General features: G+C 46.5%; 1 protein-coding gene across 4 annotated transcripts; it reads right to left on the bottom strand.

Moving 5' to 3' along the window:
* Window positions 1-69,408: 69,408 nt before the first annotated feature.
* On the bottom strand, window positions 69,409-143,977 carry LOC147103353 (glutathione hydrolase 1 proenzyme-like). Of its 4 annotated transcripts, XM_085962850.1 has the most exons (14): window positions 143,880-143,977; window positions 143,414-143,731; window positions 127,921-128,076; window positions 127,140-127,270; window positions 123,060-123,128; window positions 114,791-114,983; window positions 96,748-96,911; window positions 93,445-93,591; window positions 89,190-89,326; window positions 85,553-85,734; window positions 77,000-77,124; window positions 75,863-75,975; window positions 72,708-72,836; window positions 69,409-71,594 (listed from the first exon to the last, which is right to left on the bottom strand). In XM_085962850.1, exons 2-14 carry the CDS (start codon window positions 143,545-143,547, stop codon window positions 71,430-71,432), a joined length of 1,845 nt encoding a protein of 614 aa, XP_085818976.1. In that variant the 5' UTR covers window positions 143,548-143,731; window positions 143,880-143,977; the 3' UTR covers window positions 69,409-71,429. The 4 variants fall into 4 exon arrangements, with proteins under 4 accessions (XP_085818976.1, XP_085818975.1, XP_085818978.1 ...); XM_085962849.1 differs by lacking the exon at window positions 143,880-143,977 and having other exon boundaries at window positions 143,414-143,826; XM_085962852.1 differs by lacking the exon at window positions 143,880-143,977 and having other exon boundaries at window positions 93,520-93,591; window positions 143,414-143,826.
* Window positions 143,978-144,179: the final 202 nt, after the last annotated feature.

Raw genomic sequence — 144,179 nt, 5'->3', positions numbered from 1 at the left:
ACAAACCAAAAGTGTGGATAAAAAATATAATAGGGGCCGAGGTTATGATCTGAAGTTGTTGAACTCGATATTGAGTCCGGAAGGCTGTAAAGTGCCTAATCGGAAGATGAGGTGCTGTTCCTCGAGTTTACAGTGAGCTTCCGTGGAACAATACAAGAGGCCACAGACAGTGAGGTCTGAGTGGGAATGGAATGGTGAATTGAAATGACAGGCGACCGGAAGCTGGGGGTCACCCTTACGGACTGAACGGAGGTGTTCCACAAAGCGGTCACCCAATCTGCATTTGGTCTCCCCAATGTAGAGGAGACCACATCGTGAGCAGCGAATACAGTATACTAAATTGCAAGAAGTACAAGTAAATCGCTGTTTCACCTGGAAGGGGTGTTTGGGGCCCTGGAGAGTGGGAAGTGGGGAGGTATAGGGACAGGTGTTACATCTCCTGTGCTTGTACGGGAAGGTGTCGGGTGAAGGGGAAGGGGTGCTGGGGGTGATAGAGTGGACTAGGGTGTCTCGGAGGAAGCAGTCCCTACGGAATGCTGAAAGGGGAGGGGAGGGGAAGATGCATTTGGTGGTGGGATCACGTTGGAGGTGGCGGAAATGGTGGAGGATGATCCATTGAATGTGGAGGTTGGTGGAGTGAAAGGTGAGGACAAGGGGAATCATATCGTGGTTCCGGGAAGGAGGGGCAGGGGTGAGGGCTGAAGTGCGGGAGATAGAACGGACCCGGTCGAGGGCCGTGTCAACCACGGTAGAGGGGAATCCTCGGTTGAGGAAAAAGGAAGACATGTTGGAAGCACAGGTGTGGGAGGTGGCATCGTCGGAGCAGATGCAGCGGAGACGGAGAAACTGGGAGAATGGAATAGAGTCCTTACAGGAGGCAGGGTGGAAGTGTAGTCCAGGTAGCTGTGGGAGTCAGTGGGCTTGTAGTGAATGTTGGTCAATAACCTATCCCCAGAGATGGAGACAGAGAAGTCGTGGAAGGGAAGGGAAGAGTCGGAGATGGACCATGTGAAGGTAAGGGAAGGGTGGAAATTGGAGGCAAAGTGAATGAAATTGTCTAGTTCAGGGCGAGAGCAGGAAACAGCACCGATACAGTCATCAATGTACCGGAAAAAGAGGTGAGGGAGGGGACCTGAGTAGGACTGGAACAAAGAGTGTTCCACATATCCCACGAAAAGGCAGGCATAGCTAGGACCCATGCGGGTACCCATAGCAACATTTGGGGGAAGTGAGTAGAGTCAAAGGAGAAGTTATTCAATGTGAGAACAAGTTCAGCAAGGCGGAGGAGGGTGGTGGTGGATGGGGACTGGTTGGGCCTCTGTTCAAGGAAGAAGCAGAGCGCCCGAAGGCCGTCCTGGTGGGGGATGGAGGTGTAGAGGGATTGGACGTCCATGGTGAAAAGGAGGCGGTTGGGGCCAGGAAACTGGAAACTGTTAAAGTGGCGGAGGGCGTCAGAAGAGCCGCGGATGTAGGTGGGAAGAGACTGGACAAGGGGAGAAAAAATAGAGTCAAGATAGGAAGAGATAAGTTCCGTGGGGCAAGAACAGGCTGAAACGATGGGTCTACCAGGGCAGTCCTGTTTGTGGATCTGGGGAAGGAGGTAGAAGCGAGCTGTGTGGGGTTGGGGGACGATGAGGTTGGTGACAGTCTTGGAAACGGAGGTTTGATGTTCGGTAGTGGCGTCATGGTCCAGGTGGAGGTAGGAGGAGGTGTCGGAGAGTTGGCGTTCAGCTTCCGCTAGGTAGAGGTCGGTTCGCCAAACAACAACAGCACCACCCTTGTCAGCAGGTTTAATGTTCTCTACCTCGGCCATAGATCACAGCTTTTAATATCTTGGCACTGCTTTTTGCTCTCAGTGGGTTTTAATGGGTTGCCACTGAAAGGTAAATCTCCGTACCAGCTGCTTAACATATTTTTCATGACTGCAGGTAAATATGATATCATTTTCCAATCCTCTCTGGCTACAGGTGTGGTGCCAGAGGACTGTAGGACTGCTAACGTGGTACCATTGTTTAAAAAGGGAGAAAGGGATAGACCGAGTAATTACAGGCCAGTCAGCCTAACCTCGGTGGTGGGAACATTATTGGAAAAAATTCTGAGAGACAGGATAAATCTTCATTTAGAAAGACACGGATTAATCAAGGACAGTCAGCATGGATTTGTTAAGGGAAGGTCGTGTCTGACTAACTTGATTGAATTTTTTGAGGAGGTAACAAGGAGGGTCGATGAGGGTAGTGCGTTTGATGTAGCCTATATGGATTTTAGCAAGGCTTTTGATAAGGACACGCATGGCAGACTGGTCATGAAAGTAAAAGCCCATGGGATCCAAGGCAAAGTGACAAGTTGGATCCAAAATTGGCTCAGTGACAGGAAGCAAAGGGTAATGGTCGAAGGGTGTTTTTGTGACAGGAAGGTTGTTTCCAGTGGGGTTCTGCAGGGCTCAGTACTGGGTTCTTTGCTTTTTTGTGGTATATATCAATGATTTGTACTTGAATGTAGGAAGTATGATTAAGGAGTTTGCAGATGATACAAAAATTAGCATTGTGGTTGATAATGAAGAAGAAAGCTGTAGACTGCAGGAAGATATCAATGGACTGGTCAGGTGGGCAGAACAGTGGCAAATGGAATTCAATCTGGAGAAGTGTGAGGTAATGCATTTTGGGAGGGCTAACAAGGCAAGGGAATACACAATAAATGGTAGGACACTGAGAAGTGCAGAGGATCAGAGGGACCTTGGAGTGCATGTCCACAGATCCCTGAAGGTAGCAGGACAGGTAGATAAGGTGGTTAAGAAAGCATACGGAATACTTGCCTTTATTAGCCGAGGAGTAGAATACAAGAGCAGGGAGGTTATGCTTGAACTGTACAAAACACTAGTTAGGCCACAGCTAGAGTACTGCGGGCAGTTCTGGTCACCACATTACAGGAAGGATGTGATTGCACTAGAGGGGGTGCAGAGGAGATTCACAAGGATGTTGCCTGGGCTGGGGAATTTTAGCTATGAGGAAAGATTGGAGAGGCTGGGGTTTTCTTTGGAACAGAGGAGGCGTATAAAATCATGAGGGGCTTGGACAGAGTGGATAGGAAGGACCTATTTCCCTTAGCAGAAGAGTCAATAACCAGGGGGTATAGATTTAAAGTAATTGGTGGAAGGTTTAGAGGGGATTTGAGGAGAAATGTTTTCACCCAGAGGGTGGTGGGGGTCTGGAACTCACTGCTTGAAAGGGTGGTAGAGGCAGGAACCCTAACCACATTTATAAATTACTTGGATATGCACTTGAAGTGCCGTAACGTATAAGGCTACGGACCAAGTGCTGGAAAGTGGGATTAGGGTGGATAGCTCTTTGTCGGCCGGCACGGACAAGATGGCCCAAATGGCCTCCTTCTGTGCTGTAAATTTCTATGACTCTATGATAAAATATTCAGATGAGGGCCCAGAGATGTGTTTATAATGTGAATGTCAGAGGCAGTTAAAGAAAAGGTGAAAAGCTTTGCCCTTGTGGATTGCAGGGTTGCCTTCGCGTCCTTGTAGCCCCTCAGTGCTATTTGAGCAGACCTAAACAGTCACTCCCTCCACCACTGGCGCACCATGTCTGCAGTGTGTACCATCTACAAGATGTATTGCAGCAACTCGCCAAGGCACCTCCCAAACCCGTGACCTCCACCGCCTAAAAGGACAAGGGCAGCAGGCGCATGGGAACACCACCACCTCTCCAAGTCACACACCATCACTGGGTCAAAATCCTGGAATTCCCTCCTTAACAGAACTATGGGAGTACCTTCACCACACGGACTGCAGCGGTTCAAGAAGGCAGCTCACCACCACCTTCTCAAGGGTAATTGGGAATGGGCAATAAATACTGGCCTTGCCAGTGATGCCCACATCCCAAGAATGCATTAAAAAATAGACAGGGGTCTGCTTGTTTTTATTTGCACTAATGTTAAAATGAAGAAAACTTAGATTCAGGGCTCTTAGCGCCCCTGTGCCAGAAATTGAGTGGTTGCGCCCCAAGAGGGAGGCGGGACACTACTGGAAGCGCCCCCCATCCCTCTTGGGGCACTGCGAGTCAATATCGCAGCGCTGCGGCACGTTGTGCCGTGGTATTGTCGGCCTTCCTTCCCTTCTTAAAGGGGAGGGGCCTTGCGCAGTGCTGCGATATTGCGACCTGGGGCCCAACTGGGCCCCCAGGGATCGGGAGTGCCGGCAAAAGAGCCCGGCACTCAAGAGAAGTGCTGGGCTCACGGCGCGCAGCCGGCACTCCGCGGGGGTGGGCGGTTCAGGAGGCCGGGGACGGGAGCGCAGGCAGGTGCTGGCAGGCAGACAGCAACAAAAATGGCCGCCCCGCACCTCGCCTTTAAATAGCGCCTCCCCGACCCCATCAGACATAGCGTCCAGTGGTAAGTCGGGGGCGCTACAGAAAATCGTGGCTGGGGCGCTGCGCACGGCGATGACATCATCGCCAGTGGCACAGCATCGCGGGGCGCTCCCAGTTAGTGCCGCCGCTAACCTCCCGCTGAATTTCCCTCTATGGCGCTAATGGGAGGCGCAAAGTAACCCAATTTTTCCCCCATAGAGTCATACGGCACAGAAGAAGGCCATTCAACCCATCGAGTCCGAGCCGGCTCTCTGTAGAGCAATCCAGTCAGTCCCATTCCCCTGCTCTATCCCCGTAGCCCTGCAAGTTTATTTCCCTCAGGTGCCTATCCAGTCTCCCCTTGAAAAGATTGAGAATCTCCGCTTCCACCACTTCCGTCGGCAACGAGTTCCAGGTCCTCACCACTCGCTGCGTAAAAAAGTTTTTCCTCACGCCCCCCCTGTATCTCTTGCCCAAAACCTTAAATCTGTGTCCCCTAGTCCTTGTACCATCAACTAGTGGGAACAGCCTTTCCCCATCTAGCCTATCCAAACCCGTTATAATCTTGTACACCTCTATCAAATCACCCCTCAACCTCCTTTGCTCTAATGAAAACAAATCCAGCTTCTCCAACCTGTCCTTGTTGCTAAGATCCCCCATCCCCGGAACCATTCTGGTAAATCTCCTCTGCACCCTCGCAAGGGCCTTCACATCCTTCCTAAAGTGTGGTGACCAGAACTGGATGCAATACTCCAGTTGTGGCCTAACCAGCGCTTTATAAAGGTTCAGCATAACTTCTCTACTTTTGTACTCAATACCACTATTTATGAAGCCCAAGATCCCATATGCTTTGTTAACTAGTCTCTCAATATGTCCTGCCACCTTCAGGGACCTATACACATTAACTCCCAGGTCCCTCTGTCCCTGCACACTCTTTAAAACTGTGCCATTAAGTGTATATTGCCTCTCCCTGTTCCTTCTGCCAAAATGCATCACCTCACACTTCTCTGTATTAAATTCCATCTGCCACTTGTCTGCCCATTCTGCTAGCCTTTCTATGTCCTGTTGCAGTCGATTGTTATCATCCTCACTGTTTGCCACCCCCCCCAAGTTTGGTGTCATTGGCTAGGTGCTAGCTCTTGCACCCAGAAATTGGTGTCGCCAACACCCCCCCACCCCCCCGCCACCCCACGCTAATTTTTTGCCCCAAACTAAGCATGGCAGGGACCGATTTCTGACATACATCGAACTGCCTCACGGTTCGACACATTGCGGGTGAAGTAATATTTAAATAGGCACTTCTGTAGGGCACTTGAACAAGGTTATGAATGGGAAAGACATTTCTGGTTGACTCTTTTAAAAAAGAATCATTGCCTATACTGTGATCAGTGGCTACCATTGGCAGCTCGATGTAGGGAATAATTGTCTTGCAGTCCGAGTCAGTCCCCCTCCCCCTCCCCCTCCATCAGTACTTTCATTCTAATCTGCTGGATGTGTTCTACCTGTCCCCGCTCCACCCAAGACAGGGTTGCCAACTCCGGATGAAGGTATTCCAGGAGGCTGCATCACATGACTTCACATCTCCAACCGCCCCGCCCCCCCACACTCCCGCCATTGATTGTCCGACATGTCCATCCTCGCGATGCACTGTCTTCCCCCGCCAATCGGAAAGCGAGCAGACTCTTTGTTACCCGATTGGATGATTCTTGACTGTTGGTCAAACAGCTTCACCCCCCCACCCCCCACCTCCACGAAAGTGTTCAAAGAAAATTAAAAAAAAAGACATTTTTTTATTGCCTCTGTGACTTTTCTCCTGGGTCGCTTGCAGCAGTGTCCTGGGGATTAATCTTAATGCCTGGGGACTCCAGGGCAATCTTTAGAGGGCTGGAATGGAAACCCTAAGCTATGAGTGAAGGAAGTTTCCAGTGAGTTGCTGGGACAACTAGCCATACAGTCAGGAAGCACTCCGCTCGCTGGCACTGCTTAAAATCACAGTTTGAATTTAGTGCCAGTAAGTGTGTGGCAAGTAGATGACCAGCTGTTGCTGGAAACTTCCTTGATTCTTAGGCAGAATGCTGGAACCTTAAAACACACTGCTGATTAAAATTAAAGTGGAGGTGAGTAGAGAAGCTGATGGGGAATTGCTGGACATATTGGGGGAGAAATTCATTATAGCCCCGATTGGGGCGCTAAATTTTAGAAGTTTGGAAAATTAGCGCCAGTGGCCGGGGGCGCTAACGGGAGGTGCAAGGGCACCCAATTTTGCCCCCAGGATCTTTTGGGGGAGAAATTCATTATAGCCCAGGAATGGGCGGTAACGTTTGAGAATTAGTGCCAGGTGCTAATGCTTCAGACTGTACGCAAAATTCAGTCTCATTGCACAAAGAAAGGGTTGGAGCGCTAAATCAAGCGCTAACAGCCTAGCTCAGTGGCGTTAAACTCGAAGCGCTGACCAATATCAGGTGCAGTCTAATCACAAGTCATGATTGCCACAGGCTCTTTCCAGTTCTTAAAGGGGAGTTTCATTGATGCCGCAGTACCTCATTCTCATCATTGCTGGCTGTGCAGTCATCTCAGCCAGCAGCAGCAGGTCAAGGAGAAGGAGCCGGGCGACTCAAGCAGCCGTAATGATGGCAGAGCCACGCTTTGGAGGTGTTGGTGTTCGCAGCGGAGAGACGGAGGGTGGTGCACTACCTGGCAAGTGGCAGGAGGCCCTAGCCGCAAGTCTTCCGCACCACATGGAGGGAGGTAGCCTAGCATGTCTCGGGCAGCACTGTGGTTCCCAGAACCTACACACAGTGCAGGAAGAAATTTAATGACCTCACTCAGGTGGTCAGGGTGAGTGAATGCTTCAACAAATGCTACATACCACCATCTGAACCACAGTCTTCACACACTGCCCAAAGCACCACACCCCCAGCATTCACCCACCAACAATCTCTACCTACCAATACTCACACCCACACCCTGCACACAATGACAGCTATTCAACTATGGCAGGCACATCACCCAAACACATTGCTCCACACTCACACTCACTTTCCTTTCCCTTGCAGGCCAAGGTAGCTCACAACTGGAGGGAGCAGGAGCACACAGGCGGGGGACAAGTTGACACCCAACCACTGTCTGAGCTAGAGACTCGAGTGCTGCAGATTATTGGGCACCAGGTGGTGGGCTCCATGGCCACTGGCGACGTTGACCCCCTTGGGGAGAACAACGGTATGTTCATCCATACTCCTTCCCACATCCCACTTCCCCCTCACCCCACAAGCCTTCCGCACTTCCCAGCTAATCATGCTGTATGCATGTATTTCTCCCTGCCCCCTCCCCTCACCTTAACCCGACTCTTGTGTCTTTATGCTTTCAGATAATGAGCAAGCACCTGAACAACCTGTCCCTGAGGGCACCGTAGAGAGCGAGGCGGGAGAAGAGGAGGAGGAAGAACACGCCGCGTCACTGCATGTCTCACCTGCAGGCACCAGCTCAGATACTGGCACTCCGCGTTCTTTAAAGGCTAGTATAGTAGTGGGATCTGCACAGGGTGATGCACCGGGGATGAGCAGGCTGCAGCAAGGCCAGGGGAAAAGGGTAGCTCGGGAGCCAGCTCCCCGGAGGGCGAGTTCGCGCGTGAGTTCTGCTGCACAGGACTCAGATGAGGACCTTGATGGGGAGGCCTTTAGAAGAAGGGTGATGGGATGTGAACGGAGATGTGCAATGGCAAGGGTGCCCGAGAGCCTCTCGGCAATGGTAAGGAGCATGGAGGAATCCGCTTCCAACATTGCACAGGGCTCTGCGCACACCATGGAGCCCATCATTTCCAGTCTGCAAAGGATGGTAGACTCCTAGAGAAACCGTGGCAACCCAGACCTGATGCTACGTGTGATGGGCGATCTGGCAGCTTCCATTGCAGCACAGGCGGAAGTGATGCAACGTCTTAGTGCTGTAATGCAGTCTATTCTTTGTGGCATTCAATCTCAGACTGCTCTCATGTAGTCTCAGCTTGATGCAATGCAAGCTCTGACTGCTGCCATCGTGGCTGGGTCTACCACCATCGACCGGGGCTTTCACGGTGGCGCAGCAGGCCAGCAATCTGTGCTGCAACAGATTGCTAGGGATGCTGAGGTGCTGTCCCGTGGCAGTGGGTCAGTGGAGCAGGAAGCTGTTGTCTTCTCTCAGGATGACAGCATTCCTGCTCCTACCGCTGGCACTCCACTATTGTCTTTGTCGCTGCCAGTCATCCAGCCAGCCCAGACTGTGCCGCCCATGCTGAGGTGGTGCAGTCTACACCTGGGCCTTCCAGGTCCAGAGCTGGTCTTGGAGGTCCTACAAGGCCATCTGAAGTCTCCCGCATGGACACTCAGCAGCCTTCCACCCGCCGTGCTGCAGCCACTGGGCAAACGCTTCATAGGAGCACGAGAGTAGGTACAGGAACGAGAGGCCCTAAGGGATTGCACAAGGGTGAATAGGTAATATTGTTGTTGTAAATATATTTTCACTGATTATTGATAAATTTATCAATTCAATTTGGATTATTTTGTGGTATCTCTCATTTCAGCTTTGTGCTGTCATATGGCCTGCGACAGGGATGGAATGATGGGAATGTGGTGAGCAACGGGGATCTGGGGTTCAATTTATTGGAACCACAGTTTGATGAGGCGGTCACAGACCGCCCTTCCGGAAGGCTGATTGAGTGGCTGCCTCCTCCCTCGCTCCTGTTCCTCCTCCTCCTCGTCTTCCTCTTTCTCCTCATCCTCCTCCTCCTCCACCTCCTCTCCCTCTTCCTCCTCCTGAGGTGGTCCCGCAATCGCTGGTGGCACGGGCTGGGCCCTTATGATGGCCAAGTTGTGGAGCATGCAGCAGACCGTGACAAAATGGAACACCCGCTCTGCTGAGTGCTGGAGGGCTCCTCCCCAGCGGTCAAGGCAGCGGAACCGTTGCTTGAACACCCTGTTGGTCTGCTCGATGATGTTCCTGGTGGCAGCATGGCTCTCATTATATGAGTGCTGAGCAGGAGTGTTGGGGTTGTGGAGGGGAGTCATGAGCCAGGTGGAGAGCGGATAACCCTTGTCTCCGACCAGCCAGCCTCGAGCTTGATGTGATGGCTGGAAGAGTGCTGGCACACCGGTCTGGTGCAGGATGATGGCATCGTGGCTGCTGCCAGGATAGCAGGCATTCACATTGAAGATTCGCTGTCTGTGGTCGCACACCAACTGCACATTACGTGCGTGGTAGCCTTTGTGGTTACGGAAGATCTCAGGATTGTTATGCGGTGCCCACAAAGCCACGTGGGTGCTGTCAGTGGCGCCCTGCACCATGGGGAAACCCGCTATCCTGGCAAAGCCACATGTACGTTCATCCTGCTTCTCTCTGGTGATGGGAAAGGAAATGTAATCCCTTCTCCTACTGTAGAGCGCCTCTGTGACCTCCTGGATGCAACGATGGATGGCGAACTGTGAGATGTTAACTAGATCTCCTGTTGCAGACTGGAAGGATCTGCTGGTGAAGAAATTGAGGGCAACGGTGACCTTGACTGCCACTGAAAGCCGTGGTCACCCTGACCTGATGCTCGAGGTCTGGTTGCAGGAGGTGGCAGTGTTCTGTGACCACCTCCTTGCAGAAGCAGAGCCTTCTAATATCACTGCTCCTCACTTAATTGAAGGTAGAAGTGCTCTCGGAATACCCTCGGAGGGTAAGGCCTCTTGTTGAGAGCCCTGATGGCCCTTCTCCTCCCTCTGGCCACATTTCCAATCTTTCTCGCTGCCTCCGCTCCCTCCGCCATAGATCCTGGAGGGCGAGATCAACCGCCAGTGCAGCCCCCATTAATGTAACCAAGTGTAGCACTTTGATATGTTGTGAGAATAAATGTAACAAAATATTAGTAGCCACAACTCTCCTGATACTAAACAACCTTTAAATGACTGAATCAAACTGTTGCACAATGTCAAACTGACAAGGAAGCAGTGAAACAGCACTAACCTGAGAGCTGCAACTCATTACTCATGATCGCTTTAAGTAGCACCCCTGGAGCTGGCATCCGCCTGCTTGACACCTCCTTTCCCTGTTGCCGTCGGGCCAGATGATAAGGCAGGCTGCGACAATGAATTTTGCAGATCGAGCACACAGTGAGCATTGCACGCTCACTGACGTCACGATCTGCCTGGCGTTGTGGTCTCCGGCAGTAACTCGTATCGGCAGCGCTACGGGGTGGGGGGGCAGATTTGGCGTGCGTCGCTGGATTCACCTTGCTCTGGCGCTACTGCATCAGTACCCCTTTAGCGTCCCTGCCAGGCGCTAACAGGAGGCGCTAACCAACTGAATTTTCCCCCCTTTATATCCACATGAGAGGGCAGACAGGAGTTTTGGCTTAACATTTCATCCGAAAGATCAAACTTAACATCTCATCCGAATTGCTCAATACTGCACTGAAGCTGTCAGCCTAGATTAACGCTAAAGTCTCTGAAATTGAGCTGGAATCCACAACCTTCTGACCCAGAGTCAAGAGTGTTACCCCACTGAGCCGCGGCTGACACCAGGTTGTCATTAGAGGCGAAACTTGATTTTCCACAAGAGCTTTAGGTTTTCGAGATCCAGTAAGATCTTCTGGGGCCATTTCACAATGCTGCAGGATTTGTGTATGATGATCCAGTTCTTTGACTGCAACCTCAGACCTGCTTGGGATGCGGAGCTTTGCAAACTAGACAATTTGTTTGAGTTGCTCTGAATACCTGCTTTTGACTAATTCCTATGATTGTTTGAGACTCTCAGTTCAGCTGAGGGCTTGGAGCAGTGCAGGAACAGATGGTGGTGCCTGATTTTTGTGATGTTTTAGATTGGGGATTATATCTTGCCTTGATTTGATTACCTAGTTCCTTCCAGGCCCTTAGTGTAATAACAGTCAGTCTGTATGGCAGTACATCAGCACTGTCCTTCATCAGCATAACACTGTAGAAAACACTAATCAAACTGCACAGTTTGGGATAATCTCTCAATGCAAAATAAATGTCTTTACCGCTCTCCTCTCTGCGCAAGGAGAAGGTTAATAATTCTCAAAGACCAACAGACAGGAAAGGAAATTCATAATCCCCAAAGACTTTACGTGAAGGATTACAAGATGAACCCTCAAACAGATACTAGCAACGTAATTATTCGCTTCGGATAATCTACTTCAGAGCACAAAATACATTAAAGATTCTCCCACAGAATTTTGTTTCTTACCGTGAGTTCATTTGGAATGTTTTAAGTAATGATGTTCTAAAAATAATTTTTCATCTTCTTTCAATTTTAATTCTCCTTCACCAATGAGATTAAAGGATTGAGCAATAAACAGAGGAACGACGGAGAAGGAGGGTGAATTAGAGTGGGTGAATTCAATGTCAAATCAGGTACAGAAAGAGAGGGAAAGAAAGACTAGCTTAAGAGAGAGAGAGAATAAAAGACAGAAAGGAAAAGTAAGAGAAAAAATAAAAAATAAAAAATTTGACATTTAAAAAATCTCCAAGAACAATTCACAACCTGAAGGAATGAGAATCCACACTTATAATTGTTTGCTTTCTGGATAGTCATTAACAGCTATCACATCGTTAAAAAGGTACTTATGCTATTAATTACTAGACTTAACTTTCTGTGGCGCGTTTAATGGGCAATTAATGTGCAAATGCAGCAATTTCTTGAAACTCACAGGGTGATTAAGAGCGAGATGCCATTTTCGCGAGGCTAATGGCAGAACAGTGCAAATTGTCCAGCACCTTGTGGCAATTCACAATTCACGGGGTACCTCTTCCTCGCCACAAGTTGCTGGACGATTTACATGTTAATAACGTCAATCACACGCTGTTATTTTCTCAACAACTTCTGTCCCATTATTTCAATGCTCAGCAAACTTTCTGAGAGGATGGCTGCGGTTTTGCCAGTGCTCAGAGGGCAGGTTTGGAGGCGGGTCCAGCGTTAAAATCAAAATGATTGACGGCGGGTTGCGAATCTGCTGCAACCCCGCCTCCACGCAACTTTACAACATGTCGGGTCTGTGAGCTCCAATCAGACTCAACACCAAGCGGCGGGAGAGCCACTTAACGCAGTTAACAGCTGCCTGGATAATCCGATTTTATGAGGCTCTTCCCATTTTGCTACATTTTTAGCGTGTTGCCCGTCGTGCGACCAACACGGCAGCTGATTGTGCCAGGTTCAGTAACTAGCTGAATACCTGACAGCTGCACCTGCAGCATAAAAGCTGACCTGTAACATGGCTGACTTTCAGATGCCAGAACTTTGTGTTGAGCTTTTGGAACACATTTTGCAGGTCTATTGATCTTGTAGGTGTTTAAGCTGAGATCCATAGGCACTGTGACCTCCTTGGAAATCTCTTTCCCCACATTAACTGAGTGCTTATAACATCTATTCCTCAACTGAGATATATACCAGCGGAATGGGAACCATTTATACCCTCTCATCCTGGTCCTCAGAATCGGAGGAAGAGCAGCCGCGGCAGCAGCAGAACCAGGCACAACAACAGCAACAACAACAGGAGCGCCAACCTTCTCCTCAGCCACCTGATGCTGCACAGGGCAGAGGACATCAGCGCAGGGCTGCATTGTGCCGCAGAAGATAGAAGATAGCAGCAGGAGTAGGCCATTCAGCCCCTCGAGCCTGTTCTGCCATTCAATGCGATCATGGCTGATCATCCAAATTCAGTACCCTGTCCCTGCTTTCTCCCCATATCCCTTGATCCCTTTAGCCTTAAGAAATATATCTAACTCCTTCTTGAATATATTTAATAAGTTGGCTTCAACTGCCTTCTGTGGTAGAGAATTCCACAGGTCCACCACTCTCTGGGTGAAGAAATTCCTCCTCATCTCAGCCCTAAATGGCTTACCCCTTATCCTTAGACTGTGACCCCTGGTTCTGGACTCCCCCGCCATCGGGAACAGCCTTCCTGCAGCTAGTCTGTCTAGTCACAGAATCACAGAATCACAGAAACCTCACAGTGCAGATAGAAGCCATTTCGGCCCATCGAGCCTGCACCGACACATATCCCACCCGATCCCCGTAACCCCACCTATTTAATCCCCCTAACACTAAGGGTCAATTTATCATAGCCAATCAACCTAACCCGCACATCTTTGGACTGTGGGAGGAAACCGGAGCACCCGGAGGAAACCCACGCAAACACGGGGAGAACGTGCAAACTCCACACAGACAGTCGCCCGAGGCCGGATTCGAACCCGGGTCCCTGGCGCTGTGAGGCAACAGTGCTAACCACTATGCCACCGTGCTGCCCTGTTAGTCCTGTTAGAATTTTATACGTTTCAATGAGATCCCCTCTCATTCTTCTAAACTCTAGCGAATATAAGCCTAATCGACCCAATCTCTCGTCATACGTCATTCCTGCCATCCCAGGTATCAGTCTGGTGAATCTTTGCTGCACTCCCTCCATGGCAAGAACATCCTTCCTCAGATAAGGCGACCAAAACTGCACACAATACTCAAGGTGTGGTCTCACCAAGGCCCTGTACAACTGCAGCAAGACATCCTTGCTCCTGTACTCGAATCCTCTCGCTACGAAGGCCAACATACCATTTATACCATTTGCCTTCTTAATCGCCTGCTGCACCTGCATGCTTACCTTCAGCAACTGGTGCACAAGGACACCCAGGTCTCATTGCACTTCCCCTTTTCCCAATCTATTGCTGTTCAGATAATAACCTGCCTTCCTGTTTTTGCCACCAAAGTGGATAACCTCGCATTTATCCACATTATACTGCATCTGCCATGCATCTGCCCAATCACCCAACCTGTCCAAATAATACTGGAGTTTCTCTGCATCCTCCTCACAGCACACACACCCACAAAAACTTGGAGATATTACATCTAGTTCCCTTGTCTAGATCATTAATATATATTGTGAATAACTGGGGTCCTAGCACCGATCCCTGCGGTACCCCACTAGTCACTGCCTGCCACTCGGAAAAAAAACCCGTTTATTCCAACTCTTTGCTTCCTGTCTGCCATCCAGTTTTCTATCCAAGTCAGTACCTTACCCACAATCCCATGTGCTTTAACTTTGCATGCTAGTCTTTTATGCGGGACCTTATCGAAAGCCTTCTTAAAGTCCAAATACACCACATCCACTGGTTCTCCCTTATCTATTCTACCAGTTATATCCTCAAAAAATTCCAGTAGATTAGTCAAGCATGATTTTGTAAATCCATGTTGACTTTTTCCGATCTTGTCACTGTTTTCCAAGTACTCTGCTATTACATCTTTTATAATGGATTCTAGCATTTTCCCCACTACTGATGTCAGGCTATAATTCCCCGCTTTCTCTCTACCACCTTTTTTAAATAGTGGGGTAACATTAGCCACCCTCCAATCCATGGGAACTGTTCCAGAGTCTATAAAATTTTGGAAGATGACCAGCAATACATCTACTATTTCTAGGGCCACTTCCTTAAGTACCCTAGGATGTAGATTATCAGGCCCTGGGGATTTATCGGCCTTCAATCCCGTCAATTTCCCTAACACCATTTCCCTACAAATACTGATTTCATTCAGTTCCTCCCTCTCATTAGACCCTGTATTCCCCGACATCTCTGGGAGTTTATTTGTCTCCTCCTTTGGGAAGCCAGAACCAAAGTATGTATTTAATTGGCCTGCCATTTCTTTGTTCCCCATTATAAATTCCCCTGATTCTTACTGCAAGGGACCTACGCTTGACTTCACCAATCTTCTTCTCAACACGGGGTTTACAGGCCGAGGATGAGCTTCCACAACAGGAGTGAGTAGCACTGCCAAAGGAGGCAAACTGGATTTGGAGAATGTAGTTTGTATTTAAAAAACACGTCAATTGACCTGTCTGATTTGATCAGTTATTGTATCTTAACATAACTGACTTTACAAAAATGATTCTTTAAGTCATTAAGCCCAATGAGCATAATCCCTCTTTGATAGATCAACCCCACCATATCCCTCAATCCTTTCTTTCCTCAAAAATACATATAATTGTCTACATCAGTAGCCATCCCTGGTAAATTATTTCCCAAATTTACAGCCCATATTTGCTTCTGACTTTGCCTCCGAACCTCAACTTGCTAATTTTTAACATGGGCCCCCTAATATTTATATCCCATATTCCCGGTTCAACTGTATCAATTCCTTTCAAAGTCTAGAAAACCTAGATTTAACTAGTATCTAAAGGTTCTTTTTACACTCCCCTCCCCTCGCACCTTCCCCTCCACATATCAAGTCTAAAAGTATTTGATTAACATGGTACCAGGGATGAGGGTCTTCAGTTATCTGGAGAGACTAAGAGATGCTGGCATTGTCCGCCTTAGAGTAGAAAAGGTTAAAGGGAGATTTAATTATGAGATGTTTGTAGATGGGGAGAAACTGTTTCCACTGGCTGCAGGGTCAGGAAGCAGAGGACATAGATTTAAGAAAATTGGCAAAAGAGTCAGGGGAAAGATGAGGATAATTTTTTTTATGCAGTGAGTTGTTATGATCTGGAATGCATTGCCTGAAGGGGTGGTAGAAGCAGATTCAATAATAACTTGCAAACGGAATTCGATAAATACTTGAAAAGGAAAAAATGTGCAGGGCTATGGGGAAAGTGCAGGGAGTGGGACTAATTGGATCGCTCTTTCAGAGAGCCGGCACAGACCCAATGGGCCGAATGGTCTCCTCCTGTGCTGTATGATCCTATAATTCTACGGTATGCAGCTGTAAATGTTCCTCCAAGATGTCAACCATAGTTCAGCCAAAGGCTTGGAACCTTTGAGACTGTCAGAATTATGGCCTGAGGGCTCAGTATAAAGTCATCCGTTCCTGACAGCGAGTTGTGGAGCAGCTAATTGGCTCCAAGAAGACTTTAAAGGGGCCTAAATTCAGCGCAGGCACGCAGGGTCGAATGACTTTTTTGCACTAAAGATTATGCCGTAAATGTGAATGGTGTTTCCGCCTAATTTTCCGGGGTTTCCGCGGCTGTTCTACTGAAGTTACAGCAGGTGAGAGGGAAAAACCCCTCCCTGGGGAAACTCACCCCCAGGCTTCTGTGGTCTAGAACTGTGGTCATTCTGCAACAATAAGGCAATAAGGTTATATCATCATTTTCACTGCCCTGAACAGAATCACGTGTTAAAAAGAATCTTACGACATAAGATGGTGCCAAATATTGCTAATTTGTGGGTTAGAGTGGTAAAATATTGAGACAATTCTGAATAGGTCGGATAATTCTGTCAATTTTTGAAGAATGTAGCATAAAATCTAACTTAATGGCCCAGTTAATGGCACTCGCCGTTATTAATGTGTAAATCATCCCGCAACTTGTGGCAAGGAAGAGATAACCTGTGAGTTGAGAATCGCCACAAGTTGCTGGACGATTTGCTTCATGAAAACCGCAGCTCGCCTTCAAACTCCCCGTGATTTTCATGAAGTTGCTGCATTTGCACATTAATTGCCCATTAAACTCGCTGCAGAAGGTTAGGGCTGGTACTTAACAGCGTAAGTACCTTTCTAATGACGAGATTTATGTTCCTGCAATGCCACTCAGCTGCTCCAGCCCAGAAAGGGAACAATTTAAATTGTGGAGTCTCATTCCTACAGGTAGTAAATTGTTGTTCAAGAATTTTAAAATTTAAAATTTAACATTTTTAATTTTATTCTTTCTTTTCCTTTCTGTCTCTTTTTTCTCTCTTAATCCAATCTTTCTTTCCCTCTCTTTATTTTTCTTTCTGTACCTGATTTGACTCTAATTCATCCTTCTTCTCTATCTTCCCTCTGTTTATTTCTCAATCCTTACAACTCATTGGTTAAGGAGAGGTCCCAAATGCCCCATTATCAGCTCGCACTTCCAGTAATTTGCAGGGAAAACAATTTCTGAGCTGAAGGATGAGGGAAAAAGTCTAACTAACAGAGCACGTCATGAGATGCCCCACTCCAGCAAAATCTGGGCCAATATATCTTACTTTACCCTTTCACTATCGTCATTCAACTGTACTTTGGCTACACTAAATTACAGTATAGTTTGTACCTCTGGGAGAAAACTTCCTTTGACCTCCTGTGCCTCTTGCCTTTTTCGTATTAATCTGTGCAATCAGATCATATAAGTGCACTGTTCCTTCCAAACTGATGTTTCACATTTTTGCAAGTGCAAAACTCTCCTGGACAAGGTATTTATTTTAATGAATCTGTCAGAAAATGACTGATTTAATATTTAGTGAAACCTGACAGCAGCAAACCATTTGATGAGATGCCGCAGCTAACATGAGCAGAGACAGCGGGGGCATCTGTGTGCTTGGGAAGCACAACGGCCTGCTGCAGAGAAGGTGTTTTATTTTGCTAATTATCTCCCCTTCTCACTGCCCGTTGCTGGAGCACGATTCTACAGCCAGAGTCAGCCCTTTGGTGCCTTCCCCATTTGGCAATTCATCATCTGGGAGCCTAGGCGGTGAGTATCATCAGGGTGCATCGCTACAATCTTCACATATGCGCTTTCCAACAGGCTTCATTGAGTAAGGAGCAGGTGCAAGAACATTGCCTGATATTTTATCCCCCTCCTGGACAAGCTTATAAAAAAGAGCTTTATATCATCCTTAGAACGTTCCAAAGCTCTTCATAACTAACAAATTACTTTTTCGAAAGAGCAAGTGTACTTGCAATGTAGGCAAACACAGCAGCCAATATGCACACAGAAAGATCTCATAAACAACACATGAATAAATGATTAATTACTTCATTATTAATGGTGTTGTTTGAAGCCAAGACAACTCCCTGTTCTTCTTCGAATGGTGCCGTGGGATCTTTTATATCCACCTGAAGAGGCAGACGGGACTTGTTTAAGTTCTGATCTGAAAGATGACACCTCTGATGACGCAGCCCTCTACTGGAGTGCCAGCCGAGATTGTGTGGCCAAGTCTTGGAACGGTGCCTGAGCCCCGACTCAAGGGGCAAGAGTGCCACCAACTGAGCCAAACTGGCATTTGTAAAAATTACCCACTAGAAGGAATTCAATCAACGTTAACACTGGGTTAGCTCACTGAATCAAAAGATTGCCTTGGCAACACAAGGCAAAGGTGATAAATAAAAGGGCTCTATCGTGGAGGCAGTAAACAGTAGAGTAAGTTCAGTTTCATTAGCAAATGTTATAATAGGAGTAAAAATACTCTCTTCCATATCAATTATGAATAAACAGCTGCTCTGGAACTCCACCAGCTAATATTCCCCAGACAGAGCTCCCTTCCATTCACCATTTATCACTAAGGTCATTTTCAATCCATTTCACTAATTTGCATTTAATCCCATTAGCCTCAATCTTCAATATCAACCTCACATGCAGAGCTTCATCAAATGTTTTCTGAAACTCCAAGTCAATTATATCCATTGGCAACCAATTGATTTATTGTCCTCAAAGACTTTTGATAGATTTGAGAATATAGAAAGAAAGACTTGCATTTATATAGCGCCTTTCATGACCTCAAGATGTCCCAAAGTGCTTTATGGCCAATGAAGTACCTTTGAAGTGGTCACTGTTGTAATGTAGGAAACACAACAGCCAAATTGCGCACAGCAAGGTCCCACAAACAGCAATCAAATCAAATCAAATCAAATCAAATCAACTTTTATTGTCATTGTTAGTGCACAAGTGCAGTACAATGAAATGTAGGCTTGCGGCTCCCTAGAGTGTACATTTAGATTAAGACATTTAAACATTCAACATTCATTTGGCTTGTAATACATTAACATAAACATAACCATAATAAAGTGCATTGGCAGATGTGCAGGCTTTAGAGTTTATTTGTGGAATTCAGTAGGATGACAGCCCTGGGAAAGAAGCTGTTCCTAAATCTGGTCGTACGGGTGCGAATGCATCTGTAGCGTCTCCCAGATGGCAGGAGGGCGAACAGACTGTGGCTGGGGTGGGTAGGGTCTTTGATGATGGACCGTGACCTCCGTAAACAGCGTTTCTGGTATATGTGCTCTATGGTCGGTAGATAATGACCGGATAATCTGTTTTAGTGGAGTTGGTTGCGGGATCAATATTTGCCAGGACGCCAGGGCGGACTCTCCTGCTCGTCTTTGAAATAGTGCCATGGGATCTTTTACATCCATCTGAGAGCAGACGGGGCCTTAATTTAACATAGGAACAAAGAAACAAGAGTAGGCCATTCGGCCTATTTAACCTGCTCTGCTATTCCATTAGCCATGGCAGCTCTTCATCTTTTTAAATCCCAATTCCCTGCATTTTCTCCAAATTCATTTATAACTTTAGCATGGCCTGCTGCTTCTGAAACTCATGAAGATCGCTCCAAATAGCCTCGCACTTTTTTAATGTCAGGTTAAGACATAAAGTGATTGAATTGATAGTGTTTCTTATTTAGCCCTGTAGGCTAGAAAATACTTTTAATTAAATTGTGCAGAGCTTGTTATTTTCTTAAAGCCCAAGTAACGCAACTACTAACCACACAAAAACAGTTCTCATGAAGCAAAGATTAACCTATTCAGAGAACTCCACAAACAAGAAACTACTTTGTCAATGTATGTGGAAAATTGTCAACATTAACCATTTTTTAAATGCATTATTCATCCAGGGGCTTACCCAGTACAGGATCGACAAAGGGAAGAGAGGTCTGTTGCTCACTATCTTCTAAATTCTGAACTATTACTAGCTGGCTAAATGTTTGAACTGCCTACCTGCTGCTGCTGGGTGTCTTGATCATGAGCCAGTGTGGGAACCAGGAGATTGTAACAAGTGGACACAGCTCAAGAAATGCTATGGCTGTCATGTATTTTTAGATGAACAAGTGTTGGGGATAACATTAGCATTCAAAGAGCTCTCTACAAATTAAGTAGTTGGATTAAAGAATGACAGATGTAATTTAATGCAGATAACAGTAAGATGTTAACATATGTTGTCAACAGGGCTGATTAAGTCCTCATCTGCAGTATCAACTGCTGGTGTTTCACTGACAAGACTGAGAATGGGAACGCTTGAAAGCTTCATTTTGGCACCCACATTTTTTATTTATTCCAAGGTAGACAGTAGCCTTGATATATGCCTCAGATTGATTGGTGTTTGATCTCTATTTTTCACTCCAGTTTCCTCACTTCCTGCCTTGAAGGTGCTGCCTCGTGCTGGGTTCCACTTCTGCAACCACTGGCAGCCCATGTGGCGATTCTTCATGTTGAGTATTGGTGGACTATAAGAGTAAGGAAGTTTTACTGCAATTAAATAGGGCTTTGGTGAGACCATACCTGGAGTATTGTGTACAGTTTTGGTCTCCTTACCTAAGGAAGGATATACTTGTTTTAAAGGGAGTGCAACGAAGGTTCACCAGATTGATTCCTGGGATGAGTGGATTGTCCTATGAGGAGAGATTGAGTAGATTAGGCCTATATTCCCTAGAGTTTAGAAGAATGAGAAGTGATCTCATTGAAACATATTCTTAAGGGGCTTGATAGGGTAGATGCTGAGAGGATGTTTTCCCTGGGTGGGAAGTCTAGAACTAGGAGTCACAGTCTCTGAATAAGGGATCGACCATTTAGGACTGAGAGGAGAAATTTCTTCACTCAAAGGGTTGTGAATCTTTGGAATTCTCTACCCCAGAGGGCTGAGGATGCTGAGTCGTTGAGAATATTCAAGACAGAGATTGATAGATTTTTGGATACTAAGGGAATCAAGGGATATGGGGATCCCAGGTGCCACACACAAATTGCACAGTCTTTTAGGTTAATATGCTTGGACTTTGAAATTCAGGCAAGCTAATCTTAAGGCGTTGCTAACAAAAGAGGAGGGGCAGATTTCCCTTGTCCCAGCGCTGGACAGAAGCAAAGTGCACTGCTCCTGTCTAGGCCAAGAAGCATGGCGATACTCTGTCCTGGGACGTTACTCGGGTTCGAAGGCACCCCTGTGCTGGGTTGCACCTTGGCAATGCCTTGCGTCAACTGAAGGGGCTGGAAATTGAAGCACTGCGGCTGCGTATTGCGTCTCCAAGATCAAGGCCTCTGGCTGCTGATCTCCATCAGCAACCAGGATGTCCCGATTAGACCTAAACATTGGAGGGGGTTAAAATGACTTTTCTTGGCGTTTTTGCCCTGTCCCATACCCCCGCAGATCCTTCAGTTGAGTTTGGGGTCAGGCCACAGCGCCTTATGTCTCCAGATACCCCTGCACTGGGTCACCAGCCAGTGATCCTGTGGGAAAATGAGGCGGGACAACATAAAATGGGTCTCCTTTTTGACCTCAGCCCCCGGGGAATATGGCATTTCCCGGGTGCAAAGGTCAGGAAAATCTACCTTCTAGTATTTTTCTTGCCTACATTTGGCATGGTTGCTGTTTCTTTATTAATGTTTCCTCCATTACAACAGTGACTACACTTCAAAAGTACTTAATTGGCTGTAAAGTGCTTTGGGACATCCTGAGGTCGTGAAAGGCACCATATAAATGACAAGTCTTCCTACCTACCTATAAATTACAAGTCTTCCTTCCTACCTATAAATGACAAGTCTTCCTACCTACCTATAAATGACAAGTCTTCCTACCTACCTATAAATGACAAGTCTTCCTACCTACCTATAAATGACAAGTCTTCCTACCTACCTATAAATGACAAGTCTTCCTACCTACCTATAAATGACAAGTCTTCCTACCTACTTATAAATGACAAGTCTCACTTCTTATATATGTAGTGTCCGCACCTTAATAATACACGGACTGCAGGAGAACATTAAACAGGTATTTACTGAACAGGGGGGGTAACTTAAGACTGAAATACAGAAGCCTGCTATGGCTTTATATACAGGGGTGGTCACTGCCAGTACTGCAGTATAGAATCAGTTCTTCTCTTAAAGGTACATACACAACAATATAAATGAAAAATCTTCCGTCTTATATAAATGACAGGTCTTCCTACCTATCTATAAATGACAAGTCTCCCTTCCTACCTATAAATGACAAGTCTTCCTACCTACCTATAAATGACAAGTCTTCCAACCTACCAATAAATGACAAGTCTTCCTACCTACCTATAAATGACAAGTCTTCCTACCTACCTATAAATGACAAGTCTTCCAACCTACCAATTAATGACAAGTCTTCCTACCTACCTATAAATGACAAGTCTTCCTACCTACCTATAAATGACAAGTCTTCCTTCCTACTTATAAATGACAAGTCTTCCTACCTACCTATAAATGACAGGTCTTCCTACCTACCTAAAATGACAAGTCTTCCTATCTACCTATAAATGACAAGTCTTCCTACCTACCTATAAATGACAAGTCTTCCTATCTACCTATAAATGACAAGCCTTCCTTCCTACCTATAAATGACAAGTCTTCCTACCTATCTATAAATGACAAGTCTTCCTACCTACCTATAAATGACAAGGCTTCCTACCTATCTATAAATGACAAGTCTTCCTACCTACCTATAAATGACAAGTCTTCCTACCTACCTATAAATGACAGGCCTTCCTACCTACCTATAAATGACAAGTCTTCCTACCTACCTATAAATGACAAGTCTTCCTACCTACCTATAAATGACAAGTCTTCCTACCTATCTATAAATGACAAGTCTTCCTACCTACCTATAAATGACAAGTCTTCCTACCTACCTATAAATGACAATTCTTCCATTCTGCCTATAAATGACAAGTCTTCCTACCTACCTATAAATGACAAGTCTTCCTACCTACCTATAAATGACAAGTCTTCCTACCTACCTATAAATGACAAGTCTTCCTACCTATCTATAAATGACAAGTCTCCCTATCTATCTATAAATGACAAGTCTCCCTTCCTACCTATAAATGACAAGTCTTCCTTCTTATATATGTAGTGTCCGTGCCTTAATAATACACGGACTGCAGGAGAACAATAAAACAGGTATTTACTGAACAGGGGGGGTAACTTAATACTGAAATACAGAAGCCTGCTATGGCTTTATATACAGGGGTGGTCACTGCTGGTACTGCAGTAAAGAATCAGTTCTTCTCTTAAAGGTACATACACAACAATTCCTCCCCTTTTAGATAAACAGTACATAACATTCATTTAACAACTAAAAAATAATTAATTACAATTACAATTTTCTCTGTACTGTATACATCAACTGAAATAATCATTTATAAGTTCAGTCTTTGAGGAGGCTTCCTGATCCTGACTGGATAGCGCCTTTCTCGAGTATCCTGTTCTTGTGGCGGAGTTGATTCTGGCTCATTGTCATTGGTTGGTTCGTCAGCTTCCAATACCACTGCTTCTGAGGTAGACGCAATCTGTACTTCGGGTTGATTACCAGGTGCACCTGCTCGTGGTATGGGTTTGGCTTGTTCCTGTGACTCTAGAATCTGGTCAGCATGGCGTCTCACGATGCTCTCTCCAATGTCCACTGTGTACATTAGTGGTCCCTGCTGTGTGCATATCGTTCCTGGCTGCCATTTTTCTGTTCGGTAGTCGCGGGCCAAGACTGGTTGCCCTATCTTGAAGCTCCTGGTTGGCTTCTCATTTTTACCCCTGCCAGATGACCCTCATGAAGCACTCTATCTCTCAACTTCGGTGGAATTACCACTCGGGATCCACACATCAAGGTCCCCTGGCACACTGACAGCTGTTCTCTCCTTGGCGAGAATGCTGGCAACAGTGAGCCGCCATGTGCTGGCCATCCCTTCACCGTCAAATCATAGACCCGAGAGAGTGTCGGGTCATTTCGGGTTTCCTTCTCTATGCTTGAGTTTGTAACAGGTAGACATTCGACTATGGTCGCATGGAATATCTCAACAGGGTCCACTGCAGGTGCTTCCTCTACCATAGGCAACGGTAGGCACGACAGCCCATCAGCGTTTCCATGCTGTTTCGTACCTTTGTACTCTATGTTGTACTGATGTGCCCCTAGAAAAAGTGACCATCTTGGCAGCCGTTGCGCCGTCATCACCGGAACGCCCTTCTTTGGGTTAAAAATGGAGACCAGGGGCTGATGATCAGTCAGTAGGGTGAATTTCTGCCCGTGCAGATAGTGATTGAACTTCTTCACCCCCCACACCAGGCTGAGGGCCTCCCTGTCAATCTGGGCGTAGTTACGCTCAGCTGAGGTTAATGAGCGTGACGCAAAGGCTATTGGCCTCTCTGAACCGTCAAGGAATTTGTGTGACAGCACCGCTCCGATGCCGTAGGGAGACGCATCACATGCTAACCGAATCGGTAGTGTTGGATTGTAGTGGGCCAATACTTCTTTTGAAGTGATTAGGCATTTACATTTCTGAAAGGCACGCTTACACTCATCACTCCATTTCCATGTTACTCCAGTTTGCAGTAGGGCATTCAGTGGGTGCAGAATTGTAGATAAATTCGGCAAGAACTTATGGTAGTAGTTCACCAACCCGAGGAACGACCTCAGTTGCGACACATTTTCCGGTGCTGGAGCCTTGACTACAGCCTCAATCTTGTCCGGCGACTTATGCAACCCTTCCTCATCAATCATGTGGCCACAATACGAGATTTGTCTCCTGAAGAACTCGCATTTGGGGTGGTTGGCTCGTAGCCCATATTCCTGTAATCTCGTGAGCACCTGCTCCAGGTTGGCAAGGTGTTCACTGTCATTTTCGCCCGTAACCAGGATGTCGTCCAAATAACACTGGGTCCCCGGGATCCCTTGCAGGACTTGTTCCATCGCCCTCTGCCAAATAGCCGGGGCTGATGCTACCCCGAATACCAGTCGATTGTACTGGTAAAGGCCTTTGTGAGTGTTTATCGTGAGGTATTTCCTAGATGCTTCTTCCACCTCCATTTGTAGATACGCTTGGGCCAGATCAATCTTTGTAAAGCGTTTCCCTCCAGATAGTGAGGCGAAAATATCTTCTATCCGTGGAAGTGGATATTGTACTGTGTGCAGGACTGGGTTCACAGGTACCTTGAAGTCCCCACAGATGCGAACCTTCTTCGGTTCCCCAGGCGTGCTGCTCAATGATTTCTTCATTACAGGAACGATGGGTGTGGCCCACTCGCTCCAGTCCACCTTGGACAGCACACCCGAACGCTCCAGACTCTCCAGTTCTGCTTCAACGGCTGGGCGGATCGCGTAAGGTACCGGTCTGGCCTTAAGAAAAATTTGGGTTTGCGTTATCTTCGATTTTTATCGTTGCCGTTACTCCTTTTATAGTCCCAAGCCCTTGTTGGAACACCTCTTTCGCGTCAGTTAGAATTTTTGACAGTCGTCCAGGTGTGACGTCATCATCCTTTTTATCAGTCACAGTTAGCACCTGAATGGAATGCCAATCCAATTGTATTTTTCGGATCCATTCACGTCCCAATAATGGTGGTCCTCCATCTGGTATTATATATAGATACAGTTTCTGTGTTTCCTTGCCGTTGTATTCAACTGGCACCCTTATTTTTCCTCTGGGGTAGACTTTTTGCCCCGTGTATGTCTTCAATACAATGGACGTGTCCTTCAAGGGTATGTGTGAGAATAGCTGCTCATAGTCTCGTCGATTCATGACAGTTAGGGCTGATCCTGTGTCCAATTCCATCTTTACTGGGGACCCTGCTATCATGAGGGTGACCCAAATGGTTCGGTGATCCTCCTTTGCGATCACGTTGTGTAACTTTAGACAACTTAGCCTCCTGCTCCCGGAGTCCTTATCACTCTCCTGATCTTCCGAACTACTGTCTGTCAATTTCTTTACTTTCTTGTACTTTTCCTTAGTAGTTCTTGTAGTGTTGGTTTTCTTTCCCGACCTGCAGGCTCTTGCTATGTGTCCCATTTTCCCACATTGCCTGCATACTTTGTCCTTAAACCAGCAATCCTTCTGATCATGGGTTGTTCTGCCGCAGAGATAGCACTTTTCTGCTCCATACGCCACTTTGTTAGCGCTGTATTCCTGTGGTTTCTGTTGTATTTCCGCAGCTCCCCGTGCTGCTGCTTCGTACGATACTGCCACGCTGAAAGCCTGTTCTAGCGTCAGGTCCTTTTCCGAAAGTAGTCGTTTCTGGGTTCCTTCACTCTGGAGCCCGCAGACAAACTTATCCCGCAAGGTGTCTGCCAGTCCTGCTCTGAACTGGCAGTGCTCCGATAACTTGCGTAGTTCCGTAAGGTAGTCAGCATTGCTCTCATCTTTGTGCTGGTTTCTTTTATGGAACTTGAATCTTTCTGCTATCAGCAGCGGTGTAGGGTTTAGGTGTTCCTGTAAGATATTAACAATCTCCTCAAAACTTTTCTCCATTGGTTTAGCTGGGGTAATTAAATTCCGCAATAGGCCGTACGTTCTCGCACCCATCAAATTTAATAATACCAACGCCTTCTTTCCATCAGCCACCTCATTTGCCTCGCAGTACACTTCAATTCTTTCCACATACGTGGTCCAGTCTTCTACCTCGTTGTCGAAAGCAGTGATACTGCCACTTTTCGGCATCTTGGGTGATTTAAAATGGCGCCTCCCGCGCTTTTTCTTCTTCCCCTTGCTGCCACGCTGCTCCTAGCGTTCTGCAGGGTAATGGCGGCGACCCGCGGCTTCGGCACGTCTCACTTTTCCTTCCCCTTGTTTTATTTTCGCTACGCTGCCCAGTTCTTGAGCACCGACCGCGCCCTGTGCGCTCCACCCTCTCGCTCTCTCTCTTTTCCTCCCGACGACGCTGCACGGCCCCTTTGCAGAGCCGCTCGATCGAGCTCGAGCCCGCCGCAGTCCGGAAGGATCAGCGCACTACCTGCTACCAGCATGATTTGCTGGAACACCTTGACTGGGGAGCCAAGCCCAGCTCTCCACAGCCTCTCCTGCAATTCTCCGAAATCCGATGGATCCTTGGGCGGTTGCCCGCGGTCGACGCCTGTTGTTCTGACTTCGACCTCCAAGAAGCTTCTTCTCAGGGAAAGATCCCCGTGAGGTGATGCAGTACTGCAGGTGAGTTCGAACCTGCTCGTCGCCACTGTAGTGTCCGCGCCTTAATAATACACGGACGGCAGGAGAACAATAAAACAGGTATTTACTGAACGGGGGGGGGGTAACTTAAGACTGAAATACAGAAGCCTGCTATGGCTTTATATACAGGGGTGGTCACTGCCGGTACTGCAGTATAGAATCAGTTCTTCTCTTAAAGGTACATACACAACAATATAAATGACAAGTCTTCCTTCTTATATAAATGACAAGTCTTCCTACCTACCTATAAATGACAAGTCTTCCTTCTTATATAAATGACAAGTCTTCCTACCTACCTATAAATGACAAGTCTTCCTACCTATCTATAAATGACAAGTCTTCCTACCTACCTATAAATGACAAGTCTTCCTACCTACCTATAAATGACAAGTCTTCCTACCTATCTATAAATGACAAGTCTTCCTACCTACCTATAAATGACAAGTCTTCCTACCTATCTATAAATGACAAGTCTTCCTACCTACCTATAAATGACAAGTCTTCCTACCTATCTATAAATGACAAGTCTTCCCACCTACCTATAAATGACAGGTCTTCCTACCTACCTATAAATGACAATTCTTCCTACCTACCTATAAATGACAAGTCTTCCTACCTACCTATAAATGACAAGTCTTCCTACCTACCTATAAATGACAAGTCTTCCTACCTATCTATAAATGACAGGTCTTCCTACCTACCTATAAATGACAAGTCTTCCTACCTACCTATAAATGACAGGTCTTCCTACCTACCTATAAATGACAAGTCTTCCTACCTACCTATAAATGACAAGTCTTCCTACCTATCTATAAATGACAAGTCTTCCTACCTACCTATAAATGACAAGTCTTCCTATCTACCTATAAATGACAAGTCTTCCTACCTACCTATAAATGACAAGTCTTCCTACCTACCTATAAATGACAAGTCTTCCTACCTATCTATAAATGACAAGTCTTCCTATCTACCTATAAATGACAAGTCTTCCTTCCTACCTATAAATGACAAGTCTTCGTACCTACCTATAAATGACAAGTCTTCCTACCTATCTATAAATGACAAGTCTTCCTACCTACCTATAAATGACAAGTCTTCCTACCTACCTATAAATGACAAGTCTTCCTACCTATCTATAAATGACAAGTCTTCCTACCTACCTATAAATGACAAGTCTTCCTACCTATCTATAAATGACAAGTCTTCCTACCTACCTATAAATGACAAGTCTTCCTACCTATCTATAAATGACAAGTCTTCCTACCTACCTATAAATGACAAGCCTTCCTACCTACCTATAAATGACAAGTCTTCCTACCTATCTATAAATGACAAGTCTTCCTACCTACCTATAAATGACAAGTCTTCCTACCTACCTATAAATGACAAGCCTTCCTACCTACCTATAAATGACAAGTCTTCCTTCCTATCTACCCACCCACGTTACATAAGGAGTTTAGAAGCCAATAGCAGTTCAGAACAAACCAGTGCCCCAGTTGAATTCAATGCGTATGTTGCAAGGCTGGTTTGGACTGGTTTCTTGAACTGTCGGCCTAAGGGAAGCAAGCAATCTACTTTTGAATAAACATTGAATGTGTGATTTGTTCACTTATCTCAAGCCTGTTACTGAAACATATCTGGATCTCAACGCAAGGATAAACATTCCCCAAGATATTGGGAGTTGGGACTCGCCCGTGCGAACAACCTAAGAAACTTGAGTTGAAATCATCTTGAGTAACAAGGGTAGAAAAGGTCCAGAAAGGCAAAAGTGTTAATTTGAAATTGATTTGTCCATTACCTCCGCTAGTTTCTTTTATATGGATTAATGCCTCTATTAAAATAGTAAACAAGAAACAAAAATCCATATCATTTCAAGGCCTCCGTTTCTTCGAATCTGTCAGTCATTTCAATGTGATGTTGCATCAGGTGTTTCTGCTGATGCTGAAATCCTGGGTTGAAGATGGATGGAGGAGGGTTGACGAGAAACACGGTCATGTGTAAATAGATGACTTTATTCTGGCTGATTGCTGCAATGTTAATGAACAGCAACAATCTTCATTTCTTTTGACTAGTCTCAATGTAAAAACCCATCAGTTGTCATTTCCGATTTTCTTGTCAAATTGTACCTCTTTGAAGTAAAAGATCAAACTCCTATGGGGGAAAAGAAATCCTGGCCTCTCCTGCTCTCCTTTAATAGGATAGTTCAGTCTAAAGCTGCCAGCTCTACTGCTACATAAGGACCTATAATTCAGTCTTTGGATTTCTTCTAGTCATGCTCACGGGCTGTCTGCAATGTTATGGCTCTAATTGAAAAAGATGCTTCATTGACTGACATTAACGTGGTTTGTCCATTTAGCCATGACAGGTGGGTTAACCCAACCGTTTCTCATGTATTGCTTTATGCCCAATGTCATACCATTTCTTAGTACATGAGTACTCAAAGTCCTCAAATCCAAAATCATCGCAGTCTATTTTTGTTAATTTAGCCAATGACATTCACAGCACAGACTCTGTTTTCCCTCAACGATATTAACAACGCTGCCGTCATATGCTTCTGCTTCAAGGTTTCACTCTCTTTGAAGTTTGGTCATTTCACTCAACTGCCAATCACTCCAAAACAGCTTCTTCATTTGCTCTTTCAGTTTCCATTTCACGCTTCTCACCAATTTCGCAAGTGACGCAACTCTGCGTTGCCTCACAGAGCTTGGATTTGTGTGGATGAATGGCATTTTTCAACTCTGGTTATCAATTCTGAGACATCTTCAGGCCATTTTTACACTACTGCATCAAACATTCTGCTCAACATAGAATTGCAATCAGTTTTAATGTACCAGGCAGTGTAACATTCTCGAATTGGATTTGAACGTACTGTGCATTTAAGGCAGAAGAAAGAACGTGCATTTATATAGCGCCTATCACGACCTCAGGGCGTCACAAAACACTTTGCAGTCAATAACGTACTTTTGAAGCATAGTCACAGTTGTAATGTAGCCAATGACATGAATCTTGTCATTCATGTGGAAATGACTTATGAAATAATACTGGGCATCCTGCTGGTGGCGCTGTCCAGGGAGAGTATAAATACTCGGGCACGGGCCCAGCTTGCTCAGCACATTCTTTAACAGGAGCTAGTGAAGGACACAACTAGATCTCCATGTTGAAAAACAGTTGATTAAAGTTTTGCTTAACGCTTAGACCAAGTGCCTAGTTAGTTTTCTTACGTCAGCCAACGTGGCAGCAAATGTGCGCACAGCAAGATCCTGCAAGCAGCAATATTTAAAGGGCACAAGTTTAACCTAACCTAACCCACCCATCAGGAAACTGACAGAATCGTCTGCATTGCAGGTATTACATCCCGCCCGAAATGAATGGAGAGTAATATTGGACCGCCACATCAAGCTCGCGGCTGGCTGGTCGGAGACAAGGGTTATCCGCTCTCCACCTGGCTCATGACTCCCCTCCGCAACCTCAACAGTCCTACTCAGCACTCATATAATGAGAGCCATGCTGCCACCAGGAACATCATCGAGCAGACCATCGGGGTGCTCAAGCAACGGTTCCGCTGCCTTGACCGCTCGGGAGGAGCCCTCCATTTCAGCGTGGTGTGCAGCATGCTCCACAACTTGCCTATCATGAGGGCCCAGCCCTTGCCACCAGGGATTGCAGGACCACCTAAGGAGGAGGAAGAGGGAGAGGAGGAGGAGGATGAGGAGTAAGAGCAAGACGTTGAGGAGGAGGAGGAGGAGGAGGAGGAACAGGAGCGAGGGAGGAGGTAGCCACTTAATCAGCCTTCTGGAACAGCGGTCCATGACCGCCTCATCAGACTGCGGTTCTAATAAATTAAACCCCAGATCCCCATTGCTCAACACATCCTATCATTCCATCCCTGTCGCAGGCCATATCACAGTGCAAAGCTGAAATGAGAAACACCACAAAATCAAAGCCAATTAATAAATTTATCAATAATCAGTGAACACATATTTACAACAATATTAACTATTCACCCTTGTGCAATCCCTCAGTGCCTCTTGTTACTGTGCCTATGCCTACTCTAGTGCTTCTACGAAGTGTTGGCCCAGTGGCTGCAGCGGGGCTGGTGGAAAGCTGCTGAGTGTCATTGCGGGAGACTTCAGATGGTCTTGCAGGATGCCCTCGACCAGCTCTGGACCTGGAAGGCCCGGCTGCAGCACCTCAGCATGGGCGGCAGCAGTCTGGGATGGCTGCCAGTGGTGGGAGTAGGAATCCTGAGAGAGGACAGCAGCTTTCTGCTCCACTGACCCACTGCCACTCCCCCAGGGCAGCACCTCAGCATCACTGTCAATCTGCTGGAGCACAGAATGCTGGCCTGCTGCGACACCATGAGATCCCCGATGGACAGTGGTCGACCCAGCCACGATGGCAGCAGTCAGAACTTGCGTGGCATCAAGCTGAGACTGCATGAGAGCAGTCTGAGAATCGATGGCACCAAGCATAGACTGCATTACAGCACTAAGACGTTGCGTCACTTCCGCCTGTGCTGCAATGGAAGCTGCCAGATTGCCCATCACACGCGGCATCAGGTCTGGGTCACCACGGTCTCTCTGGGAGTCTACCATCCTTTGCAGACTGGAAATGATGGGCTCCATGGTGTGCGCAGAAACCTGCTGGGCTACCTCCCTCCACATGGCGTGGAAGACTTGCGGCGAGGGCCTCCTGCCACTTGCTGGGTGCAGTTGCGCCCTCCGTCCCTCCACAGCGAAGACCAATGCCTCCAATGCCTGGTGGCAGAATCTGCGAGCTCTCTTCCTGGGCTGTTGATCTGCCATAATGACACCGCCTTCAGTGGTCCGGTTCCTTCTCCTTGGCCCTCTGCTGCTTGCTGAGACAGCTGCAGAACCAGCAATGCTGAGAATGAGGTTCTGCAGCATGATTGAACCTCCCCTTTAAAAACTGGAAAGAGCCTTTTTTTAAATTCGTTTATGGGATGTGAGCGTCGCTGGCAAGGCCAGCATTTATTGCCCATCCCTAGTTGCCCTCGAGAAGGTGGTGGTGAGCCGCCTTCTTGAACCGCTGCAGTCTGTGTGGTGAAGGTGCTCCCACAGTGCTGTTAGGTAGGGAGTTCCAGGATTTTGAGCCAGCGACGATGAAGGATCGACAATATACTTCTAAGTCAGGGTGGTGTGTGACTTGGAGGGGAACTTGGAGGTGGTGGTGTTCCCATGCGTCTGCTGCCCTTGTCCTTCTAGGTGGAAGAGGTCGTGGGTTTGGGAGGTGCTGCCGAAGAAGCCTTGGCGAGTTGCTGCAATGCATCTTGTAGATGGTACACACTGCAGCTATGGTACGCTGGTGGTGGAGGGAGTGAATGTTTAAGGTGGTAGATGGGGTGCCAATCAAGTGGGCTGCTTTGTTCTGGATGGTGTCGAGCTTCTTGAGTGTTGTTGGAGCTGCACTCTCCAGGCAAGTGGAGAGTATTCCATCACACTCCTGACTTGTTCCTTGTAGATGGTGGAAAGGCTTTGAGAAGTAAGGAGGTGAGACACTCGCCACAGAATACCTAGCCTCTGACCTGCTCTTGCTGCCACAGTATTTATGTGCTGGTTCAGTTAAGTTTCTTTTCAATGGTTACTCCCACGATGTTGATGGTGGGGGATTCGGCAATGGTAATGCCATTGAATGTCAAGGAGCAGTGGTTAGACTCTCGCTTGTTGGGGATAGTCATTGCCTGGCACTTGTGTGGTGCGAATATTACTTGCCACTTATCAGCACAAGCCTGAATGTCATCCAGGTCTTGCTGCATGCGGGCATGGACTGCTTCATCATCTGAAGAGTTGTAAATGGAACTGAACTCTGTGCAGTCATCAGCGAACATCCCCACTTCTGACCTTATGATGGAGGGAAGGTCATTGATGAAGCAGCTGAAGATGGTTGGGCCTAGGACACTGACCTAAGGAACTCCTGCAGCGATGTCCTGGGGCTGAGATGATTGACCACCAACAACCACAACCATCTTCCTTTGTGCTAGGTATGACTCCAGCCAGTGGAGAGTTTTCCCCTGATTCCCATTGACTTCAATTTTACTAGTGCTCCTTGATGCCACACTCAGTCAAATGCTGCCTTGATGTCAAGGTTAGTCACTCTCACCTCACCTCTGGAATTCAACTCTTTTGTCCATGTTTGGACCAAGGCTGTAATGAGGTCTGGAGCTGTGTGGTCCTGGCGGAACCCAAACTGAGCATCGGTGAGCAGGTTATTGGTGAGTAAGTGCTGCTTGATAGCAGTGTCGACGACACCTTCCATCACTTTGCTAATGATTGAGAGTAGACTGATGGGGTGGTAATTGGCCAGATTGGATTTGTCCTGCTTTTTGTGGACAGGACATACCTGGGCAGTTTTCCACATTGTCAGATAGATGCCAGTGTTGTAGCTGTACTGGAACAGCTTGGCTAGAGGCACGGCTAGTTCTGGAGCACAAGTCTTCAGCACGACAGCCGGGGATGTTGTCAGGGCCCACAGCCTTTGCTGTATCCAGTGCGCTCAGCCGTTTCTTGATATCACGTGGAGTGAATCGAATTGGCTGAAGACTAGCTTCTGTGGTGGTGAGGAGGCTGATATGGATCATCCACTCGGCACTTCTGGCCGAAGATGGTTGCAAACGCTTCAGCCTGTCTTTTGCACTCATGTGCTGGGCTCCACCATTATTGAGGATGGGGATATTCATGGAACCTCCTCCTTCCGTTGGTTGTTTAATTGTCCATCACTATTCACCACTGGATGTGGCAGGACTGCAGAGCTTTGATCTGATCCATTGATTGTGGGAATGCTTTGCTTTGTCAAAGCATGCTGCTTCCACTGTTTAGCATGCATGTAGTCCTGTGTTGCAGCTTCCCCAGGTTGGCATCTCGTTTTTAGGTACGCCTGGTGCTGCTCCTGGCATGTCCTTCTACATTCCTTATTGAACCAGGGTTGGTCCCCTGGCTTGATGATAATGGTAGAGTAAGGGATATGCCGGGCCATGAGGATACAGATTGTGGTGGAATACAGTTCTGCTGCTGCTGATGGCCCACAGCGCTTCATGAATGCCCAGTTTTGAGCTGCTAGATTGATCCCATTTAGCACGGTGGTAGTGCCTCAAAACACGATGGAGGTTGTCCTCAGTGTGAAGACAGGACTTTGTTTCTACAATGACTGTGCGGTGGTCACTGCTATCAGTACTGTCATGGACAGATGCATCTGTGACAGGTAGATTGGTGAGGACGAGGTCAAGTAGGTCTTTCCCTCGTGTTGGTTCTCCCTCCACCTGACACAGGCCCAGTCTGGCAGCTGTGTCCTTTAGGACTCGGCCAGCTCGGTCAGCAGTGGTGCTACCGAGCCGCCCTTGGTGATGGACATTGAAGTCCCCCACCCAGAGTACATTCTGTGCCCTTGCTACTCTCAGTGCTTCTTCCAAGTGGTGTTCAACATGGAGGAGTACTGATTCATCAGCTGAGGGAGGGCAGTAGGTGGTAATCAGCAGGAGGTTGATGTAACCAGTTGCTTAATTGTAACATTAAGACAGTGTTTACTGGTAAGGAGAACATCTCTAAATTCTCGTACTTAAACTAGTCTATTATTACAGTAACCATTCACATTTTAATATATGTATTTATATCATGAATATCTTGTAATGAATTGGATAAACTATAGTCAATTTTTGTTTTCAAAGTCACATACAGTATGTTTATGGTTATGTACTCTGTGTAGTTTTGGGCTCCACAATACAGGAAGGGTGTTGAGGCAATAGAGAGGATACAGGGCAAATTCATTAGGATGCTGTCTGGTATGACCAAATAGAAAAACAAGGAAAGGCTTGAAAAACATGCCTGTTTGCATTAGAAGAGGAGATTACAGGGTCTTTTGAACAAGACGGTAAACCAAGGCCTCGTCTGCCCTCTCGGGTGGATGTAAAAGATCCCATGGCACTATTAGAAGAAGAGCGGGGGAGTTCTCCCCGGTGTCCTGGCCAATATTTCTTCCTCAAACAACGTCGCTAAAACAGATTATCTGATCATTATCACAATGCAGTTTGTGGGAGCTTGCTGTGTGTAAATTGGCTGCTGCGTTTCCTACGTTAAAAGTGACTACATTTCAAAAGTACTTCATTAGCTGGAAAGCACCTTGGGACGTCCTGAGGTTGTGAAAGGTGCTATATAAATGCAAGATATAAGGATAAGCGCAGACATGGAAGATCAAACACTGCGTGGAACATAAGAGTTCTTGTCAAACTGGGACCATGCCCAGTAGGAGCTGATTGAGAGTGCCCACGCTCATTTCTCATCAGACCCTCACAGCCAGGCGACAGCTCATCAGTCTAGATTTGAACCCAAGTCCCAGAGGTAAAGTGCAAAAGGCCACCGCGCCACCTGGCTCCCCATGTCCTTAAGTATTTAAATAACTTAAGTTACTAAAAGCTTCTCACAATATCATTTCACATAGAATATGTAAGATTAATAATGACAACAATGTTTTAATAATTAACCTGGCCACAATAGAGCAGTGACGAGATTCCGTTGAGTTTCTAGAGATGCTGGGTGAGGTCATATTGCGAGCTTGTTCCTTGAGTCCAAAGATGTGCGGGTTAGGTTGATTGGCTATGATAAATTGACCCTTAGTGTTAGGGGGATTAAATACGTGGGGTTACAGAGATAGGGTGGGATATGTGTTGGTGTAGGGGTTACGGGGATCGGGTGGGATATGTGTCGGTGCAGGCTCGATGGGCTGAAATGGCCTCTATCTGCACTGTGGGGTTTCTGTGATTCTGTGATTCTGAGTCAGCAAGAAAGACAAATGACCAGGCAAATAAGTTGGCCAATTTGTTTCTTGAAAGCATAACTGTTGTCTAAGACAAATGGACTACCATTAGTATTGAGCCCTGGGGAGGAGGGCATGCTTGACCCCAGCAACATCTACTGAATCAAGGGATTAATTTACGTCCAGCCACCACTAATAACCTATCGTCTAATTCCAAATGTTGCAAAGGGTCATATTTTTCCTTGGACTGAGGGCAAGTTTCAGGTTTGCATTATTATGCTGTGTTGTATATTTTACAGGTGCAACAGACTGTGCAGGGCAGAGGGAGAATTTAATTCTTAATACATTAAAGGGGATGTCAGCTCTATGAATATGTTGACCCTTGGTTTTGCCAGCAACATGTTTTCCATTCCTTTATTTAAAAAAACAATTATTTTTCTCCTTCTCTCCTGAAGAAGCCGACACTTATTGGGATACAGTTCCACAGACACAGGCAACTTCCCAGTGCCTTTCTCGAGTAGCCATTCTTCAATTACAACCCTAGACAATGAGTGGGCACCAGTCTCCATGAAGGGCATCGCAATGGGTCTCCTTGCCCGAAATCCAGACTCCGTGCACTTTCCAGGAATCATGACTGATATTTTTTCCCTCCCTATCCTAGGAGTACTGATGCATATTGTAGCACCCCAATGGCTACCCGAGCCATGGTCAGTAAGTTAACAGGCTGCACACCACTAGTCTAGGCCAGAATGGAGATGATTGGGTAATTCCCCCGTCAATCGTGCCTGGAACTGACTGGAATTGATTTTATGCACATAATTTGTATTATGTAACTATCCTCCACTCACTGCATTTTGCTGGAGAAATCACCTTGCTTTTATCGGGAGATGTTGCTGCAGTTTGGGTCATGCATTCTGTTTGCTATAGTTGGCAGAGACTTTTTAAAAATAGATTCTGTAGACTGTTTGCTGTAGTGCACTGTATAAACAAACTCTGTTTACTGAGTAAATAGGCTTTGTTTGCTGTAAAATAGACTGTTTGCTGTGAGTCTGGCTGTAAGTCCTGCCCCACCTCCAACTCATTGGCTGGTGCCCCGCCTCCAACTCATTGGCTGGCACAGTGGTGTCAATAGACTCCCTGAACTTAGAACAGACCAGGAAATGCAGATGCAACTTCATGCTCGAGATGGTTCAGCACATTTACTCACTGGGACGTAGGGGGAGCCATTCCACATTTATTTCTCCCCCCGTCCTTGTCTTGCTTTCTCCTTTCTTTAAGTCTCTGTTGCAAATGGGTAGGCATTTGGCCTTCCTGTAAAATTAATTGTTGGGTAATGGGCGTCGCTAGCAAGGCCAGCATTTATTGCCCATCCCTAATTGCCCTTGAGAAGGTGGTGGTGAACCGCCTTCTTGAACCACTGCAGTCCATGTGGTGAGGGTACTCGCACAGTGCTGTTAGGGAGGGCGTACCAGGATTTTGACCCAGTAACGGTGAAGGATCGGCGATATATTTCCAAGTCAGGCTGGTGTGTGACTTGGAGGGGAACTTGAAGGTGGTGCTGTTCCCATGCGCCTGACAGTTATTGTTTTCCAATGGACAATGTCTAAGGAAGGACCAGGATAATGCTCCTTCTCGTTTTTCTTCTTTACTTCTGGGGAAGGACCTCGCACCTGTTCAGCACCTCAACTGTGATTATCTACCTGAGATCAGAACTTAGAAAAAAGAATTGCATTTATACAGCGCCTTTCACAACCTCAGGACATCCCAAAGTGCTTTACAGCCAATGAAGTACTGTTCTTTGCAGCCGATTTATGCACAGCAAGCTCCCACAAACAGCAATGTGGGGGCACCACAAGGCAAACCAGTGTCATACACCTTCTTGTCGCAGCGTGTGCTACTCTGTGCCGATAGGCCATTGACTTACCAATACATCTAATAAATGAGTGCTCATTTTCTTTTGAGTTTTGATTCCGCGTTTAATATGTCAGTGTCTGTCATGATAGCATTTTTTATGCTTCTAATAGTTTCCCTGATGAACTATCACTGCCAAATATATTAAATTTGTTTTAATAGAAAACAGCTTCTCATTTATTGGGGTGGCTATATCAAAAATAAATATTAATATAAACTCTACTGTCCGTGGTATTTATCTCATTCATTTTTCAAAAATATTATAACAAGTATACTGAAACTATTAATTAATATTCTGCACATTTGGCCACTAGAGGGTGCAGTACCGCATGTTTGTTTCAAACAGGAATCTGTAAATTTTAAGCAGTCGCACTCCCTGTAGGTGGTGTTTCACATTAGAATAGCTCGTCGTACTCCTCAATGCAGAATTATAGCAGGCTTCACAATCATAAACTGAGCAATTTAGTTGGGCAATCACGTCACTATAATTTATAAAGCAGCTTTAAGCGGTTTCAGTAACAGCACATTTACTAACCCCCCCAAAGCAATCTGTAGTAAAGCAAGAAGCATAGCAAGATTTCTTTTTAGGTTTATCCCCAGAGTGCTATAAATTAAATGGCCCATGCGAATGGCATTGTACAGGGATTGGAATAATGTCTCTTGCTTAAGAGATTTAACCCTGAATCTAGTACGTGAAGATAGGTTGACAGCTTATTATCATTTATTTGTTTTTATATGACTTTTTAGGGAAATACAATTGGTCAATTTGAATCCACTTCCATTAAGATGTCAGCCGTGGTTCAGTGGGCAGCACTCTCACCTCTGAGTCAGAAGTTTGTGGGTCTCAAGTCCCACTCCAGAGACTTGAGCACATAATCCAAGCTGACACTCCAGTGCAGTGCTGAGGGAGTGGCATCTTTCAGATGAGACATTAAACCGAGGCCCTGTCTACCTTCTCAGGAGGACGTAAACGATCCCATGGCACTATTTGAAGAAGAGCAGCAGGGTTCTCCCCAGTATCCTAGCCAACATTTACCCCTCAATCAACATTACTAAAAAAAGCTGATTATCTGATCATTGCTGTTTGTGGGAGCTTGCTGTGTGCAAATTGGCTGCTGCGTTTCCTACATCACAACAGTGACTACACTCCAAAAAGTACTTCATTGGCTGTAAAGCGCTTTGGGATGTCCTGAGGTTGTGAAAGGCGCTATATAAATGTAAGTTTTTCTTTCTTCAGGATGAGTCCACAGTAAGGTGCCGCCCTCAGAACTGGACTGTAAATCTATATTTCAATTCATAACGTCAAAAATTAGAGCTCATTTTTGTTTGTCAGAAAATATATTTGGAAATCTGCAAACTTCTAAGATTTAAATAGAAATGTTTTCTCAACTCGTTTACGGTTATGCAGTTTGAATGATAATGTGCTCATTGTAATGCCGTTCATATCACTGAGGACCGCAAAACCACTTTTGTATCTGAAGTAAGCACTTGAGGAGATATCTCCATCAATCTTTGTTCATGGTTATTCGAAACCCTCCCAGGATTTTAACTGCAATAAAAATGTTTCCACAAGACAGCAGACTGTAAAGATGAATAATGTGGCAAAGCTGAGGACATCTCTTCAATGTAAAGAGACAACAGAATTTGAGCTAGTTGTTTGAGTGCTGGGTGTGGACTGCACCAGATAGTGAAAGGAAGCATTTCCAGCTATTGTTTTAAGATGCTCTTGAGGTATTTTTTTATCTAGACTAATATCAGTGCAATACAGAGGGAATACCGCATTGTCGAAGGTGCCAGCTTTCATATGGACCTTGGTGTGCATGTACATAGATCGCTGAAGGCAGCAGGACAGGTAGATAAGGTGGTTAAAAAGGCATATGGGATACTTGCCTTCATTAGCCAAGGCATAGAATATTAGAGCAGGGAGGTTATGATGGAGCTGTACAAAACGCTAGTTAGGCCACAGCTGGAATACTGTGTGCAGTTCTGATCGCCACACTATAGGAAGGATGTGATTGCATTGGAGAGGGTGCAGAGGAGATTCACCAGGATGTTACCTGGGCTGGAGCGCTTCAGCTATGAAGAAAGACTGGACAGGCTGGGGTTGTTTTCCTTAGAGCAGAGAAGGCTGAGGGGGGACCTGATTGAGGTGTACAAAGTTATGAGGGGCATAGATAGGGTAGATAGAAAGGAACTTTTCCCCTTAGTAGAGGGGTCAATAACCAGGGGGCATAGTTTCAAGGTAAGGGGCAGGAGGTTTAATGGGGATTTGAAGAAAAACTTTTTCACCCAGAGGGTGGTTGGAATCTGGAACTCACTGCCTGAAAGGGTGGTAGAGGCAGGAACCCTCACAACAGTCAAGAAGCATTTAGATGAGCACTTGAAATGCCATAGCTTACAAGGCTACGGACCAAGTGCTGGAAAATGGGATTAGAGTAGACAGGGCTTGATGGCCGGCGCGGACACGATGGGCCGAAGGGCTTCTTTTCGTGCTGTATAACTCTATGGGTGAAAAATTCAGTTGCTTGCGCCTCTCGTTGCGCCTTAAGAGGGCGCCAATTGGGGCGCAAAGCAACTAGAGGCCAGGCGCGGCGATGTTTGTGCCGCTCGCGAAATTAACTAAACATTTTGTGGCGGCGTTAAACACTTCCGCCACGATCTCCTGCGCTGGCAGATTGTGACGTCATTCGAGTGCGCAACACCCCGTTAGCGCCCCAGACCAGATATGGAGTGGCGCCCCCTGCCTTACCGCCTGCCGCTAGCAACGACCGGTTGAGGGGAGCGTTATGCTGTCAGAAAGCGACTAGGGGAGCGCTATTTAAAGGCGACCGCTTCCTGCCTTTTTTTGTCGGTGACATTTTTGCACCACGCAGTCAGAGAGAGAGAGAGAGAGAGAGAGAGACTTCTGGAGAGATTCAACGTTGTGTGAAGGAGTTTTGAGTACTGAGCAGCACTTTACAGGTTTATTTTGATTTGCCCTTCCTTGCTTCGCCAGCACTCTGAGGTAACGCCTCACTCTTCGGCCTTTGCGCCTTAAGGCAGGTGTGAAGCGCCTGATTTAGCGCTCCAATCACCTCCAGGGGCGATAAAAGCCAAGTTTGCTGTCGGAGGCGATAATTAGCGCCAGGTGCTGAACTTTGCGCACGGCCAATAACGGCGCCCCAAATGGGGCGATACCAAATTTTTCCCCCATGACTCTATGAGATATTAAAGCAAGACCCCTGTCTGCCAATTCATGTGGTAGTAAAAGATCTCATAGCCTTTTGTCAAGGAAGGACAGGTGTGTTCTCCTGTTGTCCTGTCCAACACCCATCCCTCAACCAACACTACCAGAACAGATTTAACTGGGCATTTATCTCATTACTGTTTGTGGGGCTTTGCTGTGCACAAATTGGCTGTCACGTTTGCCTATATAACAACAGTGGCTACAATTCAAAAGTAATTTGTTATCTGAGAAGACCTTTGGGACATCCAGGAGATCTGAAATGTGCTATATAATGTATGCTTCTTTCTTTCTGTTACAGGAGTGTAGTCAATGAGAGATGTGTGGGTCACCAAATGATAGTATAAATGCCCTGATGTTAAGGGAACTGACAGCATTGAAGAGCCATGTAAATGTTGGGTCTATCAAATTGTGTCACCAGGTTAAGGGATTCACTTTCAATAAAGTGAATGTTGGGACAGCTGTACTTACTCTTTGTTTTCAAATCCCTCCATGGCCATGCCCCTCCCTATCTCTGTGTCCTCCTCCAACCCGACAACCTTCAGAGATCTCTGTGCTCCTCCAATTCTGACCTCTTGCACATCCCTGATTTTCATCGCTCCACCATTGGTGGCCGTACCATCAGCTGCCTGGGCTCTAAGCTCTGACATTCCCTCCCTAAACCTCTCCGCCTCTCTACCTCTATCTCCTCCTTTAAGACGCTCCTTAAAACCTACCTCTTTGACCAAGCTTTTGATCGCCTGTCCTATTATCTCTTTATGTGGCTCAGTGACAAATTTTGTTTGATTACGCTTCTGTGAAGTGCCTTGAGATGTTTTACTACGTTAAAGGTGCTATATATAAATACAAGTTGTTGTTGTTTTAATTGTGTGAGACCCAGGCTAATGGAACCGACTTCTCAAGTGCGGTTCTCACAAACCCAACTGTAATGTGAAAGTAAACTTCCCGAGGTTGGCCAAGGCCAGCAGCCAGGAAAACCAAACTCCGCGGTGCTGGAAATCTGAAATAAAAACTGAAAAATGCTGGAAACACTCAGCAGGTCAGGCAGCATCTGTGGAGAGAGAAATAGAGTTAACCTTTCAGGTCGATGGCCTTTCATCAGAACTGGAAGATGTTCAGAGATGGAACAGTTTTTAAGCAAGTACAGAGCCAGGAAAAAGGGACAGGAAAAGAACAAAAGGGAGAGGTCGGTGAGAAGGTGGAGGGCAGGAGTGATTGAATGACAAAAGTGATGATGGTGAAAGGAGGGGAAAGTGAGACAAATATAGAAACAAAAGGTGGGCACAGAGGCGGTGTAAATGGTTACAGCAGAATAGCAGCAGGGTGAGGGAAGCTTGGAAAATCTGGGAAAGAGAAGGCCCCCGTGACCCGGGAATGTGGAGGAAGAAAGGCGGGTAGACCCCAGGGGTTTGGACCACTCCCCGGCCAGCTAGGAAAAGCTAGGAAAAGTACTAGGAATGAGGTTCTGCTGAGAGAGTTTGAGGAGTTGGGGTTCAAATAGAAACATAGAAATAGAAACATAGAAAAAATAGGAGCAGGAGTCGGCCATTCGGCCCATCGAGCCTGCTCCACCATTCAACATGATCATGGCTGATCCTCTATCTCAATACCATATTCCCCCTCTCTCCCCATAATTAAAAAGCAGAACCTCAAAGGTAATAATGTCTGAGCCACACACCAATTGGCATAGGGATAAGCAGATTAGAAGGTTAAATGCGTAGCTCAAAGAGTGGTGTGGGAGGCAGGGGTTTTGCTTCATGGGGCACCGGTACCAGTACTGGGGAAAGAGGAAGCTGTTCCGTTGGGACGGGCTCCACTTCGCCAATGTACTGGCGAATCAAATAACTAGGGCAGTAGACAGGGCTTTAAACTAATGAAGGGTGGGTGGGTGGAAGGATTCAGGAAAGAGTAAATTTGAAAGCAGCGAGAGAAATGTCAAGGCTCTAGAGCAGAGCAGAGTTTTGGGGTAAAAATAAACAAAGTGGGTCAGGAAGGGACAGAGAGAATAACAAAGGTAATAGGATATCAGTGACTAAGGCGACATCAGGGTAAAATAGAAAAAAGTCAAAGCTAAAGGCACTATATCTGAATGCGCGAAGCATTCGCAACAAAATAGATCAATTAATAGTGGAGATAGAAATGAACAGGTTTGATCTAATAGCCATTATGGAGATGTGGTTGTAAAGTGGCCCAGGTTGGGAACTAAATATTCCAGGATACTTAACTTTTAGAAGAGATAGGCAAAATGGAAAAGGAGGCGGAGTAGTCCTGATAATAAAGGATGGGATAAAGACAGGAGAGAGAAAGGATCTCAGCTCCGAAAATCAAGAAGTAGAATCAGTTTGGGTGGAGCTCAGAAACAGCAAGGGGCAGAAAACATTGGTGGGAGTTGTTTATAGGCCCCCAAACAGTAGTTGTAATGTAGGGCAGAGTATAAATCAAGAAATTAGAGGCACATGTAACAAGGGTAATACAATAATCATGGGGGACTTTAATCTACATATAAACTGGGCAAACCAAATTTGCAGTAATAGTGTGGAGGACGAATTCATGGAATGTATACAAGATAGTTTTCTAGATCAGTATGTTGAGGAACCAACAAGGGAATAGGCTATTTTAGATCTGGTATTGTGCAATGAGAAAGGGTGAATTAATAACCTTGTAGTAAAGGGACCCTTAGGGAAGAGTGACCATAATATGATAGAATTTTATATTAAGTTTGAAAGTGATTTAGTTAAATCCAAAACTAGGGTCTTAAATCTAAACAAAGCAAATTACATAGGTATGAGGGGTGAGTTGGCTAAGGTAGATTGGGAAACTACATTAAAAGGTATGACAGTAGAGAAGCAATAGCGAGCATTTAAATAATTAATACATAATTTACAACAAATATACATTCCTTTAAGGCACAAAAACCCCACAGGAAAAGTGGTCCAATCGTGGCTAACAAGAGAAGTTAAAGATAGTGTTAAATCAAAGGAAGAGGCTTATAATGTTGCCAAAAAGAGCAGTAAGCCTGAGGATTGGCAGGATTTTAGAATTCAGCAAAGGAGGACCCAGAAATTGATTTAAAAAAAGGAAAAATAGAATATGAGAGTAAACTAACAAGAGACATAAAAACAGACTGTAAAAGTTTCTACAGGTATGTAAAAAGGAAAAGATTAGCAAAAGTAAATGTGGGTCCCTTACAGGCTGAGACGGGAGAAATTATAATGGGGAATAAGGAAATGGCAGAGAAATTAAACAAATACTTTGGGGGTGATTTTCTCAATGGGGAGCTTTTGGAGGCGGGACTCTCACTTGTCGGGTTTCAGTCCCGCCTCCATCAACTTCTGGCCAACCCACGCTATTTTCCCTAGATTGACCTTGTTAAGCCCGCCCAGCGGGTTTAGCAGGCCAATTAAGGGAAAGCCGGTTGCAGAGAACGTCAATGTATGACGTTTCATCTGACAAAAATTTTTGACAAATGAATTGTCATCGTTTGACAGCTCTGTGAAGCTGTCAAACAGTGACATTCTCTGTAGTTTGATGAAGTCTTGAATTCAAGACCTCATCAAACCTCTTTCTTTTGCAGAAATGAGATGGTTGTTGCATTGGAGAACGCAATGGCCATCTGTCATCTCTACCGCGGAGGTGCGAGACTCTCCGCATGCACACCGACTGAAGCCTGCAGGAAGAAACAAACGTAAGTACACTTTTTCTAACACTTTGCACTTACCTCAGATACACACCTCTCCACACTTGCACCCATCACTCACCTCCACGCACACTTTTGGACCCCTCCGACCCCCGCAGACCCACTACTCGCCTCGGTGACCTGGCGGCCTTCAGGATGCCCACACTTGTGTGGGCAAAAAGGGGATAATCCTATTTTCTGCCTGTTAACTAACTGTTAACAAGCAGTTAAGTGGATTTAATCCCTTCCCACCTCCAAGGAGATGGGACCCGGCATGGGATGGCTACCCACCTCCTGGCAAGATGATATGGAGGCGGGTTGGGGGCGGGTTGAGCACCCGCCCCCCAAATTCTGCCATTTTCCTGGCAGTCTCGCCTCCAAACCCGCCTCACCAGGGCTGGCAAGATCGCGCCCTAACTGTCTTCATGGAAGAAACCACAAAAAACCTCTTGGAAATAGTGGAGAACCAAGCAAGAATGAGGAACTGAAAGAAATTAGTATTAGTAAAAAAATAGTACTGGAGAAATTAATGGGACTGAAAGCCAATAAATCCCCAGGACCTGATGGCCTACATCCTAGGGTTTTGAAAGAGGTGGCTATAGAAATAGTGGATGCATTGGTTGTCATCTTCCAAAATTCCATAGATTTTAGAACGGTTCCCGCGGATTGGAAGATAGCAAATGTAACCCCATTATTTAAGAAAGGAGCGAGAGAGAAAACGGGGAACTACAGAACCGTTAGCCTGACATCAGTACAGGTAGGCTACCCTTTATCCGGACTTCCGAAAACCGAAACCCTCTAAAAACCGAAGGTTTTTTCGTTCAGCGTAAGTCGTGCGTACGACTTACGCTGAACGAAAAAACCTTCGGTTTTTAGAGGGTTCCGGTTGCGGAAGTTCGGATAAAGGGTAAGTCATGCGCACGACCCCCCGCCGACCTCCCCGCCGACCCCGCCAGCCCCGACAACCGCCGACCCCGCCAGCCCCGACAACCGCCGACCCCGCCAGCCCCGACAACCGCCAACCCCGCCAGCCCCGACAACCGCCGACCCCCCCGCGGACCCCGCCGGCCCCGACAACCGCCGACCCCCCCGCGGACCCCGCCGGCCCCGACAACCGCCGACCCCCCCCGCGGACCCCGCCGGCCCCGACAACCGCCGACCCCCCCGCGGACCCCACCGGCCCCGACAACCGCCGACCCCGCCAGCCCCGACAACCGCCGACCCCCCCGCGGACCCCGCCAGCCCCGACAACCGCCGACCCCCCCCGCGTACCCCGCCGGCCCCGACCCCCGCCGACCCCGACTGACTTACGCTGAGCGTCAGCGTAAGTCGTGCGCACGACCCCCCGCCGACCCCCCCGCGGACCCCCGCCGACCCACCTTCTGAAATCCGAAATTCTCCTTTATCCGAAACTCGGCTGGTCCCGAGGTTTTCGGATAAAGGATAGTCTACCTGTAGTGGGGAAAATGCTAGAATCTATTATTAAGGACGTGGTAACAGGGCACTTAGAAAATAATAATAGGATTGATCAGAGTCAACACAGGGAAAGGGAAATCATGTTTGACAAATCTGTTAGAGTTTTTTGAGGTTGTAACTAGCAGAATAGTTAAGGGGGAACCAGTGGATGTGGAATATTTGGATTTTCAAAAGGCATTCGATAAGGTGCCACACAAGAGGTTATTAAACAAAATTAGGGCAGGCTCATGGGATTGAGGGTAATATACTTGCATGGATTGAGGATTGGTTAACGGACAGAAATAGAGAGTTGGAATAAACAGGTAATTTTCGAGTTGGCAGGCTGTAACTGGTGGGGTACCGCAAGGATCAGTGCTTGGGCCTCAGCTATTCACAATATATATCAATGATTTGGATGAGGGGACCAAATGTAATATATCCAAGTTTGCGGATGATACAAAGCTGGCTGGGAATGTAAGTTGTGAGGAGGCTGCAAAGAGGCTTCAAAGATATATATACAGGCTAAGTGAGTGGGCAAGAACATGGAAAATGGAATATAATGTGAAGAAATGTGAAGTTATTCACTTTGGTTGGAAAAATAGAAAAGCAGAGTATTTTTTAAATAGTGAGAGATTGGGAAATGTTGGTGTTCAGAGGGACCTGGGTGTCCTTGTACACAAAGCACTGAAAGTTAACATGCAGGTACAGCAAGCAATTCGGAAAGCAAATGGTATGTTGGCCTTTATTACAAGAGGATTTGAGTATAAGAGTACAGATATCTTACTGCAATTATATAGGGCCCTGGTGAGACCACACCTGGAGTATTGTGCACAGTTTTGGTCTCCTTACCTAAGGAAGGATATACTTGCCATAGAGGGAGTGCAATGTAGGTTCACCAGACTGATTCCTGGGATGGGGATATTGTCCTATGAGGAGAGATTGAGTAGACTAGGTGTGGTGATTATTCTTTATGTTTAGTAAGAAGTATTGTGATTGGTTGTTTGTTTCCTGCTTTGGGATATATGCTGTAATCGCATTGATAGTTGATGTCATGTGATTTGTGGTGGCCATCTTAAATTCAGTTCTTTCCAGCCTTTAGTTGGGACTGGGTGTTGAAGATGTGCTACCGGATTTTTAAGTTAATAAAGCCTAGATTAGAAAGGCAAATCTATTCTTTATTTCAATTTATTAACTTTATGTCAGAATGGAGCGATATCTTCAACCAGAACAATTCAATGCTGACCCTAATTCTGCAGGAGTGGATGATAAATGGAAACATTGGTATTGTACATTTAAAAACTTTTTGGGCGTGTTGGATCAAGAGTCTCTAAATAAGCTGAATATGCTGATCAACTACATTGCTCCGGATGTGTATAAGTATATTTTGGACTGTAAAACTTACGAAGTGGCGATTTCTACATTGGAAAAGATTTTTGTTAAACCAAAGAATGAGGTATTTGCATGTCACCTTCTATCTGCCCGTAGGCAGCAGGTGGGAGAATCTTTGGATACTTATTTACAAGCACTTCGGTGCCTTAGTGTTAACTGTAATTATAAGGCCGTGACGGCTGAAGAATATAAGGAAAAATCGGTACGGGATGCTTTTATTAATGGATTACTGTCTAGATCAATTCATCAGCGGTTGTTAGAAAATAAGACTTTGGATCTTAAGAGTGCTTTTGAGCAAGCTTCTACATTGGATGTGGCTCAGAGAAGTTCGGATTCTTATGCTCTTTTTAATCAGCCTGTGACTGTGGTTTTGGCAGTTCCGGATGAAAAGGAATTATGTGGACTTAATAGGAGTGGTTTACTAGATTCTGAAACAGTTTCTACTTCAGCAGCTGTTGCCTCTAGGATTCAGAAGTGTTATTTTTGTGGGAACGTCCGGCACCCTCGTCTGAAGTGTCCTGCTCGGGAGGCTGTGTGTAGTAAATGCGGCAAGAGAGGTCATTACGCACGTGTGTGTAAATCATCAGGTTCAATTACCTCCTCTGTGACTATTCAGCCTTTAGATAGGGCGTTTATTGCATCAATTTCTGCTGCATTTGCTCATGGCCTAAACAAAGCTATAGTTACGACCCAAGTTAATGGGTTGGAAGTGAAGGCCCTTATAGATACGGGCAGTACCGAGAGTTTTATAAGTCTTCAGTTTGCAAAGGAGAAGCACTTGAAAATTTCGCCTGTTTCCTATCAGGTGTGTATGGCTCAGACGACTCTCACTTCACAAGTAGCTGGTTGTTGCCTTGTGAAATTGATTCTTCTAGGTAATACGTATACTGATATACGCCTATCTGTTTTGCCTAATCTCTGTGCGGATATTTTGATTGGTCATGATGTGCTTCAGTTACACGAGAGTCTCAGTCTTTCATTTGGAGGGACTAAGCCACCTTTATCTATTTGTGGATTAACCTCTTTATCCATTTCTCCATTATCACTTTTTTCCAATTTGATGCCGGATTGTAAGCCAATTGCTACCAAGTCAAGAAGGTATAGCAGTCAGGATAGAGAATTTATTAATTCTGAAGTTCAACGTCTCTTATTGGAAGGAATCATTGAACCTAGTTGTTCGTCTTGGCGGGCACAGGTAGTTGTCACGACTAACGAGAGACATAAGAAACGAATGGTGATAGACTATTCCCAAACTATTAATAGGTATACTCAATTAGATGCGTACCCTTTGCCTAAGGTTGATGAGCTTATCAATAAAGTATCTCAGTATAAGGTTTTTAGCACTATTGACCTAAAGAGTGCTTATCATCAGATTCCTATTGTTAAGAAGGATCAACCATATACGGCCTTTGAGGCTGGTGGAAAGCTGTATCAGTTTTGCCGAATACCATTTGGTGTTACTAATGGTGTTGCTTGTTTTCAACGGGCAATGGATGCTTTTATAAGTGATAACTCTCTCTCTGACACCTTTTCATATTTAGATGACATCACGGTGTGTGGCAAATCAAGGGTGGAGCATGATTCTAATTTAGAAAGATTCCTTCAAGCTGCGGAAAAAGTTGGTTTAACTTTCAATAAAGAGAAGTGTACCTTTTCGACCACTGAGGTAAATCTACTGGGGTACATTATCTCGGGAAACAAGATTAAACCAGACCCAGAACGTCTGCGACCATTGATGGATTTACCTTGCCCTACTAATTCTAAGGCTTTGCAACGAGTTGTTGGACTGTTTTCTTACTATTCTAATTGGATTGCAAATTTTTCACAGAAGATCCGGCCTCTTATTCGGGTTACGACATATCCTCTATCATGGGAGGCCAGGACGTGTTTTGATAATTTTAAAAAGGATATCCTTGGAGCAGTTGTGCATTCTATTGATGAGCAAGTTCCTCTTGTGATTGAGATGGACGCTTCTGATTTTGCAATTGGGGCTACTCTGAACCAAAATGGAAGACCTGTGGCCTTTTTCTCACGTACCTTGAACAATAGTGAAAAAAGGCATTCTTCAATAGAGAAAGAGGCGTATGCAATAGTAGAAGCACTGCGTAAATGGAGACATTATTTATCGGGGCGACATTTTACGTTGGTAACTGATCAAAAGTCTGTGTCCTTTATGTCTGATGTCAAACATTTTGGAAAGATTAAGAATGATAAAATAATGAGGTGGAGGATTGAGTTGGCATGTTACCATTTTGATATAGTTTATCGTCCGGGGAAGGATAATGTTGCTGCTGATGCGCTGTCGAGGGCTTGTTGTTTTGTGATTCACGGAGATGTGCTTATTAATCTTCACAATGCCTTATGCCATCCTGGGGTTACGAGGATGATACACTTCGTACGCAGTAAGAATTTGCCCTTTTCAGTTGAAGACGTCAAGCGGATGACTTCATCATGTTCTATCTGTGCTCGGTGTAAACCGAATTTCTTTAAGCCTCAACGAGCTCATCTTATAAAGGCTACTTCTCCTTTTGAACGTTTGAGCGTCGATTTCAAGGGGCCTCTTCCTTCAACTACTCAAAACCGATATATATTTACTGTTGTGGATGAGTTTTCAAGGTTCCCTTTTGCTTTTCCTTGCGCAGACGTATCAGCTGCTACAGTTATCAAATGTCTGACTCAACTTTTTGTCACCTTTGGGATGCCTGCGTATATCCATTCGGATCAGGGAAGTTCTTTTATGTCTTCCCAGTTGAAGGAATACCTTCAGAGTCGGGGAATTTCTACTAGTAGAACTACCCCGGATAATCCCCAGGGTAATGGACAGTGTGAACGATACAATGGGGTGATCTGGAAGGCAGTTATGTTGGCTTTGACATCCCGGAACCTTAAGAATACACAGTGGGAAATGGTACTGCCTGATGCCCTGCATTCCATTAGATCATTGCTTTCAACGGCTACTAATGTGACCCCCCATGAAAGGCTCTTTAACTATCCGCGGAGATCTACTACAGGATATTCGGTACCTTCATGGCTTACTATGCAGGGACCTGTGCTGCTTCGACGCCATGTTAGATTGTCAAAATATGATCCTTTAGTGGAGGAGGTGGAGCTGTTGGAGGCAAATTCCCAATATGCTCATATTCGATTCCAAGACGGGAAAGAAAGTACCGTTTCAATTAAAGACTTGGCTCCTTGTGGTGGCCAGCCCTCTTCTGAGGATATTAACAATAGTCATGATTCAGATAATGTGGATGCTGTTACAGATACTACGAATATTTCCAATCCGACTGCAGATAATTATACTTCTATTAGTCAGCCCTCGATGGATGTTCATGACCGTCCCAGTTTACCTCCTGATGGGATTTCTAATCCGGAAACCGTTGAAAATCGGGATATGGATAGCCTTCCTGCAGAAGATACTTCTGTGTCTCCTGGTGTGGGAGGGCAAGGAATTTCACCAAGGTTAAGAAGGTCGACACGAACAAGATATCCGTTCGACCGATTGAAAATGGACTTTTAAATTGATAGTAATGTTTTAAAATTGTTGAAATATTATATTATTGTTTTAGTTGAGAGATACTTAATACTTATGTGCAATGTTACTATTTGTTGTTGCTCATTTAGTATTGTGTCATGTTGAATAGTTTTATTTTGTCTGTGCATAGTTTTAGTTGTAAATAATTAATTATAAATTGTAAAGGTTATTTAGGTCGGAGTATATTTTAAAAGGAGGGGTGAATGTGGTGATTATTCTTTATGTTTAGTAAGAAGTATTGTGATTGGTTGTTTGTTTCCTGCCTTGGGATATATGCTGTAATCTCATTGGTAGTTGATGTCATGTGATTTGTGGTGGCCATCTTAAATTCAGTTCTTTCCAGCCTTTAGTTGGGACTGGGTGTTGAAGATGTGCTACCGGATTTTTAAGTTAATAAAGCCTAGATTAGAAAGGCAAATCTATTCTTTATTTCACTAGGCCTATATTCTCTGGAGTTTAGAAGAATGAGAGGTGATCTCATTGAAACATACAAAATTTTTACAGGGCTTGACAGGGTAGGTGCAGGTAGTATGTCTAGAACCAGGGGTCACAGCCTCAGAATAAGGGGTCGGCCATTTAGGACTGAGGTGAGGTGAATCTTTGGAATTCTCTGCCCCAGAGGGCTGTGGAGGCTGAGTCGTTGAGTATATTCAAGACAGAAATTGATAGATTTTTGGATATTAAGGGAATCAAGGGATATGGGGATAGTGCAGGAAAGTAGAGTTGAGGTAGAAGGTCAGCCATGATCTTATTGAATGGCGGAGCAGGCTCGAGGGGCCAAATGGCCGACTCCTGCTCCTATTTCTTATGTTCTTATTTTCATCAGGTCTTTCCAGCCACTAGGCTGAGCGAATCTGACAAATTTACTTTCGTGTTACTGCTGGCTGTATGGGACCCACGGGTCAGGAACCAGTGGCACGACTATGGTGCTAAACCCATAGAAGAGCATCTGTAGAGGCCTGAGGTCACTGGCATTCCAATACCAGTACTTAGCTGTTAAGCATCTGTGAGAATGACAGTCAGTGACTTCTATATCCTGTTATTGATTAACAGTCGAAAAACTCCCTTTTAAATTCAAAAGATCCAATTAAACAATTTGGATTTGGATTATTTGATTCGCAATGAAATCCTAAACTGTTAAATCAAAGTAAACAAATTGTCACAACGCTACTGCCAGGTTATTATGAGGACTCATGACTTACATGTGCTGACCATCTAGGCTGACCATCATCCATTCCGTATGTCATAATTCTTCCAAGCAGTTCGCCATCAGTCATCAAGACTGAGGGGAGATCGCTGTAGGGCTTCAGCGATGGTCCAAAATGGCCTTTTAAATTTGAGATGGCTTGGTGGTAGGTTGTTCAAGTCGGCCTGGATCGGCATGTCTTTGCTGGTGTAGCTGTTTTATTTTCTGGAGACTGCATATTTGCGGTGTAGGTGTGGTCGTGCGATGTTTGCAAGCATGGGCAGCCAAGGTGATGGTGTTGATAAAAGCGTACCAGTGATAATTCTCATAGTAGAATTCAGCTGGACATCAACGGATTTGACATGCGGACTCGATAGCCATGCCGGAGAGCAGTACTCCGCTGTAGAGTACACCAGGGCGAGTGCTGCCGTACGGAGGGTTTGAGCGTCTGCTCCCCATGTGGATCTGGCGAGTTTCTGAATCAAGTTGTCCCTACTCTTTAGTTTTTTCCCCAAGGTTCTGGAGATGTTGCCTATATGACAGGGTGCGATCAAGCGTGACTCCTAAATAGGAGTTTTTTTTGGCATGGTTTACTTCTGTGCCGCAGAAGGAGACTTTCAGAGTTTGGTTTGCTTGATGGGTGTTATGGTGGAATGTCAAGGTGACGATCTATTCGGGTATGGCCAAAGTCACCATCGGTGGAAGTAGGCCTCCATCCTCTGTAAATTACTGGTCAGGGTCTCCTCGGTGATGGACAGATTCATGTTTTGCGTGGCCAAGGCAATGTCATTAGCGTATACAAACTTGCGGGACTCTGTTTCGGGTAGGTCACTGGTATAAATGTTGAATAACATGGGTGCCGGGGCAGAACCCTGTGGGAGTCCGTTGTCCAATGTCCTATATTTGCTCTTCTGGGTGCCAGAGTACACACGGAAGCGTTGGTTGCTAAACATGGAGTTGAGAAGATGGATCGTTGTTCTGCAGGGTAAAATGGTGGAGAGCTTGAAAAGCATTCCATGCTTCCATACTGTGTCATACGCCGCTGACAGGTCCACGAGTGCTACAGCGGTCTTGAGCTGGCACTGGGAGCCTGCTTCAATGTGCGTTATTAAAGCTACCGCTTGGTCGCAGCAGTTACGGCCGCTCCGAAAGCCCGCTTGCTCCTTAGGAATGGTTGGCTCAATGATGGGGGCTAGTCTTTGGGGTAGTAGCCTCCCTATCACTTTATAACAAGTGCAAAGTAAGGAGATCAGGCAGTAGCTGGAGGCTTCACAAGCATTCTTCCCCTGCTTCAGGAAGGCAATTATTTTAGTCTCCCTCCAAATAGGTGGAATTTTACCAGTTGCCAGTACCTCAGAGAAGAAGGAGGTCAACCATCTCTTCACTTTGGGTCCCAGTGCTTTTAGGAATTCTGGGTAAACACCTATAGAAGACCGCATCATACAACCTGAAGGATGAAACCTTCCTCGCAAACAGTGGACAACCATCAACCGCCTCAGAACCGGTCATGGCAGATGCTGCCACCTTCTCCATAGATGGAAGATTAAAGCATCCCCATCATGCGACTGTGGAGCTCCAAATCAGACCCTGGAGCACATCATTGAGCACTGCCCTCAGAGGAAATTCGCAGGCAGCCAACAAGGTACCTACACTGTTACACCAGAAGCTTTGGCCTGGATATCCAGCTTAAATATTGACATCTGATTTGCTTTGCTACTACCATACGAAAGAAGAAGGTCTAGACTGACACTTCAGTGCAGTACTAGTGGAGTATGTATTGTCAGAGGTGCCACCTTTTGGATGAGATGTTAAACGTGGCCCCGTCTGTCTGTTCAAGTGGACGTTAAAGATCTGTTCTTGAAGAAGAGCAGGGAGATGTCCCAGTGTCCTAGCCATCCTTTCCCCCCTCAACCAACACCACCAAAAACAGGTGATTTGGTCTTTCATTCATTTGCTGTTTGTGGGATCATGCTGTGACCAATATGGCCACCCAGTCTGCCTATGTAACAACAGTAACTGCAATTCAAATCCGCCAACTTGGCAGTCGGGGCTTATTAGGATGTGCCCAGCGAGCTGCGGGCGCTGAACGGACGCTTCGACGCAGCTCACCGGTCAGGGAGGGTGGGAAATCATCCCGCTCCTATGCTAAGCCGGCCGACAGTGATGACTGGGGGAGGACGGGCACTCCGGCTCCACCTGGCCCCACAAAAGTTAAAGAAAAGAAAAATTCAGCCATTTTGGAGCGGCCTGCACCAATGCTGGTTAGGCTGCTCCACACCAGGGAGTAATGGGAAGGGCGCATGAAGCAGGGCCCTAGGACGGGTGTAAGACCCCAATTTAATTTTATAAGCAAGGCCTCCCTCCGCCAAACATGCTCGAAGGGCTGAAGACCTACTCCTGTTCCTATATTTCAGGTGGGAGCGCTGACTCCTCAGTTCGAGGCCTGCTTGAAAATCAAGTCGTGCAAACCTTGAGCAACCAATGCCCAAGTCTTTTCTTTACTTTAAAAAAATTTTTTAGTTTACCTATCGCCCTATTTTCCAGCATAAATGAGGCAGAAGGCATACGAAAATCAGCCCCCGATGTACTTCAACCATCTTATTATTGACCCCAGAATCTCCAGGACAATGTGAAATTATCAGCCCTACCCAACTAGCCAAGCAAGAATTGTGGGGGTTATAACACAGTGGGCTAGAAATTCACTATAGCCCAGGAATGGGTGGTGTCAGTAGAAATGTTGGAGAATTAGTGCCGGGCGCTAGTGCTTTAGACTGCATGCAAAATTCGTGCTCACTGCTCAAAAAAATGATTGGAGTCCCAATTCAAGTCTTAAAGCCCAGGGGGGAGAAATTCAGTACAGGAAATTGTGCTATCCGGCACCAACGGGACCGAGCTGTTGCCGTCCCATCAAAACTGCCGGACAAACCAGCGCTAATGTTGAAACATACGGAGATTTTGAGCTCCGTATCTGGCAACAAACCCTGTTGCTTAGCAACAGCTTCTAAACAGTCGGCCGTACCTTGCAAGCGTCTCTGTAGCTTAGCAACAGCTTCAGCGAGACCTTGCAGAGCCTGACTGGTGAAAAAAAAGCAACGAAAAGAAAAAAAACCTAACGAAACGGCTCCTGATTTTTGCCGGTGGCTCGAGCATTCCGGACAGTTAACCTCCGGATAAACCAAAGTTTCCTGTATAGCCCTGTTTGGGGCACCATTAGTGGCCGTGCGCAAAGTTTAGCGCCTGGCGCTAATTATCGCCTCCGACAGCAAACTTGGCTTTTATTGCCCCTGGAGGTGATTGGAGCGCTAAATCAGGCGCTACACACCTCTCTTAAGGCGCAAAGGCCGAGGAGCGAGGCGCTACTTCAGAGGGCGGGTGCAGCACAGGTGCTGCCAGTTAGCAATTGAACACAGACACACTGGCGCCGGTCAGTTCTTAAAGGGGAGGGTCGATCTTGCTCTGCAACCACACCCTGCTCATTGGAGCCTTGAATCTCGGCCTGGGCAGACCTGTGGCTAAATCTAGCAGCCAAACACTATGGAGAGGGCCAGGGAGCGAGCACAGCGCTTCAGCGAGCGTGCCTTGGAGGCTCTGGTTGCCACGGTGGAGCGCAGAAGATCCACTCTGTACCCAGAGAGTGGCAGGAGGCCTTTGCCACACGAGTATAGAAGAGTGTGGAGGGAGGTGGCTCAGAGAGTCACCTCAAGCAGCATGGTGCCTAGGACCCATCTGCAATGTAGGAAAAAGTTCAACGACCTCACTTGGGTCGTCAGGATGAGTGCCTTTTTTTCAAAACCTCTCCATCCCTCCATCTCAACCTCACTTTATGGCCAGAGGGTCTTAGAAGCCCCAATGCCCAACACTCATCCAACACCTATGGCCCTTTCATCAAACACACACGCACATTCCACACTTTGCATACAGTAAGGGCTATTCAACTATGGGAGGCATTTCAGGCAAGACCATGGCTGCATACAATAAGGGCTATTCCACTATGGCAGGCATTTCAGGCAAGACCATGGCTGCATACAGCAAGGGCTGTTCAACTATGGGAGGCATTTCAGGCAAGACCATGGCTGTATATTTACTCGGACACCGTCCTTTTCCTTGCAGGCCAAGCTGTCTCATAATAGGAGACAGCAGCAACGGACTGGTGGAGGGCGGCCTCAGCTGCAACCCCTCAGCGATCTTGAGAAGCGCGTCCACAGGATTGTGGCAAGCCGGGTGATTGGTCCCGTCGCCACTGGAGACGCCGACCCCGTTCTGGACAGCAATGGTAAGGTCATCACCTTTTTGTCCTCTCTCCTTCCACTTGTTCCTCACAACACCAGCCTTTGACACTTTCAATCCAAATCACTAAATCGCTGCACTCATGCCTCCCTTGCTGCCACCCTGTCCTCACGTTAAAGCCACTCTTGTACCTCCCTGCTTTCAGATGGTGATTCACCAGGTGAGGAGACGAGCCCTCAAGCTGCCAGTGGGAGTGAAGCTGAAGGCGAGGAGGAAGAGGAAGTCGGAGCATCAGTGCCACCCTCTCCCGAGGAAGCCCATGCCCACACTGGGAACACACATTCCCTGGAGGGGAGCAGGGGGGAATGGTCTGATGAGGGTGAAGCTCCAGGACCCAGCGGGCTGCAGCAACGCGATGGGGGTAGGAAAGCTCAGGGGCCTTCTCCCCGGAGGGAGAGTATGCCATTGAGTCCTGCTGCACTGGACGCAGAGAAGGAGCGGGTCCTCGCTGAAATGAGCGCCTAGGCGGCGCACAGGCACAGTGAGCTCATGGCTGCAGTGGCAAGGGTGCCCGAATCCATTGAATCACTGGCAAGGAGTGTGGAGCACTTCGCTGAAGCACAGGCGGATGCCACGCAAATGTTTAGTGCTGCAATTCAGTCACTGGCTGCCATGACCCCATCTCTGACTGCTCTCATGCAGACTCAGATTGAGGCCACGCGAGCACTGACTGCTGCCATCCTCGCTGGTTCAGACACATTTCCCCGGGGCTCTCACCACGCCGCAGCAGGCCAACAATCTGTGCTCCAGCAGATTGCTCCGGATACTGAAGTGCTGCCCCGTGGGAGTGCCAGTGTGTCGGTCGAGCAGGGAGGTGCTGTCCTCTCTCAAGATGACAGCATTCCTGCTGCCACCACTGTCACTTCTCCACTGCACTGGCCACCGCCTGTAGGACAGACTGCTGCCGCCCATGCAGAGTTGGTGCAGTCAGCAGCCGGGCCCTCCAGGCCCAGAGCTGGTCGAGGCCATCCTTCAAGGACATCTGCAGTCTCAGGTTGTGACAATCAGCAGCCTTCCACCAGCCTTGCTGCAGCCACTGGGGCCCCATTACGGAGGAGCTGCAAGGTGGGAAGGGGGGAATTTTGCAAGGGAAGCAGATCACCCTCGATGGGAAAAAAGTAGGAGGTGTGACAAAATGTTGTTCATTGTTTTATTAAAGGCTGAGGTTCGTGGTCAAATTTTTTAAACTGCTTTGGACATTGTCTCCAGGTTGTGAGAGCCAGTTATGTTAATGACTTTTTTTTTGTGTTTCTTTCTATTAGTTTGTCCTGCGGAAATGAGACACACAGAGTTTGTAAAATAAAAACGTTTCTGTATTCAAAATGTACATGTTTGGTCTTTGCAATCATTGTTGCCTTGACTGGCTTAGGGGTTGCGGGATGGTTTCATTCAGGTTGTTTGAATGGCAGAAGCCATTTCCTCAGAAGGGGCCTAGAAGCGACTTGCTATGAGCCTTTGACGGACGGCCCTTCCACTTTGTACATTGTGTGCCTCCCTCCCGCCTTGGTGCTGCTGATGATCATCCTCCTCATCTTCCTCCTCCTCCTCTGGTGGTGCTCCAATGTCTGGTGGCATTGGCTGGGCCCTGAGGATTGCAAGGTTATGCAGCATGCAGCACACAACAACGAAGTGGGAGACTCACTCAGGCGAGTACTGAAGGGCTCCTCCAGGATGGTCCAGACAGCGGAACCATTGCTTGAGCACGCCGATTGTGTGCTCAACGATGTTCCTGGTAGCTTGATAGCTCTCGTTGTATCGCAGCTCAGCAGGGGTGTTGGGCGTACGGAGCGGTGTCATCAGCCAGGTGCACAGAGGATATCCCTTGTCCCCGAGAAGCCAACCACCTGGGTGTTGCGGTGCCTGGAAAAGGTCTGCCACAGAAGTCTGGCGCAGGATGAAGGCATCGTGGCTGCTGCCAGGAAAGTGGGCATTGACAGCGAGTATCAGCTGTCTGTGGTCACAGACCAACTGCACATTTAAGGAATGGAAGCCCTTTCAGTTGCGGAAATCCTCAGCATTCTCTTGCGGCGCATGCAAAGCCACATGCTAGCAGTCAATGGCGCCCTGCACCATGGGGAAGCCCGCTATCATCGCAAAGCCCATTGCGTGTTCTTGCTGCTTGTCCGGGGCCATGGGGAAAGAGATGTACTCTCGTCTCCTTTTAAAGAGGGCATTTGTGACCTGATGGATGCAGCAATGCACTGCGAACTGGGAGATATTAGCGATGTCCCCAGTAGCTGATTGAAATGAGCCGGTGGCATAAAAGTTGAGAGCCACTGTTATCTTCACTGCCACCGACAGAGACGTCCTGCTCCTCAGTTGAGGCTGCAGATCTGGCTGAAGCAGGTGGCAGAGCTCAGTGACCACCTCCTTGCTGAAGCGCAGCCTTCGCAAACACTGCTCCTCAGACATATTAATGTAGGAGAACTGTTGGCGAAAAACCCTGGGAGGGTAAGGCCTCCTGTACAGAGGCCTGTTGCCCCTCCTCCGTCTGGCCATGATTGCCACTCTCTCTCTGCGTCTCTGTGCCCTCCGAATGTGATGGAGAAGGACGATGTCCCCATCCATTGCAGCCCCCATAGTATCTAGGCAATCAAAGTTATGAAGGTCGAAAACCAAAGTACCTGCAAAGTTATGGTCAGAAGCCAAAACTACCTCAGACAGCATTGACTCAATGCAGAAGTCTCTCTTTCTCTCTTTGTCTCTCTCAAAATCTCTCTCTCTCTCTCAGAATGAGTGGTGCAAAAATGGCTACCACACAAAAGCCAGGAAGAGGCCCCCTTTAAATAGCGCCCCCCCCCCAGCCCCACAGCGACTGGGAAGCGTTCCAGTCTACCTGTCGCTGGTTGCTCCAGGCGGAAAGGAGGGGGCGCCACTCAATTTCCGTCCTGGGGCGTCACAAGGGCATTGCACTCTCGAATGACGTCAAGATCTGCGTGCGCAGGAGATCGGACGGTATTGTTTAGCGCCGGTGCAAAATGTCTGGTCAATTTTGCGAGAGGCGCAGATATCACTGTGCCCGGGCGCTAGTTGCATTGCGCCCCATTAGCGCCCTCTGAAGGCGCTAACGGGAGGCGCAAACCAGCTGAACTTTCCCCCCCAAGTTTATTAGCGTTACACTCAAAGGGTGGACCAATATCAGGTGCAGTCTAATCACAACTCATCATTGCCACAGACTTTTTCCAGTCCTTAAAGGGGAGGTTCATTGATGCTGCAGCAGCTCATTCTCAGCATTGCTGGCTGTGTAGCTGCCTCAGCAAGCAGAAGTAGGACAAGGAGAGGAGACGGAGGACTGAACCAAGTGTGCTCATGGCAGGTCCACACCCCAGGGAGAGAGCCCGCAGATTCTGCGACCAAGCATTGGTGGCATTGGTTTTCGCTGTGGAGAGACGGAGGGCGGTGCTCTACCCAGCAAGTGGCAGGAGGCCCTCACCACAAGTCTTCCGCACCATGTGGAGGGAGGTAGCGCAGCACGTCTCGAGCAGCACTGTGGTCCCCAGGACCCACACACAGAGCAGAAAGAAATTCAACGACCTCTCTCGGGTGGTCAGAGTGAGTGAATGCTTCAACAAATGCTACATACCACCATCTGAACCACACACTGCCCAAAGCACCACACCCCCAGCACTCACCCACCAACAATCTCTACCTAGCAACACTCACACCTTGCACACAATGACAGCTATTCAACTATGGCAGGAACATCTCCCAAACACATTGCTCCACACTCACTCACACACTTTCCTTTCTCTTGCAGGCCAAGGTTGCTCACAACAGGAGGGAGCAGGAGCACACAGGCGGGGGACAAGCCGACACCCAACCGCTGTCTGCGCTGGAGAATCGAGTGCTGCAGATTATTGGGCGCCAGGTGGTGGGTGCCATGGCCACCGGCGACGTTGACCCCTTGGGGACAACAATGGGCATGTTCATCCCTACTCCTTCCCACATCCCACTTCCCCCTCACCCCAGAAGCATTTCGCACTTCCCAGCTAATCATGCTGTATGCGTGCATTTCTCCCTTTCTGCCCCCCTCCCCTCACCCGACTCTTGTGCCTTTATGCTTTCAGATAATCAGCAAGCACCTGAGCAGCCTGTCCCTGAGGGCACCGTAGAGAGCGAGGTGGGAGAAGAGGAGGAGGAAGAACACACCGCATCACTGCATGTTTCACCCGCAGGCACCAGCTCAGATACTGGCACTACGCATTCTTTAGAGGCTAGTATAGTAGCGGAATCTGCACAGGGTGAGGCACCGGTTATGAGTGGGCTGCAACAAGGCCAGGGGAAAAGGATAGCTCGGGGGTCAGCTCCCCGAAGCACAGGACTCAGATGAGAACCTCGATTGGGAGGCATTTAGAAGAAGGGTGATGGGCATGCTCATGGAGATGATAGGTGCAATGACAAGGGTGCCTGAGAGCCTCTCGGCAATGATAAGGAATGTGGAGGAGTCCGCCTCCAACATTGCAGCTGGCTCTGCGCACACCATGGAGCCCATCATTTCCAGTCTGCAAAGGATGGTAGACTCCCAGAGAGACCATGGCGACCCAGACCTGGTGCCGCGTGTGATGGGTGATCTGGCAGCTTCCATTGCAGCACAGGCAGAAGCGATGCAACATATTAGTGCTGTAATGCAGTCTATGCTTGGTGGCATCCAATCTCAGACTGCTCTCATGCAGTCTCAGCTTGATGCCACGTAAGCTCTGACTGCTGCCATCGTGGCTGGGTCTACCACCGTCGACCGGGGCTTTCACGGTGTCACAGCAGGCCAGCAATCTGTGCTGCAACAGATTGCTAGGGATGCTGAAGTGCTGCCCCTGGGGAGTGCCAGTGAGTCAGTGGAGCAGGAAACTGCTGTCCTCTCTCAGGATGACAACATTCCTGCTCCCAGCACTGGCACTCCGCCTTTGCTCTTGTCGATGCCTGTCATCCAGCCAGCCCAGACCGCTGCCACCCATGCTGAGGTGGTGCAGTTTACAGCCAGGCCTTCCAGGTCCAGAGCTGGTTGAGGGCATCCTGCAAGGCCATCTGAAGTCTCCCACACGGACACTCAGCAGCCTTCCACCAGCCCTGCTGCAGCCACTAGTGGGCCAACACTTCGTAGGAGCACTAAAGTAGGCAAAGGCACAGTAACGACAGGCACTAAGGGATTGCACAAGGGTGATTAGTTAATATTTTTGGTGTAAATATGTGTTCACCGACTTCTGATAAATGTATTAATTCACTCACCATTCTTTTGTGGTGTCTGTCATTTAAGCTTTGCAGTGTGAAACAGCCTGTGAGAGGGATGGAATTATGGGGATGTGGTGAGCAAAGGGGATCTGGGCTTTAAGTCATCCTGGTGTGAGGCTGCAGGCCTGTTTGGCGGAGGTGGCAGAGTTCTGTGACCACCTCCCTGGTGAGGTGGAGCCATCTAATACACTGCTCCTCGCTTCGTTGAAGGTAGGAGAAGTGCTCTTGGACTACCCTTGGAGGGTAAGGCCTCCTGGTGAGAGCCCTGATGTCCCTCCTCATCTCTCTGTGCACATGTTCCTGTATTTCTCGCTGCCTACGCTCCCTCCACCGTAGATCTTGGAGGGCGAGGTCAACTGCCAGTACAGCCCCCATTAATGTTACCAACTGTAGCAGTTTGATTCGTTGAACAATAAATGTAGCTACTTTTTAGTTGCCACAAGACTCTTGTTACAAAAGAACCTTCAAATTTCTGAATTAAACTCTTGCAGTAGGTGAAACTGACAAGAAACCACTGAAACTGCACTAACCTGATAGCTGCGAGTGATTACTGATGATCCCTTTAAATAATATCCCTGGAGCCGGGTTCCTGATGCTTCATGCCAGCTCTCCCTGTTGGTGTTTACTCCAGGCACTAAGGTAAGTGACAAGAATCAATTTAGCAGATCAGGTGGTCAATGAGCGTTGCACACTCACTGACGTCACGATCCACCTGGCACTGACATTCCTGGCCATACCTTTTACTGGCGGCGCTACGGGAGGGGGGATGGGAATTGGCATGCTGCGCTGGATTTGCCTCGCCCAGGCGATACTGGTCTAGCACCCATTAGCGCCATCTGCTGACACTAACGGGAGGTGCTAAGGGGACGAATTTACCCCCAGAGTGTCAGCCAGTGGCTCAGTTGGCAGCAGCCTCGTCTCTGAATCAGAAAGTTGTGGGTTCAAGTCCCATTCCAGAGACTTGAGCACAAAAATCTAGGCTGACACTCCAGTGCAGTGCTGAGGGAGTGCTGCATTGTTGAGGTGCTGTCTTTCGGATGAGACATTAAACCGAGGCCCCGTCTGCTCTCTCAGGTGGATGTTAAAGATCCCATGGCACAATTTCAAAGAAGAGCAGGGGAGTTAGCCCCGGTGTCCTAGCCAATATTTATCTTTCAATCAACATAACAAAAACAAATTATCTGGTCATTATCACATTTGCTGTTTGTGGGAGCTTGTTGTGCACAAATTGATTGCTGCGTTTCCTACATTACAACAGTGGCTACACTTAAAAAAAAAAGTACTTCATTGGCTGTAAAGCGCTTTGGGACGTCCGGTGGTCGTGAAAGGCGCTATAGAAATGCAAGTCTTTCTATTTTCAGAGTCAAAGTGAAATCGACAATGTGTCAGGAACCAGTTGTTAATGCCTGATTCAAGCGTGGGTGGTTGCTGAGTCAGGTGAATAACAATGGATTGAATCCAAATGACTGGATCAGGTGGTGAATCTGATATTTCTGCAGAATATTTCTTCAGTTCTCCAAGTGTGGTTTGGTCACTCAGTAAATGAAGACAGATGTCAACAGTAATCAAATTATTTACCCAACAATGAAATTGTGAATGGTTAGGATCTTTAACTCGAAGCACTGAATTAATCTGCGAAAGGAAAACAAGGGAATTGTAAGAAATTACACTTTAGAGAAATACTGACATAACACGGACCATCAACAACAATAAATTGCATTTATATAGCGCTTTTAATTCAGTGAAACATCCACGATGCTTCACAGGAGCGTTGTCAAACAAAATTTGACACCAAGCCATTCAAGGAGGTATTAGGACAGGTGACCAAGAGCTTGGAAAAAAGTGGTAGGTTTTAAGGAGCATCTTAAAGGAGGAGAGAGAGGTAGAGAGGTTTAGGGAGGGAATTCCAGAGCTTAGAGCCTAGGCAGCTGAAGGCACGGCCACCAGTGGTGGAGCGATGAAAATTGAGGATGCGCAAGAGGCCAGAATTGGAGGAGTGCAGATATCTCGGGGGTTGTAGGGCTGGAGGAGTTTACAGATATAGGGAGGGGCAAGGCCATGGAGGGATTTGAAAACAAGGTTGAGAATTTCAAAAGCAAGGCCTTGTCGGACCAGGGGCCAATGTAGGTCAGCAAGCACAGGGGTGATGGGTGAACGGGACTTGGTGTGAGTTAGGATATGGGAAGCAGAGTTTTGGATGAACTCAAGTTTACGGAGGATGCAAGGTTTGAGGCTGGCCAGGAGAGCATTGAAATAGTCAAGTCTAGAGTTAACAAAGGCATGGATGAGGGATTCAGCAGCAGATGAGCTGAGGCAGGGGCAGGGACGGGCGATGTTACGGAGGTGGAAGGAGGCGGTCTTGGTAATGGAGAGGATATGTGGTCGGAAACTCAGCTTAGGGTGAAATAGGATGTTAAGATTGCGAATGGTCTCGTTCAGCCTCAGAAAGTGGCCGGGAAAGGAATGGAGTTTGTGGTGGGGACCGAAGACAAGGGCTTTGGTCTTCCCAATATCTAATTGGAGGAAATTTCTGCTCATCCAGGACTAGATGTCAGACAACCATTTATTACATAAGAACATAAGAAGTAGGAGCAGGAGTAGGCCATACGGCCCCTCGGACCTGCTCTGCCATTCAATAGGATCATGGCTGATCCGAACCTAGACTCATGTCCACTTCCCTGCCCGCTCCCCGTAACCCCTAATTCCCTTATCAGCTAGGAAACTGTCTATCTCCGTTTTCAATTTATTTAATGTCGCAGCTTCCACAACTCTCTGAGGTAGCAAATTCCATAGATTTACTACCCTCTGAGTGAAGAAGTTTCTCCTCATCTCAGTTTTGAAAGGGCAGCCCCTTATTCTAAGATTATGCCCCCTAGTTCTAGTCTCACCCATCAGTGGAAACATCCTCATTGCATCCACCTGATCAAGCCCCCTCACAATCTTATATGTTTCGATAGGATCGCCTCTCATTCTTCTGAATTCCAATGAGTAGAGGCCCAACCTACTCAACCTTTCCTCATAAGTCAACCCCCTCATCTCTGGAATCAACCGAGTGAACCTTCTCTGAACTGCCTCAAGAGCAAGTATATCTTTTCTTAAATATGGAAACCAAAACTGTACGCAGTATTCCAGGTGTGGCCTCACCAGTACCCTGTATAACTGAAACAAGACTTCCCTGCTTTTATACTCCATCCCCCTTGCAATAAAAGCCAAGATTCCATTGGCCTTCCTGATCACCTGCTGTACCTGCATACTAACCTTCTGTGTTTCATGCATCAGGACCCCCAGATCCCTTTGTACTGTAGCACTTTGCAGTTTCTCTCCATTTAGATAATAACTTGCTCTTTGATTTTTTCTGCCAAAGTGCATAACCTCACACTTTCCAACATTATATTGCATCTGCCAAATTTCTGCCCACTCACTTAGCCTGTCTATGTCCTTTTGCAGGTTTTTTATGTCCTCCTCACTCACTGCTTTCCCTCCCATCTTTGTATCGTCGGCAAACTTGGATATGTTGCACTTGGTCCCTTCCTCCAAATCGTTAATATAGATTGTAAAGAGTTGGGATCCCAGCACTGACCCCTGCGGAACACCACTAGTTACTGATTGCCAACCCGAGAATGAACCATTTATCCAACTCTCTGTTTTCTGTTAGATAGCCAATCTCCCACCCATGCCACTATATTACCCCCAATCCCGTGATTTTTTATCTTGTGCAATAATCTTTTGTGTGACACCTTGTCAAATGCCTTTTGGAAGTCCAAATACACCACATCCACTGGTTCCCCTTTATCCACCCTGTTTGTTACGTCCTCAAAAAATTCGAGCAAATTTGTCAAACATGACTTCCCCTTCATAAAACCATGCTGACTCTGTCCAATTAAATTATGCTTATCCAAATGTCCTGTTACTGCTTCCTTAATAATGGACTCCAACATTTTACCAACCACAGATGTTAGGCTCACTGGTCTATAGTTTCCAGCCTTTTGTCTACCTCCCTTTTTAAATAAGGGCGTTACATTAGCAGTTTTCCAATCTGCTGGGACCTTTCCTGAATCCAGGGAGTTTTGGAAAATTACCACCAATGCATCCGCAATCCCTACCGCTACTTCTCTCAAGGCCCTAGGATGTAAGCCATCAGGTCCAGGGGATTTATCCGCCTTTAGTCCCATTATTTTACCAAGTACCACCTCCTTAGTGATTTTAATCGTGTTTAGCTCCTCCCTCCCTATAGCCCCCTGTTTGTCCAGTGTTGTGATATTTTTAGTGTCCTCTACTGTAAAGACTGATACAAAATATTTGTTCAGCGTTTTTGCCATCTCCATGTTCCCCACCACTAATTTCCTGGTCTCGTCCTCTAAGGGACCAACATTCACTTTAGCCACCCTTTTTCTTTTTATATAACTGTAGAAACTCTTGCTATCTGTTTTTATATTTTTTGCTAGTTTACTTTCATAACCTATCTTCCCTTTCTTAATTAATCCTTCAGTTATTCTTTGCTGGCTTTTAAATGCTTCCCAATCTTCTATCCTCCCACTAGATTTGGCTACTTTATATGCCCTTGTTTTCAGTCAGATACTATCCTTTATTACTTTACTTAGCCACGGATGGCTGTCTTTTCTTTTACGCCCCTTTTTCCTCAGTGGAATATATTTTTCTTGAAAGTTGTGAAATATCTCCTTGAATGTACACCACTGCTCATGTACCGTCTTACACCTTAATCTATTTTCCCAGTCCACTTTAGTCAACTCTGCCCTCATACCTTCATAGTCTCCTTTATTTAAGCTTAGTACGCTGGTTTGAGAGCCAACTCTCTCACCCTCCAACTGAATTTGGAATTCAACCATGTTATGGTCACTCATTCCAAGGGGATCCTTTACTAGGACATTTTTTATTAATCCTGTCTCATTACACAGGACCAGATCTAAGATTGCCTGCCCCCTGGTTGGTTCAGTAACATACTGCTCAAGGAACCCGTCCCTAATGCACTCTATGAACTCTTCCTCAAGGCTGCCCTGCCCAATTTAATTAGTCCAGTCAATATGAAATTTAAGATCCCCCATGATTATAGCTGTTCCCTTATTACAGGCCCCAACTATTTCCTGATTTATACTCCGACCAATAGAGTTGCAACTGTTAGGAGGCCTATAGACTACGCCAACAGAATCACAAAACATGATACTCAAATTTAGCTTCCACCAATCGGTTCAGATCTTCTCATGTTACCATGGGCAGTTGAGACTCCACCTCTCGTAAATATTGTTAACCCTGAAAGGTTTTTCACTCTCCGATGGCCTTGGACCTTCACCAAGGTTTCTCAGTCAAAAATATTACCTTGCTTTAAAGAGTACAGCTCCAAAATAAGTCTGACAAAATCCGTTGTTAATAATGAACCTCAAATTTTAACTAAAATCTTCAACTTAAACTAGAAAGAAAGACACACAGTGGTGTTGTAGCACTAGTGTAATGGAGTGCAAGAGCAAGGAAACATAATCTTAGATTCTTGAGCCAATGTATCTATAAAAGAGCACAGGAAAAACTTGCTCGCACAAATGGTTGTGAGAATGCGGACTGCACTGCTCCAGAAGGCCATTGGTGCAAAGACAAGGGTCCAATTTCTTCGGCCTTTCTTCCAGACTTCTGCCTTACTTCTGGTGCAAGTTCAGTAGAATGGTTTGGCAAAGGGTTGGGATCTGGATAAGGGGTGGAGCCTCTGCCCACCACTTACAGGGCCAGCCTGTCAGAGGGGGCAGGGCTAGAGGGGATGGAGGGGGGGAATCCCCAACCCTGGGAGATGTCCTGGCTTTCCCAGCCCATAAGGGACTTGACATAAGACTGGAGATGAGGCATACTGGCCATCGAAAGGGCATCAGTGGGGCAGTGAGTGCAATTCACTTAACTAATATCCCATTTTATTACTAGCACACCAAATAAAAAATGTGTAATGTCAAAAATACTGCCACTCTACCACTTTGCTTTTAGCTAATTTCAAATAATTAGTTGTGGATACATGTTAAAGAAGGAATGCCCCACAATTTTATATTTTAGAGGTATAATAGGAGCAGAACTTGCCTATTTTGTATAATATTTTCTTCTCAGTGCTATTTCATTTTCAAATTCTTGAAGCAGAGTTCAATTCTAGAATCACATGGTTTCAAACTCCTGCCACTGATCTCCATCCAACAACGTGGTTCCTGTGATATAGTTGGCAGAAACCTGGGTGAAAAGTGTGGGACAATGCACTAACTAAGCTGTGCCAGACGTAAGCCACCTTGACCCTGAACTCTGGAACTCTTCTTAAACCTATTCACCTTACCACTTTTCTGCCCGCTTTCATAATCCTCTTCAACCAATCCTTTGGCCACCTCCCCTTACTCTTTGCTGTGCGCAAATTGGCTGCCGCGTTCCCTACATTTCATCAATGATGACACTTCACTAGTACCTCATTGGATGTAAAGTGCTTTGGGACGTCCTGAGGTCGTGAAAGGCGCTATATAAATGCAAGTTCTTTCTTTTCTTTTTCTTTGGTTGCCATTGCTCAGCATTCTACCTGTGAAGCAGCTTGAGGCGTTTATTATATTAAAGGTGCTAGATCACTGCAAGCTGTTGTACTGAAATTGAGTTCTCCTGAAAATGTTAGAATTACGAGGAAGAAATATTTGGGGATATAAAGAAAATCGTGAACGCTGAAAATCTAAAATGAAAATAGAAAATACTGAAGGAGAAACTTGGTTCTGTTGTAAGATCACACAAGAAACAGTAATCAGTAAATTGAACAGCCTGCTGTACCTTTCCAGCATTTTACATTTTTATTTGAAGAAATATCTTGAACAGGTAGGTGTCTTTATAGAATCATAGACGTTTACAGCACAGAAGGAGGCCATTCGGCCCATTGTGCCCGTGCCGGCCGAAAAAGAGCTATCCAGCCTAATCCCACTTTCCACCTCTTGGTCAGTAGCCTTGTAGGTTATGGCACTTCAAGTTCCTACTTATGTGTTAGAAACTTTGTTTTCTCCTGAAAACAGTAACATCGGAATAGGAATAAGTAAACATATTCATTTCAAATTGTTTGAATGTACAGTTAGTTGAGTACACCTAGATTAGTGTGTAGTCAATGGACTGTGGTTCTGTTAGCCTATCAGACACTATCCACCTTTTTAAACTACGTTGTGGCACAATTAGAACATGCACAACTGCATCATGTGTTTTAATGACGTGCTTTGTGTTGTGTATGTACCTTTAAGAGAATAACTGGTCTCAGACTGCAGTACCGGCAGTGACCACCCCTGTATAAAAGGCGCTAGAGAGCCTCTGTTGTTTAGTTTCGTTTATGCCTTTCACCAGTAAAGATCTGTTTGTTTTCTCTCCTGCTAGTCCATGTCTCAATCATTCACGGACTTAACACTTTGCAACTAAACAAGGTCTAATACAATGATGCAGATATTTGAGAATGGAGTAACAGAGCATTTGATTAAATCAAATTTTAACAGGCACAGTGTTGATGGAAAACCGCATTTTTTGTTTAATGAGCAAGAAATCATATGCCAACTTGGTCACACACATTTTTTAATACGATCTAAGTTATTCTGTCATGTATCTGGCAAATCTTTAGCTATTTGGTTAAGAAGAGAATTTGGTTATTATGGTGCCAACAAGGCCGATTTTAATGGGGGGATGGAGGAGGAGGGTAAGAGTCGGGCGGGGTGGTGGGGGTGGAGCCCTAGGCAGACGGAAAATGTTCTGGACCTCCTCAGCGCAAGGCCCGGGAGACTTTAACTCCTGGGCCTCATCTGCCCAGTCAGCAATGTTCCCTGTACCCAGGGAACCCACGTAGCCGGCTTTTCAATACAAAAACTGTGCACGCGCAGTATTTTGAACGGCCCGCACAGCGCCGAACAACACTAGAGGGAACATTGCTAGTCAGTCTTCCGACTGAAGCCGGCGAGCATGAGCAGGATGTCGGGTGGCAGGAGGCTGCTGACGGGATCCCAAAGGAATGGTCCCTGGCCCTTAGTTAAGTGTTTGGGAGGTGAGGGGGGGGGGAGGGGTTGGTCAGGACGGTCTCGGGGGATGGGGAGGGAAGCCCGGGGCAGGGGAGGCCCAAGGTTTCCTTCTCCTGTTCCTTTTGGCCCACAAGGAAACTAAAAACACCATTGTACTTATCTTTCTGGGCCTCCTCTGGCCCCGGCGCTTCTTGTCAACAGGTTGGCCACAATGGCTTCCACATGCAGGCCTCCAGTTAAAATTGCAGTCGGACTGCGATGATGTCATTGGAGCCCGAACTGCATATTTAAAGAAGGACCCTGCTGCCTTCTGGCAGGTGTCCCTCTCGTCTGCTCAGAAGGGCAAAGTTAAGATCGCTACCCTCGGGAAGACAGCGAGAACGGGTAAGTCACACGGGCTATTTTAATTCCCCGCCTGACCCGGTTTACGCTGGACAGGCAGTGTTAAAATTGGGCCTAAAATTTCTGTCTTCAGTGAATTTATTGGAACTGTAGACATGGTATTCCAACACTTTTCACTGCTCTCTACTTTTGTTTGCTAAAGTTAGCAGAAAAGCCCAAGAATATCCAGCTATGTGCAATCTCAGAATGAATTCAGTACAAGCTGTGTTTTTATATGTAAATGCTTTCTCGTGAAGGCAGCTCCCCTTAATAGACCATAGTATATATGTGATTATCTATATATATATCTATATACATTATCACAGAAAGGTGCCTTTGGGATCAAAGATAACAGCTTAATTAATCTAATTACAATTCTGTAATGGGTCATGAATAAACGGCCGATGAAGTAATTCAGAGGAATCGAAGCAATAAAACGCTAGTGTCTCTTAAAGAGCTATAACATTTACTCCTCTTTGGTCATTCAATTCTTTGCCCTACAGTGTGAAATTGGACCCAAAAGACAAAGATCCTGAGATTCTTTGGGGGGGTTCTACCAGTCTCCTAATCTAACTCTGGCAGAAGACCCACAAAACCCTCAGGGACACTGTATAAATGGTTGTTGAAATTCAGGGCAAAATAGTCGGTGAATGCAGCTTGTTCATTAACATCCACTCTATTTCACTCTTGTACTGCTTCCTCACTGCTGGTGGGCTTTAACCTGATCTAAATATTATATGGTCACATGTTCAGCGCTGGGCAGTGTATGTTGCACTGCATTATGGTTAATATGGCCTTCGATGAAGACGTATTGTGGGTAAGTTGCCAGGAACACATTTGAAATTTTGGCAAGCACCATTTTCTAACCATTTAAAATGAATGCTTGGAAAATCATGTGCAGTGTGTGCTCAAGTCTTCAATGTGCTCATGATGGATGAGGATCCTTGCTGAGATTAATTGCTCCCTATATTTGCTTTACAGACGCGAGATTTTGAGCCCTGAAGGATGTATTACAGCATGGGGCTTGCTAGCTTTTAACGGTGATAATTCACAGGCAAGACCTCATGTTGGTTGACGTATTCTGCTCCATATTTCATACAGTGATACGAGGGGTTTGAATAGGTCTGTAAGCATTTCAGTATCCTGCAGGGCAACCACCTTTACGTATAGTATCTGAAACAGCGTGCCAAACTTTCCCTTCTCGTACAATAGCCTGCACCACCGAGGGCATATCGGCGAAACCACTGACATGCATTTTCTTCTTTAGGTCGTCTTCTATTTCCTTACGGAACTGGCGAAGCTGAGGGAATCAAAAGCAAAAATTGGAAAATGGTTTAGAGCTAGAATAGTCAAATGATTAACCTGCATATTAACCTTTAGGAACTATGGAACATATTCATCTTAAATACTCTTTGAGAAACTAGGGTGAAGGACCAAGGTTCTTGGTCCAGAACATCCAAGGTTGAAAAGAATAAAATAGAAAGAGGTAAATCAGGAAAGAAGTTTTAAAAGCCCAAAGATTGTAGGAAAATGGAAAAATTGAGGTGAGGTGAGATAAGTTTTACAGTTTGAGGCAGAGTAGGAAACTGCAATTGGACGTGATTCCAACACAGAAGAGGTAACCAGCATAGCAAAGATGAAGGGAAAAAAAGACTGACTTGCATTTATATAGCACCTTTCACGACCACCGGATGTCCCAAAGCGCTTTACAGCCAATGAAGTACTTTTTGAAGTGTAGTCACTGTTGTGATGTAGGAAACATGGCAGCCAATTTGTGCACAGCAAGCTCCCATAAACAGCAATGTGATAATGACCAGATAATCTGTTTTAGTGATGTTGATTGAGGGATAAATATTGGCCAGGACAAAGATAAGAAGAATGTAGAATGGGATATCTGGAGCTTAAAACTGAGGAGAGAGAAGGTTCAGGAAAGGTTTGGCCATCATAATGTTGATTAAACAGAGAAAGATTAGACAGATTGGAACCGAGAAAGAATATCAGAAGAAAGGTGACAAGCTTTTTCTTTGATCGTGTCCAAGAGTGTGAGAGAAGTTCTAGAAGTACCTCACCAGATATGGGAACAGTATCCAAGGGCTTCATATTGTTGGTGGATTACACAGAACTTTCACAGTGATGGATAATCTGATGGTTATCAACAGTTTCCATAGCTTTAGGAAATAACAATGTATGGGTAATAAGATAATAGTTTGAATATTAAGATGAATCACCTTTCATAGGGATAGCACATTTAGATGCCACTGATGGAGAGCAACCGACTGCATTCCTACACTGTGACATGTGACCAGCATGAATTATTTAATTCAGCCATAAAAATTTTGGTCGTCCAACCATCCTTTATGACAAACTTCCTGTGTAGTTTAATTGTTCAAATTTGTTTACCGACTTTACTAACCTCTTCTGCATGTGTTGCAAGTTCCTCAGGCTCAAACTGCACAAGATTTGGTGCCAATTGGTGATGAACCCTTGGTTTGTTCACAGCCTCGCAAGCATCGTCATCAAACCAAAGAGCATTGATTATAACCTAATGAAACAAGAAAAACATGATGTTCAGCAAGCCAAGAGGACCCCAGCTTCAGTATTTGCCAGTCTTGTTAAATAATCTCGTAAAATTATTTTTTAGTAATTTCTGTTTGGATATGTTATGATCTGGAATGCGCTGCCTGAAAGGGTGGTGGCATCAGATTCAGTAGTAACTTTCAAAAGGGAATTCGATATATACTTGAAAAGGAGATCATTGCAGGGCTATGGGGAAAGAGCAGGAGAGTGGGGCTAATTGGATCGCTCTTTCAAAGAGATGGCACGCGCACAGTGGGCTGAGTTGTCCCCATCTGTGCTGTGAGATTATATGATTCTATGATATCCTGTCTGAATAATATAAGGAGCATTAGGTCCCAAAATTAATATTTTAATGAAAGCTGGGAGAATTCCAGTTTCTTTCCCTATTGAAGGACCCACACATTTAACTGCTGGAATGTGAGGCTTTGAAATACACAATTTCTGAGAATGCAATTTTGTTAGCGGTTGATGGTGGAAAAAAAAATAGAGGTCCTGTTTCTCATTAAAAGAGGAATTTCACCCTACTGTGTGAAAACTGGAAATTGTTGAGCAAATGATTTGGGGGCCAAAAGCTTTTGAAACTTGAGCCCAAAATCTAGGTTGACGCTCCAATACAGTCTTGAGGGAGCGCTGTGGTGTCAGAGAAGGTTTCTTCCTTTAGAAAAGGTGTTAAACCAAGGTCCTGTCTGCTAGTCCAGGAGGGCTTCAAAGCCGCATTGAGAAAATAGTAGAGTTGTTATTCTGGAAGGATGAGATCTTAGAATCACAGACCCTTACAACACAGAAGGAGGCCATTCGGCCCATTGTGTCTATGCCGGCTCTCCAATTAGTCCCACTCCCCTGCTCTTTCCCCAGAGCCCTGCATTTGTTTCCTTTGCAAGTATATATCCAATTCCCTTTTGAAAGTTACTATTGAATCTGCTTCCACCACCCTTTTCAGGCAATGCAATCCAGATCATAACAGCTCGCTGGGTAAAAAAATTCTCCTCATCTACCCCCTGGTTCTTTTGCCAATTTTATTTTTAGATCAAATGGGTTGAAAGACTGTCTTCATCCACAAACTATCTGTGTGTGAAGATACACGTAACTTGAGTTTGAAGAATTGTATATTACAACATTTGAGATACATCTGCAAATAGCCTGTTTTCACAATTTGTGTAATTATTCAATATCGTAAAGTAATATTAATTTCAAAAGCAAGTTTTGCTCTCAAGATGGATAACAGACAATGCTACTATTTATAGAGAAATATTTTAGCTGCCTTAACAATGAGAAATTCTGAATAACACTGATACATCTCGACCCAACAAGTTCAATTACCTTCTGCTGGTACTGGTATATCATTTAAGAATTACTCATTATTTAACAAGCAAGAATATCAATGCTAATATTTCACAAGCTCAGAACAGAAACTGATACTCTAATTAGAGGACGATATAAAAGGGAATCAAATGCACCCTAGAGAGTGAAGATTTGCAAAAGCTTACAAAAGATATGCAGATATTGCAGCAAGGATCAGAAAAGGAATAAAATTAGAGATGGAGGCACATTGTGCTAAGAAATTGCTTTGCTTTTAACCCTCATCAAAACACTTGATCAATCTATAACTAGGCCAAAATGTTAGAGAACATCAAGTGATAATTTGGATAGAGGGAACCTATTCTGGGGAGCACTGCTTCTTATATTAGTCATAAGTAACATGGAGGAGAATGCTTCCTGTAATAATATAAGATTTGTTGATGTATCCAGGTGACCCAAGTAAGACTGATGTCACTTGGGACAAATTAAGGAATCCGTGGTCAAAAAATGGAACAGAGAAAGATTTTTGGGAGCGATTACTGAACATTTGATTGAAAGTCACCTTCAGATGTATATACGATGGTAAACATGTACAGAAAAAGTAAATATGGAATTTTTGTGGAGCCAGAAGGAGTAAATAGACCCCTCCCTCCGATGTGTGACCCTCTGCGACCCTTTACCAGGATTGCCTCCTCCCTTTAACTTAGCCGCAGCATCAGGGCTGGAGCGATGGATTTCCCACCTCTTCTCATCGACGAGCTGCTCCAAAAGCACGAGCAGCACATCGACGGAACGCAGGTGAGGCCCGACCATGAAAGCGGTTTGGGCCTCCGACCGAGCCATCAGGCGGGTAACGGGTGGTGAGCTCGCGCCACCCACTTCCATCGGGTGGGTGCTGGGCAGTGGGTGACGGGCGATGAGGGATGGGCGGTGGGTGCTGGGCAATGAGGGGTGGGTGGTGGGTGATGGGCGATGCGTGACGGGCGATGCATGATGGGCGATATGTGACGGGCGGCGGGCTCACTCCACCCACTTCCATCAGGTGGGTGCTGGGCAGTGGGTGACGGGTGATGAGGGATGGGTGGCGGGTGCTGGGCGATGAGGGATGGGTGGTGGGTGATGGGCGATGCGTGACGGGCGGCGGGCTCGCTCCACCCACTTCCATCGGGCGGGTGCTGGGCAGTGGGTGATGGGCGATGAGGGATGGGCGGTGGGTGCTGGGCAGTGGGTGACAGGCGATGCGTGACGGGTGATGCATGACGGACGGCGGGCTCACTCCACCCACTTGCCGCCCGATGGAAACGACCACCAGGAAAATGATCTCTTTGTCTTCCTACAATCTAAAAGTTTTGAAAATGCAAATTTGATGTCAACTAACTGCTGCTCATATTCTCTCTTAGCCCTCCAGCTAGGTTTAGTCATTTTAAAAAAATGGTTGTTATTAAAAAGTTTTAAGGAGAGAGAGTAATTGTATTGATCTATTTGAAGTTTTACCTGTGGTTATTTATCTCCTAAACACCCCCACCCCCTGTAGATTTATTGGGTTGGGGAGATGTTCATCCCCCACGGGAGGAATGGGTTCACTGAGCAGATTATCTTTTCCTTGATCAATAATTAAGTGCAATTTTCTGCACTGACTCAAGTTTCCTTCAATCACATGATCCTATTTCCTGTTCTATTATCAGTATGTACCAGAGCAGTTGCTGTGATGATCCTTGAGCTACCCGAAGCTCCAACCACCATTTTCACATTTTTATCTTTGTCAAGTATAATCGCAGGAGACATAGCAGAGAAGGGTCTTCTGCCTATTGGAAAATTGGAGGTATTAATACAGTTACATTAGTTGAGTCATTTAATTGCTAACTTATTCTATTCTCTCCGTTCAGAGTTATAAATAATTACTGGTTAAAATGTAGTAAAATGACATTAATAGTTGTTGTTAGGGGACTACATATTCAATGGGGTTATCCTCTGCCCTTTCACCTCTAGGTCTTGGGTACTAATCGTATCAAACATTCTGAGCCACTCCCTAAAGGCCTACTTAATCCATGCCCCCTCCAGACACCAAGACCACTCCAAGAGAACTAGAGACCAGTGCAGAAACGGGAAGCAAATCCACAATGTTGTCGCCTTCCAAAGCCCAGCAGATCAAATGATCCAACCCCATAAGTCCCCTACTTCAAGTAGGAAGGCCCTTCTTTGCCATTTGACCCGTTCAAACCTCAGGGACCATAGCCAAGTTGCCCCAAGCTTTAGACATGCCACAATCTTCAGCGTAAGCATAACTGTGCCTGCAATCCCAAAGTGTTCTCCCACCAGCACCAAGCAATGAAGCTGTGCTCAGTCTGTCCATTCAGGCTACCGTGGCAGCTGGTGTACTACTGGTGCCCTCGTCCCTCTCGGGATAGGTTCTGCAACTAGAAAGAAGAATCGCAATACTTAATTTTTAAACACCTGGGCACGGGCAATTTTTGGCACGCCCGTGCACCGTTATTTTGGTGTTGTGGTTGATGCTGTGAAATTCACCCCACGGTGTCGATGGAACAGATTCCACAGCAGCAGGAGCTCGAGCATGTTCCAGAACCACAGTTACTTGAAACACTTCTGCAGCATAAAGGGAGCATACGTTGCCACAAAATGTGTTATTTCATTAGCAGAAAGGAAATTAAGTTTAATCGCATATGTATTAAATTACATAATTAGAATGAGAGGTTCTGATTGCTTTAAAATGATCTCAGAATAAAATTGCAATTTTTATTTACCCACTAACCATTATATGGCCCCACTCTCAAAAACTATTGGATTAAAAAAATTAAACATGAAACGTACCAGGCTGAACATAGTTTTGAGAACATGGTGGTAGACTGTTCTTATCTTCATATTGTAAGGAGAAATCGGCCATCTGATTATTGAATAGTATCCCAGTCACATTAGAACGAACAAATGATCCAAAACTACAAAATACAAAACAAGAATCAGAATGAAGCAGGCACCAAGAGCGCAGACAGTAATTTCCACTTGCAGCCTCTCTAGAAAGTAGCTGATTTGGCAGGTTATATATTAGTACGGTTGATTATTATAATTTACAAATCAATTATTTTTTTCAGTTGGGACCACAATGACTGAATTTTCAGCTCAGCCACACCCTGTTGCTAACGATTTTCTCCATTTTCCTTGTGTGGACTCTGTGGAATGCAAATAGCCACAAAATCAATCGTTACAGAAGTCACATTCCCCAATAAAACAAATTGACCCCATTGAATTTAACCATGTGGGTAATGTGATAATAATGACGGAGACTGAGGGGAGACTTAATTGAGATGTATAAAATTATGAGGGGCCTAGATAGAGTGGATAGGAAGGACCTATTTCCCATAGCAGAGAGGTCAATCACAGAATCACAGAATCACAGAAACCCCACAGTGCAGATAGAGGCCATTTCGGCCCATCAAGCCTGCACTGACACATATCCCACCCGATCCCCGTAACCCCTACACCAACACATATCCCACCCTATCCCCGTAACCCCACCTATTTAATCCCCCTAACACTAAGGGTCAATTTATCATAGCCAATCAACCTAACCCGCACATCTTTGGACAATAACCAAGGGGCATAGACTTAAAGTAATTGGTAGAAGGATTAGAGGGGAGTTGAGGAGAAATTTTTGACCCAGAGGGTGGTGGAGGTCAAGAACTCACTGCCTTAAAGGGTGGTAGAGGCAGAAACCCTCAGTGCATTCAAAAAGTACTTGGATATGCACTTGAAGTGCCGTAGCCTGCCAGGCTATGGACCAAGAGCTGGAAAGTGAGATAAAGCTGGCTAGATCTTTTTTGGCCAGTACAGACACAATGGGCCTTCTGTGCCATAAATTTCTATGATTCATGTGTTGCAACCCTCTCCTCGCACTTCCCACAGAGCTAGACCATTGTACTTGTGAATGAACACTGGTTTATTCTTTCAGGGACTATCTCAAGCATACTTACAGGCTGATTTTTCTGAGTACTCGCTGATGATGGGGAGAATCGCCCGCTAGACATGCATAGTAGGAATTCACGGACAGTGTCCCTGTGACTTCCTGATAGGCGCAGCTAGTGGGTAAAGACAATTGAAATAAAAAGTCGGGAGAGATGTAAACCAGGCTGCCAACCCGTTTTACACTGTCGCACCAAGTCAAGGTCTACCCTGAGGAGTTGCACTGCTGCCTTGCTGGTAGGCCCATCTCAGGCCTCTTCTGCTTTAGGATGGCATGGAGCCATCCTGATATTCTAGGCCTCCGTCAGGGTTGGGTGATACTGATGGACCCTTGCAGCTGCAACCTGCCTTTCCGAAACAAGCCCATGAAGCACTCCTGCAATCTGGGACGGTGTCAAAGTTCGTAGCTGCAGACAGCTGAGAGTCCCCTGCCTCTGCTCTTCCAGCGACAGAGCAAGCCCCTTAAAAAGTAGTTTTCTTTTTAAAAGAAAACAACTCCCTGCAGACCAACTAAAAAAATGGAAACAGATGCTTTGCTGACGTTAGATAGGCAAAGCAACATGGTAATAGTGTTCGGTGCAAAGGAGAGTATATATTTTATAACCTTCAATTGAAACAAATCATTCCAGAGAGACCTGGAGGGTTTCCTGTAATCAGTATACATCTGGGCCTAAAGGAACAAACTGTTCTGGGTTGACTAATATACTCAGCAGCAGTCCTTCATTCACAGCACGAACCTGAATGGAGGACAATGGTCTGTCAACTTTGCAGACAGTGGCAACGTCCTGAGATTTGATATAAATGGCTAGTTTGCACTCAGTCAGAAACATTATTTTCACCGCATACATCTCACTCTATCCATGTTCACTCAGCTCTTTAACCAACCCTTCTCACACACCATCCTGATTATATAAATTCAACCCCAGGTTTATCCCCTTTCCTTGGCTTGTTTTTTGAATCACAAATCTTCATTATCACCGTCCACCAGATCCATACCATGTTACTAATTGCTTCATCTCACACCCAAACTTTTGCTAATAACTGCTGAATAGGTGCCCCCCCCCTTTCACTCTTCATATGATTTTGCCGTCCAAAATCTTTAGCTATTTCTAAGGCGCTTCTCACATATCTCAACACCAAACAAGAGTCTTCAATAGATTTTCATACACTTCCCATATTATTTTAATACCAAGTCCTCTCAGGCTTTACAGTTGCCTTTCTCTGAACTCTAATGTTCCTTGCTTGTTGGTGCACCAGATCGCACTCAGCTCAATGTTAAAATAATAACGACTGCTATTTTTTAAAACTAAATTTCTGTCTATATCTACTTATATCCATCTGTATAATCTATCTGTCTATATCTATCTATCTACAGGAAACTCTTTGGTATCCAGTACCGACGGGACCGGCGTGTTGCCGGTTGATCAAAAATTCCGGATGACGGAGAGGGTTATCTACCCAGGCTATTTTTAAAAAATAAAAATAAAAAAATCAAGAAATGTGCAGTATACAGTAATTGGGTACTCACCTACAGTTGTGTTAAATGGATGGTGGAAGATGCTTGATTAAGTACAGTACTGCCAGTTGAGGGTAATGCAATGCAATGACTACCAGCAGCGTGGGAGACACACAGTACCCCTGTAAAATGGCGGATCAGAAGAGACTACCGGCAGCGCGGGAGAGTCAGACTCCTGTTACAGGGGCATTGAGGTGTTCTGACTTCCGACAGCGCCAAGAAGCCGAGTAATGGCAGTTTGGAGACTAACTCGGCCACCGTGGAAGACTCGGGCTCGGCAACATTGCCGGTTATTGAGGTGTTGTTTTCGGAGTGAGAATTTTGCCGGTTAATGGAGAATTCCGGATATTTAGGTGCCGTTTAAACGAGAGTTTCCTGTACTTATATCCAGCTATCCATTTACAGTGTCAGCCATGGCTCAGTGGTAGCAGTCTTGCCTCTGAGTCAGAAGGTTGTGGGTTCAAGTTGCATTCCAGAGACTACAGCACAAAATCTAGGCTGGTGCTGAAGTGCAGTACTGTCGGAGGTGCCGTCTTTTGTCTTTTGGATGAGACGTTAAACCGAGGCCCTGTCTACCCTCTTCGGGAAGCGTAAAAGATCCCATGGCACTATTTCGAAGACGAGCAGGGGAGTTAACCAATAATTATCCCTCAACCAACATCACTAAATAATAGATTATCTGGTCATTATCACACTGCTGTTTGCGGGATCTTGCTGTGTGTAAATTGGCTGCCACGTTTCCTACATTACAACAGTGACTACACTTCAAAAGTACTTCATTGGCTGCACAGCGCTTCGGGACGTCAGCAGGCGTTCCCATTGGCGGAAGGGTCGAGAACCAGAGGTCACAGATTCAAGATGATTGGCAAAATGACCAAAGGCGACATGAGGAAAAACTTTTTTACACGGCGAGTGGTTATGATCTGGAATGCACTGCCTGAAAGTGCGGTGGAGGCAGACTCAATCATGGCTTTCAAAAGGGAATTGGATAAGTACCTGAAGGAAAAAAAAATCGCAGGGCTGTGGGGAAAGGGCGGGGGAGTGGGACTAGCTGAAGTGCTCTTGCAGAGAGCCAGCACGGGCTCGACGGGCTGAATAGCCTCCTTCTGTGCTGTAACCATTCTCTTCTTCTTCTTCTTAGGCAGTCCCTCGGAACCGAGGATGACTTGCTTCCACATTAAAAATGAGTTCTCAGGTGACTGATGAGTCCAATGCAGGACCTACAGTCTCTGTCAGAGGTGGGGCAGACGGTGGTTGAAGGGGTGGGTGGGTGGGGTGCTTGGGTTGACGTGCGCTCCTTGCGCTGTTTGCGCTTGGCTTCTGCTTGCTCCCGGTGAAGAGACTCGAGGTGTTTGGCGCCTTCCCGGATGCTTCTCCTCCACTTTGTGCGGTCTTGGGCCAGGGATTCCCAGGTGTCGGTGGGGATGTTGCACTTTTTCAAGGAGGCTTTGAGGGTGTCCTTGAAGCGTTTCCTCTGCCCACCTGGGGCTCTCTTGCCGTGTCGGAGCTCCGAGTAGAGCGCTTGTTTTGGGAGTCTCATATCGGGCATGCGGACAATGTGATCCGTCCATCGGAGCTGATTGAGCATGGTCAAAGCTTCAATGCTGGGGATGTTGGCCTGAGCGAGAACACGGACGTTGGTGCACCTATCCTTCCAATGGATTTGCAGGATCTTGCAGCGGCAGCATTGGTGGTACCTCTCCAGTGCTTTGAGGTGCCTGCTGTACATGGTCCATGTCTCTGAGGCATGTGGCACCATTCTATGATTCTTATGAAAGGCGTCATATAATTTTTTTTTAATCTATCTGCTCATCTATCTGTTTCTGTCTATATTCTGTCTATTTGACAAAATATGGGCCAGAAATTCGTTATAGCCAAGGAATGGGCGGTGTCAGTAGAAAAGTTGGAGAATTAGTGTCAGGTGCAAATGCTTTAGCCTGCACGAAAAACTTGTGCTCGCTGCTCAATAAAATGATTGAAGTCCTAAATCAATTCTTAAAACCCAAGCTCATTGGCGTTACACTTAAAGGGTTGCAACCCCTTTTCCATTATTTGAAGGGGCTGCTGCTCGAGTTTTGATTGCACTTCAGTCCCACGCTCCTGATCTTTGGCCACCCGGTGCGGAGGGGAGCGGGCAGATCGGAGGCACTCCTCATTGGACTGCTCCTGGGCCTGGCCAAAATAGCCATTAACTGGTCCAGGCAGCGGGCGGTCGAGGGGGTCGTTCGGCCCGACTGCCTGCCTCTCTTCCGCGGATACGTTTGCACCCGGTGGCCCTGGAGATGGAGAACACGGTGTCCGCCGGCACGCTCGAGGCCTTCCGCGACTGGTGGGCGCCGCGGGGACTGGAGTGCATCATCACCCTGGCCAATCAAATTTTAATTTAAGTTGTTGTTTCCTTTAATGTTTTATTAGTTACAGTTATTTGATTTATTGTGCACCAAATCAAAAAGAGTGCACTTAAAGGGTGGGCCAATATCAGGTGCAGTCTAATCGCAACTCATCATTGCCACAGGCTTTTTTCACTATTTAATGGGAGATTCATTGATGCTGCAGCACCTCATTCTCAGCATTGCTGGCTGTGCAGCTGCCTCAGCAAGCAGAAGCAGAAGCAGAAGAAGGAGACGGAGCCAGAGGACTGAACCAGGTGTGCTCATGGCAGGTTCATGCCCCAGGGAGAGACGGAGGCGGTGCTCTACCTGGTAGTGGCAGGAGGCCCTCGCCACAAGACTTCCGCACCATGTGGAGGGAGGTAGTGCAGCCCGTCTCGGGCAGCACTGTGGTCCCCAGGACCCACACACAGAGCAGGAAGAAATTTAATTACCTCACTCGGGTGGTCAGGGTGAGTGAATGCTTCAACAAATGCTACATACCACCATCTGAACCACAGTCTTCACACACTGCCCAAAGCACCACACCCCCAGCACTCACCCACCAACAATCTCTCCCTACCAACACTCACACCTTGCACACACTATTCAACTATGGCAGGCACAAGGGTCATTAGTTATTAGAATTCATGTGATATGTGTGATATGTTTATAGAAAAATGTATTAATGGTGTTTGGAATATTTTGTGGTCTCTCTCATTTCACCTTTGTGCCCAGGAGGATGCTGTGATACGCCATGAGACAGGGATTGTATGAGTCATAGAGTCATTACTCGATGGGGCTGTGGTCAGCCACGGGGATCTGGGGTTTCATTCATGTGAATCGGAGTTTGATGAGCTGGTCACGGACAGCCCGTCCAGAAAGCCGATTGTCTCACTGCCTCCTCCCTCCTTCCTGTTCCTCTTCCTCCTCATCCTCTTCCTCCTCCTCATCCTCCTCTGCCTCGTCCGCCTCTTGAGGTGGTCCCGCAATCCTTGGTGTCAAGGGCTGCGCCCTCATGATGGCCAAGTTGTGGAGCATGCAGCTGACCACCACGAAATGGAACACCCGCTCAGCCGAGTACTGGAGGGCTCCTCTCAAGCGATCAAGGCAGCGGAACCGTTGCTTCAATAAGCCAATGGTCTGCTTGATGATGTTCCTGGTGGCAGCATAGCTCTCATTATATGAGTGCTGGGTATGAGTGTTGAGGTTGCGGAGAGGAGTCATGAGCCAGGTGGAGAGCGGATAACCCTTGTCTCCGAGCAGCCAGCCGCAAGCTTGACATGGTGGCTGGAAGAGTGCTGGCACACCGGTCTGGCACAGGATGAAGGCATCGTGGCTGCTGCCAGGATAGTGGGCATTGACATTAAGGATTCGCTGTGTGTGGTCGCACGCCAACTGCACATTAAGCAAGTGGTAGCCTTTGCAGTTACGGAAGATCTCAGGATTGTTATGCGGTGCCCGCAAAGCCATGTGGGTGCAGTCGATTGCGCCCTACACCATGGGGAAGCCCGCTATCCTGACAAAGCCACATGCACGCTCGTCCTCCTTCTCTCTGGTGATCGGGAAGCCAATGCAGTCCCTTCTCCTGCTATAGAGAGCCTCAGTGACCTCCCGGATGCAGTGATGGACGGCAAACTGTGAGATGTTAGCTATGTCTCCTGTTGCAGACTGGAAGGCTCGGCTGGCGAAGAAATTGAGGGCCACAGTGACCTTGACTGCCAATGGGAGAGCCATGGTCACCCTGGTCTGAGGCTGGAGGTCTGGTTGTAGGAGGTGGCAGAGTTCTGTGACCACCTCCTTGGTGAAGCGAAGCCTTCTAATACACTGCTCCTCGCTTCATTGAAGGCAGAAGAAGTGCTCTCTGAATACCCTCGGAGGGTAAGGCCTCCTGGTGAGAGCCCTGATGGTCCTCCTCCTCCATCTGCGCACATGTTCCCGTATTTCTCGTTGCCGACGCTCCCTCCGCCATAGATCCTGGTGGGCAAGGTGGCATGCCAGTACAGCCCCCATTAATGTTACCAAGTGTAGCAGTTTGAATCTTTGAAGAATAAATATAGCTACTTTTTAATTGCCAGAAGACTCCTGATACAAAAGAACCTTCAAATTACTGAATGAAACTGTTGCAGTGGGTGAAACTAACAAAAAGCCACTCAGACTGCTCTAACCTGACAGCTGCGAGTGATTACTGATGCTCCCTTTAAATAACGTCTCTGGAGCCGGCTTCCTAGTGCTGCACGCCAGCTCTCCCTGTGGGTGTTTACTCCAGGTGGTGAGGTAAGTGGCGAGAATCAGTTTTGCAAATCAGGTGGTCAGTAAGCATTGCACACTCACTGACGTCACAATCAACCTGGCGTTGACGTTCCAGGCGATACCTCTTACCGGCAGTGCTACGGGAGGGGGGCCGGATTTGGCATGTGGCGCTGGATTCACCTCCCCCCGGCAATACTGGTCTAGCACCCTATTAGCGCCATCTACTGGCACTAACGGGAGGTGCTAAGAGGATGAATTTTCCCCCCAATTGTTGCTGCTATGCGAAGTCGCCATTTCCAAATGCTCACTTTTCTGATTGGGTGAACATAGTGTTAAATCTTAATTTTCTGATTGACCAATGAAAACTTTTCTCCCAGTTTTCTAACTGAATGAAAACAAAGAATCTTACTACAGCAGACATAACTGCTCCCCCACATCTTTAGCACTTTGAGATAGAGAAGTCTCTCATTTTCTCACCACCTAAAGGTTTTAATTTTAAAATTCAACTACTCTCTGACCCTGTCTGCTCTACTCCCCAGCCCACAGCTGTGTTATAATCCCAGGCCTCTCGATGCGCTCAAGCCCAAGTTGAGGCCTCAGCTGGAGTATTGCGGATAATTCTGGGCACCACACTTCAGGAAAAATGTAAAGGCCTTAGAAATGGTACAGAGGAGGTTTACCAGGATGTTACCAGGGATGAGGGACTTCAGTTATGAGGAGAGGTCGGAAAAGTTAGGATTGTTCTCCTTGGAACAGAGAAGGTTAAGAGGTGACCTCATTGAGCTTTTCAAGATGATGAGAGGTTTTGATAGAGCAGATAGATAAAATCTATTCCCTCTGGCAATAACCAAAAGTCATAGATTTAAAATCATTGACGAAAGAACTAGAGGGGAGATGAGGAGAAATATTTCCACTCAGAGAGTTGTCGGGATTTGGAACGCTCCACCTGTAAAGGTGGTGGAAGCTGATTCCATAAATAATTTTAAAAGGGAGTTGGACAGGTACTCGAGGAAGAGCAACTTACAGGGCTACGGACAAAAAGCGGGGGTGTGGGACTAAGCACGACTGCTTTTTCACAGGCATGATGGGCTGAATGGCCTCCTCTTGTGCTGTAAGTTTCTATGCTTCAAAGTCTCACTGTGCTACGCTCCCCATCAAGGGTTGGGATCACCTTTTGTTCTTTGACTACCAATAATAATGTCAAAACAATCTTTGCGGCTGAAGAGTGGCAGCTTTCTTCATTTATGAATAAAGATGGAAAACACTTACCGGCCATTGATAGTGCTTGTGACAGACACTGCACTGCCATCTTGTGCTACCACAGACAGATGGGATGTTCCACCCTGCCCAGGTAAAAAGCACTTTATCCCATAATAATCAATTCTTTCATTGGTGTTACTGTCACTGATCTTTTCTCTAATATCATTTGCTTTTGAGATTATCTCGATGACCTGTGTAAAAAATATAATTAATGAAAGCAAAAGAAAATTTGGAATAAATGACCACAAATGGCAAACACCATATGTACATAAATCTCCTTATAAAATTATTTGCGGAGCATTCATCATACGTCAGATGCCACCTTTCAAATGTTAAAAAAAAGAAAGAAAGCCAGTTATTTCATGCTTTTTTTTTCTTACCTAGAGCCAGAAATTTACATGAGCTTTTCAATCTGCAAGCTTCCCTCACTAAACGGCAATTGAACTCACAATGACCTAGGGCTATGTTTACTTACAGAATTTGGCACTTGTGACCTTAAAGGAACAGGTCACCTTCAACCTTTGACCTTACTTGGTATAACTCCCTGGCCACAGTACTGAAACAACAACAAGAACAACAACTTGCATTTCTATAGCGCCTTTAGCGGAGTAAAACATCCCAAGGCACTTCACAGGAGTGCTGGCCAACTAAATTTGACACCGAGCCACATAAACAGATATTAGGACAGGCCACCTTGGCTTTAAGAAGTGTTTTAAATGAGGAGAGATAGGTAGAGAGGGGGTGGAGAGGTTTAGGGAGGGAATTCCAGAGCTTAGGGCCCAGGCAGCTGAAGGCACAGCCACCAATGGTGGAGTGATTAAAATCAGGGATGCACAAGAGGCCAGAACTGAAGGAGCGCAGAGATCTCGGAGATGCTGTAGGGCTGGAGGCGGTTACAGAGATAGAGAGGGGCGAGGCCATGGAGGGATTTGAAATCAAGGATGAGAATTTTGAAATTGAGGTGGTGCCAATGTAGGTCAGCTCTAACCAAAGTCACAAATGACATTGGGGATAATTTTGACTTTTGCCAATGGTGTGTGGCCAATCGATATCCCCCATTTTACCCCATCGCTAAAAGTTGAGAATTCCCCCATCCTCTGTAACTGTAAATGTGGTTTGTTATCCCTCTTTGAAAGAAAAACAAAGATTTGCATTTCTATAGCGCCTTTCATGACCTCAGGATGTCCCAAACCACGTTACAGCCAATGAAGTACTTTTTGGAGTGTAGTCACTGTTGTAATGGAGGAAACGCGGCAGCAGATTTGCGCACAGCAAGCTCCCACAAACAGCAATGTGATAATGACCAGGGGTAAGCCATTTAGGACCGAAACGAGGAAGAATTTCTTCACCCAGAGAGTGGTGAACCTGTGGAATTCTCTACCACAGAGGGCGGTGGAGGCCAGTTCATTAAATATATTCAAGAAAGAGTTGGATATATTTCTTAAGGCTAAAGGGCTCAAGGGATATGGGGAGAAGGCAGGGACAGTGTACTGAATTTGGATGATCAGCCATGATCTCATTGAATGGCGGAGCAGGCTCGAAGGGCCGAATGGCCTACTCCTGCTCCTATCTTCTATGTTTCTATGTTTCTATAATCTGTTTTGTAGTGATGTTGATTGAGGGATAAATATTGGCCAGGATAACTCCCCTGCTCTTCTTCAAAATAGTGCCACGGGATCTTTAGCGTCCACCTGAGAGAGCAGACAGGTCGTCGGTTTAACATCTCATCCGAGAGATGGCACCTCAGACAGTGCAGCACTCCTTCAGTACAGTACTGGAGTGTCAGCTTCAATTTTTGTGCTCAAGTCACTGGAGCGGAACTTGAACCCACGACCTTCTGACTCAGAGGCAAGTGTTACTAACTGAGCCATGGCTGACACTCCTTGGTTGCTCTGTAGCCTTTGACATGGTCGACCATACCATCCTTCTCCACTAGTTCTCCTCTGTTATCCAGCTCGATTAGACTGCGTTTGCTTGGTTCCACTCTTATCTATCTGAGAGTATCCAGAGCATCTGCAACAATGGCTTCCCTTCGTGCTTCACACTGTTACCGCTGGAGTCCTCCAAGGATCTTTCCTTGAACCCCCCCGCCCCACATTTCCTCGTCTAAAAGTTGCTTCTTGGCGACATCATCCACAGATATCATAGAATCATAGAAAGTTACGGCACAGAAGGAGGCCATTTGGCCTATTGTGTCCGTACCGGCCGAAAAAGAGCCATCCAGTGTAATCCCACTTTCCAGCTCTTGGTCCGTAGCCCTGTAGATTACGTCACTTCAAGTGAATACCCAAGTACTTTTCAAATGTGATGAGGGGTTCTGATTCTACCACCCTCTCAGGCAGTGAGTTCCAAACCCCCACCACCCTCTGGGTGGAAAAAGTTCTCCTCAACTCCCCTCTAATCCTTCTACCAATTACTTTAAATCTGTGTCCCCTGGCTATTGACCTCTCTGCTAAGGAAAACAGGTCCTTCCTATCCACTCTATTTAGGCCCCTCATAATTTTATACACCTCAATTAAGTCTCCCCTCAGCCTCCTCTGTTCCAAAGAAAACAACCCCAGCCTACCCAATCTTTCCTCATAGCTAAACTTCGATGGTTCTGCAAGGTCCTTATAAATCTCCTCTGTACCCTCTCTAATGCAATCACATATTTCCTGTAATGTGGTGACCAGAATTGTACGCAGTACTCTAGCTGTGGCCTAACTAGTGTTTTAGGGTCAATTTACACATCTATGCTGACAACACCAGCTCTACCTCTTTACCACCTCTCTCTACCCCTTCTCTATCTCTGAGTTGTCAGACGACTTATCAAACATCCTTGCCACTGTCACCTTCAGACTCTACTATCTCAATGCTCTCGGCCGGCCTCCCATCCTCAACCCTCTGTGAACTTCAGCTCTTCCAACATTCTGCTGCACATATCCAATCCTGCATCAAGACCTGCTCACCAATCACCTCTGTCCTCCCTGAGCTACATTGACTACTGGTCCCTCAGTGACTCAAATTTAAAATTCATATCCCTTCAGGACCTCATCCTCCCTCGAGGAACAGCACCTCATCTTCCGATTAGGCACTTTACAGCCTTCTGGACTCAATATCGAGTTCAACAATTTCAGATCATAACCTCAGCCCCTATTACATTTTTATATATTTTTTATCCACACCTTTGGTTTGTGCCTTTTCCCTTTTTTTCTCTCCCACATGGCAGCTGTCTCTCTGCCAGCGCATTTCACACTTCATCTAGAGCCGTCTTTTGTCTCTTTACTTGTCCTATTACCATCTCGTCTCGTCTTGAATACCTCTTAATGTCTCTTCACTTCCCTTTTGTTCTTTCATCCCCTCCCCCATTTCCCAGCCCCCAAACTGGCCTTTTAATCTGTTTCATTTCCTGCCTTTTTTTCTCAGTTCTGACGAAGGGTTTCGACCTGAAACGTTGACTCTGTTTCTCTCTCCACGGATGTTGCCTGGCCTGCTGAGTTTTTCCAGTGTTTTCTGTTGTTATTCCTCATCCTCCCAATCTCTGTAACCTACTCCAGTCCCACACCGCACCCCAACTCTCCATTCCTCTGACTCTAGCCTCTTATGAGGCAACAGAAAGTGCATGCAGATGTAAGATTTTTAATATCTTATAGATATATAGATTTACCTTTCTGTGGTCACTGGATGTTGGATATTCCAACTTGCTTCTCTCGGCAAATGCAAATTTGAAGGCTTCGATAATTCTATGGTACGTTAAGCCTTTCTTTTCTCTAGTAGATACACTTTCTCTGGAAAAATTATACCCTAAAGTAGATCATAAAAGTAATTAAGAGAGGATGAAAAGATGGTCAGGCCACTTCTTTTGTCAACTAGTGCCAAACTAAAAGCCCACAAGGTACTGGATGAAATTGTTACATTTCACATAGGATCTTTACACTCATCAGAGAGACAAGAGACTTTCATAGAAACATAGACACATAGAAGATAGGAGCAGGAGTAGGCCATTCGGCCCCTCGAGCCTGCTCTGCCATTTAATGAGATCATGGCTGATCATCCAAATTCAGTACCCTGTCCCTGCCTTCTCCCCATATCCCTTGATCCCTTTAGCCTTAAGAAATATATTTAACTTCTTCTTGAATATATTTAATGAATTGGCCTCAACTGCCTTGTGTGGTAGAAAATTCCACAGGTTCACCACTCTCTGGGTGAAGAAATTCCTCCTCATCTCAGTCCTAAATGGCTTACCCCTTATCCTTAGACTGTGACCCCTGCTTCTGGACTCCCCCGCCATCGGGAACATCCTTCCTGCATCTAGTCTGTCTAGTCCTGTTAGAATTTTATAAGTTTCAATGAGATCCCCTCTCATTCTTCTAAACACTAGCGAATATAAGCCTAATCGGCCCAATCTCTCTTCATACGTCATTCCTGCCATCCTAGGTATCAGTCTGGTGAATCTGCGCTGCACTCCCTCCATGGCAAGAACATCCTTCCTCAGATAAGGACATCCTTCCATCAGTTTGATTCTTACAGCCCCTCCGAAAAACCGCAACCTCCACCACCTAGAAGGACAACCTCCAAGCTCCCCTCCAAGTCACCTGACTTGGACATATATTAGCTGTTCCTTCATCATTGCTGGGTCAAAATCCTGGAACTTCTTCCCTAACAGCACTGTGGGAGTACCTTCACCACACAGACTGCAGCGGTTCAAGAAGACGGCTCACCACCACCTTCTCAAGGGCAATTAGGGATGGGCAATAAATGCTGGCCTTGCCAGCGATGCCCCGATCCCAAGTCTTGGCTAGATTCAAACCCAGGTCCAAAAGATGAAAAGACAGTGAGCCAATCACCTGCACCACCCAATCCCTCTTCATTTCATTTTCAATTTATTTATATTATAGCTGTACAAAATTATGCAAAGATCAAATCTGAATTTTCCATAGTACAATTAGAGTTATGTAGAATAGTAGACACTTTCCTCATGAATTCATTTCAAACCTGTAATTTGCTTCTGTAATGTTCCTACGATCAACAAAATTACAGTCCATTGTAAAACCTTAAATTACACAGACCATTTTGACACTGCGAATAGATAACTAAAATATACTACTTGTGACTGATTTAATTTTAGAGGTAGAGTCCACATTAAGCAATGACAACAGGGCAATAAGCCAAAAGGCACCTTTGGTTGAAGGTCAATTAAGTTGGGCTGACCACCATTCTTAGCAGCAAGTTAAAATCTCAGGAAAGCAACTTAATACTGAACTATTTATCATTCACTATGACAAAAGCGAATCTGAAATTTTATACGACTGTCCCAGTGTCCTGACCAGCATTGTTCCCTCAACCAAAAATAGATTAATCAGTCAGTCGCCTGTTAGCTGTTTGTGGGATCTTGCTATGTGCAAAATGGCTGCCATGTTTGTCTACTAACTGTTGCTGCATTTCGAAGCAATTCATTGTATGTGAAGTGTTTCAAGACCTTTCTGAGAGGTGGTATGGCACTATAAAATGCATGTCTCTCTTTTCTTTCTAAATAACCTGCTTCCATAAAATTCAATAGGAAATTAGATATAAAAATGTAATTTCTCCTCGTCAGAGGTCATGTGGTTACTACTGACCTAAAAACAAAATTTGGACTCCACATCGAGTTCAACAATTTCAGACCATAACCTCGGCCCCTATCATTTTTCCCATTTTTTTCTCTCTCTCTCACATGGCAGCTGTCGATCATTCGGCCATTGCCATTTATACTTCATCTAGAGCCATCTGTTGTTTCTTAACTTGTCCCATTACCATCTCCTTTTGCCTTGCACCATCTCTTAATTTCTCTTAATCTCTCCTGCCTTCCATCCTATCACAGACCTTCCCTTTTGTTCTTTCCTCCCCTCCCCCCCTTTCTCTGCCCCTACACTTGCTTAAAAACCTGTTACATCTCCAGCTTTTTCCCAGTTCTGACGAAAGGTCATCGACCTGAAACGTTAACTCTGTTTCTCTCTCCACAGATGCTGCCCTGGCCTGCTGAGTATTTCCAGCATTTTCTGTTTTTATTTCAGATTTCCAGCATCTGCAGCATTTTGCTTTTGTAAAAACAAAATGGCTACTTAGAAACCTATAGTTGGTGGTTATGCTTCCAACTAAGCCACCACCTCAAATACAATGTTATCAAAGGCTGGCAGAATCTGAACTGGATAGCCAACATTTCATCCCTTCCTGTTGATTTTCTTTTACTATTCATTCACAGGGTTGCCAGCAAGGCCAGCATTTATTGCCCATTTCAACCACATTGCTGTGGGTCTGGAGTCACACAAAGGACAGACCAGGTAAGGATGACAGATTTCCTTCCTTAATGGACATTAGTTTCATGGTAGCTACTGATACTAGCTTTTTATTTTAGATTTATTTAATCAACTGAATTTAAATTCCCCCAGCTGCCATGCAGGGATTTGAACTACATATCGCCAGATCATCAATCTAGCTCTACTTGGATTACTAGTCCAGTAACATAACCACTATGCTATCATGCCCTTGATAGCAACATTTGTTTCAAGAAGTGTTCATTTCCCCCAGCCAGTCCCTGGCTCGGCGTTAATAGATCACTCTTAGTACCCTCAATACGCACCATGCAAATTTAGCTGAGATACACTAGGGGGGAGAAATTCGGTATCGCCCCATTTGGGGCGCAATTATCGGCTGGGCGCAAAGTTTAGCGCCTGGCGCTAATTATCGCCTCCGACTGCAAACTTGGCTTCTATCGCCCCTGGAGGTGATTGGAGCGCTAAATCAGGCGCTACACACCTCTCTTAAGGCGCTAACGCCGAGGAGCGAGGCGCTACATCAGAGCACTGGCGAAGCCCATGTGATGTCAGCCAGCAATGGAACACAGACACATTGGTGCCGGCCAGTTTTTAAAGGGGAGGGTCGATCTTGCTCTCCATCCACACCCTGCTCATTGCAGCCTTGAATCTCGGCCTGGAGAGACCTGTACATCAAATCCGCTGGAAAGAACAATGGAGAGGCCCAGGGAAAGAGCTCAGGGTGCAGCCCCCATAGTATCTTCTAAATCGATGCAAGGAAGGGCAAATCAAAATCAACCTGCAAAGTGCTGCTCAGTACCCAAAACTCCTTCACACAGCGTTGAATCTCTCCAGAAGTCTCTCTCTCTCTCTCTCAGAATGCGTGGTGCAAAAATGTCACCGACAAAAAAAGGCAGGAAGCGGTCACCTTTAAATAGCGCTCCCCTAGTCCCTTTCTGACAGCATAACGCTCCCCTCAACCTGTTGTTGCTAGCGGCAGGCAGTAAGGCAGGGGGCGCCACTCAATTTCCGGTCCGGGGCGCTAACAGGGCATTGCGCACTCGACTGACATCACAATCTGCCGGCGCAGGAGATCGTGGCGGTAGTGTTTAGCGCCACCGCCAACTGTCTAGTTAATTTTGCAAGCGGCGCAAACATCGCTGCGCCCGGGCGCTAGTTACTTTGCGCCCCATTAGCACCCTCTTAAGGCGCTAAAGGGAGGCACAAACAACTGAATTTTTCCCCTAGGATTTTGCTATTACTGTAATTATTTGCTTGTTCATTTTCAGCTTCAGTGAGTTTTCTCTGCCAACGTTTACAGGACTCAGGCTATCTGGTTGTGTTGTAGCATTTCCCAATCAATGCAGCGTTACCGACAGGGCAAATGGTTCGATGTGCAATGACACCCTGTGACCACTCGTGTGAATTTCTACATTTACAGAGTGCAGTGCGATGTGTTGCCGAAGATCATCGTGAAAACGACGGTTACCGAGTGGATCTGATCACTTTGTTGCGAATGGCCACTTTCTCTAACGGTTAATTTATTAAAGTTGGAGGTATCTTGGCTGGAAAGTCTTTAAAGATTAAAAAAGAAACCATTCGGAGCAGAGTGTGGAGGCTCAAAGTTACCTTCTAGGATTTTCAGAATAAGTGCAAGCACTGGTCCACCAGATGGGGCACCGGGAACATACATTGTATATTCACCTAGAGTCACATTTATCGGTGTCTCGTTGTTCGCCTTATACTGTTTCAGGTCATCTCGGGAAATTAATCCACCTAAAGAGAAAAGAGACATGGACAGAACTGCACCAATCCATTCAACTCAAGCTTAGGAACTGTTTGCCAGTGGAATAAAATGAACTCCTTTTACTGGAAAGTGGTCTAACCCAACAAAACCTTCAGAAAAGACAGGCATAATCCAGGCTAACTGAGGGAGTGCTGCACTGTTGGAGGTGCTGTCTTTTGGATGAGATGTTAAACCGAGGACTTGTCTGCTCTCTCAGGGTGACGTGAAAGATCCCATGGCACTATTTCGAAGAAGAGCAAGGGAGTTCTCCCCAGTGTCCTGGCCGATATTTATCCCTCAACCAACATTATTAAAATACATTATCATAGAATCATAGAATCGTTACAGCAGAATAGGAGGCCATTCGGCCCGTTGAGCCCGTGCCGGCTCTCTGCACGAGTACTTCAGCTAGTCCCACTCCCCTGCCCTTTCTCCGTAGCCCTGCAAATGTTTTTCCTTCAGGTGCTAATCTAATTCCCTTTTGAAAGCCACGATTGAATCTGCTTCCACCGTCCTTTCAGGCAGTGCTTTGACACATCCCGAGGTTGTGAAAGGTGCTGTAAAAATGCAAGGTCTTTCTTTTTTAGCCTCTATGTATATGTGTCCAACTATCCTCCTCAACCCCGCCCCCAGCCAGCCTGATCCTAAGTGTGCAAATCTACCTCTCAAAGTGCACTAGTACACTGACAGACTTGTGGTAGGAAAGTGTAAAACTGGAGAGATATCTAAATCCAGCGTGCAATGTTTTCATTTTTTAAATAGTGACCTCAGACTTGCTCACTCTGACTCTCTGTATATACATGTGTGGGGGAGGCATTGTTCTGCAATGAAAAATTCCATACTTCAGCAAAGTTCCATTGACTGAAGCCTATACCCGATTTGAAGAATATTCCAACATACCATTCACATTCATAACTACAGTTACATTAAAATGTAAATTCAAGTACAACAGATGTTAAATACTAGATGAGGATTGAAGGAATCCTGAAGAAAGTGAACATTGATGGTGAGGGGCAAGAAGGGGTGGATGTATTTAGATACATTGGAAGTTGGATATCTTCTGAAGGTGGATTAGGGGAAGTCATGTATTACTGTGGCTGGAAGTTCTTTATTGGATAATAAATAATTCTGGAGACAAAAATATACAACAACAACAAGTTGTATTTATATAGCGCCTTTAATGTAGTAAAACATCCCAAAGCGCTTCACAGGAGCGATTATCAAACAAAATTTGACACCGAGCTACATAAGGAGATATTAGGACAGGTGACCAAAAGCTTGGTGAAAGAGGTAGGTTTTAAGGAGCGTCTTAAAGGAGGAGAGAGAGATAGAGAGGCGGAGAGGTTTAGGGAGGGAATTCCAAGGCTTAGGGCTTAGGCAGCTGAAGGCACGGCTGCCAATGGTGGAGCGATTAAAACCCGGGGATGCGCATGTGGCTAGAATTGGAGGAGCGCAGAGATCTCAGAGGGTTGTAGGGCTGGAGGAGGTTACAGAGATAGGGAGAGGCGAGGTCATGGAGGGATTTGAAAACAAGAATGAGTATTTTAAAATTGAAGCGTTGCTGGGCCGGGAGCCAATGTAGTACAGGTGAATGGGGCTTGGTGTGAAAAGGAGAATATATGAGACTGGTGGGCAGTTGACACTTCTGTATGGGGCTGACAGCTGGAATTTGCTGAATACATGGGATCAGAGGCTGGATACATTTGGAATGGACTCTGCAAAGATGATGTTGGGTACAACTAAAAGGAAAAGTAATCAACACTGCGTCAATAAATTGTCTGAGTACAATAACAGAGTTTACATGTGAAAAGATTGTATTGGGCAGGGTATCTGCATCATATGGATTCCACCTAAGGAGAAGAGCATGTGGAAAGTAGTGGAACTATATACAGGAAGGCCTGAATGTAAGAGTGATAATGGGTAGAGAGATGTGGGAATTGACAGATATGGGAGTCAATTGACACTATCAAAAGGAAAATTTAAAAACCTGAACCAACGGCCCTTGACCTTTAATTGCACCACCATATTGGAGACCCCCACCAACAACATGCTGAGGGTCACTATTGACCAGAAGTTTAACTGGATCAGCCATATAAATATTGAGGCTGTAAGAGCAGGGTAGAGGCTGTGACAAGGCCCGTCAGGAGTGTAATGGAATATTCACCATTCACCTAGATGGGTGCAGCTGCAACAATTCTCAAGAATCTCAATAGCACCCAGGAGAGAGCTGTCAACTTGATCGTTGACAATTTGACTCTAATTCACCCCCTCCAGGGGCACTGTGGCTGCAGTATGCACTATCTACAGGATGCATTGCAGCAACTTGTCAAGCTTACTTCAACAGCACCTCCCTCCACTCTAACCTCGACAACCGAGAAGGAGAAGAGCAGCAAGATCATGGGAACGCCATCACCTAAAGTTCCCTTCCAAGTCACACACCATCCTGACTTAGATATAGATTCTTCATTGTAGCTGGTTCAAAAATCGTGGAAATTAACGGCTAACACAACCAAGGGAGAACCATCACCACAAGAACTAAAATGGTACAAGGAGAAGAACCACCACCACCTTCTCAGGGCAACTAGAGATGGTCAATATGTGCGGCCTTGCCAACATCACCCACATCCCGAAAACAAATGATAATAAAAAAGGAAACTGGATGGAATTCTCTTGTGAAGTGCGATTGAAGCTTATGGAGATATTAATAGTGTCATGAATCTTATCATGACTCATGAAGTAACACTGGGCGGCCAGCTGATGGCGCCGTCCAAGGAGTATAAATACTCAGGCGTGGGCCCAGCTTGCTCAGGATGTTTCTGTAACCAGGAACTAGTGATGTAATTAGAATCTCATGGTTGTGAAACAGTTGATTAAAGCATTGTTTTATACTCAAACCAAGCGCTCAGTAGTCTTTTTACATCAAATAGTACTGCTAAATTTTTCTTAGAGGATTCCGGATGGAGTACCACATTTTATTAAAGACTGGATCCAGAATGTATTCACTTCTAAGTGAGAAACATAGAAAAGAAACCACTGGAAATAGGCTGATTTTCAGAAAGTGAATCTGCATTTGATAGATTCGAGTCTCATCACCCTAGTAATAATACGACCTGTATCCAGGTAGTGAGGGATGGGAAAGTACATACCTGATTGACTGACATAATCAACAATATCCTCTGCAATGGGTCCATCATAAAATGCGTCCGGCCCTTTATCTGCTATCATTTGCAGTGTATTTGCTAATTGTGGAAAATATATGAGGTCATTTTCGTTCAAAATTCTGTCGCTGTTTTTCTTACAGAACACGTCACTGTGGAAATAAAACAACTTTTAGCGATTGTCATAGAGTCATTTTCCTCATAGTTAACAATAGGGTAAATTCAACAATTCCATGCTCCCAGTGGGAAACCACGCTCAAAAGGAAGGATGGGTGATCGGACTACAACACTGACGCACAGATTCTCCGACCTGTGATCCACTTGAATGTGGCTCTCTGCGGGGAGCATAGGATTAGTGAATATAATCTTGTATGTATATTTTCTATTTAGTAGCATCCATAAAAATATATTTTGCTGTAAATTATTAACACTATGTTAGAAACAGCACTAGCAAAATCTGCACAGGCTATTTCTTCATTATATTTTCCAAATAAACTATCAAATCATATTAAGAATAAAAAAGAATTACCCAAATATTTTCAGAACTAATATCATGGTGTCTTTTCCGTCAGATAATTATTCAATTAATTTCTGTACTGGCAATCACAGATAACATGATGGATAATTGGTAGTGATGACAAAGTCATTGTCTAATCAAGTGCTTTAAGTAACAGTGTGAACTGCAGAGTCAGATTACAATCTTGCTATCTCTCCTGAGATTGGAGTGAATCCAATCCAGACTGCTGGGATGTATTTAACATTCTCTGCAGGTTATTTGAGTTTGAAATAAACTTGATCCTGCTCTCGCCCTGAACTAGATAATTTCATTCACTTTGCTTCCAATTTCCACCCTTCCCTCACCTTCACATGGTCCATCTCCGACTCTTCCCTTCCCTTCCTCGACTTCTCTGTCTCCATTTCTGGGTGTGGAGATGCCGGTGTTGGACTGGGGTGGACAAATGTAAGAAGTCACACAACACCAGGTTATAGTCCAACAATTTTATTTGAAATCACAAGCTTTCGGAGCGCTGCTCCTTCGTCAGGTGAAGTGGAGAGATGCATAAAGACACAGCTTATATAGTCAGAGAATAATGCCAGATGATTACAGGTAATCTTTCTAACTGCCATTTATCACACCTCGGCAGAGAGATAATCACAGCAATCAAAGGTGTGAATGGTGTCCAAACAGGTCAGTCAGGAAAACATTACATCAAAGAACAATGAGGTGGGGTCACAAGGGGTCAAATGTTGCAGATGCTGGGGTCTGTATGAAAAACAAAAAACAGACAAAAAAATTTTTTTTTGCTGGAAATCACAGCAGGTCCGGCCGCATCTGTGTAGAGAGAACAAGCCAATGACGACTCGAGTCTGGATGACCCTACGTCAGGTGGGGTTACATGTAGCGTGACATGAACCCAAGATCCTGGTTGAGGCCGTCCTCATGAGTGCGGAACTTGGCTATCAGTTTCTGCTCTACGATTTTGCGTTGTCGTGTGTCTCGAAGGCCGCCTTGGAGAATGCTTACCCGAAGATCGGAGGCTGAATGTCCTTGACTGCTGAACTGTTCCCCGACTGGGAGGGAACACTCCTGCCTGGCGATTGTTGCGTGGTGTCCGTTCATCCGTTGTCGCAGTGTCTGCATGGTCTCGCCGATGTACCATGCTCCGGGGCATCCTTTCCTGCAACGTATGAGGTAGACAACGTTGGCCGAGTCACATGAGTATGTACCATGTACCTTGTGGGTGGTGTCCTCACGTGTGATGATGGTATCTGTGTTGATGATCTGGCATGTCTTGCAGAGGTTGCCGTGGCAGGGTTGTGTGGTGTTGTGGTCGCTGTTCTCCTGAAAGCTGGGTAATTTGCTGCGAACGATGGTCTGTTTGAGGTTAGGCGGCTGTTTGAAGGCGAGTAGTGGAGGCATGGGGATGGCCTTAGCGAGGTGTTCATCGTCATCGATGACATGTTGGAAGGCTGCGAAGAACATGGCGTAGTTTCTCCGCTCCGGGGAAGTACTGGACGACGAAGGGTACTCTGTTGGTTGTGTCCCGTGTTTGTCTTCTGAAGAGGTCTATGCGATTTTTTGCTGTGGCCCGTCGGAACAGTCGATCGACGAGTCGAGCATCATATCCCGTTCTTACAAGGGCGTCTTTCAGGAACACTCCTCGCCACGATGGACGTCTCGGCACTCTACACCAGTACCCCCCACGATGACGGCATCGCTGCGACAGCCTCAGTACTCAACAACCTTTGATTGTGATGCGCCATCAATTACTCAAAAGACTGAGGTTAAGCGAGTAACAACCAGGCTTTTATTAACTAAAGAATGAAGGTCTTGTCTTGAGTGGTCGACCCGTCCAGAATACTAAGGGACTGGGAGGTAGTCACTTATATACCTGGAATAGTGGGAGGAGTCAGCCGAGGCATGTCCAGACCTGTACCTAGTGGAATACACATACACATACAGACAGGTATAACAGTGGTTTACCACAGATTGCTGTGATTATCTCTCTGCCGAGGTGTGATAAATGGCAGTTAGAAAGATTACCTGTAATCATCTGGCATTATTCTCTGACTATATAAGCTGTGTCTTTATGCATCTCTCCACTTCACCTGACGAACGAGCAGCGCTCCGAAAGCTTGTGATTTCAAATAAAACTGTTGGACTATAACCTGGTGTTGTGTGACTTCTTACATTTGTCCATTTCTGGGGATAGACTATCGACAAACATCCACTATAAGCTCACTGACTCTCACAGCTACCTGGACTACACTTCCTCCCACCCCGCTTCCTGTAAGGACTCTATTCCATTCTCCTAGTTTCTCCATCTCTGTCGCATCTGTTCTGACGATGCCACCTTCCATACTAGTGCTTCCGGTGTGTCTTCCTTTTTCCTCAACCGAGGATTCCCCTCTACCATGGTTGGCATGGCCCTCGACCGTGCCCGTTCCATTTCCCGTACTTCTGCTCTCACCCCTTCCCCTCCCTCCCAGAACCATGATAGGGTTCCCCTTGTCCTCACCTTTCACCCCGCCAGCCTCCACATTCAATGGGTCATTCTACGCCATTTCTGCCACCTCCAGCGTGATCCCACCACCAAACACATCTTCCCCTCACCTCCCCTTTCAGCATTCCGAAGGGACCGCTCCCTCCGCAACACCCTGGTCCACTCCTCTATCATCCCCAACACCCTTCGCCCGGCACCTTCCCATGCAAGCGAAGGAGATGCAACACCTGCCCCTTTACCTCCTCACTTCCCACCGTCCAGGGCCCCAAACACTCCTTCCAGGTGAAACAGCGATTTACTTGTTTTCTTACAGTTTAGTATACTGTATTCGCTGCTCACGATGCGGTCTCCTCTACATTGGGGAGACCAAACGCAGATTGGGTGTCCGCTTTGCGGAACACCTCCATTCAGTCCGCAAGCGTGACCCCGAGCTTCCGGTCGCCTGTCACTTTAATTCTCCGCCCCATTCCCACTCTGACCTCTCCGTCCTCGGCCTCTTGCACTGTTCCAATGAAGCTCAGCGTAAGCTCGAGGAACAGCACCTCATCTTTCGATTAGGCACTTTACAGCCTTCTGGACGTAACATCGAGTGCAACAATTTCAGACTATAAATTGGCCCCTGTATTTCTTTATATATTTTTTTCTCTTGTTTCCTCACATGGCAGCTGTTAATGTTGCTGCCATCATTATTCACACATCATCTAGAGCCACCTTTTGTTTCTTAACTTGTCCCATTTTGTCTCCTTTTGCCTTGCACCATCATCCCTTTTGTCAGTCAATCTCTGCTGCCTTCCAGCCTATCACAGACCTTCCCTTTGTTCTTTACTCCCCTCCTCCCTGCCCCTGCTTAAAAACCTCTCCTCCCTAACCTTTTCCAATTCTGACAAAGGGTTTCGACCTGAAACGTTGACTCTGTTTCTCTCTCCTCGATGCTGCCTGACCTGTTGAGTGTTTCCAACACTTTCTGATGTTATTTTTGATCCAGTTCTAAGTAGGCACAAGTCCACAGCAAAAAACTTAAGACAGGGAAAATGACTTCTTGTGGCAAGTGGCCTGTTATCTCTCAGAAACAGGTCTTTTACCAAAGGTATTAAGGGATATGGGCCAAAGGCGGGTATATGGAGTTAGGTCAGCAGATTGTATTACTTAACTGAAACAAGATGACTTCTAACTATTCACCAGCATTTCTAACCTCTTCACCTCAGCAAAGGTCATCACAGCTCTGTCTGCCCTCACAGTCTTCGGCCTAGAAATTCAGTCGCGTTTGCGCCCACTTATTGGCTATAAAGTGGTTTGCGCCTGAAGTTTTTTATCGCCCGAAATTCAGATGGACCCGAACATCGGCGTTAGCCGGTAGCGCCGTGCCGGCACCGATGACGTCATTGGTGTGCGCAGCGCCCCGGTTGCAATGCTATTCCGGCCCGATGGCCAAATTCAGTTGCGGCTGCCTCGCCCGTGGCAGCCGCAAACAGCGTTTGTGAAACGGGGTCTTGCAGCTCCGAAAGGCCGGCGCATAAAGGTGGAGCGGCGGCCGGCCGCTTTCCCGGCGGCCGCCTGCCCGCACCTCCCTCCCCGGACTCCTGCACCACCCCCCCGCGGCATTGATGTCTGAGTCCCGCGAGCCCGGCACTTCTCCGTGGTGCCGGGCTCATTTGCCGGGGGAATCCACCGGTGATCTGACGGCTGCAGGCAGCTCCTCCTTAAGAGAAAGAGGAGGCCTGCAGTACCCCAGCCTGCCGCACTGCATCGGGTGCCGCAGCGGGAGCTGGACGCCTGAAAGTGACATTCATCGCCCCTAGCGAGGCGGCCAAACCCTGCAATAGCGCCCGCCGCCGTCTTGGCCCGTCGCAACTGAATTTTAGGCGGGCGCTACGGGAATCCTGGCGGGTGCAAAATTTCGGGCGCAAAAGACCTGGCGGGGCCATACCGAATTTCTAGGCCTTCCTGTTTTAAAAAGGCTCTTCCCCCTGTGTGCCTGACTCTCTCTTTTTATCTCTCTTTGATCACAGACAGACAGAGATAGGACTTTCCAACATATTGGGTGTGAGTTATTTACCGGTTACCCAGATCAGTAATGAATTGTTTATTGTTTAGTTCCAGGGAAAATAACTTCCTTTTAGCAAATGAATCATTATTTATCCTTCAAACATGTGAGAATACACTTTGCTTTAAAAAAAAAATTGAAAGTAACTCTTCTTCAAAATCCTTTTTGTAGAAAAATAGTCATAAAACCTCAAAATGTGATGATGTAATGGCTCACTGTTGTCAATACGTGCACATGCTTCAATGTCACTGGTTTGCAAAATGTTTTGCTTTTATTTTCCTAAGTGGAGCCTGTAGAAACTGGATTAAGAAATGATCCTTTGTGGCAGAATTAGGAAGCAAAATCTGAGCCAGGTAGACTTGCAGTAATACAGTCTGAAGTTAAAAGTCGATAACTTGGGTTCAATTGTATGACCTTTAGTATGGACTGTGACTACAAGTAATAGAGAATACAATGGTTTCTCTTCCCTCTCCCATACCATCACTTCCAGAATCCCGCAAGGATCTATCCTCAGCCCCCTTCCTTCCTTAATCTAGCTGCTACCCCTTGGCAAAATTGTCCACAGACTTGGGAGCAGCCTCCACATGTATGCTGAAGACACTCAGCTCTACCTTCCACCACCTCTCTTGATCCCTCCACTAACTCGGGGTTGTCATACTCCTTATCCGATATCCAGTCTCCGAAGAGTCACAATTTCCTCCAGTTAAACATTGGTAAGAGCAAAGTTATTTCTCCCCCACCCCCAACTACAAACTTTGTTCCCCAGCCATTGATTCCATCACCCTCCCTGGCCAGTGTCTCAGGCTGAACCAGACTGCTCACAATCTCAACACCCTATTCAATCGCAAACTGACTTTCAAACCCCATATCCACTATATCACAAAGACCGCCTACTTCTACCTCTGTAACATCGCCCATCACTTCAAGAAGTGTTTAGCCATGATGGTTCAGCCACCATGAGTGTGGGGCAGACATGATGGACCAGCTGGTCTTGCACTGCCTGTCATCAGGTACGGTAGCATAGTGGTTATGTTACTGGACTAGTAATCCAGAGGCCTGGACGAATAATCCGGAAACGAGAATTCAAATCCCACCACGGCAGCTGGGGAATTTAAATTCATAAATCTGGAATAAAAAGCTAGTATCAGTAATGGTGACCATGAAAGTATCGGATTGTCCTTTAGGGAAGGAAATTTGCATCCTTACCTGGTCTGGCCTATATGTGACTCCAGACCCACAGCAATGTGGTTGACTCTTAACTGCTCTCTGAAATGGCCTAGCAAGCCACACAGTTGTAAAAAAAAACACACTATGAAAAATAATAAAATCAGACAGACCACCCAGCATCAACCTTGGCACTGGCTACGGACATGACAATGGCACACTCAGCCCAGTCGACCCTGCAAAGTCCTCCTCACCAACATCTGGGGACTTGTGCCAAAATTGGCTAGTCAAGCAGCAGCCTGACATAGTCATAATCACAGAATCATACCTTTCAGCCAATGTCCCAAACTCCTCCATCCCTAGGTATGTCCTGTCCCACTGGCAGGACAGACCCACCAGGGGTGGTGGCACAATGGTATACAGTCGGGCAGGAGTGGCCCTGGGAGTCCTCAACATTGACTCCGGACCCCATGAAGTCTCATGGCTTTAGGTCAAGCATGGGCAAGGAAACCTCCTGCTGATTACTGTGGTAAACCACTGTTTGTATTCCTGTTTGTCCTGTTTGTATTCCACTGTGTACATGCCTGGACATGCCTCGGCTGACTCCTCCCACAGGTCCTAGTATAAAGGTGACTGCTCCCCAGCCCTTAGTATCATGGACCGGTCGACCACGCGAGGCAGACCTCCATTCTGTTGTTAATAAAAGCCTTTAGTTACTCTTCTAACTCTCAGTCTTTTATGAGTAATTGATAGCGCATCAATTTTATTAACAACATTTTTATAATGGAGAAGATCCTCACACCAGCATGCCTGGACTTAGATCATCGGGAGGCGGACTCATCCACCAAGTTTACTCACTGGCTTAAGTGTTTCGAAAAATTCCTGACCGCCTCCGAAGCAATCAAATCGGACGAGGACAAACTGGATGTCCTGACCTCCAAAGTGAACCACCGAGTGTACTCGGTCATCCAAGACGCGACCTCGTACGCGGACGCTATCAAGCTCCTCAAGGACCAGTACACGCGCCCAGTGAACGAAGTGTACGCCAGGCACCTCCTGGGGAGTCGTAAACAACAACCTGGGGAATCGACCGTGGAATACCTTCAGGCACTGTCTGTGCTTGGCCGGGCCTGTGGTTGTAAGGATGTAAAGGCCGCCGTGTACACAGAGGAACTTATCCGGGACGCTTTTGTAGCGGGCCACAGATCCAATTACACCCGACAGCGACTGTTGGAGCAGAGTAACCTCGACCTCAACAAGGCCTCTGAACTCGCACTATCGTTGGATGCAGCCTACCAGGGCATTGATGCCTACTCCTCTGCACCGTGGACGCCGCGGGGAATGACAGCCTGGGACACGGTAGGACCGCCTCATAGCGCCGTGCCACCCCAGCCACACCCCAACAACGGCCCAACTACCGCAGCAGTGTCCCAAGGCCAGACAGCAGTGCCCCAAGGCCAGAAATGCTACTTCTGTGGCCAGGCAAAACACCCCAGAGCGCGCTGCCCGGCGAAAAACGCGATCTGCTCGGGCTGCGGGAAGAAGGGACACTACGCTAGCGTCTGCAGGGCCAAAGCCACCCCGAACCCCAGCAGCGCCGCGTGTGGGCCATGCGGGCCGCCATCTTGGACCTCCCCGGCCATGTGCGAATCACCGGTACAGCAGCCATTTTGGACGCCTCCAGCCACATGGGGATCATGGACGCCGCCATCTTGGACGACAGCCGGGACGCAGCAGGCCCCCGACACCGCCTCATCTGATACCCGCAGCGACACACCGACCCCTACGCTGGCATCCGTTACACTGGACCAAGCGAGATCGCACCAACTGGCCAGTTCCACAATGGACATTAAGGTAAATGGTCACGATACAATCTGCCTTTTTGACTCTGGGAGCACGGAGAGCTTCATCCACCCCGACACGGTGTGGCGTTGCTCTCTCCCAGTCCTGCCTGCGCAACAGCGGATTTCTATGGCCTCCGAATCCCAGTCGGCGGACATCGGCGGCTACTGCGTGGTGACACTCGTAGTAGACGGGACCGTGTACGATCATTTTAAACTTCTGGTCCTGCCTGACCTCTGCGCTGCCGTCCTGCTGGGGTTAGATTTTCAGTGCCACCTTAAAAGTGTTACGATGGCGTACGGTGGACCCCTACCCCCACTCACAGTCCGCAGCCAGCAGCTTCCAAACTGCCCGCCGCGCACCAGGTGCAACCTCTCCACACTCAGAGTCACCCCCCCCCAACTGTTTGCTAACCTCACCCCCGACTGTAAGCCCATCGCCACAAAGAGCAGGCGATACAGTGCCGGGGACAGGGTTTTCATTAAAACCGAAGTGGAGCGGCTCCTGAAAGAAGGGATTATTGAGGGCAGCACCAGCCCCTGGCGAGCCCAGGTTGTGGTCGTTAAGACCGGCGAGAAGCAGCGCCTGGTCATCGACTACAGCCAGACAATAAATCGCTACACCCTGCTGGACGCCTACCCACTCCCCCGTATAGCTGATATGGTCAACCAGATCGCGCAGTACCGCGTCTTCTCGACCATTGACCTGAAATCAGCGTACCACCAGCTCCCCATCCGCCCTGAGGACCGCCAGTACACTGCCTTTGAGGCAAACGGCCGCCTCTATCACTTCCTTAGGGTTCCCTTTGGCGTCACCAATGGGGTCTCCGTCTTCCAAAGGGAGATGGACCGGATGGTAGATCAAAATGCGTTGCAGGCCACTTTCCCATATCTGGACAATGTGACCATCTGCGGCCGTGACTTGCAGGACCATGACGCAAACCTCGAAAAATTCCTCCGCACCGCCCAACTCCTAAACCTGACATATAACAAGGAGAAGTGCATATTCCGCACAAACCGCCTCGCCATCCTTGGCTGTGTTGTGGAACACGGAGTCATCGGCCCCGACCCCGACCGGATGCGTCCCCTTATGGAACTTCCACTGCCCCACTGCCTCAAGGCCCTGAAGAGGTGCCTAGGGTTTTTCTCCTATTACGCCCAGTGGGTCCCCTACTATGCGGACAAGGCCCGTCCGCTGATCAAGTCCACCTCTTTTCCCTTGACGGCAGAGGCCCGCTTAGCCTTCCACCGTATCAAGGAGGACATTGCCAAAGCCACCATGCAAGCAGTGGACGAATCCATCCCCTTCCAGGTGGAAAGCGACGCGTCTGACTTTGCCCTGGCCGCTACCCTCAATCAGGCGGGGAGACCCGTGGCCTTCTTTTCACGAACCCTCCAAGGCCCGGAGACCAGACACTCCGCTGTTGAGAAGGAGGCCCAGGCGATTGTGGAGGCTGTGCGTCATTGGAGGCACTACCTGGCCGGAAAACGATTTACCCTGCTCACTGACCAGCGTTCAGTTGCTTTTATGTTTAACAACAAGCAGAGGGGCAAAATCAAAAATGACAAGATCTTGAGGTGGAGAATCGAACTTTCCACCTACAACTACGAGATCTTGTACCGGCCCGGGAAGCTAAATGAACCCCCGGATGCGCTATCGCGTGGCACCTGCGCCAGCGCGCAGATCGATAGACTGCGGGCCCTCCACAATGACCTCTGCCACCCGGGGGTCACCAGGTTCTTCCACTTCATCAAGGCCCGCAACCTGCCTTACTCTATTGAGGAGGTCAGGACCATGACCAGGAACTGCCAAGTCTGCGCTGAGTGCAAACCGCACTTTTATAGACCAGACAGGGCCCACCTGATAAAAGCCACTCGCCCCTTCGAGCGCCTGAGCGTCGATTTTAAAGGGCCTCTCCCCTCCTCCGACCGCAATGTGTACTTCCTCAATATTATTGATGAGTACTCCCGTTTCCCGTTCGCCTTCCCCTGCCCGGACATGACCAGTGCCACGGTCATTAAATGTCTGAACAACCTCTTCACCCTGTTCGGCTTCCCCAGCTATATCCATAGCGACCGGGGCTCATCGTTTATGAGCGACGAACTCCGTCAGTACCTGCTAACTAGGGGTATTGCCACAAGCAGGACCACCAGTTACAACCCCCGGGGGAACGGACAGGTGGAAAGAGAAAATGCGACAGTTTGGAAGGCCGTCCTGCTAGCCTTAAAGTCTAGGGGCCTTCCAACCTCCCGCTGGCAGGATGTGCTCCCCGATGCGCTCCACTCTATTCGGTCACTGCTCTGCACTGCCACTAACGCCACCCCTCATGAGAAAATGTTTGTCTTCCCAAGGAAGTCCACATCGGGGACATCGCTACCGCCATGGCTGACGTCCCCAGGGCCGGTCCTACTGAGAAGACACGTGAGGACCCATAAAACGGACCCCCTGATCGAGAGGGTCGACCTCCTCCACGCCAACCCCCAGTATGCTTACATCGCATACCCGGACGGGCGGGAGGACACAGTCTCCATAAGAGACCTTGCACCCTCGGGGGCCGCAGTAACCCACTACCCACTACCACCCCCCCCCACGATCCGATATCCAGCCCCAGCAGACGGCAGGCCTGGGCCCCGCGACCCGCTCGACATCTACGAGGACGACACGCCTGTGCCACAGCCTACGCTGGACTCGACGCCGGAAACTTCACTACCCCTGCCGTCGCCACGCAGATCACAGCGGCAGACAAGACCTCCGGAGAGACTCCAATACACTAACTTTTAATACACTTCACCCCGCCGGACTCAATTTTAAACAAGGGGTGAATGTGGTAAACCACTGTTTGTATTCCTGTTTGTATTCCACTGTGTACATGCCTGGACATGCCTCGGCTGACTCCTCCCACAGGTCCTAGTATAAAGGTGACTGCTCCCCAGCCCTTTGTATCATGGACCGGTCGACCACGCGAGGCAGACCTCCATTCTGTTGTTAATAAAAGCCTTTAGTTACTCTTCTAACTCTCAGTCTTTTATGAGTAATTGATAGCGCATCAATTACCACCTGCTGCCCTCCCTCAGCTGATGAATCATTACTCCTCCATGTTGAACTTGGAAGAAGAACTGTGAGTAGCAGGGACACTGGATACAGCAAAGGCTGTGCTTCAGAACTCTGAGTGGGGGACTTCAATGTCCATCACCAAGAGTGGCTCGGTAGCACCGCAGCTGGCCGAGTCCTGAAGGACATAGCTGCCAGTCTGGGCCTGCGACAGGTGGTGAGAGAACCAAAACGAGGGAAAAACCTACTTGACCTCATCCTCACCAATCTACCTGTCGTAGATGCATCTGTCCATGACAGCCGCACAGTCATTGTGGAGGCAAAGTCCCGTCTTCACACTGAGGACACCCTCCATCCTATTGTGTGGCACTACCACATGCATGGGAAACAGCATGCTATGGACAGAGCTAAGTGATCCCACAATCAACTGATCAGATCAAAGCTCTGCAGTCCTGCCACATCCAGTCGTGAATAATGGTGAACAATTGATGGGAGGAGGAGGCTCCATGAACAGCCCCATCCTCAATGATGGTGGAGCCCAGCATGTGAGTGCAAAAGACAAAGCTGAGCGTTTGCAACCACCTTCAGCCAGAAGTGCCGAGTGGATGATCCATATCGGCCTCCTCCTGAGGTCCACACCACTGCAGAAGCCAGTCTTCAGCCAATTTGATTTACTCCACGTGATATCAAGAAACGGCTGAGCACACTGGATACAGCAAAGGCTGTGGGCCCTGACAACATCCCAGCTATCGTGCTGAAGACTTGTGCTCCAGAACTAGCCGCGCCACTAGCCAAGCTGTTCCAGTACAGCTATAACACTGGCATCTATCTGACAATGTGGAAAACTGCCCAGGTATGTCCTGCCAACAAAAAGCAGGACAAATCCAATCCGGCCAATTACCGCCCCATCAGTCTACACTCAATCATCAGCAAAGTGATGGAAGGTGTCGTCAACAGTGCTATCAAGCGGCACTTACTCACCAATAACCTGCTCACTGATGCCCAGCTTGGATTCCGCTAGGACCACTCAGCTCCAGACCTCATTACAGCCTTAGTCCAAACATGGACAAAAGAGCTGAATTCTAGAGGTGAGGTGAGAGTGACTGCCCTTCACATCAAGGCAGCATTTGACCGAGTGTGGCATCAAGGAGCCCTAGTAAAACTGAAGTCCATGGGAATCAGGGGGAAAGCTCTCCACTGGCTGGAGTCATACCTAGCACAAAGGAAGATGGTTGTGGTGGTTGGAGGCGAATCATCACAGCCCCAGGACAGCATGCAGGAGTTCCTCAGGGCAGTGTCCTAGGCCCAACCATCTTCAGCTGCTTCATCAATGACCTTCCCTCCATCATAAGGTCAGAAGTGGGGATGTTCGCTGATGGCTGCACAGTGTTCAGTGCCATTCGCAACACCTCAGATAATGAAGCAACCCATACCCGCATGCTGCAAGACCTGGATGGCATTCAGGCTTGGACTGATAAGTGGCAAGTAACATTCACACTACACAATTGCCAGGCAATGACTATCTCCAACAAGCAAGCGTCTAACCACTGCCCCATGACTTTCAATGGCATTACCATCACCGAATCCCCCACCATCAATAACCTGGAGGTCACCATTGACCTGAAACTTAACTGGACCAGCCATATAAATACTGTGGCAACAAGAGCAGGTCAGAAGCTGGGTATTCTGCGGCGAGTGTCTCACCTCTTGACTCCCCAAAGCCTTTCCACCATCTACAAGGCACAAGTCAGGAGTATGATGGAATATTCTCCACTTGCCTGGATGAGTGCAGCTCCAACAACACTCAAGAAGCTCGACACCATCCAAGATAAAGCAGCCCACTTGATTGGCACCCCACCCACCACCTTAAGCATTCACTCCCTCCACCACCAGCGTACCGTAGCTGCAGTGTGTATTGTCTACAAGATGCACTGCAGCAACTCACCAAGGCTTCTTCGGCAGCACCTCCCAAACCCACGACCTCTGCCACTGAGAAGGACAAGGGCAGCAGACGCATGGGAAGACCACCAGCTCCAAGTTCCCATCCAAGTGACAAACCATCCTGACTTGTAAGTATATCGCCGATCCTTCATCGTCGCTGGCTCAAAATCCTGGAACTCCCTACCTAACAGCACTGTGGGAGTACCCTCACCACACGGATTGCAGCGGTTCAAGAAGGCTCACTACCACCTTCTCAAGAGCAACTAGGGATGGGCAATAAATGCTGGCCTTGCCAGTGACACCCACATCCCATGAACGAATATAAAAAAGAAAATGTGTTCGTACTTGTACAGCAGTTGCCAGTTTGCTTTCCAAGTGAATTATTTGCTGCTGTCTAAATGCAGTGCATCTGCCATTATTGCAGAGTAAAATTTCCCAGCTCCAGGTTGAGCATTTGATGGCCCATTTCCATCACACCCTTGAAATGGTTGTGTTGGGTTTGGCTCGTGCCACTGTGTAATCCATCCCATTTATACTGCAAGGCAGAGTCCAAGGCACCAGCAGCAGTCGAGAGGTAACTGCATGTGGGCACTTCTTTAAAGGTCACGATTGGGATTTTGATATTCTGGCCATGGGCTTTCCCCACGGTCGGAGAAAGCAATATGAGAAAGATAGCAGCCAGTGGTGGCCTTTTATATTTGCCATCAGTGGCACTGTGCCTCAACAGTGTAAGGAAAGCCCACTGCTTGAGATGGCATTCTGTGCCAACACAAGCACCAGACCTGCCTCATGCCTATTGTAGAGCTGCCATTGATGGTAACTCTGTACTGTAAACGCAGCATTACCTTGGCTCGACGGTGAAGTGATTTGATGTTTGGCTCTGTAATCATTCTGGCACCACTAAAGTGGATTTCTCTATCCAGAATGCAGTGTGCTAATCAGATGTTCATGGAGATCAGAGAAAAAAATTTGGAGCTAAAACTCAAATTAAATTGTTCACCTTTAGTGACTGGAGTTTTAATTTTGCTTTACCTGTTTATACAGGTTTACTACTTTCTTTCAAATATACTACTCCTACTAAAAGTGATAGTACGTGAGGCTGGAAAATCTTTTCACAATAAAATTATTTATATTTGTCTTCCTTTCTTTAGTGAACAACGTCCTACTACTTTTCATGAACTAGGCTTTGAAATGATCATTGCTATGGATCGAGTTGGTCCGCCGTGTCATTTGCTTATTTCAGCAGGGAGCAAATCGAATCTGTGACAATTGCAAAAACAGGATAAAGGCTCCTTGTGTCTCATTCACAATACTTTCAGTCTTACTTGAACACCTTCGATGACTGTGTTTACTCACTGCACAGTTTTTTTTCCTATTGCAATATTTTAGTTAGCACACTAATTCCTTAGCTTCCGGTTTCCCTTTTGCCGTTCAATCTCTGGCTGAAGACAACAAGTTACCATGGAACTTGGAGATGTCCCACCACACTAAAGTACAATGATCTGGTCAGATTACACCTGTCAAGCTTTGGTCAAGATGCAATTCCTGGAGGTGGTGCAGAGAAGTGAGATTGATGCTCAGAATCAGAGGATTGAGGTATGAAGAAGGATGGCAAAACATGGGTATTTTCAGCCTTACATAGAAACATAGAAACATAGAGATAGGAACAGGAGTAGGCCATTCGGCCCTTCGAGCCTGCTCCGCCATTCAATGAGATCATGGCTGATCTTCGTCTGAGATCATAGCTGATCTTACCAGTTCAGTACCCCGTCCCCGCCTTTTCTCCGTAACCCTTAACCCCCTTAGCCTTCAGAAATATATCCAATTCTCTCTTGAAAATATTTATTGAATTAGCCTTCACAGCCCTCTGTGGCAGGGATTTCCACAGGCTCACCACTCTTTGAGTGAAGAAATTCTTCCTCATCTCTGTTTTAAATGATTTGCCCGCTATTTTTAGACTGTGGCCCCTGGTTCTGTGCTCCCCTGCCATTGGAAACATTCTCTCTGAATTCAGCCTGTCCAGGCCTGCCATAATTTTATATGTTTCGATGAGATCCCCTCTCAATCTTCTAAACTCCAGTGAGTACAAGCCCAAACTATTCAATCTCTCCTCGTAGGTCATTCCCGCCATTCCAGGTATCAGCCTGGTGAATCGCCGCTGCACTCTTTCCATGGCAAGAACATCCTTCCGCAGATGGGGCGACCAAAACTGTACACAATACTCCAGATGCGGTCTCACCAGCACCTTGTACAGCTGTAGTAAGGTATCCCTATTCCTATACTCGAACCCCCTTGATATGAAGGCCAACATACCATTTGCCTTCTTAATCGCCTGTTGCACCTGCATGCTCTCCTTCAGTGACTGGTGCACAAGAACACCCAGGTCCCTCTGCACTTCCCCATCTCCCAATCTATTGCCATTTAGATAATAATCCACCCTCCTGTTTTTACCCCCAAAGTGGATAACCTCGCATTTATCCACATTATAGTGCATCTGCCACGTATCCGCCCATTCCCCCAACCTGTCCAAATCGCACTGTAGCCTCCTGACATCCTCATCAGAGCCCACCCCTCCTCCTAGTTTAGTGTCGTCAGCGAATTTGGAAATATTGCATCCAATTCCCTGATCCAGATCATTTATATATATTGTGAACAGCTGGGGTCCCAGGACAGATCCTTGCGGCACCCCGCTGGTCACTGCCTGCCACTCCGAAAACGAGCCGTTTATTCCAACTCTCTGTTTTCTATCCGCCAGCCAGTTCTCTATCCACGTTAATACTTTGCCCCCAATCCCATGAGCCTTAATTTTGCATGATAATCTTTTGTGTGGAACCTTATCGAAGGCTTTCTGGAAGTCAAGGTACACCACATCCACTGGCTCTCCCCCATCTATTTTACCAGTTACTTCCTCAAAAAATTCCAGCAGATTAGTCAAACACGATTTACCCTTTGTAAATCCATGTTGACTCTGTCCGATCCTTTCCCCATTTGTCAAGTGCTCCGCTATTTTATCCTTAATAATGGACTCTAGCATTTTGCCCACAACCGATGTAAGGCTTACTGGTCTATAATTCCCTGCTTTCTCTCTACCCCCCTTTTTAAATATTGGGGTAACATTAGCTACCCTCCAATCCACGGGTACTGTTCCCGAGTCAATGGAGTTCCGGAAGATGATCCTTAGAGCATCTGCTATCTCCAGGGCCACCTCCTTAAGTACCCTAGGATGTAGTTTATCAGGCCCCGGGGATTTGTCGGCCTTCAGTCCCCTCAACTTACCCAACACCATATCCCTAGAGATACTAATTTCTGTCAGCTCCTCCCTCTCATTAGTCCCTATGTTTGCCGATATTCCTGGGAGGTTATTTGTGTCCTCCTTTGTGAATACAGAACCAAAGTATGAGTTTAATTGGTCTGCCATTTCCTTATTCTCCATTATATATTCTCCCGAATCGGACTGCAAGGGACCGACTTGGGATTTTACCAGTCTTTTCCTCCTGATATACCGATAAAAGCTTTTGCAGTCTGTCTTTATGTTTGCTGCAAGTTTACTTTCGTATTCTATTTTCCCCTTCCTGATTAATCCCTTTGTCCTCTTTTGCTGTATCCTGTACTGCCCCCAATCTTCCGGTCTGGTGCTTTTTTTTGCCAGTTGATATGCCCTTTTTTTTGATTTTATGCTGTCCCTAATTTCCCTCGTTATCCACAGTTGAGTCACCTTTTTAGGTTTATTTTTATGCCAAACCGGTATAAACATGTTCTGGAATTCTTCCATTCTATCTTTGAATGCTTGCCATTGTCTATCCACTGTCAATCCCCCCAGAAACACCACCCAATCAATCTTACCCAATTCCCGTCTCATACCCTCGTAATTCCCTTTATTTAAGTTCTGGACCTTAGTCTCTGATTCAATTTCCTCACTCTCCATCTCGACTGAGAGCTCGATCATATTATGATCGCTCTGACCCAAGGGGCCTCGTACAAGAAGATTGCTGATAAGTCCCTTCTCATTGCACAATACCCAGTCTAAAATGGCCTGATCTCGAGTCGGCTCCTCGACATATTGGTCCAGATAACCGTCCCGAAAACATTCCAGGAATTCCTCCTCCTCAGAATTTTTACTAATTTGGGTAGTCCAATCAATATGTAAATTAAAGTCACCCATGATGACAGCTGTGCTCTTATCGCACGCTTCTCTAATTTCCCTTTTTATGCCTTCCCTCACCTCCATATTACTATTTGGAGGCCTATATATCACACCCACTAACGTTTTCCTCCCCTTGCTATTTCTCATTTCTACCCATACAGATTCCGTTTCATCCGAGTTAATATTTTCAGCCTTGAAAGGAGATGTTTAAGAGAGGACCTCACAGAGGTATATAAGAAAGTAAATGATATTTAGCCAAGTTAACTCAGGAACACTATTCAAGTTAACTCATGACATTAAACCAAAGGGACTAAGGTTCAAATCAGCAAAACATCCTTTCAGAACTGAGGGCAGTTCGTTCTTTACACAAAGAGTAATCAGAATGTAGAATGGACTTCCACGTTGAGTGGAAGGTCAAAGACCTTGGAATTATTTGAGAAACATCTGCATACTGTGATGATGAGGTGGGGTCTCTGGGTCATTTCTTGAAGGATGAGCAAAGATGGGCTGAATGACCTTTCGCAACCCCATATATCTTGTGAGTACCATTTCTGAGTGACAACTCCTGCAACACACGTGCTGATGGTCACAAATAGACCAAGATTCAAACAGGGCGTAACAAATTGGAAATAATCTGAGCAGATAATTCAACTGTTGCTTCATATTTGGGAGCATATTGTTCTAACGGGGAATTACCTCCACCTTTATTTTCGAATCATAGCATAATTGCAGGTATCACACATGTGCATCAAAATTGCACTCCGAATTTTAGTTTTGGTCAGTTGAAATATTAGATAACAGCAGTCAATTATTTTTAACTGTAATTTAACTATTTCTCACCATAATGAAGCACTTGCTTCTATTTGCACTTTATTTGTTTCAAGGGCTACGGCAAGACTCTTACCGACCGGAAAACCCTTCCTTGCGAGTTTAATGGATGGCTCAAACAACTGTTTCCATGGTAACCGGCCATGCTGTTGGTGGGCGAGTGCATACCCTCTGATCTCACCTGGAACTGCAATCGACGGCCCTCCTGCAACATGGGGGAAACATCAAAGAAATGGAGAGAGATTTAGGGACAAAACTGCAGCGTTCAAACTATTTTGACAAAGTAAGTCAGTGAATAATGCAGCTATGAAGAAATCTTTATCTGGCTAATGCTGCTCTGCTGCTTCAGGCGCATACCATGCTAGCATTGGCTGGTGGACATTAACTCACATGAACTTTCCAGTCACCTTTTGCACATCTGGATTGGGAGCAATGCCATTCCTAACCTGGCTGTCATGCATAAACGTTTCTGTGTGAGGGAGACAGAGGAGGGTCACCTGTAAATGGTGACACATTCCCGGCCCCACTTCTGCTAATATTGACACACTCCCGCCCCCCCACAAATATTGACACACTCCCCCCACAAATATTGACAGACTCCCCCCACAAATATTGACACACTCCCCCCACAAATATTGACACACTCCCCCCCACAAATATTGACACACTCCCACCCCCCTCAAAGATTGACACACTCCCGCCCCTCACAAATATTGACACACTCCCCCCCCCACAAATATTGACACAATCCCCCCACAAATATTGACACAATCCCCCCCACAAATATTGACACACTCCCCCTCCACAAATATTGACACACTCCCCCCACAAATATTGACACACTCCCCCCCACAAATATTGACACACTCCCGCCCCCCCACAAATATTGACACACTCCCGCCCCCTCACAAATATTGACACACTCCCCCCACCACAAATACTGACACACTCCCGCTCCCCCACAAATATTGACACACTCCCGCCCCCACAAATATTGACTCCCTCCCCCCACAAATATTGACACACTCCCTCCCCCCACAAATATTGACAGACTCCTGCCCCCCCACAAATACTGACACATTCCCCCCCACAAATATTGACACACTCCCTCCCCCACAAATATTGACACACTCCCGCCCCCCACAAATATTGACACACTCCTGCCCCCCCACAAATATTGACACACTCCCCCCACCACAAACATTGACACACTCCCGCCCCCCCCACAAATATTGACACACTCCCGCCCCCCACAAATATTGACACACTCCCCCCACCACAAATATTGACACACTCCCGCCCCCCCCACAAATATTGACACACTCCTGCCCCCCCACAAATATTGACACACTCCCCCACAAATATTGACACACTCCCGCCCCCCCACAAATATTGACACACATCCCTCCCCCCACAAATATTGACACACTCCCCCCCAGAAATATTGAAACTCCCCCCCCTCCACAAATATTGACACATTCCCCCCCCACAAATATTGACACCCCCCCACAAATATTGACACACTCCCCCCACAAATATTGACACACTCCCCCCCACAAATATTGACACACTCCCCCCCACAAATATTGACACACTCCCCCCCACAAATATTGACACATTCCCCCCCACAAATATTGACACACTCCCCCCCACAAATATTGACACATTCCCCCCACAAATATTGACACACACCCCCTCACAAATATTGACACACTCCCCCCCACAAATATTGACACATTCCCCCCCACAAATATTGACACACTCCCCCCTCCACAAATATTGACACACTCCCCCCACAAATATTGACACACTCCCCCCCACAAATATTGACACACTCCCGCCCCCCCACAAATATTGACAAACTCCCGCCCCCCACAAATATTGACACACTCCCCCCCACAAATATTGACACACTCCCGCCCCCCCACAAACATTGACACACTCCCTCCCCCCACAAATGTTGACACACTCCCCCCACAAATATTGACACACTCCCCCCCACAAATATTGACACACTCCCGCCCCCCACAAATATTGACACACTCCCGCCCCCCCACAAATATTGACACACTCCTGCCCCCCCACAAATATTGACACACTCCCCTGCCACAAATATTGACACACTCCCGCCCCCCCACAAATATTGACACACTCCCACCCCCACACAAATATTGACACACTCCTGCCCCCCCACAAATATTGACACACTCCCCCCACAAATATTGACACACTCCCTCCCCCCACAAATATTGACACACTCCCCCCACAAATATTGACACTCCCACCCCTCAAATATTGACACATTCCCCCCCCACAAATATTGACAACCCCCCCACAAATATTGACACACTCCCCCCACAAATATTGACACACTCCCCCCCACAAATATTGACACACTCCCCCCCACAAATATTGACACACTCCCCCCCCACAAATATTGACACATTCCCCCCCACAAATATTGACACACTCCCCCCACAAATATTGACACACTCCCGCCCCCCACAAATATTGACACACTCCCGCCCCCTCACAAATATTGACACACTCCCCCCACCACAAATATTGACACACTCCCGCCCCCCACAAATATTGACACACACCCGCCCCCCCCACAAATATTGACACACACCCGCCCCCCCCCACAAATATTGACACACTCCCCCCACAAATATTGACACACTCCCGCCCCCCCACAAATATTGACACACTCCCGCCCCCCCCCCACAAATATTGACACGCTCCCCCCCACAAATATTGACACACTCCCGCCCCCCCACAAATATTGACACACTCCCTCCCCCCACAAATGTTGACACACTCCCCCCCACAAATATTGACACACTCCCCCCCACAAATATTGACACACTCCCGCCCCCCCACAAATATTGACACGCTACCCCCCACAAGTATTGACACACTCCCCCCCACAAATATTGACATGCTACCCCCCCCCACAAATATTGACACACTCCCCCCCACAAATATTGACACACTCCCTCCCCTCCAAATATTGACACACACCCCCCCACAAATATTGACACACTCCCCCCCCACAAATATTGACACACTCCCTCCCCCCACAAATATTGACAGACTCCTGCCCCCCCACAAATACTGACACATTCCCCCCCACAAATATTGACACACTCCCTCCCCCCACAAATATTGACACACTCCCCCCGCAAATATTGACACACTCCCCCCCACAAATATTGACACACTCCCGCCCCCCCACAAATATTGACACACTCCCGCCCCCTCACAAATATTGACACACTCCCCCCACCACAAATATTGACACACTCCCGCCCCCCCACAAATATTGACACACTCCCGCCCCCCCACAAATATTGACACACTCCCCCCCACAAATATTGACACACTCCCGCCCCCCACAAATATTGACACACTCCCGCCCCCCCCCACAAATATTGACACGCTCCCCCCCACAAATATTGACACACTCCCGCCACCCCACAAATATTGACACACTCCCTCCCCCCATAAATGTTGACACACTCCCCCCCCACAAATATTGACACACTCCCCCCCACAAATATTGACACGCTACCCCCCACAAGTATTGACACACTCCCCCCCACAAATATTGACACGCTACCCCCCCACAAATATTGACACACTCCCCCCCACAAATATTGACACACTCCCTCCCTCCCAAATATTGACACACACCCCCCCACAAATATTGACACACTCCCCCCCACAAATATTGACACACTCCCTCCCCCCACAAATATTGACAGACTCCTGCCCCCCCACAAATACTGACACATTCCCCTCCACAAATATTGACACACTCCCTCCCCCCACAAATATTGACACACTCCCCCCCACAAATATTGACACACTCCCCCCCCCCCCACAAATACTGACACACTCAATTCAATTCAATTCAATTCAAACCGCTTTATTGGCATGACAAGGTACATCTTATGTTGCCAAAGCATCGAAAAACATTCATGGTTGTACACAAAAATACAGATCTATCCATACAGTGTACAAACAGATATATCCCTGAGTGTATAAATATACATTCATATAATTTGTATATACTCTTTTCTTATATTTAGTGGTTGTCCCTCTGTTTATGGCAAGCTGTAACATAGTGTGCTGCTAAGGTTACCCCCCCAAATATTGACACACTCCCACCCCCCCACAAATATTGACACACTCACCCCCCACAAATATTGACACACTCCCCCCCACAAATATTGACACACTCCCTCCCCCCACAAATATTGACACCCCCCACACAAATATTGACACACTCCCCCCACAAATATTGACACACTCCCCCCCACAAATATTGACAGACTCCTGCCCCCCCACAAATACTGACACATCCCCCCCACAAATATTGACACACACCCCCACAAATATTGACACACTCCCCCCCCACAAATACTGACACACTCCCCCCCAAATATTGACACACTCCCCCCAAATATTGACACACCACCCCCCACAAATATTGACACACTCCCACCCCCCCACAAATATTGACACACTCCCACCCCCCACAAATATTGACACACTCCCCCCCCACAAATATTGACACACTCCCGCCCCCACAAATATTGACACACTCCCCCCCCACAAATATTGACACACTCCCGCCCCCCCACAAATATTGACACACTCCCGCCCCCCCACAAATATTGACACACTTCCCCCCCCACAAATATTGACACACTCCCCCCCACAAATACTGACACGCTCCCCCCAAATATTGACACACTCCCACCCCCCCACAAATACTGACACGCCCCCACCCCCCCACAAATATTGACACGCTCCCGCCCCACCAAATATTGACACACTCCAGCGCCCCCACAAATACTGACACGCTCCCGCCCCCGCAAATATTGACATGCTCCCGCCCCCCCAAATATTGACACTCTCCCGCCCTCCCACAAATATTGACACATTCCCGCCCCCCAAATATTGACACACTCCCACCCCCCACAAATACTGACACACTCCCACCCCCCACAAATACTGACACACTCCCACCCCCCACAAATACTGACACACTCCCCCCCACAAATATTGACACACTCCCTCCCCCCCAAATATTGACACACACCCCCCCACAAATATTGACACACTCCCCCCACAAATATTGACACACTCCCTCCCCCCACAAATATTGACAGACTCCTGCCCCCCCACAAATACTGACACATTCCCCCCCACAAATATTGACACACTCCCTCCCCCCACAAATATTGACACACTCCCCCCCACAAATATTGACACACTCCCCCCCCACAAATACTGACACACTCAATTCAATTCAATTCAATTCAAACCGCTTTATTGGCATGACAAGGTACATCTTATGTTGCCAAAGCATCGAAAAACATTCATGGTTGTACACAAAAATACAGATCTATCCATACAGTGTACAAACAGATATATCCCTGAGTGTATAAATATACATTCATATAATTTGTATATACTCTTTTCTTATATTTAGTGGTTGTCCCTCTGTTTATGGCAAGCTGTAACATAGTGTGCTGCTAAGGTTACCCCCCCAAATATTGACTCCCACCCCCCCACAAATAGACACACTCACCCCCCACAAATATTGACACACTCCCGCCCCCACAAATATTGACACACTCCCCCCCCACAAATATTGACACACTCCCGCCCCCCCACAAATATTGACACACTCCCGCCCCCCCACAAATATTGACACACTTCCCCCCCCACAAATATTGACACACTCCCCCCCACAAATACTGACACGCTCCCCCCCAAATATTGACACACTCCCACCCCCCCACAAATACTGACACGCCCCCACCCCCCCACAAATATTGACACGCTCCCGCCCCACCAAATATTGACACACTCCCGCCCCCCCACAAATACTGACACGCTCCCGCCCCCGCAAATATTGACACGCTCCCGCCCCCCCAAATATTGACACTCTCCCGCCCTCCCACAAATATTGACACATTCCCGCCCCCCCAAATATTGACACACTCCCACCCCCCACAAATACTGACACACTCCCACCCCCCACAAATACTGACACACTCCCCCCCACAAATATTGACACACTCCCTCCCCCCCAAATATTGACACACACCCCCCCACAAATATTGACACACTCCCCCCACAAATATTGACACACTCCCTCCCCCCACAAATATTGACAGACTCCTGCCCCCCACAAATACTGACACATTCCCCCCCACAAATATTGACACACTCCCTCCCCCCACAAATATTGACACACTCCCCCCCACAAATATTGACACACTCCCCCCCCACAAATACTGACACACTCAATTCAATTCAATTCAATTCAAACCGCTTTATTGGCATGACAAGGTACATCTTATGTTGCCAAAGCATCGAAAAACATTCATGGTTGTACACAAAAATACAGATCTATCCATACAGTGTACAAACAGATATATCCCTGAGTGTATAAATATACATTCATATAATTTGTATATACTCTTTTCTTATATTTAGTGGTTGTCCCTCTGTTTATGGCAAGCTGTAACATAGTGTGCTGCTAAGGTTACCCCCCCAAATATTGACACACTCCCCCCCAAATATTGACACACTCCCACCCCCCCACAAATATTGACACACTCACCCCCCACAAATATTGACACACTCCCCCCCACAAATATTGACACACTCCCTCCCCCCACAAATATTGACACCCCCCACACAAATATTGACACACTCACCCCCCACAAATATTGACACACTCCCCCCCACAAATATTGACACACTCCCTCCCCCCACAAATATTGACACCCCCCACACAAATATTGACACACTCCCCCCCACAAATATTGACACACTCCCCCCCACAAATATTGACAGACTCCTGCCCCCCCACAAATACTGACACATCCCCCCCACAAATATTGACACACCCCCCCACAAATATTGACACACTCCCCCCCACAAATACTGACACACTCCCCCCCAAATATTGACACACTCCCCCCAAATATTGACACACCACCCCCCACAAAAATTGACACACTCCCACCCCCCCACAAATATTGACACACTCCCACCCCCCCACAAATATTGACACACTCCCCCCCACAAATATTGACACACTCCCGCCCCCACAAATATTGACACGCTCCCCCCCACAAATATTGACACACTCCCACCCCCCCACAAATATTGACACACTCACCCCCCACAAATATTGACACACTCCCCCCCACAAATATTGACACACTCCCTCCCCCCACAAATATTGACACCCCCCACACAAATATTGACACACTCACCCCCCACAAATATTGACACACTCCCCCCCACAAATATTGACACACTCCCTCCCCCCACAAATATTGACACACTGCCCCCCACAAATATTGACACACTCCCGCCCCCACAAATATTGACACACTCCCCCCCCACAAATATTGACACTCCCGCCCCCCCACAAATATTGACACACTCCCCCCCCCACAAATACTGACACACTCCCCCCACAAATATTGACACACTCCCCCCCACAAATACTGACATGCTCCCCCCAAATATTGACACTCCCCCCCCACAAATACTGACACGCCCCCACCCCCCACAAGTATTGACACGCTCCCGCCCCCCCAAATATTGACACTCTCCCGCCCTCCCACAAATATTGACACACTCCCGCCCCCCCCAAATATTGACACACTCCCACCCCCCACAAATACTGACACACTCCCGCCCCCCCACAAATACTGACACACTCCCTCCCCCCACAAATACTGACACACTCCCGCCCCCCCACAAATACTGACACACTCCCGCCCCCCCAAATATTGACACACTCCCACCCCCCACAAATACTGACACACTCCCACCCCCCACAAATACTGACACACTCCCGCCCCCCCGCAAATATTGACACACTGCTGCCCCACCAGATATTAACACCCCCCCCCCCCGGCAAATACTGACACTCCCTCCCTCTCCACAAATACTGACACAGTCCCGCCCCCAGCAAATATTGACACACTCCCGTGAACAGAACCTGTTGAACAGTTAGTCTGTAGGAATGTTTGAGCGCCAGTAAATGCTTGGTAGAATTAAGGCTTGTGAATATATTTTGTCTAGTATTTTACAAATAAGTGTAAGCCAACACTTGATTTTTTGAGAACTTCATGATTCAAAATGGTATTTAGTTCTGTTGCATTCCAAAGACGTGCCCATTTTGCTATTACCAAGACAGTTATGGTCTGGCATTGCCTCAGTCTTGAATCCTCTTGATTACCTGTTTCCAAGTTCCTGGTGCTTTCTTGCTCTGGAGCCACTTCTCTTGAATTAATAATTTCAACCTTTCCTGAAGAGAAACATGGCATTATTAACAGTTGAATTGGATCTCTTTGTGACTTTTATCCTTTTTATACATTTCCATGGTATTTCCCCATTTAGGTTCCTTTCTTTTGCTTCTTGTCACCTAACTTCCTCCATCTGCTGGGAGAGTCAGACTGTCTGGGCAATTGTCATTTACACTGCTGCTTTCTGCAATGCTCCATGTACAATGAAGGTTCACCAGTCTGATTCCTGGGAGGAGGGGATTGTCCTATGAGGAGAGATTGGGTCGACTAGGCCTGTATTCCTTACAGTTTAGAAGAATGAGAGGCGATCTCTTTGAAACATACAAAATTCTTAAGGGGCTTGACAGGGTAGATGCAGGGAGGATGTTTCCCCTGGCTGGGGAGTCTAGAACCAGGGGTCACAGTCTCAGAATAAGGGGTCGGCCATTTAGGACTGAGATGAGGAGAAATTTCTTCACTCAGAGGGTGGTGAATCTTTGGAATTCTCTGCCCCAGAGGGTTGTGGAGGCTGAGTCGTTGAGTATATTCAAGACTGAGAGCGATAGATTTTTGGATACTAAGGGAATCGAGGGATATGGGGATTGTGTGGGAAGGTGGAGCTGAGGTAGAAGATCAGCCATGATCTTATTGACTGGCGGAGCAGGCTCGAGGAGCTGAATGGCCGACTCCTGCTCCTATTTCTTATGTTCTTATGCGTTCCACCAAAAATAAATTGCATTGTCAGCTTGACTCAGTTGGCAACACTCCCACCTTGAGTCAGCTTAAGCCCCACTCCAGGATTTGAGCATTTAAATTAAGCGAACTCTCCAGTGGAGCACTGAGTGACTCCTGCACTATGGGAGGTGTCCACCAGAGATGTTAAAACCATTTGTTCAGGTAGATGTAGCAGTGTGTCCTAGCCATTACTCCACCCTCAACCAGCACCAGCAAGAATAGAGAAACTGCTCATTCATCTGAACAACTTGCATTTATATAGTGCCTTTAATGTGATGGTTCTGGGATCTTTCTGTTTTCCTACGTATCAACAGTCACAGCAATCATTCAACATAATTCCCGGTGAGATGTGATAAGGTAGTCCACAAATGTATTTTTATAAGCTGGGCCACCTGAACCGTACAATCAGTTATCGAAGGGGAAATGAGCTCAAGGGCCAGAGGCAAGGCCGTGACTCCAACAACAACAACAACTTCTATTAATATAGCGCCTTTAACGTAGTAAAATGGCGCTTCACAGGAACATTATCAAACAAAGTTTGACACCTAGCCACATAAGGAGGTATTAGGGCATGGAAGAGGTAGGTTTTAAGGAGTATCTTAAAGGAGGGAGAGGCAGAGCGGTGGAGAGGTTTAGGGAGGGAATTCCAGAGCTTGGGGCCCAGGCAGCTGAAGGCACGGCCGCCAAAGGTGGAGCGATGAAAATCAGGGATGCTCAAGAGGCCAGAATTGGAGGAGTGCAGAGATCTCAGAGGGTTGTGGGGCTGGAGGAGCTTACAGAGATAGGGAGGGGCGAGGCCATTGAGGGATTTGAAAACAAGGATGAGAATTTTAAAATCGAGGCGTTGCTTAACCAGGAGCCAATGTAGGTCAGCGAGCACAAGGGTGATGGGCGAACGGGACTTGGTGCGAGTTAGGGCAGCAGAGTGTTGGATGACCTGAAGTTTACAGAGGGTAGAATGTGGGAGGCCGGCCAGGAATACATTGGAATAGTTAAGTCTAGAGGTAACACAGGCATGAATGAGGGTTTCAGCAGCAGCAACAGGGGGCTATAGCGGGGGAGGAGCTAAACACGATCAAAATCACTAAGGAAGTGGTACTCGGTAAAATAATGGGACTCAAGGTGGATAAATCACCTGGACCTGATGGCTTACATCCTAGGGTCTTGAGGGAAGTGGCGGTAGGGATTGTGGATGCATTGGTAATAATTTTCCAAAACTCCCTGGACTCAGCAAAGGTCCCGGCAGACTGGAAAACTGCTAATGTAACACCCTTATTTAAAAAGGGCAGTAGACAGAAGGCTGGAAACTATAGACCGGTTAGCCTAACATCTGTGTTAGGTAAAATGTTGGAGTCCATTATTAAGGAGACAGTAACAGGACATTTGGATAATCATAATTTAATAGGACAAAGTCAGCATGGTTTTATGAAGGGGAAGTCATGTTTGACAAATTTGCTGGAGTTCTTTGAGGAAGTAACATATAGGGTGGATAAAGGGGAACCAATGGACGTAGTGTATTTAGACTTCCAAAAGGCATTTGACAAGGTGCCACACAAAAGATTATTGCTTAAGATAAAAAATCACGGGATTGGGGGTAATATTCTGGCATGGATAGAGGATTGGCTATCTAACAGAAGGCAGAGAGTTGGGATAAATGGTTCATTCTCAGACTGGCAATCAGTAACTAGTGGTGTTCCGCAGGGGTCAGTGCTGGGTCCCCAACTCTTTACAATCTATATTAACGATTTGGAGGAGGGGACCGAGTGTAACATATCAAAGTTTGCAGATGATACTAAGATGGGAGGGAAAGTAGTGAGTGAGGAGGACATAAAAAACCTGCAAGGGGACATAGACAGGCTAAGTAAATGGGCAGAGATTTGGCAGATGGAATACAATACTGGAAAGTGTGAGGTTATGCACTTTGGCAGGAAAAATCGTAGAGCAAGTTATTATCTTAATGGCAAGAAACTGGAAAGTACTGAAGTACAAAGGGATTTGGGGGTCCTGGTGCACGAAACTCAAAAAGTTAGTATGCAGGTGCAGCAAGTGATTAAGAAGGCCAATGGAATGTTGGCTTTCATTGCTAGGAGGATAGAATATAAAAATAGGGAGGTATTGCTTCAGTTGTACAAGGTATTGGTGAGACCGCACCTGGAATACTGCATACAGTTTTGGTGTCCATACTTAAGAAAAGACATACTTGCTCTCGAGTCAGTACAAAGAAGGTTCACTCGGTTAATCCCGGGGATGAGGGGATGGACATATGAGGAGAGGTTGAGTAGCTTGGGACTCTACTCATTGGAGTTCAGAAGAATGAGAGGCGATCTTATTGAAACATATAAGATTGTGAAGGGGTTGGATCGGGTGGATGCAGGGAGGATGTTCCCGATGATGGGTGAAACTAGAACTAGGGGGCATAGTCTTAGAATAAGGGGCTGCTCTTTCAAAACTGAGATGAGGAGGAACTACTTCACTCAGAGGGTGGTAGGTCCATGGAATATGCTGCCCCAAAAAGCTGTAGAAGCTACATCATTACATAAATTTAAAACAGAAATAGACAGTTTCCTAGAAGTAAAGGGAATTAAGGGTTACGGGGAGCGGGCAGGAATTTGGACATGAGTCTAGGTTCGGATCGGTCATGGCCCTGTGGGTAGCGGAGCGGGCCCAGGGGCCGTGTAGCCTGATCCTGCTCCTATTTCATGTGTCTAATTCTGTTAGATTCAGGAGATAGTTCTGTGATAGTAGATTGGCGGTTAGGATCAGATCAGCCATGATCTTATTGAATGGCGGAGCGGGCTCGAGGGGCCGATTGGCCTACTCCTGCTCCTATTTCTTATGTTCTTATGTTCTTATGAGCTGAGGCAGTAACCTCCAATAACCAAAGCTCTCTTTGGAGGTACAGGTGTCTCTCTCTCACACACACACAGATATAGAATGTAGATAAGTCAAAAATTTGAATGATACATTATCAGGTACATTCCTTGCCAGTGCTATTTTAATACCATATATGGAGATGCAATCACAATACTAGTTTATATGACATGAGAGGCAAAATCTGCTGAGTTACCCCATCCCAGTGCATGAAAAACATTAAACCCTTTCTGTTGTGCCATGGAAAGAAAGAAAGAAAAGAAAGGAAGGAAGGAAGGATGGGAGGAAGGGAGGAAAGAAAGAAGTTAAAAGCAAAGCAGTTTCTTGGCACAGTGTTCCTCCATTTCTAATTTCTAATTCAGATTGGCTAAAAAATTCGCACGCAAGAATCAAAAAACAAGAAGTATTCAATTGAGGATAAGGTTAACCTGTTGATGCATTATAGATGGTGAGGATCAGGCCTCCTCCAATGCCCATACTGTGTGCATTCACCAGCCCAACACAGAGCAGCGCTGCAATGGCTGCATCGACCACTGATCCATTCCACTTCATCATGTCCCTGGAACAAAGCAAAGCCCCGGAATACAGAAATGAAAAAGTCCAAAAGCAGAACACCTGGCACATAGAATCATACAGCAAAGAAGAAGGCCATTTGGCCTATTGCGTCTGAGATGAAAGACTTTTATTAACCAAAGGTATTGAGGGATATGGGGCAAAGGCGGGTAAATGGAGTTAAGTCACAGATCAGCCATGATCTCATTGAATGGCGGAACAGGCACGAGGAGCTCAATGGTCTCCTCTTGTTGCTATGTTCCCCTGGGCTGACGTCTCTGTCAGGATGTAGCACTGGGTGATTCGCAGAGCACGAGGGAGCTGCAGGGGCAGGGAATGGGCACGGATGTGCCCGCTTCCCAGCAGAGGCCGTGGGCACAGCTGCTTTTGGCCAAGGAATTACACAACTCAGATCGCATGGGTGCGCCCCTGAAAAGAAAGACAAGTTGAGCACAATGGCACCTACATACAGGCACATCCCAGGATGCGTGACCCAACTCATAGAGGTGGCACAGCAGTGTACACCCCTCATTACGTATTTTATTAAGAGGCTGCTGTTGCACTTCTGGGGGTTGTGACAGCGTTAGAAACTCAAGCATTTCAATATATTTTAGATAAACATGTTTCCAAGATTCATAAAGTAGTGTTTACACTTACCTGCCGATCTTAGAACAGGGTTCTGCATCTGAAGCTACAGCTGTGTTCACATGAAACACACAGGGGTTACACCTCCAAACCAGATGCACAATTGCTCCGACACTGATAATAACAATGATGATCAGGAGAATCCCAGTGGCGCAGCACATCTTCTTTCTGGAATAAGAACTCAATGGATTAGCTTCCAATAAATCAATATTAATAATCAGACCTATCAAACCAAGGTGTTGTGACAATGACAATTGTGTAGTAAGCTACTTATTGTCAAATGTTCTTAAATTTGTGGATGTAGTAGAAACAACACACTTGTAAAATTGTAGGAGAGATGATCTACTGGAAGTGTATTATTGGATGAAGGCTTAAGGCTAGATTTCCCTCTGCCTGTGAGTATTATTGTTTTAAATGGGCGAACACATCCAGTAAATAGTGGACAAATAAATGTAAAATGAACGTAATAAATATTAGTCCACTAAAACCACCAACAGTAATTTCTAGACTATTGTGGGGACCTGGAAAAGATTTCTAAGTCAAAAAGGGAATATTTTGTTGTTCATTGTTCTGGCAAAATCATAAACTTGTTCCTTATAAATACCGAACATTGGAAACCTACCTCCAGTAGCTAAGTAAAGTCTAATCATTCAATCATGACAGACGTAATGATCTTGCTACTTTAGTGGACTGGAAAACAAAGGGGGCCATTTTCACATTGGACACGGAGGCAAAACTGGCATTTGTGGATCGCTTGCCTGTTATTCATTGAGGACAGAAAAATCGGGCCAAGTGTGTAAATGGTGTCGCCCTGCAACCGCCAGTTTTCCATCCGCACCCAATAGTGAGAATGATCTGCCGTGACTTTTGTTGTGTATGTACCTTTAAGAGAATAACTGGTCTCAGACTGCAGTACCGGCAGTGACCACCCCTGTATAAAAGGCGCTAGAGAGCCTCTGTTGTTTAGTTTCGTTTATGCCTTTCACCAGTAAAGATCTCTTTGTTTCTCTCCTGCTAGTCCGTGTCTCAATCATTCACGGACTTAACATTGGCGACGAGTTAGAAACGAACTTACCTGCAACTCAGCAGCAGCTCCGACGACGTGTTGAAGGTCGGAGCCAGAAGAAAGAAGAAGAAAAAAAAAATAGGCCATTGAAACTCGAGAAACGGGCGTCGACCGTCAATCATCGATTTCAAAACTTGCAGGAGAGACTGTCCAGAGCCAGGCTGGGTTCCTCGGTCCGTGGTTTCCCAGCTAATCGGGCTGGTGGCAGGTAGTGCTCTGATCCTTCCTGGGCTGCAACGGGGCCGGGCAGCGAGTCGGGAAGCAAGGAGAGAGAGAGAGGGTGGAGCACACAGGGCGCGGCCGGTGTTTCGAAGCTGGGCAGCGTTCGGACCTCAGAAGAGGGAGGGAAGTGTCCCAGAGGGTCCGCTCCACGACGGGAAAATAATAAAAGAAAAAGAATACGCGCAAGAAACGGTGGAAAGCAGCGCTAACAACAGCGGGGAAGAAGGCAAAGCGCGAGAGATGCCATTTTAGATTTGCAAGATGCCGAAGACTGGCTGTATCACTGTTTTTGATAATACATTAGAGGACTGGACCACGTATGTGGAAAGAGTCGAGGTATATTTCGAGGCAAATGAAATAGCGGAGGGGAAAAAGGCATCAATATTGCTAAACGTAATGGGCGCTTGAATGTACGGCCTATTGCAGGATCTGATTACTCCAGCCAAACCGAAGGCGAAGAGTTTTAACAAAATTGTTGCTGTTCTACAGGAGCACTTAAACCCTGCACCGCTGTTGATAGCAGAAAGATTTAAATTCCACAGGATAACTCAGCACAAAGATGAGAGCAATGCTGAGTATTTACGGAACTACACAAGCTATCAAAGCACTGCCAGTTCGGAGCAGGACTGGCAGATACCCTACGGGACAAATTTGTCTGTGGACTCCTGAGTGAAGAAACACAGAAGAAGTTACTCGCAGAAAAAGAGCTGACGCTAGATAAGGCTTTCAGCGTGGCAGTATCGTATGAAGCAGCAGCCAGGGGAGCTGCAGAAATTCAACAAAAACCACAGGAATACGGCACCCACGAAATGACACGGGGATTTGCAAAATGTTATCGCTGCAGCAGAACTAACCATGACCAGAAGGACTGCTGGTCCAAAGACAAAATATGCAGACAATGCGGGAAGATTGGACACATTGCACGAGTTTGTAGGTCTGGGAAGAAGACCAGCGGCAACAAAAAGGCTACTAAGGAACCGTACAAGAAAGTACAAAAGATGACGGACAGTAGTTCCGAAGACCAGATGAGCGATAGTGAATCCGGAAACAGAAGACTAAGCTGTCTCAAACTTCACAATGTAATCGCAAAAGAGGATCACCGAACCATTTGGGTCACTCTCATGATAGCAGGGTCCCAAGTTAAAATGGAATTGGATACAGGATCAGCGCTAACCGTCATGAATCGACGAGACTATGAGCGGCTATTTTCACACATACCCTTGAGAGAGACATCCATCGTCTTGACGACGTATACGGGGCAAAAAGTATACCCCAGAGGAAAAATAAGGGTGCCTGTCGAATACAATGGCAAGAAAATACGGAAATTGTATCTCTACATACTGCCAAATGGTGGACCACCGTTATTGGGACAGGAATGGATCAGGAAGATAAACTTAGATTGGCATTCCATTCATGCAATGACGGTGGACAGTAAAAAAGATGAAGATGTCACTCCTGGACGATTGTCAACAATCTTAGCTAACGCCAAAGAGGTATTTCAACAAGAACTGGGCACGCTTAAAGGCGTAACCGCCTCGATAAAAATAGAAGAGAATGCAGTTCCCAAGTTTTTCAAAGCGAGACCGGTACCATATGCAATTCGCCCAGCCGTCGAGGCAGAGCTGGAGAATCTGGAGAAGGCGGGCGTGTTGTCTAAGGTCGACTGGAGCGAGTGGGCGACACCCATCGTTCCTGTCATGAAGAAAACATTAACCAATAAGTCCGGAGAGCCAAGGAAGATTCGCATCTGTGGGGATTTCAAGGTGACGGTGAACCCTGTCCTTCGCACAGTACAATATCCTCTTCCAAGGATAGAAGACATCTTCGCCTCGCTGTCTGGAGGGAAGCGTTTTACAAAAATTGACCTAGCACAAGCATATTTGCAGATGGAGGTTGAAGAGTCGTCTAGGAAGTATCTCATGATAAACACTCACAAAGGTCTTTACCAGTATCATCGATTGGTATTCGGAGTAGCATCGGCTCCAGCGATATGGCAAAGAGCGATGGAACAAGTCCTGCAAGGGATTCCGGGGACTCAGTGTTACTTGGACGACATCCTTATAACAGGTGAAGATGACAGTGAACACCTTAACAACCTAGAACAGGTGCTCACTAGACTACGGGAACATGGGCTGCGAGCCAACCGCCCCAAGTGCGAATTTTTTAAGAAACAGATATCGTATTGTGGCCACGTGATTGATGAAGAGGGGTTACATAAGTCCCCTGACAAAATTGAAGCGGTTGTTAAGGCCCCAGCGCCTCAAAATGTGTCGCAGCTGAGGTCATTCCTCGGGTTGGTGAATTACTATCATAAGTTTTTGCCGAATTTGTCGACAATTCTGCACCCACTGAACGCCCTGCTACGAACGGGGGTAGCATGGAAATGGAGCGATGATTGTAAGCGTGCTTTTCAGAAGAGTAAGGACTTAATCACTTCAAAGGAAGTATTGGCTCACTACAACCCAGCACTGCCAATCAAGCTGGCGTGTGATGCATCTCCCTACGGCATTGGGGCGGTACTGTCACATAACTTCCTTGATGGTTCGGAGAGGCAGATAGCTTTTGCGTCACGCTCGTTAACTTCTGCCGAGCGTAACTACGCCCAGATTGACAGAGAGGCCCTCAGCCTAGTGTGGGGGGTGAAGAGGTTCAATCACTATCTGCACGGTCAAAAATTTACTCTACTAACCGATCATCAACCTCTTGTCTCCATTTTCAACCCTCAGAAGGGCGTACCGATAATGACAGCACAACGGCTGCAGAGATGGTCCCTTTTCCTAGGGGCACACCAATATGACATCGAGTACAAAGGAACTAAACAGCATGGAAATGCTGATGGATTGTCACGTCTACCGTTGCCGACGGTGGAAGAAGAAGACCTTGCAGTGGATCCAATGGAGTTATTCCACTCGACCATAGTCGAATGTCTCCCTGTGACGAATGCAAACATAGAAAAGGAAACACGGAATGACCCGACACTATCACGGGTCTATGATTTAACGGTGAAGGGATGGCCAGCACATGGCGAACCACTGCTGCCAGCATTCTCGCCGAGAAGAGAACAGCTGTCAGTGTGCAGAGGAACCTTGATGTGTGGATCCAGAGTAGTAATTCCACCTAAGTTGACGGATAGAGTGCTCAATGAGCTTCATGAGGGTCATCTGGGTGGGGTAAAAATGAAGAGCTTAGCCAGAGCGTTTGTGTGGTGGCCGGGAATCGATAGAGAAATCGAAGAGATGACCAAGAGCTGTGCAGGATGCCAGAAGGTCCAAAATGCCCCACCACAAGCTCCTCTGCATCCATGGGCGTGGCCCTCATCTCCATGGCAAAGGGTGCACATTGATTTTGCTGGTCCCTTCATGGACTCGATGTTTTTAATTGCGGTGGATGCACATTCAAAGTGGCCAGAGGTAATAAAAATGTCCTCAACCACCACAGAAAAAACTATCACAGTTTTACGAACCATATTCGCCAGGAATGGGCTGCCTGAACAGATTTGCTCTGACAATGGACCACAGTTTGTGTCTGAAGAGTTCCGGAGGTTCTTAAAGAACAATGGTGTTAAGCATTACACATCTGCCTCATATCATCCAGCCACTAATGGATTGGCTGAGAGGTTTGTCCAAACATTCAAGAAGGCTATCAAGGCAATGTGTAATGAAGATATACCCCTACAACACAAGGTGGACAACTTCTTGTTTGCCTACCGGAATGTGACACATGCGGTTACCAACCAAACTCCAGCCATGATGTTCTTCAATCGAAGACTACGATGCCGCTTGGATTTGGTTAAGCCAAACGTCCGAAGAGATGTGGAGAACAGGCAGTTTCAGAATATGAATGAAAGGCCGACCAGGAGTTTTAAGATAGGTCAACCAGTTTTGGCCCGGGACTACCGCACTGAGAAATGGCAGCCAGGAACGATTTGTACACGACAAGGACCTCTCATGTATACCGTGGACGTTGGGGAGAGCATTGTAAGACAACATGCTGACCAGATTCTAGAGTCACTGGAAAACGTCAACTCCACACCACGATCTGATACACCTGGTAATGAAATCGACGTTCCAATTGCAGCTACCGCAGACCCGGTAATATTGGAAGCAGATGAACCAAACAACGACATTGATTCCGACTCAACATTGCCAGAAGAACCTGATACTCCAAAGAGGCGTTATCCAGACAGAATCAGGAAGCCTCCTCAAAGACTGAACTTATAATTGCTTAAACTTAACCAATGTATCTAGCAACCGTAATTGTGATTGTAATTCGTTATTGAAGTAAGATATTAAAAATTGGATTTAATAAGGTAAAACAAACCAGGATTCATCTGTAACACCAATATACAAAATGGAGGGAATAGGTTAATTCGTGCTCCGAGTTGAACAATAGAAGTCTGTAAAAGTTGTATAAACCCAGATAAGGTTTAAACAGGACTACGGGTTAACTGCTGAGAGATTAAAACTGTCAAAACAACCCCTTAGAAAGAGGGAGAGATATATGGGTTCGGCCACGCGAGTCGACACCTATGCATTTAAGGGTTCTATTCTTTAAACTAACTAAAGTGTTTTTGCTCTGTAGAAATAATTCAAGAGAGAGAGACAGAAAGTCTGCGGATTGCCCGCTTTGGAAAGACCTACTATCTTAGAGAAATACTTAAAAAGACCAAGCCATCTGACAACAGCAAATGGGCGATCGTAAAGTAATAAAGTTGAGGCCCCTGGGTCATGAGAAAGTAACAGGACCAACTGATAACGAAATGTGAGATTTGTAAGCGACTGGAAGAATGGAATGTCACGGTTTTATAATTACAATTTAACTATAATTCTGTATATGCTAATAAGCTTATCCCCGCCTTTAGGGCAGGGCCTTAATTTTTGTATAACTGTGTGAACCTCAAGAGATTCGGTGGAGTCGGAGCCTTGTGTTGGGACGCAAGAGCCATAGCTCCCCAGGCCTGAATAAACCGTTTTTACTTCAATTATTGGGTCTGTCTTTCTTATAACAAGCCAGTGTTGTCGACTTTGTATATCACTTAGTCCACACTTTGGGGGATTACATCAATTGGCGACGAGGATGGGATGTGCGTTCTGAACCAGACTCTCGGACAGCGTTAACCTAAGATGGGTGAGTATGTTTTAATTACCACCTGTAAAATTAGGGGTTAATCGCTGGCGAGACATTGAGTCAGAATCGACGTATAAAAGAACTATAAAAAGAAAGACACCTTTAATTGAAGGCGGTTAAAAAGTAAACTGCAGTAGGGGTAGGGGCAGGTAGTTCCCTACCAACCTTTGGGGCAGGTAGTTCCCTAAGGACCGTGAGGCGGGAAAACCTCAGTAGGGGCAGGTAGTTCCCTACCAACCTTTGGGACAGGTAGTTCCCTAAGGACCGTGAGGCGGGAAAACCTCAGTAGGGGCAGGTAGTTCCCTACCAACCTTTGGGGCAGGTAGTTCCCTAAGGACCATGAGGCGGTGATACCTCAGTTAGGGGCAGGTAGTTCCCTAAAATCCATGAGACGGCGAAATCTCAACAATTGAATGAATGGGTGCACCGTGGTGAGTGAATGAGATAAAACCCTATGGTCATAAAGAGGTTAGAACGGACAAGGGTGAGGTCTGTCCCCAGCACCTAGCCTGAGCCTGAATTAAGAGGACAGTAGTCCCACGTGACGGCCAGGATCAAGTAGGACGCCGGGAGCTACAGACCCCACAGTACCGAAACCTCGGAACTAAAGGGTTGGTGTGTGTCTAACAAAACGAAGTGACTAACAGAAAGCAAGAAACTAACTAAGGTGACGCTATAGGGGCGAACAACGTAGCGTACAAACCTAATTCACCAATACCGTGAATTAAGCATTAAACGTAGCAGTTAGTTATGACTAAGAGGGTGGAAGAAGAATCCTCAAGGGACCTGGATTCTATAACCCGACTCCTGGGAAATAAAAAGAAACTGTGCAGAGAGCCAAAGGCTTGGTGGGGAGGAGCTAAAGATAAAGAGGCAACAGATAATGTAAGGAATTGAAACAGAAGGGAGAGATAAAGAAGGAAAAAGATCTAATTTGCAGGCGAACCAATTTGAAACCCCAGCAAAAAAAAAACAAACAAACAGGGATTTGGAAACTAGGGAAAGCTGTTGAGTCACAGATTTAAAAAGGAAGGAAAAGATAAACTTAAAGCTTTACCAACATGGAAGTTATTAGCATCTGTACCAAGACAAGTAAAACACGAGATTTGCTGAGTGAAAGGAACCTTAGACATATGCTGAAATTACAGTTTGTATAAAAATGTGTGAGTGTGGATGTTTTCCTGATTAGGAATGTTTAAGAGGTTACAGTATTCCTTTGTCTGAAAATCTGTCCGTTAGGAAAAAGAAATGTCTGCTGTGTGTTGTAGCCCCATCCACTTCTCTGTGTTAAAGTAAAAGCATTTAACCCCTTTGTCTTGTCGGGGATTTTGGAAGTTTAAGTGTGCAAATAAGATTGTGCCCTCAGAATGAAAAAAACCTATTACAATTTGAGTTAAGCTGAAGTGTAAAAACTGAGAAGAGCAACAAAAAGTTTGTTTAATGAAAGATTAAGTTTCAGTCTAAGATCTAACCTTGAAGTTATGAGGTAAATTAACCTATTAAAACCAGACTTTCATTGTGGCCACAGTGAAATTCTGGTTGATGTAAATTGGTGTAGTCCGAATTGAATAAGATAACTCAACTCCGCAAGAATATCTGATAGCGGCAGGTCCCTTTACAATATTTAATTGACTATGGTACTGGAAGCCTTATAGAAGGCGGGACTAGAGTTAAACCTTAGAAAGGTATAGGTAGGGAAGGATGAAGTAGTCTACCTAGGATACATAGTGACACAAGGGAAGAGACAAATGCCCAAAAACAGATGGGAGGGGCATTAGGACTGGCTGCGTGCTTTGATTGCTCGCAAGCTTCTAGGGATGGCAGCAGGAAGGGACCGCGCCAGAGAGGGGAGGGGGATCCGAGGATGTTTGTTGACGTATTGGTAGGGGGCCGACAGTGAAAAATTGTTAATAGACACAGGAGCCACAATCTCATTGACAGACTTACCCTTACCCCGAACGAAACTTTCAGTTAGTACAGCAGGAATCGGTGGACGAAGAATCAGGGCTTATAAGAGCGAAACAGTCTTACTAGAAATTGGATGTATAATAATACCTACACAGTTGTGGGTATGCGAGAACACGGAAGGAACAATCCTAGGGATAGATATATTGCGAGAAGTAGGAGCTTTAGTCGACCCTAAAGCGAATGAAGTGTACTGGCCCCCAGATTATAAGTCAAACAAACAGGCAGGCCCGGGAAACAAAGTAGAAATGGCCCAGCCTATACAGGATTTGATCAAAGGGGGGTAGCCAAAGGAAAATGTGTAAACCTATATAGATAGTCGGAATGCCTTTGGGGTGGTGTCTGATTACATGATAGCGGGAGTAGGCAGGGATATATGACACCAGGAGAAGACCCGTAAGAGACAAGAATATAACCAAGGAATTAGTAGGAACCTCTCTCTCCTACCCAAAGAGTGCATAATAATAAATTAAAGCACACAAGAGGATGGGCAGCTAAACGAGCAATTGAGAGAGGGAATCTGACCAATGAAGCCCAAATGTTCATGTTGAATCAAAGTGTGAAACCACAACTGTCTTTCAGTCAGGGATGTTTTTTTGGGTTGCGTGAAGTGATGCAATAATGTTTAGCTCCACCTTCAAAAGCCTGCGAAGGAGTTAACCCTTTCCACTGACAGCTGTTTGAGTTCACCAAGTAACAACTTCAGTATTACTGAACAGAATTTAAAGATATTGGACATTATTAAATGTAAATTTCTTAATGTTGAGTTAATATTTCCCCACAGTGATAGAAGGAAAATTAGGATTTGATAAATGGAAGTTATCTTATAAACTAATTGCAGCACCGTCTCAAACGGCAGGGAGGCTGCTTGGGAAGCTGTCCTGTTACCCAAAGATAAATCTGGACAGATAGTTAGAGACATGAGGCCAAAGACCAACAGATTATACGGGATCGAGAACAGGATACACGGGACGACCAGAAGGAGGTCTTAGCAATAGATAGCAAAGTGATAGCAGAAATAATACCAGCCAAACCAGGGCTAGCACCCAGATGGTCAGGACCTTATGAAGTATTAATGAATAATGACACATGTGCTCATGTAGATGGGTCTGGAACGGGTAAAGGAAGGTGGAAACACTGGACTCAGTTAAAAATATATAAGAAAGACAATGAGTAAACCAGAGATGGTGCCCTTTTTGACAGAGTGAGGAGTATACTAGAAGATATAAAGAATGGGAAGGGGGAGTTACTACATATATCAATGATAGGGCTGTGTATGATGATAATAGGCTGTGTATGATGATAATATTATATGCCATAGTTTGCATCTTCAGGTATGTCTGGGGACAGAGCCACAGAACAAGAAATGAACCAGATGTACAGCATTTTGAACTGATAAAATGGATAAGAGCAGAATAATTCTAACTGGCTGGTGATGACCAGCCCCTTTTTGTAATTACAGGAACATTGGACGTCCGGAATGAGATGGAGCGTCCTCGCCTTGATTCTAGGGATGAACATAAGTATTGCCATTATCAAGGGGGATTAGTAATAAGGAGAACACAGGATGAGGTGTATTTTAGTGTAGCACATAGAGTTACTAAGCTTGCCATTAATATGAGTACTTTTGAGATACAAAACAAACCTGGAACTCCCTGTGGGTACAACAATTAGAGGATCCACAGGAAAAATCTATCTTACAAAGATGTAAGAAACGGGAGTATTGGAAACGACCGGAGCAGGGTATGCGGCCGGGTTAGCAACAGTCAATAGCTTGGACATAGAAGGAGTAAACGAAGGAGTAGAAGAATTACAAGCAAAAATAGAGAAGTTACTAAAACAAGCTACTGGAAATAGCCAGCAATTGACACTGGCAGGGAAACCAAACAATAATGCAATTGTCGGGGGTGGAAGAGATAGTAGCCCCCCATGCAGAAACAATCAATACAATTATTGATAGACTTAATAATGCTTCTCACCAAACCGATAAGGAACTAATATGTGCCACGTAGGGCTCATGGCTATTGTCGAATGCTCAGCATAACATGAGGCAAATAAATAATGAACAGATCCCTGATTGGATTACTAATAAGGATCTGGAACCTTGGATTGACACAAATAAAAGCCTATGCAAGGAATGTAAAATGGGACAAGTATACCGGGCAGGCAATTGTCTGACCCCATGGACTAAGATGATTGGCTTTGTACTGGCCATCCCACAATTCCCAGAAGGGGGACAGCCCCTATACGACGTGATTAATATAGGAGAAGTACAAAGGGAAAGTGGGTTAAATATCATGATGTCCCTACCAAGACACTTTGGGAAAGGGATGAAGATAATAAACAGAAGAATGAAACCTAAAGGGGGGTGGTAGTGGACGGGTGCCACCACAAGGGAAGGACATGGGTGTGCACACACCCCCCCACCGAGGGAGACACATCCGAGTGCGGATTTGCGAAAATTACTAATTGCACCCTCGAGGTTCACCCAAGGGGATACACCGGACCTGGGTAGCATCAAGGAACAATGGGACCTGTTGTGTCACCACAATTGAACAGAAATATGAATATCAAGATATGGCTTATACCATTCCCCAACCAAACCGTTGTTTTGGTCTAAAGATACCTACACAGATAGGAAAACCTGGTCATTTGATAATATGAGACTTACTAAAAAGGGTTGAAACTTATGTCATACCAGAGCCCAAGGCAATTCCTAAGTTAGAGGAAGCTTGGCAGAAGTTACGGCAGGAAACAAAGGAAATTTTAAAGTACTATCATAAAATAGAAGACTTAAAGATGACAACAGAAAGACATTAGTACAATATTAGAGGAAACTCACCCACTTCCTCATATTTTGATAATTGGGGATCAGGATGGTCGGGGACTTTGGGCGCTTCAGTGATACAAGGCGTAATGATATTCCTCTTGATTGTTATTCTGATATATTGTGTATTTTTATTTCTCCAGTGCCTTTGTGCCAGAATGAGTAAAGCCGAAATTGGTGCGGTGAAGGAAGTAGAGCCTGAGGAGGGGCAGGTAGCGATGTTAAGGATGGACAACTCCCCCGCCTCTCCAAGGCAAATGGTGTAAGACGCGATGGGAAGCCCTGAAATTATGTGGGATTAATTGGGCATGGTAATTAAAGACCGGGCCGGCCAACCGTAAGATGGAGGTGGCAGAAGGAGGGTGGCAGAAGGAGGGTGGTGAATGAGGACTGGTGTGTGATGACAGTCTCGAATTGGCACGTCACACACCCCACGTGGGAATGAGGGACAGGCTTGAGCAGAAAAGCCTCAACCATTAGTGTAGGGTCTAAGGGGCCCCAGGAATGGTTACACTGGACAGAGTGCATAAAGGAAAGCCCACCCTAAAGGAAAGACCACCGTAAAGGAAAGACCACCATACCACAGAGGGGGAAGTCGGCCTCCAAATTGATAAGATATATATACATGTATAACCTAAACTGGTAGAAGGCCAGGGAGTGCACGCTCTGGCAGACACCAGGAAGTGGAAATACACGTTGACCTGTTTGGAGCAATTGTCCAAAGGTCAAAAGGGGGGACTGAAGTAAGATATTAAAAATTGGATTTAATAAGGTAAAACAAACCAGGATTCATCTGTAACACCAATATACAAAATGGAGGGAATAGGTTAATTCGTGCTCTGAGTTGAACAATAGAAGTCTGTAAAAGTTGTATAAACCCAGATAAGGTTTAAACAGGACTACGGGTTAACTGCTGAGAGATTAAAACTGTCAAAACAACCCCTTAGAAAGAGGGAGAGATATATGGGTTCGGCCACGCGAGTCGACACCTATGCATTTAAGGGTTCTATTCTTTAAACTAACTAAAGTGTTTTTGCTCTGTAGAAATAATTCAAGAGAGAGAGACAGAAAGTCTGCGGATTGCCCGCTTTGGAAAGACCTACTATCTTAGAGAAATACTTAAAAAGACCAAGCCATCTGACAACAGCAAATGGGCGATCGTAAAGTAATAAAGTTGAGGCCCCTGGGTCATGAGAAAGTAACAGGACCAACTGATAACGAAATGTGAGATTTGTAAGCGACTGGAAGAATGGAATGTCACGGTTTTATAATTACAATTTAACTATAATTCTGTATATGCTAATAAGCTTATCCCCGCCTTTAGGGCAGGGCCTTAATTTTTGTATAACTGTGTGAACCTCAAGAGATTCGGTGGAGTCGGAGCCTTGTGTTGGGACGCAAGAGCCATAGCTCCCCAGGCCTGAATAAACCGTTTTTACTTCAATTATTGGGTCTGTCTTTCTTATAACAAGCCAGTGTTGTCGACTTTGTATATCACTTAGTCCACACTTTGGGGGATTACATCAGTTATCATTAGTTGTTAAATGAATGTTATGTACTGTTTATCTAAAAGGGGAGGAATTGTTGTGTATGTACCTTTAAGAGAATAACTGGTCTCAGACTGCAGTACCGGCAGTGACCACCCCTGTATAAAAGGCGCTAGAGAGCCTCTGTTGTTTAGTTTCGTTTATGCCTTTCACCAGTAAAGATCTCTTTGTTTCTCTCCTGCTAGTCCGTGTCTCAATCATTCACGGACTTAACAACTTTTTTCATTATTGTCACTATTTCCGAGCAAATAATGTGTCACCATTCTTCAACCTTTTCCTATCTTTGTGCTGAATGTATAATGAAGTTCTGTAATAACCTCTCACACCTTACATTTGAGCCTCTCTGGTAAACCTCCAAAACCTCTCGTCACCGTTGATCACCTCTCGCCACTTTAGTGGTCTTGGTCATCTTCTCTCCTGGGGTCCCAGATTCCACATTTTTGGATTGTTTTAAATACCTTTGGCAGAGATACACATTCCCGGTGCAGAACATCACCTAGAAAGGCACTGGTCATGTAGCACTGAACCATACGACACCAAAAGGTCCCAAATTTGATACTCGATTTGTGCTGAGTGAGCTGATCACCGAGGTGGCAGTGTCTGGGGTGCTACAATTGGCCTCAGTGCCCTGAGCTAGGGAGGGGAAGACTCCGGCAGGGTTTCTGCTCCCGATCACTGCCTAGTGACCTGAGGCAGAAAGTGCGCGCGTGGATTTCGAGTGACGACACCCTTGGCCCCGGCTGTGTCGTTTTCCACGGTCACATAGCCTTCTGACAGTCAATATCTGGACTCACACCCAGAGAGTCCACTTAGTCAAGGTACCAAAGCGTATCCTGCAAGAGCCAACTTCTTCAGCTTAGGAACGGGGAAGAAGAAATCAAGCAGATGGACAATTGTGCAGGAAGAGCGAGCTCATCCACATTGTCTGGAGCTGGAATGCTCCCAGATGAGATATTCAGTCTTCAAAGTCAAAGCCTGCCCTTGCTGCTATAAGCAAAGAGAAGCACGCTGCATTTCTTTGTTAACCTGCCGCTGTGATCGAATCAATGGTTTGTGTCCATTTCAACCATCTTTTTCATCTCAAATTAGTACTGAGAAGGGGATCCAGCAATGTCTGAAGACAGTCAAAGGGCGAGACCTCTGACCCTTATTACAATGAGCAGCCTCTTTAGTGCTCACAATACAGCTTGGTTCCTCCATATGACCCGACACATCCTTGACCTTTCCCAGTTTGCTTTGACCTTTACTGTGGTGCACTTACCCATACTGCTCCCCACCTCATAATATAAATTAGTAACCTGTTCAGCACTAGCATGGTTTAATTTGGTACAACAGCTAAAGACAACTTGGGCTTGAATTTCCCCAACAGCCATCAGGGAAAGTTTGCTAATTAAAAAAAAGCCTAGATGAAAGAAAATGTTTCATTAAGTTTTTTTCTTTACAAATCTTGAAAATACAGACCCTCGTCTAAACACCAGCCTGTGTCCCCTGGTTCTGGAGTTTGTGGCATGTCAGGGTTCAATTTATCTTTTGCTAAATTTGTTCCTGGGATGTGGGCGTCGCTGGCAAGGCCAGCATTTATTGCCCATCCCTAATTGCCCTTGAGAAGGTGGTGGTGAGCCGCCTTGAACCTCTGCAGTCCTTGTGGTGAAGGTGCTCCCACAGTGCTGTTAGGGAGGGAGTTCCAGGATTTTGACCCAGCGACGATGAAGGAACGGCAATAGAATTCCAAGTCAGGGTGGTGTGTGACTTGGAAGGGAACTTGGAGGTGGTGGTGTTCCCATGCGCCTGTTGCCCTTGACCTTCTAGGTGGTAGAGGTCGCGGGTTTGGGAGGTGCTGCCGAAGAAGCCTTGGCGAGTTGCTGCAGTGCATCTTGTAGATGGTACACACTGCAGCCACGGTGTGCCAGTGGTGGAGGGAGTGAATGTTTAAGGTGGTGGATCTGAAGAGCAGGGAGATCTCCTCACTGTCCTAGTCAATATTTATCCTTCAACCAACACCACTTAAAAAACCCAGATAATCTGGTCATTATCACATTGCTGTCTGTGGGACCTTGCTGTGTGCAAATTGGCCGCTGTGTTTCCTATATTACAATGGTGACAACCCTTCCAAAGTACTTCATTGGCTGTAAAGCACTTGGGATGGCCTGAGGTCAGGAAAGGTGCTATATAAATGCAATTTCTGTCTTTAAAGTTATTTTAAATTAAGTGATCAGCACAAACATTTGTTGCAGTAAATAAAAAATAAACCGAGGAGCTTCTGCCAATGGCCTTGGTGGGGGGGTGGGGGAGGGCGGGTAAATACACTGACTACCGCTACTGAGTCTTAATAGGCAGGAATGTTCCAGAGCCATTCCTGGTCACTGCTGATTCGAAGATCTCGGCTGAGTCAGAAGCAGAGGCTCCAATGCCCCTGTCTCACACTCAGTCCTCAGTCTCACCGCTGAAGAACTATCACTTGTGTATCACCCCAACATCCATCAGCGCCTTTGGGACAAGAGAGAATCATAGAATTGCATGATACAGCACAGAAGGCAGTCATTCAGCCTGTCGTGCCTGTGCCAGCTCTTTAAAAGAGCTCTCCAATTAATCCCATTCCCTCTGCCCTTTCCCCACAGCCCTGTAAATTTTTCCTCTTCAAGTATTTATCCAATTCCCTTTTGAAAGTTATCATTGAACCTGCTTCCACCACCCTTTGCAGGCCGCGCATCCCAGATCATAACCACAAGAGGAGGAGAAAAGTAGATTTACCTGTTTTTCAATTTTCCAGAGCCAATTCTTGCAGGATTGTCAATATTGTCCTGTTTAATCCCAGATTGCAGTGGGATTGTGTTTGAACCATCCTCACTAAGTACGCAGATTTCTGTTGAAGTTTCGTCAACCATTTTTACGTTTGTTTAATAAGTTCCGTGCAGCATAGATTTCCTCTGAGCAAGGCCTTCACTTCACATGAACAGTTGCTCCTTTCTCTCGATTGACAACAATCGTTTGTGATTCTTCCCTCGAATCACCATGGCGATCGCTTTTGCAACAGTTGCTTTTAAAATTAAAGTTGATGTTCCAGTGGGACTGGAATGAAAAGATTTCTGGTTCTGATATTGATGTCAACAGCCTACCTAACTGTAACATTGGCTATTATTGGATTAACATTTAGCCAATTAGAAACAGAATTGTGAACACTGTACAGATAACTGTGGGGGAGGGTAAGTGGTAATACCTTAACAGAATCATAATCATGCTTCAGAATATTCGAGAGGGGTTGAGTCTGGGTCAGGCGGACAGTTAGAATATTCTGTTAAAGCAGAAATAAAAAGAGAAATGTAAATGTTAGAAAGCTGAAACAGAAACAGAAAATGCTGCAAACAGACAGCAGGTCCATCAGCAATTGTAACAAGAAAACAAAAAGGTGGTTGTAGGAGTCTCTGCACTCCTAACAAAGAATCTATAACTTACTGGAAGTTAACAAACTGAATTTATTGTCTAAGAACTTTACAAAACAAGAAACTACAGGAGAAGC

This window comes from Somniosus microcephalus, chromosome 20 (genome assembly GCF_052327205.1).
Source record: "Somniosus microcephalus isolate GS21.2 chromosome 20, FLI_Smic_1.0, whole genome shotgun sequence".
Classification (NCBI taxonomy): Eukaryota; Metazoa; Chordata; class Chondrichthyes; order Squaliformes; family Somniosidae; genus Somniosus; species Somniosus microcephalus.
Note: the sequence above shows the minus strand (reverse complement) of the source record. Positions and strands in the feature narration are given on the sequence as shown.

Bases quoted from the DNA above. Each gene is read 5' to 3' on its own strand.
- LOC147103353 (XM_085962850.1), bottom strand. From the start codon at position 143,547: ATGGTTGACGAAACTTCAACAGAAATCTGCGTACTTAGTGAGGATGGT. The intron at 127,271-127,920 runs GTAAGTGTAAAC...GCTTTGTTCCAG, and splicing joins CCCTGTTCTAAGATCGGCAG to GGACATGATGAAGTGGAATG. The intron at 93,592-96,747 runs GTATGTACTTTC...TTTTCTCTTTAG, and splicing joins TGATTATGTCAGTCAATCAG to GTGGATTAATTTCCCGAGAT.